This window comes from Capra hircus, chromosome 6 (genome assembly GCF_001704415.2).
Source record: "Capra hircus breed San Clemente chromosome 6, ASM170441v1, whole genome shotgun sequence".
Lineage (NCBI taxonomy): Eukaryota > Metazoa > Chordata > Mammalia > Artiodactyla > Bovidae > Capra > Capra hircus.
Window position 1 is genome coordinate 82,179,201 of NC_030813.1, and position 144,179 is coordinate 82,323,379.

General features: G+C 37.4%; 1 pseudogene; it reads left to right on the forward strand.

The window, feature by feature from the left end:
- LOC102186101 overlaps positions 144,144-144,179 on the forward strand; it is a 1,290-nt pseudogene continuing 1,254 nt past the window's right edge.

Genomic DNA, 144,179 nt, shown 5'->3' on the forward strand with positions numbered 1-144,179 from the left:
GGATAAAAAAAATTTGTTAACACAGGAATATTATATGGCCTGCTTCTGAGAAATAGTGACATAATAAAGCAAGATAAGTAAAAGACAAACTGTTCAGTTCAGTTCAGTTGCTCAGATGTGTCCGACTCTGCAAACCCATGAACTGAAGCATGCCAGGACACCCTCTCCATCATCAACCTCCGGATTTACCAAAACTCATGTCCATTAGGTCAGTGATGCAATCTAACCATCTCATCCTCGGCAGTCCCCTTCTCCTCCTGTCTTCAATGTTTCCCAACATTAGGGTCTTTTCAAATGAGTCAGCTATTTGCATTAGGTGGCCAAAATATTGGAGTTTCAGCTTCAACATCAGTCTTTCCAATGAAAACCCAGGACTGATTTCCTTTAGGATGGACTGACTGGATCTCCTTACAGTCCAAGGTACTCTCAAGAGTCTTCTCCATCACCACAGTTCAAAAGCATCAATTCTTCTGTGCTCAGCTTTCTTTATAGTCCAACTTTCACATCCATACATGACTGCAGGAAAAACCATAGCCTTGACTAGATGGACTTTTGTTAACAAAGTAAAGTCTTGGCTCTTTAATATGCTATCTAGGTTGGTCATAACTTTCCTTCCAAGGAGTAAATGTCTTTTAATTTCATGGCTGCAATCATCATCTGCAGTGATTTCGGAGCCCAGAAAAATAAAGTCAGCCACTATTTCCACTGTATCCCCATCTATTTGCCATGAGGTGATGGAGCTGGATGCCATGATCTTAGTTTTCTGAATGTTGAACTTTAAGCCAACATTTTCCACTCTCCTCTTTCACTTTCATCAAGAGGTTCTTTAGTTCTTCTATACTTTTTGCCTTAAGGGTGGTGTAATTTGCATGTCTGAGGTTATTCATATTTCTCCTGGCAATCTTGATTCCAGCTTGTGCTTCATCCAGCCCAGCGTTTCTCATGATGTACTCTGCATATTAGTTAAATAAGCAGGGTGACAATATACAGCCTTGACATACTCCTTTTCCTATTTGGAACCAGTCTGTTTTTCCATGTCCAGTTCTAACTGTTGCTTCCTGACCTGCATACAGGTTTCTCAACAGGTAGATCAGGTGGTCTAGATTCCCATCTCTTTCAGAATTGTCCACAGTTTATTGTGATCCACAAAATCAAAGGCTTTGGCATAGTCAATAAAGCAGAAAGAAATGTTTTTCTGGAACTCTCTTGCTTTTTCCATAATCCAGTGGATGTTGGCACTTTGAACTCTGGTTCCTCTGCCTTTTGTAAAACCAGCTTGAACATCTTTCCAGATGTTCACAGTTCATGTATTGCTGAATCCTGGCTTGGACAATTTTGAGCATTACTTTTCTAGCATGTGAGGTGAGTGCAATTGTGCAGTAGTTTGAGCATTCTTTGACATAGACTTTCTTTGAGATTGGGAAGAAAGCTGACTTTTTCCAGTCCTGTGGCCACTGCTGAGTTTTCCAAATTTGCTGACAGACTGAGTGCTGCACTTTCACAGCATCATCTTTCAGGATTTGAAATATCTCAACTGGAATTCCATCCCACTAGCTTTGTTCGTAGTGATGCTTCCTAAAACCCACATGACTTCACATGCCAGAATGTCTGGCTCTAGGTGAGAGGCCACCCCGTCGTGATTATCTGGGTCCTGAAGATCTTTTTTGTACAGTTTTTCTGTGTATTCTTGCTACCTCTTCTTAATATCTTCTGCTTCTATTAATTCCATACCATTTCTGTCCTTTATTGAGCCCATCTTTGCATGAAATGTTCCCTTGGTATCTCTAATTTTCTTGAAGAGATCTCTAGTCTTTCCCAATCTATGGTTTTCCTCTATTTCTTTGCATTGATTACTAAGGAAGGCTTTCTTATCTCTCCTTGATATTCTTTGGAACTCTGCATTCAAAAGAGTATATCTTTCCTTTTTTCCTTTGTTTTTCACTTCTCTTCTTTTCTCAGCTATTTGTAAGGCCTTCTCAGACAGCCATTTTTGCTTTTTTGCATTTCTTTTCCATGGAGATGGTCTTGATCCCTGTCTCTGTACAATGTCACAAACCTCCATTCATAGTTCATTAGGCACTCTGTCTTACAGATCTAGTCCCTTATATCTATTTCTCACTTCCACTGTATAATCATAGGAATTTTATTTAGGTCATACCTGAATGGTCTAGTGGTTTTCCCCACTTTCTTCAATGTAAGTCTGAGTTTGGCAATAAGGACTTCATGATCTGAGCCACAGTCAGCTCCCCGTCTTCTTTTGCTGACTGTATAGAGCTTCTCCATCTTTGGCTCCAAAGGATATAATCAATCTGATTTTGGTGTTGAGCATCTGGTGATGTCCATGTATAGAATCTTCTCTTGTGTTGTTGGAAGAGGGTGTTTGCTATGACCAGTGCGTTCTCTTGGAAAAACTCTGTTAGCCTTTGCCCTACTTCATTCTGTACTCTAAAGCCAAATTTGTCTGTTACTCCAGGTATTTCTTGACTTTCTACTTTTGCATGACAGTCCCCTATAATGAAAAGGACATCTTTTTTGGTGTTAGTTCTAAAAGGTCTTATAAGTCTTCATAGAACCATTCAACTTCAGCTTCTTTTTTTTATTTTTTTAATTTTTTTTAACATTTTTTAAAATTTATTAATTTATTTATTTTTTAATTTTAAAATCTTTAATTCTTACATGCGTTCCCAAACATGAACCCCCCTCCCACCTCCCTCCCCATAACATCTCTGTGGGTCATCCCCATGCACCAGCTCCAAGCATGCTGTATCCTGCATCAGACATAGACTGGCGATTCAATTCTTACATGTTAGTATAGTTAGAATGTCATTCTCCCAAATCATCCCACCCTCTCCCTCTCCCTCTGAGTCCAAAAGTCCATTATACACATCTATGTCTCTGGTTGGGGCATAGACTTGGATTACTGTGATATTGAATGGTTTACCTTGGAAACGAACAAAGATCATTCTGTCATTTTTGAGATTGCATCCAAGTACTGCATTTTGGACTCTTTTGTTGACTATGATCACTACTCCATTTCTTCTAAAGGATTCCTGCCTGCAATAGTAGATATAATGATCATCCGAGTTCAACTCACCCATTCCAGTCCATTTTAGTTTGCTGATTCCTAGAATATCAACATTTACTGTTACCATTTCCTGTTTGACCACTTCCAATTTACCTTGATTCATGGACCTAACATTCCAGGTTCCTATGCAATATTGCTCTTTACAGCATTGGACCTTGCTTCTATCACCAGTCACTTCCACAACTGGGTGTTGTTTTTGCTTTGGCTCCATCCCTTTATTCCTTCTAGAGTTATTTCTCCATTGATCTCCAGTAGCATATTGGGCACCTACCAACATGGGGAGTTCATCTCAGTGTCCTATCTTTTTGCCTTTCATACTGTTCATGGGGTTCTCGAGGCAAGAATACTGAATTGGTTTGCCATTCCCTTCTCCTGTGTACCACATACTGTCAGACCTCTCCACTATGACCCGTGTGAATTGGGTGGCCCCACATGGCATGGCTTGGTTTCATTGAGTTAGAAAAAACTTGGTCCCTGTGATCAGATTGGCTCTTTGTCTGTGATTGTGGCTTCAGTCTGTCTGCCCTCTGAAGCCCCCTCTCAGCACCTACCATCTTACTTGGATTTCTCTTACCTTAGACATGGGTTATCTATTCATGGCTTCTCCAGCAAAGTACAGTTGGACAGACAGTTTACCAACTAAGAAGAAAGAGATCAAGACCAAAAACCAGGTATACTTATCTAAGTGATAAGGCTGTCTTGGGGGAGAACACAGCCTTTTCTCTTATTCAGCACTAAGATTGCTATATTCATAGGCAAGAGTGATTCTAACTGCTGTCTGGGGCAGTGGATTCTGTGTTTATTTTCTTTTAAAATATTTGACTTTTGAAACATTATTGCAAACTTTTGTAAGTTCATATACCCAACTGAGTGACTGAACTGAAATTCATATATAGTTGGGAAATTATGAACAAGTTTTAAGATTGCTTAAAGCCTGGGATACACAAAGCCACAAAAAGCCTCAAATGACAATGATCTTAGCATAAATATGCAACATTTTGAAATTTTAAATCAAAAAGTTCCTAAAGAATGAAACTAGATCACTTTCTAACACCCTACACAAAAATAAACTCAAAATGGATTAAAGATCTAAATGTAAGACCAGAAACTATAAAACTCCTAGAGGAGAACATAGGCAAAACACTCTCAGACATAAATCACAGCAGGATCCTCTATGATCCACCTCCCAGAATTCTGGAAATAAAAGCAAAAATAAACAAATGGGATCTCATTAAAATTAAAAGCTTCTGCACAACAAAGGAAAATATAAGCAAGGTGAAAAGACAGCCTTCTGAATGGGAGAAAAAAAATAGCAAATGAAGCAACTGACAAACAACTAATCTCAAAAATATACAAGCAACTTATGCAGCTCAATTCCAGAAAAATAAACGACCCAATCAAAAAATGGGCCAAAGAACTAAATAGACATTTCTCCAAAGAAGACATACAGATGGCTAACAAACACATGAAAAGATGCTCAACATCACTCATTATTAGAGAAATGCAAATCAAAACCACAATGAGGTACCACTTCACACCAGTCAGAATGGCTGCGATCCAAAAATCTGCAAGCAATAAATGCTGGAGAGGGTGTGGAGAAAAGGGAACCCTCCTACACTGTTGGTGGGAATGCAAACTAGTACAGCCACTATGGAGAACAGTGTGGAGATTCCTTAAAAAATTGCAAATAGAACTACCTTATGACCCAGCAATCCCACTGCTGGGCATACACACCGAGGAAACCAGAATTGAAAAAGACACATGTACCCCAATGTTCATCGCAGCACTGTTTATAATAGCTAGGACATGGAAACAACCTAGATGTCCATCAGCAGATGAATGGATAAGAAAGCTGTGGTACATATACACAATGGAGTATTACTCAGCCGTTAAAAAGAATTCATTTGAATCAGTCGGCTGAGATGGATGAAACTGGAGCCGATTATACAGAGTGAAGTAAGCCAGAAAGAAACACACCAATACAGTATACTAACACATATATATGGAATTTGGAAAGATGGCAATGACGACCCTGTATGCAAGACAGGAAAAAAGACACAGCTGTGTATAACGGACTTTTGGACTCAGAGGGAGAGGGAGAGGGTGGGATGATTTGGGAGAATGGCATTCTAACATGTATACTATCATGTAAGAATTGAATCGCCAGTCTATGTCTGACGCAGGATACAGCATGCTTGGGGCTGGTGCATGGGGATGACCCACAGAGATGTTATGGGGAGGGAGGTGGGAGGGGGGTTCATGTTTGGGAATGCCTGTAAGAATTAAAGATTTTAAAATTAAAAAAATAAAAATACTAAAAAAAAAAGTTCCTTAATGGTATTATATATACTGATTATTTGTTTAGTGTTTTTTTCAAAGGTGTTAGACTAATTTTTGTCTGAGTGAACTCTGGGAGTTGGTGATGAACAGGGAGGCCTGGTGTGCTGCAGTTCATGGGGTTGCAAAGAGTCGGACACGACTGAGCGACTGAACTGAACTGAACTGAACTGAACCTAATTTAACATTTTAAAGAAGAGATGTATAGACAAATCAAAAGTAAAAAAAAAAAAAAAAAAAGTTATAAAAATTTAGACCAGATTTCTAACTTGAATGCATTCTCAAGGATAACTATATTCTTAAAAGTTTAGAGCATGAAGAGGAACTAAACAGCATCTTGATGAAGGTGGAAGAGGAGAGTGAACAAGCTGGGTTACAACTCAGCTTTCAAACTCAAAGATCATGGCCTCCAGCACTATCATCACTTAATGGCAAATAAATGGGGAAAATATGGAAACAGTGTCAGATTTCACTTTCTTAGGCTCCACAATCAAGGAGGATGGGGATTGCAGCCATAAAATTAAGACAGTGTATAAAAAGCCTACTCCTTGGTAGAATACCTATGAGAAACATAGACAGTACATTAAAAAGCAGAGACATTACTTTACCAACAAAGGTTCTTATAGTTAAAGCTTCGTTTTTCCCATTAGTCATGTAGGGATGTCAGAGTTGGAACATAAAGAAGCCTGTGTGCCGAAGAATTTATGCTTTCAAACTCTGTCTCTGGAGAAGGCTCTTGAGAGTCCCTTGGACAGCAAGGAGATCAAACCAGTCAATTCTAAAGGTATCAACTCTGGTCATTCATTGCAAGGACTGGTGCTGAAGCTGTAGCTGCAATATTTTGGCCACCTGATGGGAAGAGCTGACTCATTGGAAAAGTCCCTGATGCTGGGAAAGATTGAGGGCTATAGAAGAAGGCAGCGACAGAGGAAGAGATGGTCGGAAGGCATCACTGACTCAATGGACATGAATTTGAGCAAACTCCAGGAGACAGTGAAGGACAGAGATTCCTAGTGTCCTGCAGTTCATGGGATTGCAGAGTCAGACTCGACTTAGTGACTGAACAACAGCAACAAAGCTTCTTCTTAGTGCTTAAATTTTGAGATTTTTAATGATCATAGCCCCTATTATTCCACTTCCATTCAATATAATCATGCATTATGTTAGGTCTTACATCTTTTATACTATTAGAAGTGATGACAGTAACAGGGAATGAGTCAGAGATTCAGATTTAGGAAAACCACAGCTGTTCTGAATTATATAATAAGGTTTCCAGAATGATTTTATTTTTAAATTGATTTCTTTTTATTATTCAGCTGGTTACTGAGTTGAAAATTTTTGGAAAAGAAAATGAAATATATCTGACCTTAGGGAACACTGAATTGAATTCTATTTAAAAATAAAATTAATTTAACAGAATGATTAAGTTAATATTGAGTCAAAAGGAGCTGTTGGGTAATGGAGAACATAATGGAGAACATATATATATATATATAAAATTTATTTTGATGTTGTTAACAGTGATAGAGGTCTGTATTCTAGTGACCCTTTTATTCCTTTAATAGAAATAAAATCAAGAAGTTTAGATAATAATATAATGGAATATTTTTTTCTCATTTAAATTGAAAAATATTATTAAGGAATTGTTAAATATGGAAAGATGACCAATTTTTTTTTTCACAGAATTTCCATAATCAGGCAATGGTATAGGTGAAAATACCCTAGTAAGAATCTGATTAATCTCTGTCATCGGATACTCACTTTTGAGAAAATAGAATCTGTGTTGGGAAGAGGGAGGAGCTGATGTATAATGAAGTGGATGCTGAGCCTTCCTCCCACCAACTGCAGAATCTAGTGGATCCAGCTGGTATCCCCTCTGAAGACTGGCAAAGAAGGATATGTTTTGTGGAAGAAAAATCCCCATATTGTCTTTTGGGGCTTCCAGTTTAAATAATAAACAGGAATATGCAGCAGCCACCGCCCGGTCCTTAGTCAGAATTTAATATTTAATAACTATTCTTGTAGAAACCTGAACATCTTAAAATCAAAATGCAAGGCAAATAAAAAAGTTGGGTTTTAATATGCTGTGAGACAGCACATGAAAAACCAAACATTTCCAATATCCTCTCAATTCTTCATCCCCAATATTGTCAGACCTGCATAATGATATTTTTATTCCTTTGCTCTTGCATGTTTAAAGATTTCTGAAACTTTACTGTGGTCTCTAAAAACTGAGCTGCCACAAGCAGCAAAGGACACACTCATACTCTTTTTTCCTCTCCATCCGAACATTTCTGCATATCAGGCTGCCTTGCAACTTATACAAGGTTTACCAAGTCACACCCCTTGCCACTTTATTTCAGTGTTGTGCTTTGCTTCCTGGGTTTTAATAGGAAACTGGCTAGTGCTTTGTCATGCAGAGGATCAATGCCTTAATTAGAATTTGAGACTACAATACCTTTTGTTTTTACTTCCTATTGTAAACAAACACTCATTACAAAATGTTACCTGGTTGATTCTTATCTCAGCTAGTTAAGAAAATTCAAGGTAGCTGCTTTGTCCCAGAAAAAAGTTCTCACTCAGGATTTCAGAGTCCTGAATCACTAAAGAATTTGTTGCTTCAGTTCAGTTCAGTTCAGTCGCTCAGTCATGTCCGACTCTTTGCGACCCCATGAATTGTAGCATGCCAGGCCTCCTTGTTCACCACCATCTCCCGGAGTTCACTCAGACTCATTTCCTTCGAGTCGGTGATGCCATCCAGCCATCTCATCCTCGGTCATCCCCTTCTTCTCCTGCTCCCAATCCCTCCCAGCATCAGAGTCTTTTCCAAGGAGTCAACTCTTCTCATGAGGTGGCCAAAGTACTGGAGCTTCAGCTTTAGCGTCATTCCTTCCAAAGAAATCCCAGGGTTGATCTCCTTCAGAATGGACTGGTTGGATCTCCTTGCAGTCCAAGGGACTCTCAAGACTCTTCTCCAACACTACAATTCAAAAGCATCAATTCTTCCGTGCTCAGCCTTCTTCACAGTCCAACTCTCACATCCACACATGACCACAGGAAAAACCATAGCCTTGACTAGACAGTAGGAAACTAAAAATGTGGAAATAAAGATTCAATGCCTGATTTTATCATCTAGCAGTTATACATACATACACACACACACACACACACACACATATATCACACACACATCTATATATATTCTCTCTCCCATATGAGGGAGAGAGAAAGAGAATTCAGTCACAGTACAGAGAGTCTCATATTTCCCTGAGTAATAACAAAATTCTATCTTTTTTGAGTGTGTAATGCTGTTGAAACAATAATACAATGTGTATCTATGCCAAAGGTAACTGCTTTGCTTATGATTGTGCTTATTTTTCTCCTGAGATTTTTGCAAATCAAAACATTCTCTTTGCCAGCAAAGTAACAGTTTCAATCAATTTCTCTTTTAGGTTCTGTAAGAGATACTGATTAAAATAAGGATGATTCACAGATGGAACATGAAGCGCATTGTTCCCCCTGGATATTAAAGGACAAACAAACAAGGTCTCTTCAGACTTCAATTTTCTGTCAGAGTGATCAGAGAACAGTAACTGAATGGCATCCATTAGGGAGAATCAAGCCCAGCTATGGCAATAGGTTTTGGTAACTGCCTGAGCATATCTTATAGGAACTATGAAACTCTGACAAAACAGCTCTTTTCCTGTCATATAGCCATCTGAATGCTGGTCTTCATTTAAGACTGACATTTGGGTGATTAGCTATATGTCGAAGTTTGGACTTGTTCTTTACTATTATGTTCTCATTCTTCATCAAAGAGAAGTAACACCTTGCCTGTTTGGTATAGTTTGCAGCATTTTAACATCTGTTCCAGACTTTCTTCCTAATTACACCTAATTCTAGGTGCTTCAATATATTGTTCCTGGTGCTCATATCTATTTATATCTACCTGGATGTGTTAACAATACCAGACATTTAGTCCAAATTCTGACTTTTCAGTGCTGATCAGTTGCTAGATTTATTGCCACTACTTTGGTAAACTTTTCAAGTCTCTCTCTCCCTGTTGCTTGCGCACTCCTCCCAACTTTGTCTCTATCTCTCTCATTCTCTTCCTTTCATTTCCATTTCCACTGAATTATTTTCATCCATAATCCCATGTGACCCTAATTATTTCAAGAGCTGCCTGTCTTGTCTCTCTAACTCAGGTGTCCTACCCTTCAAGTTGTTTGCACACTATAGTCAGAGTGGCCACTTAGAATTTCAACTTTGGTTGTATGACCCCAATGCTCGAAAGACTCAAGTGACTTTACATTGTTTTTAGTTTTAGATTTGACTCATTAAAAACGATATATAAAAATTCTTTATTCTTTGACTTAGTCTTGCATCTCCAGGTTTACCTCTCATTAATCTCCCAGCTCTACCTCCTGCCCTACTTAATGACTTAATTCCACAATACAGTGCAGGCTCTCTCACCAGCACTCATTTACATATGACAGTCCTACCTGAAATTCCTTTCTGCTTGAATAACTCTTATCTACTTAAGATTTATTTTCACATAGTATTTCCTCAGGGATACTTTTCGCTTCTTCTCTAAGACTAGAGAGGTGGCTCTCCCATGGCTACCCAAGTTTATGTTCTGTGTTTTACCCCTGCAGTAGAATTTATCAAGTTGTATTGTAATTATTCACTTTCTTGCTGTCTCATATTCTATATAACAAATTCCTTCAAGGCAGAATCCTAGTATTGTTGGCTGTTGTATACTTAATTTCTTGAATGCAAAATAAATATTATTAGATAAGTAGAATAAAATATTAATGACTTTATTTATATATGTGATGATTATATTTTCTAATAAATGCGTACTTTTTTTCTCAGAGTTTAAAATTTGTAAGCCTACATAAATTTAGACGCAACTTTGGCAAATTTTACAGGAGAGATGGGAGAGATCTGAAATCTACTAAAACACTCACACTAAACTTTTCCAAATCTATAAAGTGCATGGCGATATGAAAACTATGTAAAACTGCAGAAGAAATGTAAGTAAGTTTCTTGTGCAAGAAAGAGGTAAGTAAAAATAGGTGACAAAAAATATTCACCTGCTATGTTTGATCTATTTCTAACAGCATTCAGAATTGAATGTTGATAGGACCTTGGACCACTTCATGATGCAACTTTCCAAGAAGGTATGAATCAATTCTCAGGTGGTTGATATGGGACATGTTAACAGTCATGTGTTTGAATAACATAGGGAAACTTCCTTATCAATCTCCATTCTTAGATACTGAGAATCATATAAACTATAAATTTGGGAGGTAATAGGGAACTTAGCACATATGTTTTTAAGGCTTCTTAAGGTAGGCAGTTATGGAATCCTTTTTGTAAAGCATATATCTGGAATCAACTGGTTAACTCTTTTAGGAAAAACTGTAACTCCAATTAGGAATCTTTGCTTCTGTGTCTTAGACCATTTAGCTGTTATTTTTTTTTTAAAAGTCAAGTCACAAAAAAGAATTACCCAAAGATTGCAGAAATTAAAATTTTTATCACTGAATTTTTTTTAAAGAGTGATTTAGCAGAATGAACAGCAGGTAGAAAAGGTTAACTCAATAGGAATAAGGTTAACTCAATAATGATTTAGTTTGGCTTCAAAAATCATTAATTAGAAATTCCAGCAGAGAACAGAGATCATGTAGAGTAGGGAATTACTCCATAAACACAGGGAATTTTCTCCAATGTAACTTAGATTTTATTGTTCTGAATTAAAAGCCAAGGAATATATATATGTTGAATTTCTACTCTTTGTCAAGTACTGAGGCCTATGACTTAATCATGGGTTTTAAAATAAAATAAACAAACAAAGAAAAATATTGCTGTTATTTTGAAACTTACAAAATAGTGAAGGAAGAAACAAATAAAAATTAATAAACATGTAATAAGTTATATAATTTTAAAAACTATAAGGAAATGGCACAGAAATGAGAGTTAATGAAAATGGGGATTGTGAAAATTACAGAAAACTAAGGATTAGAGATAATGTAAAATGTGTAATGACCTGAGATGAAGACTAACAAGAAGGTTGGTACACTGGAGCTGAGTGATCTGAAGGAAAATGAGATGATAGGAAATGGGATCTGAATGGCTCCATGGCAAAACTTGATTAACTTAATCCAAGTTAAAAACACAGTATGGGAATTCTAACATGTATACTATCATGTAAGAATTGAATCGCCAGTCCATGTCTGACGCAGGGTGCAGCAGGCTTGGGGCTGGTGCATGGGGATGACCCAGAGAGATGTTGTGGGGAGGGAGGTGGGAGGGGGTTTCATGTTTGGGAACGCATGTAAGAATTAAAGATTTTAAAATTTAACAAATAAAAAATAAAATTAGAAAAAATAGTGTATAAAAAAAAAACACAGTAATATTATGTAGCCCATTCAAACTGTTACTAAAATAGAAAAGGTAAAATATATAGATATCTGCTGAACCAAGGCAGATAAATTGGTAAATTTATCAATTTTGCATAGTTGACTATGTAATAGAATATATAATCATATCTTTCGATTGAAGTGCAAAAATATTTTGTGTCATAGTTTAAGTATATTTCCCAGAATTCTTTGTATTTGGATGTTTCACTGTTAACAGTTCAAGATAACGTTTCAGGAATTTTTTAATGCTCTAAAAGTCTCAACTTACTTTCACTTATAATACCCCATTTTTATTGTGCAACAATCTTTTTAGATGAATTAGCTTTCTAGTTCTACAACAGAGGGAACTTTCAATCAGATAATTTAAGGAATTTGCCGAAGATTTTTACACTCCTATTCAATTCAATACTCAGCTACATTAGGCTGCCTCTTTAATGGGTTAACTAGGTGATATCAAACACTTTAATAGGTTAGCTAGGGAGTGTGTTCGTCACTTAGTCATGTCTAACTCTTTACAACCCCATGGACTGTAGCCTCCCAGGCTCCTCTGTCCATAGGATTCTCCAGGCAAGAATACTGGAGTGGATAGCCACTCCCTTCTAAGGAGGTTTTTCCAACCTCAAACCCAGGCCTCCTGAATTGCAGGCAGATTCTTTACTATCTAAGGCTATATAACATGTTTTATAGAAAATATGGTTGACAGATTGAATAGATACTTTCTAATGACTCTTCAAATAAATCATGTGATTTCTAGTAAAGTATTTAAAATTTCAAGTATTCTATTTGATCTTCCAACTTTGAAATGCCTATTTCACAATTAATTTGAAACTAGTTTTCTAAGCACTCTTTTTTTCTACATTTTCCATGAGGAGATTGTCCTAGTTCACATAATTGTCTTAGGCAGTGTATTCAGAAGGGTGTTGGTCAGGAACCCCAGCTTGATAGCAGCAAACATGAGTCCTTCCTCTTCATCAAAGATCCTTGCAGCAGTCATCCAGCAGATAGCTCAGGTACAAAGGGATGGAATCCAAACACTTCCTTGATTTAAAACCTCTGTGAGTCTCAGGAACTAGTAAGCATAAAAACTTCATACCCAAATGTAGGATCCTTGAAATGGTCATGTCAATTACAAGAGTCACAGCCCTTGTGCTATGTTGCTGTGTTTAGTCTCACTGCTGCTACTGCTAAGTCACCTCAGTCGTGTCTGACTCTGTGCGACTCCATAGACGGCAGCCCGCCAGGCTCCCCTGTCCCTGGGATTCTCCAGGCAGGGACACTGGAATGAGTTGCCATTTCCTTCTCCAATGCATGAAAGTGAAAAGTGAAAGTGAAGTCTCTCAGTTGTGCCCGACTCTTAGCGACCCCATGGACTGCAGCACGCCAGGCTCCTCTGTCCATGGGAGTTTCTCTGGTTTAGTCTCACAGTTGTGTACAACTCTTTGCAATCTCATGGACCTTAGCCTGCCAGGATCCTCTGTCCAAGGGGATTCTCCAGGCAAGAATATTGGACTGGGCTATCATGCCCTTCTCCAGGGGATTGTACCAACCCAGGGGAAAACCCAGATCTCCTGCATTACAAGCGGATTATTTACTGTCTCAGCCACTCGGGAAACCCATCACTGCCCTTAGGAAAGCTCAAAGTTCCAGAGTTTTTCTCACAGCCCAGAAGTAGTTCATAAAGCAGGAAATATTTTCACATAAGTACTCCTGCTTAGTACTATAACTTACATTTCTCATGTGTCCCAGGGAGAATGTAAGAGAATTAATCAAATGTTGACTAGGTTAACTTGCTGCAGAGGTAGGGGTTTTTCAGTTTAGTTCAGTTCAGTTGCTCAGTCGTGTCTGACTCTTTGCAACCCCATGGGCTGCAACACATCAGACTTTCCTGTCCATTACCAGCCACCAGAGCCTACGCAAACTCATGTCCTTTGAGTCGGTGATGCCATACAACCATCTTATCCTCTGTTGTCCCCTTCTTCTCTTGCCTTCCATCTTGCCCATCATCAGGGTCTTTTCCAAGGAGTCAGTTTTTCGCATCAGGTGGCCAATTTATTGGAGTTTCAGCTTCAGCATCAGTCCTTCCAATGAATATTCAGGATTGATTTCCTTTAGGATTAACTGGTTTGGTCTCCTTGCAGTCCAAGGGACTCTCAAGAGTATTCTCCAACATTGCAGTTCAAAAGTATCAATTCTTCAGTGCTCACGTTTCTTTATGATCCAACTTTCACATCCATACATGACTACTGGAAAAACCATAGCCTTAATAGACAGACTTTTGTCAGCAAAGTAACGTCTCTGCTTTTCAATATGCTCTCTAGGTTTGTCATAGCTTTTCTTCCAAGGAGCAAGCATCTTTTAACTTCATGGCTGCAGTCCCCATCTGCAGTGATTTTGAAGCCCAAGAAAATAAATTCTGTCACTGTTTCCACATCTATTTACCATAACGTGATGGGACCAGATGCCATGATCTTAGGTTTTTGAATGTTGAGTTTTAAGCCAGCTTTTTCACTCTCCTTTTTCACTTTCATCAAGAGGCTCTTTAGTTTTTGTTTGCTTTCTGCCATAAGGGTGATGTCATCTGCATTTTTAATCCTTATCAATTCAGAGTGAGCTCTGCTTGTTTTGGACTAGCTCACATGTTGTTTGGATCTCAAAGGCCCACTGGTAGTAGAAAAAGAACACCTCATATAGAGTTTTAGGCTTCCTATTCATCCGTTCATCCAAAAAAATAGCAATACTGACTATTTGCTATTTGCTAAAACCTCTTGGCTAAGGGCATAGTCAGGGAGCAAATCATCACATTCTTATAAGGGACAAAATAAGAGTGTTGAGAGAAATATTAGATGGAATGTCTGGAATAGATTATTTATACCTGCTGATTAAACATAGGATATGTTTTATGTAAATTCTAGAGACAGATGTAAAACCATGAGTTCACAGAAATTGAAAGGTAAAAAGGTAATAGCAGATCTTGTGAGGAAATGGGAGAATGGTCTGGCTGAACAGGAGGTCCCAGGGACATTCTTATATTCTGGTTCCTACTGTGAGAATTATGACAGACCAGTTCTAACTGAAGGGCCACAAACAAGATGACACACACACAAGCTCCATTCACAGAAATCTGAGTGTAGCATGCTTCTTCAGCTACCCAAGTACATGTATGTGGGCTTGAAATAGTAAAGTTATTATATCCCAGCTTAGAAAGTAAATTTGCCTCCAAAAAGTATTTTGATTATAGCTTCTAAAGATTCAAAGTGCCTGATTAAGGAAAACAATAAACAAATATGCACGGTTTTTCTGATGGGAATCTTTCATAGAAAATTGATGTTAAAAATATATACTATCATTTTTCTATAAAAACCATTGTTATTAAATATATAGAAATAATCCATAGGTGTTTGAATTCTTTCTTAAAAACCCCTTAACTAAAATATTCACATATATCTAGACCACATATTCCAAATTTTTCAAATTTTCACAGATTTCTGTTAAAGGAACAGACACTGCTAAACTATTAAAATGTCAAAATGTAAAATTGAGACAGAAAATCTCTCTATGCAAAAGGTTCAGTATTAGTCAATTTTATGCACAGAGACTTAGTTCTGCTCTAGTTACAAGTTGAGTGACAGAGTTTGCAATGTGTATTCAGTACTAAAAGACTTGACCTTCATTTCATAGGCCATAGACAGCCACGTGATATTATTATAAGCAGATGGACAACATGATCAATTTCCATTTTTGAAAGCTTGCTTTGTTAGCAGTGTGAAAGAAGAATAGGAGATAAAACTACAGACTAGAATACAGTTCAATATGTGGACAAATTTGTTGCTGAGTAAGTACAACATACTAGAGTGATTAAGCCACATAAGTTAAGTAGTTCAAGTGTTGTGCCATTGGAGCTAAAAACCATTTAAAAAGAAAAAAAAGAAGAAACCCCAAAAGTGGGAACATATTTTAATGGAAGGAAAGTCTTATAGCTGGAGCTCTCTAAGAAGTTGAAGAAAAAGATGTTAGCTGAATGAAAAAAGGAAAAAAGGACTCTTTGGAATGATGGAATTAAGGATTACAAGTTTAAGTGTTAAAAATGGCTATCTTAATAATATAAAGCAAGCGTTTGCTTCTTTTAGTAGGAATAATATCCTTTACATCCACAAAGAAAGTATAGATATAGATAGGTAGATAGATAGATAGATAGATAGATAGATAGATAGATAGATAGATCAATAGATATATTCAACTCTGTGGTGGTGGTGAAGCTGCTAAATCATGTCCAACTCTTCGTGACCCCATGGACTATATAGGGGTCCATGAACAGAGGGCCACTCTGTTCATGGGATTTTCCTGGAAAGAATACTGGCATCGGTTGTTATTTTGTTCTCCAGGGAATCTTCCCAACCAGGGAATAAACCCAGGTTTCCTGCATTCAAGCGGTTTCTTTACCAACGGAGCCATCAGGGAAGCCCTGGATCAACTATATATAAAATAAAAATGCAGGCATAATTTTTTAAATCCTGTGAAAGGATGACAATGAGGAGACAATGAGGAGTAATAGGGATTGTGTTGAGCTGTACAGGATATGACATATCTAAAATAAGTAAGAAGAACTTAAAGCCAGCTTATTTGGTTTATGCATTTACTCACACAGAGAGGAATGATTCCAGAGTTTGCTCTATGTTAAAGCCACTGTAGTTCTGTTATTTTGACAAAGAAATTGCCCACAGTTGAGGTCAAAGCTGAAATTCTGTAAGCTGATTGTAAATACATAAGAAAGATAAAATATATAGCAAAAATAAACAGGAACATGCCTATTTTGAAATTTAATAAGTGAAAAAAGACAGTTTATGTCAGTGGAGAAAAGGCTCATTTAGTATTCATGAAATTCCTTCAGTATTAACATTACAGAACCATAAGCACATTGCATTAATTGTGTTACTTTTTATTCAGCAAATAAAAGCAATTGCCAAAATATAACTAATATGTAGACTAATATTATCACTTTAGAGAATTTCACATCTAAAATAATGACTCATTTTCTCACATCTTTTTTTCACTCTTGTGTTGATGAGTTTGTTTGTAAAAAGAAGCACATTTTTGAAGTACTAATAATTATATGCTGTGATGGAAAATATTACTTTAATATTTGGATATGTTTTGTAATGTATATAATCTATGATAGGGCTGATGATTTCCTGTAGAAAATGTGACCTCTAGAATTAATATAGTGTTTGTTTTCAAATTATATAAAATAGATTGCAAAGGAATATACATGTATACACACAAGTATGCATTAGTCCATCCATATACAGAAAAACAGATATTGCAATAATCTTAGCTGTGCAGCATTTTTTGGATATTGACTATAAATCTAATATGTATATGTAATATATGCTGATATATTTTATTCATTATTTTTATATTGCATATACGACCAACCCTTATGGCAGAAAGCAAAGAGGAACTGAAGAGCCTATTGATGCAAGTGAAAGAGGAGAGTGAAAAAACTGGCTTAAAACTCAACATTTAAAAAATGAGGATCATGCCATCTGATCCTATTATTTCATGGTAAATAGAAGGGGAAACAATGGAAACAGTGACAGACTTGATTTTCTTAGGCTCCAAAATCACTGTAGATGGTGACTGTAGCCATAAAATTAAAAGACAGTTGCTCCTTGGAAGAAAAGATATGACAAACCTAGACAGCATATTAAAAAGCAGAGACGTTACTTTGCTGACAAAGGTCCATCTAATCAAAGCTATGGTTTTTCCAGTAGTCATATATGGATGTGAGAGCTGGACTATAAAGAAAGCTGAGTGCCAAAGAGCTGATGCTTTTGAACTGTGGTGATGGAGAAGACTCTTGAGAGTCCCTTGGACTGCAAGGAGATCCAACCAATCAATCCTAAAAGAAATCAACCCTGAATATTCATGGGAAGAACTGATACTGAAGCTGAAGCTCCAACACTTTGGCCATTTGATGTGAATAACTGACTCGTTGGAAAAGACTCTGAGGATGGGCAAGATTGAAAGCAGGAGGAGAAGGGGATGACAGAGGATGAGATGGCTGGGCGGCATCATCAAATCAATGGACATGAGTTTGAGCACATTTGGGGAGTTGGTGATGGGCAGGGAAGCCTGACATGGTGCAGTCCATGGGGTCACAAAGAGTCAGACATGATTGAGTGACTGAACTGAACTGAATATAGTTAATACTGACTATAGAAAAAAAATAGAACTAGTGAATTTTAACCATTTATTGGACATTTAGAGGATCATGAAGTGAAGTAAGTTTAATTATTATTCCATTACCAAAAATTTAGAGTATTTAAGCTCGTTCAAACAGATTTAAACAGTGATAGAATGAAGTGAGAGATGGGGAAAAGCAGATACACAAATCAGATTGCACAGAGTGAAGAAAGCTAATGTGAACATCTTAATAGAACTTTATGAGACATTATAAATATGAATTAGATTTTATCTTAATTTACAGTGCTTACTAATAATTCACATTCATTACCTTTTGTATATGTGAAAAATGTTTTTAGCTTAGACTTAAAAAAAAAAAAAAAGATGAGACTGAATGCAGGCTGCCTAGTTACCTGATTTAGGAATTGATTAGAAAGATGACTACTTCTAAGTATTTCTCAATATGCCCAAATATAAATGAACTCTTATTCAAAAGTTATAGCTCATTACAGATTGTATATCATAAGATTTAATACTCAGTCACAATGCATTAAAAATAGTAAGGATTACAGGAAAGAAATACTGAAATTATGCAGATAAAAAAAGCCCTTCTTAGAACACTTAAGCCAATTAAGTGGTATATGGAAAATACATAAATAAATCCTGGCCACAAATTTCTAGGAATTAGAATAAGGCAAATAAATGGATATCAATAATGTCATTTAATATTTTAACTGTACTTATTTACAGAAAAAAGTAGCACAAAGCTATGATGCATTACTAATTACACAGAATATATAAATATTATTAGACTAAAAAAATTAGAACTCCAGTTTCTATTGCACACGCCTTTTCTTAGTGTTACACAGTTTAAAAGATACACATCATTTGCCCGTTATTAAATTATATTCTCTATTTTTAAACATAAATCACTGTAATAAAATGTATTCATGATGTAGCACTGGAGGTGCAGAAAACTACATGAATTAGCTTTATTGTTTTGTATCTCTTCATCAACAATTTAGTCTTTTATAAACTGGAAAAGAATAGGGAAAATGGGGAGAAATATCTTAAGCCTGTCAGGATTAATTGCACTGCCAGTGTTGTTAACCTCTCTCTATTCAAAAGAGTATAGAAAAGAAAACCCCTAAAACAAAATTAGATGAAACCTAGTCAAGATTCCCAAAAGTGCTGGTAGAATTATTGGTAAAGCCCTAATATCTACTCTTCAGTGATAATTCGTTAACATTTAAACTTTAGAATATCCTGAGAGGGGGCTTTTTTGAAAGCAAGCTGTGAACATCTGGAGTCAGGCTTTTGCATTAAGAGTGTTAGGAGAAGTGTGGGTGGATGTTAGTATCTTTTTTCTTCAGAAATGTTTTGGAACGCTACTGTACAATACTCTGCAGAACAGGCAGATTCCTGTAATTATGTCACACAAATCCTCCCATTGCAGGCAATGGAGATTTTACACACAGAGCAAGTGAAAGGCTGTATTTTCAGGGACTGTTTCTTTAGTGAGTAACAAGAATGGTGAAATAATAGGGTCTTTTATTTAGAGTTCCTTAGTTCAAAAAGCTCAAAGAAAGTGGTAGTCATGATCTCATTAACCAGCAAAGCAGCTCTGCAAGAAAACATGGAACCAATAACAATATTCTGCATATAGGGAAACTTAGAATTAGAAAGATGTGTGTGAGACCCAATTATCTTTATGTCTGTATGTGATGGGAATAGAAATGGGAACACAATGCTTTGAGACCTCCACTGCACAAAGCAATAGCTCTTCTGTCTCCCGGGCAGCCTTCTGCAGGTTGCTTGATTACACATGGTGGTTGTAGCTTGCCTTAGTTTCCTTCCTAGTCCACCTAGTAATTCCCACAAACCCAAAACGTTCTTTTATATAAGATATAATCATAATCATAATAAATTTTCTAAAGGTATTTTCCATACAAGTTTAAAACTGGTCTTTCCATCAAGGTGATGTTTTAATTTTATATATGTTGCCTAAGATGAACTGTATATATAGAGTCAAGGCTGTATATTGTCACCCTGCTAATTTAACTTATATGTAGAGTACATCATGAGAAATGCTAGGCTAGAAGAAGCACAAGCTGGAATCAAGATTGCCTGGAGAAATATCAATAACTTCAGATATGCAGATGACACCACCCTTATGAAAGTGAAGAGGAACTAAAAAGCCTCTTGATGAAAGTGAAAGTGGAGAGTGAAAAAGTTGGCTTAAAGCTCAATGTTCAGAAAATGAAGATCAGGAATCCGTTCCCATCACTTCATGGGAAATAGATGGGGAAACAGTGGAAACAGTGTCAGACTTTATTTTGGGGGGCTCCAAAATAACTGCAGAAGGTGACTTCAGCCATGAAATTAAAAGATGCTTACTCTTTGGAAATAAAGTTATGACCAACCTAGATAGCATATTCAAAAGCAGAGACATTACTGTGCCGACAAAGGTCCGTCTAGTCAAGGCTATGGTTTTTCCTGTGGTCATGTATATATGTGAGAGTTGGACTATGAAGAAAGCTGAGCGCCAAAGAATTGATGCGTTTGAACTGTGGTTTTGGAGAAGACTCTTGAAAGTTCCATGGACTGCAAAGAGATCAAACCAGTCCATTCTAAAGTTCAGTCCTGGCATTTCTTTGGAAGGAATGATGCTAAAGCTGAAACTCCAGTACTTTGGCCACCTCATGTGAAGAGTTGACTCATTGGAAAAGACTCTGATGCTGGGAGGGATTGAGGGCAGGAGGAGAAGGGGACGACAGAGGATGAGATGTCTGGATGGCATCACTGACTCGATGGACATGAGTCTGAGTGATCTCCGGGAGTTGGTGATGGACAGGGAGGCCTGGCATGCTACGATTCATGGGGTCGCAAAGAGTCGGACACGACTGAGCGACTGAACTGAAATGAACTGAACTGAACTGAGTGTTCTATGCTTCAATAATTTCTCGTTTTTTGAAGAAAGCAAAGTAATGATTGCTTGATAAAGGTGAGAAGAAAAATGTTTAGGTATCCTTTCTATTCACAGTGGTGTGAAGAGAATTCAGTTAATTAAATGATGTTCAGGTAAAAATGTCCTAAGTGGTGAATGTGTCTAACCCTTTCTGTTCTACTGAAAGTTATTAAATGGACACCAGAGAAGTACAGTACAGAGGTTAAATGGTTCATTCAAAGTCACATGCTCCTATACAACAGAAGAATTTGATTCTATCCTCTGCACTACCCACCCAGACTCTATAATTAATATGTCATTTATAGGTTCAGAAAATTATTCAAATCTTATTGCAAATAAAGTCTTAAGCATTGTCCACAGTCTGGAATTATTTTCTTTCCTTTGGGAGGTGTCATAATTATCTTTTTCTCTGCTTTTAAAATAAAAGTGAAAATAACTTATTAGTTCAGTTCAGTCACTAAGTCGTGTCCGATTCTTTGTGACCCTATGGACTGCAGCACGCCAGGCTTCCCTGTCCATCACCAACTCTCGGAGCTTGCTCAAACTGTCTTTATGTACACTATGTAATCTGTTTATAGATTTCTATCTATAGTTTCTGTACACAGTTACTTTTTTCTCATATCTTATTGAATATCTAGGCTTCCCTGGTGGCTCAGATGGTAAAGCGTCTGCCTGCCATGCAGGAGACCCCGGTTGGATCCCTGGGTTGGGAAGGACCCCTGGAGAAGGAAATGGCAACCCACTCCAGTACCCTTGCCTGGAAAATCCCATGGATGGAGGAGCCTGGTGGGCTACAGTCCATGGGGTCGCAAAGAGTCGGACACGACTGGGCAACTTCATTTTCTTTCTCTTTTATTGAATATTATAAGCTTATTGAAATTCTTACTGAGAATCTCCGTCAGAATTACGCCGATACATGTGTATGGCACCCCTGATTTTACTCTCATTCTATTAAGCCAAAGAATGCAGATTTGAGGGGAAAAATTGCATAATACAATATATCCTTTAAATTCAATTTCACTTTTTTCAAAGAATGTTGTTAATATTAAATAAATTATATATATATATGTATATATATGTGTGTGTGTGTATATATATATATATATAAAGTGTCTAACACACAGCTGCTACTGCTACTGCTGCTGCTAAGTTGCTTCAGTCGTGTCTGACTCTGTGCAACCCCAGAGATGGCAGCCCACCAGGCTCCCCCGCCCCTGGGATTCTCCAGGCAAGAACACTGGAGTGGGTTGGCATTTCCTTCTCCAATGCATGAAAGTGAAAAGTGAAAGTGAAGTGACTCAATCGTGTCCAACTCTTAGCGACCCCATGGACTGCAGCCTACCAGCCTCCTACATCCATGGGATTTTCCAGGCAAGAGTACCGGAATGGGGTGCCATTGCCTTCTCCCTAACACACAGCAGATACCAATAAATGTTTAGTTCCCGTCTCTCTTATTTGTAGGAAATCATAGTACAGTAAGTAATAGTCTAAATAACTTCATCTAATAAACCTAAAACAAAAAGACTGTTGCAGTTTATTACAAGTGATAATTTTCATAAAATAACAAGTTTTAATACTGAAATTTATTGACATATGTGACTTTAACTGAAATATGTTAGTTATGCATATTTTAAAAATAAGAATGAAGGCATTTTCTATAATTTCATGTAAAATGAATATTGGTGTTTATACCACATTGTTTCAAGTGAAATGTACTTTAAAAACTATACTATCCAAAATTATTATTTGAACCAAATTAAATTTAAAAGGCTCAATTATAAATGATGCACATATCTTTGTAATGAAATGTTACTATAGGCTAACACCATGAGTCTGAACAACCATAACAAATCCCTTCTGATAACCAATTTTATATGAATATATATGTTTTTGTGCATGCATCTTACATTGGTTATCTACCACTGTGTTACAAATTGTCACAAAACCTAACCAACGAGAGCAACACATATATGCATATTTATTACCTCATATTTTCTTCCTCTAAGTTAGAAAGCTAGACAGTGCTTTTCTGGATCCTTTCTTTATAACCTCTCACAAGGCTGCAATAAATGTGTGGACCCAAGGTCTGTGCACTCATCCAAAGTGTCAACTGGAGTACATTGTGCTTCCAAGTTTATGCAGTAGTTTTTGGCAGCATTCAGTTCCTCACCATTCCTTGCTTCAGGGATCTCTCCACAGTGAAGATTTTACTGCTTCATCAAGCCCGGTAGAAAAGAGAGCATCTTCCAGCAAAATGTAAGTCATAAATCTTTTGTAAGTTAATCACAGAAGAAGCATCCAGTATCTTTACTGGATTCTACTGGTAAGATGTCACTGTATCCAGCCCACACTCAAAGAGAAGGGATTTCGTAAGGGCATAAATACCAGGATGTGGGGGTTATTGAGAATTGTATTTGATACTTTCATAACTGCTAAAGACACTTATTTAAAATGGTACTTTAAACTTTTTCATGGTATCCAAAAACTTAAATGATAACTGAGGAATTTGTTAAGTCTAAGAGATAATGTACAAAATTGAAGCATAGTCTAGAAAAAGTATATCACTGAAATAAATGAATAGCAAAAATATTCATGACCTAATTAGGCTCATAATGCACAATCATTCTGTAAATAGCGTAAGATTTAATTGAGATACTTGAGGATCTGTTGGAGTTTACCCACTGAAGAATTATTATTTTTTCATCTCCAGGGGGTATATATGTTTTAAAAAGTGTGGTTCTGTTTTTTTTCTGAGTGCTATACATAAATCCATGGCTTTATTCATATCTGTACTGTAATACTTCCTTCAGTTCTTGTTTTAGCTCCCTTAGATACTTGTTAAGGATTTCCCAGGTTGTGCTAGTGGTAAAAAACCTGCCTGCCAATGCAGGAGATGCAAGAGATGAGTGTTTGATCCCTGGGTCAAGAAGATCCCCTTAAGAAGGAAATGACAACCCACCTAGTATTCTTTTCTGGAGAATCTGATGGACAGACAGAGAATCCTATGGAGCCTGGTGAGCTACAGTCCATAGTATGACCATTGGGTCCCAAAGAAATGGACATGACTGAGCATGCAGTATTGTATGTACCTACTTGTTATATGCCTTAGACAAGGAATTTTCTTTTCTTTTTCTCAGTTTCTTCATCCTTAGTTATAAGGATGCTTAAGATTTAGTTAGCACATAAAATGCATATTCAGTAATGAATGAATGAAAAATTAAAATTACTATGATGATAACTTTATTTCATGCCACATATAATTTCTATAGTTGATGAACTGATTAATTTATGTATTATACAGCTAATACCAAAGGTTTATTAATTGCCAATAGAGTGCATTTGTTGTTTGTTTATATGCTATCATGTACTGTGAATATTGACGATGACATTACATTTTTATTTTTTATTTTTTAAATATAAATTTATTTATTTTAATTAGAGGTTAATTACTTTACAATATTGTATTGGTTTTGCCATACATCAGCATGAATCCACCACAGGTATACACGTGTTCCTCATCCTGAATCCCCCTCCCTTCTCCCTCCCCGTACCATTCCTCTGGGTCGTCCCAGTGCACCAGCCCCAAGCATTCAGTACCATGCATTGAAGCTAGACTGATGATTGGTTTTATATATGATATGATACATGTTTCAATGCCATTCTCCCAAATCATCCCACCCTCTCCGTCTCCCACAGAGTCCAAAAGACTGTTCTATACATCTGTGTCTCTTTTGCTCACATACAGGGTTATCGTTACCCTCTTTCTAAATTCCATATATATGTGTTAGTATACTGTATTGGTGTTTTTCTTTCTGTTTCATCCACCTCATTAGAACTGATTCAAATGTACTCTTTTTAATGGCTGAGTAATACTCCATTGTGTATATGTACCACAGCTTTCTTATCCATTCATCTGCTGATGGACATCTAGGTTGCTTCCATGTCCTGGCTATTATAAACAGTGCTGCAATGAACATTGGGGTACACGTGTCTCTTTCAATTCTGGTTTCCTTGGTGTATATGCCCAGAAGTGGGATTGCTGGGTCATTAGGCAGTTCTATTTCCAATTTTTTAAGGAATCTCCACACTGTTCTCCATAGTGGCTGTACTTCAATTTTAGTATTATAGTGATTGCCATTCTAGAGGCAGAAACATGATGCTATAGGAACACAGAGAAAGATACCTGGCTTCATTTAGTGGCTTAGCAAATATATACAAAACTCAGAATCATATCTTAAATGATGAGGAGTCCAGTGAATGAGGGACTAAAGGTATCCCTGGTAGATTCTGGCACATGAAAACATATCAGTGTATGGGAGCCATTCAGGTATATATGACCTGTTCAGGAAAAATAAATTGCTTATTATAACTGATGAATAAGTAATTGTGGAGATTCCATAGTAGGTGAGTCTTGGGACTTATGAAAGGCCTATGTGCTCATCAAGGAATTTTATATTTTATAAAACAGGACAAAAATAGGAAAACTTATGGATTTTCTTCAAGAAATAAGAAAATTGATTAATTCAGAATATTCTTTTTAATATTTCACATTAAGTATCTAGGAACATTTTTTCCAAAACTAAATAATATATATTAAGTGCTCTGAATTGAACTTAGCCCTAGCTGGCCTGACCTCTGTATATCTGCAGTAGAAGTTTTTGCTTAAGTAAGAGGTCAGTTTATAGAATTGGATATAGATAATTATTCAGTTCAGTTCAGTTCAGTTGCTCAGTCATGTCCTACTCTTTATGACCCCATGAATCGCAGCACACCAGGACTCCCTGTCCATCACCAACTCCCTGAGTTCACTCAGACTCACGTCCATCGAGTCAATGATGCCATCCAGTCATCTCATCCTCTGTCGTCCCCTTCTCCTCCTGCCCCCAATCCCTCCCAGCATCAGAGTCTTTTCCAATGAGTCAACTCTTCACATGAGGTGGCCAAAGTACTGGAGTTTCAGCTTTGCTATCATTCCTTCCAAAGAAATCGCAGGGCTGATCTCCTTCAGAATGGACTGGTTGGATCTCCTTGCAGTCCAAGGGACTCTCAAGACTCTTCTCCAACACCACAGTTCAAAAGCATCAATTCTTCCAGGCTCAGCTTTCTTCACAGTCCAACTCTCACATCCATACATGACCACAGGAAAAAACATAGCCTTGACTAGATGGACCTTAGTTGGCAAAGTAATGTCTCTGCTTTTGAATATACTATCTAGGTTGGTCATAACTTTTCTTCCAAGGAGTAAGCGTCTTTTAATTTCATGGCTGCAGTCACCATCTGCAGTAATTTTGGAGCCCAAAAATAAAGTCTGACACTGTTTCCACTGTTTCCCCATCTATTTGCCATGAAGTGATGGGACCAGATACCATGATGTTCATTTTCTGAATGTTGATTAACATTGACTATTCAGCAGTATTTGAATAAATGTTGAAATAATATTTAGTCTTTGGAAAAATGAATAGAGATAAATTTAAAGAATAGAAATTTCATATTCAAAAAATATTTTGAAATATTAAGTAGATTTCTTAACAAACATGAAAGAAACTATGAATGCTAGACTTAGCAAGGAATGATAAGCTAATATGAAATGGAAGAATAATTATTCTAGTTTATAGGTAAGCAATAACTGAATATATGGAAATTATTACTGTTGTAATAAAAGATGAGATAAAAACTTCACAATAAATAAAATATATATATGGTTTAGAAAAGGTACTAATAAGTATGTGGGAGTTTGGGGAATTTAACAATCAAATTAGTGACTTCATGGTAGGCATTCTACTATACCTCAAAAAATGCATTTAAGTGTCTTAAAAATAAAGAAAATGTGTGTATAACATTTTCTCTCCTGCTCCAAAATAGGGAAAAGGTTTTTTATAAGGAAGCTGGAAACGACTAAAACAACAACAAAAAAAGAAAAGTTTTATTTTTAATATGAGCTTATGAGGACCTTGGATCTTGGTAAACCAGAGAGAGAGAGAGAGAGAGAGAGAATTTAGAAAACCTGTTTACCCTTTTCTGATTCCAGTTATCGTTCAAAAATTATACACCCTCTTTTTTTTTGTTTTGTTTTGTTTTTTTTTAAATCTTATCATTCTTCCTAACTTTTGTGTACATTCTTTTGGTATGCTACACTTCCAATTTTGTTTTTATAATGGAGCTAAAGTTCTAGATAGTAGTTCCACTTCAGTTCAGTCCAGTCACTCAGTCATATACAATTCTTTGTGACCCCATGGACTGCAGCACGGCAAGCAGCCCTGTACATTACCAACTCCCGGAGCTTACTCAAACTCATGTCCATCGAGTTGGTGATTTCATCCAATCATCTCATCCACTGTTGTCCCCTTCTCCTCCTGCCTTTAATCTTTCCCAGCATCAAGGTCTTTTCCAGTAAGTCAGTTCTTCGTATCAGATGGCCAAAGTGTTGGAGCTTCAGCTTCAGCATCATTCCTTCCAGTGACTATTCAGGACTGATCTCCTCTAAGATGGACTGGTTGGATCTCCTTGCAGTCCAAGGGACTCTCAAGAATCTTCTCCAGCATCACAGTTCTAAAGAACCAATTCTTTGGCTCTCAGCTTTCTTTATAATCAAACTCTCACATCCATACATGACTACTGAAAAAACTATAGCTTTGACTAGACAGACTTTTGTTTGTATAGTAATGTCTCTGCTTTTAAATATGCTATCTAGGTTTGTCATAGTTTTTCTTCAAGGAACAAGCATGCTTTAATTTCATGGCTGCAGTCACCATCTGCAGTGATTTTGGAGCCCCTGAAAAAATTAAGTCTCTCACTGTTTCCATTATTTCCCCATCTATTTGCATTGGACTGATGGGTCTGGATGCCATGATCTTACTTTTCTGAATGTTGAGTTTTAAGCCAACTTCACTCTTCCCTTTCACTTTCCTCAAGAAGCTCTTTAGTTCTATAGTTTCTGGCATAAGGGTGGTGTCATCTTCATATCTGAGGTTATTGACATTTCTCCTGGAAATCTGGATTCCAGTTTGTACTTCATCCAGCCTGGCATTTCTCATAATGTACTTTGCATATAAGTTAAGTAAGCAGGGTAACAATATACAGCCTTGACATACTCCTTTCCTGATTTGGAATTAATCTGTTTTTCCATGTGCAGTTCTAACTATTGCTTCTTGACCTGCATACAGATTTCTCAGGAGGCAGGTCAGGTGGTCTGGTATTCCCATCTCTGGAATAATTTTCCACAGCTTGTTGTGATGTACACAGTCAAAGGCTTTGGATAGTCAGTAAAGCAGAAACAGATTTCCCCCCCCCCCGGAACTCTCTCGCTTTTTTGATGATCCAACAGATGTTGGCAATTTGATGTCTGGTTCCTCTGCCTTTTCTAAAACCAGCTTGAACATCTGGAAGTTCACGGTTCACATAATGTTGAAGCCTGGCTTGGAGAATTTTTATCATTACTTTGCGAGTGTGTGAGATGAATGCAGTTGTGCAATAGTTGCAACATTTTCTGGCTTTGTCTTAGAGATTGGAATGAAAATGGACCTTTTCCAGTCATGTGGCCACTGCTGAGTTTTCCAAGTTTGCTGTCATACTGAATGCAGTACTTTCATAGCATCATCTGTTAGGATTTGAAATAGCTTAAATAGAATTCCATCACCTCCATTAGCTTTGTTCATGGTGATGCTTTCTAAGGCCCACTTCACTTTGCATTCCAAGATGCCTGGCTCTAGGTGAGTGATCATACCATCATGGTTACCTGGGTTATGAAGATCTCTTTTGTAAAGTTCTTCTGTGTATTCTCACCATGTCTTCATAATAACCTCTGCTTCTGTTCAGTTCAGTTCAGTTCAGTTCAGTCGTGTCCTACTCTTTGTGACCCCATGAATTGCAGGATACCAGGCCTCCCTGTCCATCACCAACTACTGGAGTTCACTCAAACTCATGTCCATAGAGTCAGTGATGCCATCCAGCCATCTCATCCTCTGTCGTCCCCTTCTCCTCTTGCCCCCAATCCCTCCCAGCATCCGAGTCTTTTCCAATGAGTTAACTCTTCACATGAGGTGGCCAAAGTATTGGAGTTTCAGCTCTAGCATCAGTCCTTCCAATGAACACCTAGGACTGATCTCCTTTAGAATGGATTGATTGGATCTCCTTGCTGCTTCTCTTAGGTCCATACAATTTCTGTTGTTAATTGTGCCCATCTTTGCATGAAATGTTCCCTTTGTATTTCTTATTTTCTTGAAAAGATCTCTAGTCTTTCCCATTTATTGTTTTCCTCTGTTTCTTTGCATTGACTATTAAGGATGGCTTTATTATCTCTCCTTGCCATTCTGTGGAACTCTGCATTCAAATGGGTATAACTTTCCTTTTTTCCTTTGCCTTTAGTTTATCCTCTTTTCTCAGCTATTTTTAAAGCTTCCTCAGACAATCATTTTGCCTTTTTGCATTTCTTTTTCTTGATCACTGCCTCCTGTACACTGTAATTAACCTCAGCCCATATGTCTTCAGGCACTCTGTCTATCAGATCTAATTCCTTGAGTCTATTTGTCACTGCTCTTGTGTAATCATAAGGGATTTGATTTAGGTCTTACCTGAATGATCTAGTGGTTTTCCATACTTTCTTCAATTTAAGTCTGAATTTGGCAATAAGGAGTTCATGATCTGATTCACAGTCAGCTCCTGGTCTTGTTTTTGCTGACTGTATAGAGCTTCTCCATTTTTGCCTGCAAAGAATGCAATCAGTCTGATTTCGGTATTGACCATCTGGTCATGTCCATGTGTAGAGTCTTCTCTTGTTTTGTTGGAAGAGGGTATTTTTTATTACCAGTGCATTCACTTGGCAAAACTCTGTTAGCCTTCATTTTGTACTGCAAGGCCAATTTTGCCTGTCATTCTAGGTTTCTCTTGACTTCCTACTTTTGCATTACCCCTATAATGAAAACGATATATTTTTTGAGTGTTAATTCTAAAAGGTCTTGCAGGTCTTCATAGAACTATACAACTCCAGGTTCTTCAGCATCACTGGTTAGGGCATAGGCTTGAATTACTGTAATATTGAATGGTGAACTAAATGGACTGGAATGGGTGAGTTTAACTCAGATGGCCATTATATCTGCTACTGTGGGCAATTCTTGCCCATAGTACTCGGATAATCTCAAACACAGCAGAATGTTGGTTTCCAAGGCAAACCATTCAATAATAATTCCACTTAAAATATACTTACATAAACAGTTTGCTATAGTAAACAGAGAACCTGGTGGTTCAGACGGTAAAGCATCTGTCTACAATGCGGGAGACCCAGGTTGGATCCCTGGGTCAGGAAGATCCCCTGGAGAAGGAAAAGGCAATCCACTCAAGTACTATTGCCTGGAAAATCCCGTGGACAGAGGAGCTTGGTAGGCTACAGTCCATGGGATTGCAAAGAGTCGGACATGACTGAGCAACTTCACTAGTCACTAATGTGTACTGGGACCCTAAAGATGATGATATTGCTGAATACCTATTATGTTAAATTCATGGGGAAATTGGTTTCTATTATATATTATACACCTCATCAGAAAATATTTATTTAGTACTAAAGCAATAAATTTATATATAAATTTGAAACACTGTCCATTCCTTCTAGAATTAATGTCTTAAAGGACAAACTAACCAAAAATGGCTTAGGAAATCTTGTGGCATTTTGCATTAGAATAAACTCTTTTTCAGTTCAGTTCAGTTCAGTTCAGTCGCTCGGTCGTGTCTGACCCTTTGTGACCCCATGAATCACAGCATGCCAGGCTTCCCTGTCCATCACCAACTTCCAGAGTTCACTCAGACTCACGCCTATTGAGTCAGTGTTGCCATCCAGCCATCTCATCCTTGGTTGCCCCCTTCTCCTCCTGTCCCCAATCCCTCCCAGCATCAGAGTCTTCTCCAATGAGTCAACTCTTTGCATGAGGTGGCCAAAGTATTGGAGTTTCAGCTTTAGCATCATTCCTTCCAAACAAATCCCAGGGCTGATCTCCTTCAGAATGGACTGGTTGGATCTACTTGTTACACGAAGATAAATCAAACTAATATAAGTAGAGTTTTATTTTGAGACAGTATGTTTGATAACATTTTAAAACATTGTAAATGTCTCTTTAAGATACAGAATCTATTGTCAATTCCTGATATAGATAGTCAACATTTTAAAACTTTTAAGTTTACGTATTAGTGATCCATTCCTTGCCTAACAGTCTGTAGTTATTTGGCTACCAACAATAGTTTAGTAGTCACAAATCAACAATGGACAGCAGGGTTAAGGCACCTAATTAAATAGGTTTCTGCCTTCATAAAATCTACAACCACTAAGATGATTTCAAAGATTTTCTGAAGGCAGTTAGAAGAGATAAAAGTCAAGTGTGAGTGATCAACATTAATTTTAATGTTCTTTGAGTTACATAAAAGGTGAGGGAACAGACTCAAAAGAAATACTCTGAGCTGTATGTCATACATCGTCTTTTTAGATCTCCTACTCATGAACAATGTGAGTATCTCAGACCACAAGCTTTTGTGTAACTTGAATTCATCCACTGAAAATCAAGATAATGCTCCCACTACCCAGCCTCAGCAGATTCATAAAAGAAACACAGAATAAAAGTGACTATACAACAAATTCAAACATTCATGTAAAATATCAACATAGATTTTGGTGTATGTCATAAGAAAATTTATTTTTTTCAGCATTCATTCAACTTCCTTGAAGTTATAATGAGCTTTGAATTCAATGTTAGGTTCTAATTTCCTTAAGTAGCCAATTTTTATGTAAAATCAATGTGAGTTTTACAATAGAATGCTCTTATTATGTAGTCCTAGGCCAGCAAGAAGACAGGCTATTTTCCTGGTATGCTTTACTGAATGCACTAAGGATAATAAGTGCCCACCCTGAGATTTAAAAATCCATTTACAGCCTGTTCATCAAAGGCCAGAGGAATAGAAATCAAGTATTTCCAGACATAGTCATCCCGTAAATAAACCTTGCAGTAGTTAAAAACCTGTGATAAGAACTTTTCTTTGAACAACAAGAGAGGTAGAGCCAGGAAGTATTGAAACTTATAAACTTGTCTTGAATTTGACATACTTTGTGCAAAAAGATTTTAATGCTCATTAGATTGTATTTCCCCATTTATGTTAAATTTTCCAATTCATATATTTAGAATGTAAAACTTATAATAGTTAGAGTAATAATCATCTAACAAATGATATGGTCAGTAAAAAATTTGTGCTAGGTAAATATATTTGGCAAACACAAAGCAAGTATCTTTGCTACTAATATTTGGAAAAAGAAAATATATAACACTTTTTAAAATTATTTGAGCCTTTTTTTGTTAAGTTTTATATTTCCCCAGACTTATAATATCTGTGTTAATCTTGATGACAAAATATCTTTGCCTTTAATTCAAATGAAGTTTTAAATAAGGTGATATTTTAGAAAAATATTTGACTTAGAGAGCATCGTGAATATTTATGTGGCAGACCCTGATTTGGGCCTCCCAAGGCCCATTTCAGAAAGTGTTCACTGCTCAGATGAAGATGAGTGCTTAGGTAACAGACTCCAATAGTCTACACCCTCAGGTTCTGCCTTGGTTTCCTAGCAGAGGTGCTTCTTTTCTAGGTTTGTGGGAAGGGGGTTCCTGGTCATGACTGAGGGGATGATGGTACAAGGGCCCAGCTATTCTTGTGCAACATGACATTCCTCTAATGCAGTCATTTCTTCAGAGCTCCCCTTTAGGTTGACATGTCTAAATTGATTCCTTAGAAATGGATAGAAAAAACCTGAGGGCAATTAACAGGAAATATAAAAAGGTGAGGGTTAGAGTCTCTTTGGTAACTTACAAGAAACTCATGCAATGGATAAGGAGAAAATGCTGGACATCAACTTCAGGGTTTAAGTTCAGAGTTCTGAGCTTAAAGATGATTGAATTCTCAGCTTAAGTGAATCAATTATACAAAGATCAGGTCTCTTACTTAGAAAACTTGTGCTGTTGATGGATATGACAAGAGTAATTCAAAGATTTTGGTTCCTTATACTTTTCCTCTTTCCACACTCCTCTTTTCAGAAAGATAAAGTTTTCTCCCAACAATACAACGGGTATTCCTAAGCTACTCTCATCTATTCTAGTGGATAGTGGACTTTTATGAACAGAGTTAATTCATATTCCAAAGGAATTGGATCACCCAGACATCATGTAAACAGCATACTGGTCTGCTCTCTTGAGGAATCATGCTGATTGTAGAAAAGCCAATGTTAACTACAATATGAGAAGCCTTGTGAGACTAGCCTGATTCAAAAGGTGGGATTAAGCCCTATAAAAATTCAAGGATGTGCTGTTTCAATGAAATATTTACAAATCTGTTGGTCTGAGGCATGCCGGATATTCTTTACAAATTAAAAAAACAAATTGCACCATCTTACATTCTATACTGCAAAAAATAGACCCATTAACTCACGAATCCTCACACACACACACACACACAAAGAGTTAACATGTCACACATGGGAATGCTGGTCTGTGTCATATACAGGGTAATGGGGAAGGCTCTGTGGTATATCTAGGTTGTGATTCAAACAGTCTTTCCTCATGGACCATCTGCTCTAGCAACATATAATATTGTGTTGCAGGAGTCTTGGTAAAAAAAAAATTATGTTATATGCTTTTCATGGCAAGTCTTAGAGCAAGACTGAAAACATAAGCCCCTAAAACAAGGTTATGAAATCTGTAGAAAACAGCTACTGTAGAAAAGTGACAGCTACTGTGACTGAGCATTGGGAGAGATGAAATGCTTGACTATGAGACACCAAGTGACTATGGATCTGAAACTGACCACTAGATTCCATCTTTTTGAACCCATTAAATCATATATCTGGGTTGGTCCTGCAGTAATCCTTTACAAAATGCAAATAGAATACTCAAGACAGAGCACATGCAGGATGAGAAGGTGTAAATAACTCACATGAGCAGGTGGTACCCCATGTGACCTCCACATCATGTAACAAAGATGTATAAATTCTCTTTCCTCAGCATATGTGTAGGGTTGTTCCATAGGTGGTTCAATATGATCAGATGCATAAGAGGGCAGGGGAGGGAGGGGAACTCACCTTTGATTATAGATGGGTTTCTCAGTAGGTGGATATAAGCCCAAAGTGGAGAATGACTGTAGTATAGGTTTGCACATAAGTGGCCTTGAAAGAAAATGGGGAAGTAAAAGTTTCCCCTCCCCCTCCCCCCAATGGGACTTTGGAAGGTGAATCTGATCTTCCACACTGTGAAGTAGGAAAAGTATCCTAAGAAGAAAATATATATGGTCACATAGGCAGCGGTGAGTAGCCTGGTCAGATTGAAGCCTGAAAAGGATAGTAATGAAAGAATGGAAAAAAGAAGGTCCATGGTAAACGCATGTAAAAAAAAAAAAAGCAAAACAGAAGTGGGCACAAAGCATGAAGGTCTTTGAACCATATGTTAACATCCACAAGAAAATACATATCACATACAAGTAGACAATATGACTTAGCCAGTTGATATTAACCAGCATTTTTCAGTGATCACTCTGGTGCTGACACAATGGGCACAAAAACAAAACAGCCACAGTCATTGATCAGAGGCTACTCAGGGGTCTTACATTGGACTTCCACATATCAATGTTAATTTATCAGGTGCTGTCAATGACTTTCCAGCATCAGGTGATTCCTTGTGAAAATTAAACCCCTTGGTAGCAGGATGAGTTTGTTGTGATTCTTCCAACATCAGGAGTTACTGAACTGTTCTCACAGAAATGAATAGTATATTCTTCATATGGGTTTGACTTTACTATTTTTAAGAGCTCAACCAGAATTTTTTGCATGGGATGTTCAGAATATCTGATCCACATGAAAAGGATCCCATACAGCACAGCATGTGATGAGAAACCACTTACAAAGAAGGAGATCTGGCAGTAGATCCATTCCTGTGGTGTCCTCTGGCCCTACTACATGCCATACCACCCAGTAGCTGCTAACCATATGGACCCCTGGAATGCCTCACTGAAGGTACAACTGAAGCACCAATTTGGAGGCAATACCCTTAGAAGAACAGATGGCATCCTCCAGGGTATGTGCATACATTGAGTCAGAGACTTATATATAGTGTTATGTTCCATAGAGAATGAATACATCAGTACAGGAAAAAAGGGGTTGAAGCAGTAGTCAGCACATGTACTGTTTCTCCTAATGTTTCACCTAAGGGCTTTGTGCTTCCCCTCTCTGCAACTCTAAAACTCCTGTCCCCCCAGGGATGTATAAACTCATTAGGGTCAGTGAACTACTAACAATAGCTTTGACCTGATCACTTTCAGCTGTTTATATCCAGTCAACAGCAGACAAGAGGAATCATTATCATGGGACACAAAATTGCAGGAGGAAGTAGGCCTTCTTTTACACAGCACAAGTACAGAGGATTATGTACATAATCCAGCTGAGTCATTTGGGTTCCTATTGGTGCTCCCTCAACAAAGGCAGCAGCTCTCTCTCTGAGAAGTTGAAGAATATTAGGAGTTTAGCCCTCTCAGGGATGAAGGTTTTTTTTTTTGTTTTGTTTTGTTTTAATAGCATCAGACAAACCAATTGCGATGGTAGCAGAGAGTGAGCAAAATTTGAAATGAATAATTGCACCAGATATTTCCTCAGAAAGAATAGTCCACTTTTGAGGGGCTGTTTTTAAAATATGCATACAAAAGTGGATCTGTGTTGTAAAATTAAAGACTTTCCACTCAGCCACAGGAAATATGCTTAGTTGACAGTTTCTAGCTCTTAGTTTCATCAGGGTCCAAAACCGCAGGGGTATCCCTCTGGCCAATGTCTGATCAAGTAAATAGCAGTCTAATTCAATTTCATTTGTAGGGGTCACCCTTGCAGTGGTTGAGCAAGGAATCTATGCAGTGGCATAGTTATTCTACCCAATACAGGATGCCTCTAACAGGACTTTACTTTAGAGCTCATGACTGGGTTGGTAGAGACTCTATTAGGTCCATTTCTTGGTCTACAGTCCCTCTGTTTGATCACGCTGCCTCCCTTTTCTCCTTTCACAAGTTACCTCCTCAATAAACCTTTTACCTTACTAACTTTAACCGAACATTGGCTTCTCAAAACACTAATCTCAATGGTCTTTTATAATCAATTGAAATGAGTTTTCATTATTTCTTACAGAGAAGTTTTATGGTATTTTCATTCAATTATTCATTTTTTTTTTTCAGCATATGTTTCAAAATCCAAAGCATATAACTAGGTTTGGAATAAGGCAGTTTGTTATATAGATTTATTATTCCCACAAGAATCTTACCTTTAAGAAGTTAAAAATATGCATGATAAGATATTTATAAACATAAATATGGTCATGATTGCCATTAAAAATTAAAAAAAAAAGAAACTTCTTTTGAGAACTCTATTTGGAAAGTCATTCTCTATTGGGAAATATTAATAAAAGCAAGGATCATAAAGGACATGACACCTGGTCTTGGCCAGAAAGCAAGAATGAGATTTGGTATGGAGGAAGGTACATCACCATCAATATAGACAGAAGAAACAAGTGGGGCTTCTATCTTTTCACATATCTAGACATATAAATGTAAATATAATTAGTCTGTGGTTTTACTGACTTAAGAATTACACATATAAATTATATTTTTAATGTGCCCAAAGCAATAATGTATTCAGTTCTGTTCAGTTCAGTCACTCAGTCGTGTCCAAATCTTTGTGACCTCATGGACTCCAGCATGCCAGGCTTCCCTGTCCATCACCAACTCCTGGAGCTTTCTCAAACTCATGTCCATAGAGTTGGTGATGCCATCCATCCATCTCATTCTCTGTTGTCCCTTCTCCTCCTCTCTTCAATCTTTCCCAGCATCAGGGTTTTTTCTAATGGGTCAGTTCTTCGCATCAGGTGGTCAAAATATTGGTGCTTCAGCTTCAACATTAGTCCTTCTAATGAGTATTCGGGACTGATTGCCTTTAGGATTGACTCATTTGATCTCCTTGCAGTTCAAGGGACTCTCAAAAGTCGTCTCTAAAACCACAGTTCAAAAGCATCTATTCTTGGCGCTAAGCTTTCTTTGTGGTACAGCTCTCACATTCATACATGACTAATAGAAAAGCCATAGCTTTGACTAGACAGACTTTTGTTGGCAAACTAATGTCTCTGCTTTTTTAATATGCTGTCTATGTTGGTCATAGCTTTTCTTCCAAGGAGCAAGAGTCATGGCTGTAGTCACCATCTGCAGTGAAGTCCAAGAAAATAAAGTCTGTCACTATTTCCATTGTTTCCCCATCTCTTTGCCATGAAGTGATGGGACTGGATGCCATGATCTTAGTTTTTTGAATGTTGAGTTTTAAGGCAGCTTTTAAAATCATTTGTTACTTAAAATAAAAATAAAAGTTGAAGGTATAGAGGAGAGAGCGAAAATCTTATTCAAACCAGACCTAATTGGATCTGAAACTTTACTCCCTTTCTTACATTGTAAGATATCCTCTCATCTGGCCTCCTTGACTCCAGCTTTTTCCCTCCAATCCTTCTGCTATAGGACTGCCAAAACCTCCTTCCTATAACTTTTTTCACATGTCACAGATGGCCCACTCTGCTAACATGTGTTTTTGACATAGTTATGTTGGAATTTATCAATTATACTATGCTCTTCCAAATGCTGGATTTTTTTTTTTTTACCAACTTCTCCTGCTAAGTTTTAATTCTAAAGGACTAAATTAATATTGGGAAAAGTATTACCCTCTTCCTTCCTTATTTGGGTAACTCCATATATTCTTATGGATTCACTTTAATGTTATTTTCCTTGAATTAGTTGTTCCTTCTCTGAAGATGGGCTAAAAGTCCCTTCTCTATATTTCCATAATCCTGTTGAACACATAACTGTCACCATTTACTTCTGTTAATTGTATTGCTTTTTGTCTTCCCATCATACTAAATGGCAGGGACTATTTGCCCTGTATTTCTATATCTATTTAAAGTATTGTAGACTGACAGTTTGCAGGTGTTCAGAAACAGTTGTTTGAATAAGAGCTCTAGAGTTTTTAACATGTAGAACTTAGAAGCCATAAGAGTGTATAAGGAAAGAAGATGAAGGAAAAAGAAGTTGTATAAAAGTTTTCTAATCAACATTTCAATTCAGACACTCAGCTGTGTCTGACTGTTTACGATCCCATGGACTGGAGCATGCCAGTCTTCCCTGTCCATCAGCTGGAGCTTGCTCAAACTCATGTCCATCGAGTTGGTGATGCCACCCAACCATCTCATCCTCTGTCATCCCCTTCTCCTTCCACCTTGAATCTTTCCCAGAATCAAGGTCTTTTCCAGTAACTCAACTCTTCATATCAGGTGGCCAAAGTATTGGAGCTTCAGCTTCAGCATCAGGCCTTCCAATGAATATTCAGGACTGATTTCCTTTAGGATTGACTGGTTTGATCTCTTTGCAGTCCAGGAGCCTCTCAAGAGTCTTCTCCAGCACCACAGTTCAAAAGCATCAATTCTTTGGCCCTCAGCTTTCTTTATAGTCCAACTCTCACATTCAAACTCTCACAGTTGTTTTTGTTCTGATCAACAACACTGATTAAATAGCAAGTAAAAAAAGCTTTATGACTATTATTCAGCTTTTGACCCTGGAGCATCTAACACCCTTTCTTTCACTGGGGAATTTTTCAACAAATGAGTCTTACAGGGAGGAATAGCCAATATATCACTGTGAAGTCAAAAAGGCTAGATACAGCTGTTATTCCAGTCTTCTTTAAAGCAAAGAGGCTGATACATGATCTGGATTTAAATGGTCAGATTCCCCCCATCCTACTTTCAAACTTTGAAGCAGGAGCTAGTTTCAAAAGAAAAGCCAGTAGAGAGGACATCCAGTGGTGATGGCCTCAGAAGTGGTAGCACCCAGGTACCAGGTTCAGAAGTAGCAGCAGCAGCAGCTCTAGAAGATTCACTCTCCTGAAGCAGCAGATAAAACAGTACTGACTGCAGCAGGCCAGTTATGTCCTCATGGCCCTGGTTCTTGAATCCAATTTCCATGGGTCCAGCAGTTCCCTCATGTTTCTTGTTTCTGACCATTTCCAAATTTGGTTCACCAACTTTCCAGTGACACTGTTAGTTACCAAATACTCACTAAACAACTTTATGTTCTATGTAAATGGGGTAGAATTATTCTATGTTGTTGCTTCAAAGAGGCTGATATGGAGAGATGACATAAGAATGGACCTAGATGAATGAGGAAATATAGAAAGTGTGGCCTTAAGAAAAGTCAAACACTTAGGAAGAACCCTCTGTTCCTCTTTTGATTTCAACTTTCACACCCAAATTTCTAGCTACACCTGCTATCTTATCCTCTAAAACATATCCTCCAAGTATACTTTATTTTCCATCTCCATTAATGTGACATCAGTCCAAGTCACGTCTGTTGTTTATGTTTAGCAAATGTGTGTATGTTCTCTCTAGCTCCCAAATTAATTAGACTTTTTCATAAGCTAGTGGCTGAAAAGTTTGGAAATCCAAGAGTGAGATTAGAAAATTTTTACAAAAGCTTTATTTTCTACTTAAGAAAGCATTAAGTATTTAATCAGATATTAACTGCATTGGATTTTCAGCCATCTGCCTTTCTTCTGGCCTTGAAGTTACAGGAGAGTTGCAAAAGCCTCTTTATCCCCCACTTTTTTCTATCTATGGAAAGCAGAGATACATAAATTCAATTGTTGTCAAATTCTCTGCAAAGAATTGGGATAAAATTTTTTTTCCTCTGTTGTGGTGAGCAGGATTCTTTAGTTGAATGATTGACAGTGATATCATATTACATTTTTTTTTCCTTTTTCATTTTGAGCATGTAAAGACTGACTTCCTGTATTTCTTAGAGAAGAGACTGTAGTGTGCCATGCCTGGAAAATTCTCATAACACAGTTGATATATAAAGACAAAAGAACACTTTCTTTCCCAGTTATTACTTCTATAACTGGTTTACAAGAACATAAAGTAAACAAGTTAAACTCTTCTCCCAATGCTCTGAGAAAACTTAGAAAGTTTACCTCTTTGGAAGAAGCTACAATTGAATCTCTCTGTGCCTGTGAATTTCAATTTCTTTTTTATTTATTTATTTTCAGTTTTTATTTTCTCTGGAAAGTTTTAAATAGCAGCTTTGATTTCTTTAATAGTAGGTATCAGACTATCCTAACTTTTCATTTCTTCTGCTGTCATCTTTAAGATGTAATTTTTTCCAGGAATTTGTCCATTTATACCCCATTGTCAAAATTTCACCATACGTTTATAATGTCCTCTCTAGACATGCTTTTGATCTGAATATTTGCAGTGATATTAGCCTAAGATCTTTCCCAATATTAAGTAATGCATCTTTTTTCTCTTGTTGTATCTATATTGGTAGACATTTATCAATTTTTATAATGTTATTTAAAACAAATTTTGGCATCTTTTCTTTAACATATCATTTATATGTTATTAATCTCTGCTTTTATATTTATTTTTTCAGGTTTACCACTATTTGAAAAACAAAATGCTTTTTTAGTTTGATGAGTATGACAATATTCAAGCATTAATTTTAAATTCAGGCTTACAGTAAAATGGAAGGGACAACAGACCAGTGTGTCTCATCTCATTAAGAACATTTCTCTGAATTATTACATAAATTTCTGCTTCTATCTCAGGGAACAAATTATAATTAAATGAACTGTTCCATGTAAGACAGATAATAAAATGTAGTCACTATTCCTTGGCAATAGATCTAACTAAGGATGAGTCAAAAGATGGTGAGAACATATATTGAGGTAAGCAGCAAATACTCCCTGGACATCAAAAGAATAGTAGGGAGAAATATTTTAAACAGGTTATCTCTGAGCTAGAGGGTGTATGGGTTGGAGATAGTAGAAAACATTTACTTTTAATTACCACTCATACAAAATCCTATAAGAAAACATTCAATAGCTATAAATTATGTAGAATAAGGATGTATAATAACATTGAACAATATTGATGATATATATATTAGTAGAATAATGTAACAAAGTAATTAGCATGACATTTTAAAAACTACAGATATGTACACATATATGCATACATATGAATAAACAACCATGTACATAAGATTTTTAGAAGGAAACATATCAAATATATCCTTTATTTAGTTTTTTAACCCATTTGTCTTAAAATAATGCACTGTTTGCTTATGAATTAAAAATTGTTTGTGTACATATATATATATATAAAACTGACGTTTATAAACCTAAGCAAGTTATTTGAAAATCAAATGTTAATCTTTTTTATCCAAATTCAGATTAAAGGACTCTAGGCTGTATCATTAAAGCAATCCTTTTCCGTATAAAATACTATTTATGTTATGTTTAATGCAGAATATTATATTTTCACATGAAGGATTTATTATGATATTAACTTTTTGAAATATTTCTGGACCAACAATGGTAGTGATTAATTTTATTGTTCAAAAATCTTATAAGTTGAAATAATTTTAGTATCTTTTGTTATTGTATCATGAACGCCACCTTATACAAATGTTAATAAATTCAAATATAAGAAAATGAATAATTGCTTGTGTAAGCTCTACGTGAAATACTGGTTGAACTAAATAAATTAGTGAGGAATACAAAATGACCTAGTGAGAAGCCATCTGTATTACTGTCCAACTCTTTAAAAGCATTTCTCCTACTGTCATTATCACAGTGTTCAATAACAATGCAACAGAAGCTTTATCTGGATGCTGGGAGCCAGCACGAGAGATCACACCCATGACAAGGTCATGTGGAAGAGACCTGATGAGTAAGGCGGATCAGAACTCGAGGGGCCCGCTGGACCTGCTCAAGTATCTACCCCAAAACCAGAATCTGTCTGTCTTACTATTTTATGCCTTTCATCAACTCTTCTGATATTAATAGGGGGCTATCCCTGACAACCTTTTTTTCTGGAGAAAATCAACTTAGGGCTCTAGATAATGTCTCCTGGATATGAAAAGAGTGTTTCAAATCAAACCCCACTGATGGCTTTCTAGCTTGTCTGACAGGTTTATCCAGAATCTTGCAGCTATGCATGTGATTATTCACAGCCTCCCAACTGTGAGAGACATGGGAAGCCTAAAACATTCTAAAAATATAGAGCCTTTCAAAGAGTTTAAAACTATTAGAGTAGTGCTGGTGTAGGATTTCATTGTTGAGCCAATGCTTGCTGCTAAATTCCCATATCTCTTATCCACCGTGCACGTGGGAGTGCATTAGTTAACATAGTTGGAATGTAAAAAAAAAACAAGTAGTGGCCTTGGAATTAACCACATCAGACCTTTGAGCTAACTGGTTCTTTCTTTATTGTAACTACTGCACCTTTGCTCCGTGAGAATGTAGCTCTGTTTAGCACTTCTGAGGCTGACATAGATTAGAAATATAAAGAAAAAACACTTCAAGGGAAAATAAATTTTCTGGTTGAGTAGCCTTTATCAAAAGAGGGTCATAAAATGTCCACAGGCCTCCAAGGCCAGAAGATAATGTACACAATATTGTTTTTGGGAAAGTTATGCAGAAAAAATCCTCAGTTCAATAAAGACAAAACAGATGTAATGTTTGGGCTGACTTTGCATGACTTTGCATCTTTCATTTCCCTCTATGTACAAGTCAAGGTATAAAAGTTCCTTTTGAAAATAAAGTTATGGGCCTCACTCACTGAAGCTTGGTCTCCCGGTGTCAATCATTGTTTCTCTCTCTCTCTCCTTTTCTCCCTCTCCCTCTCTCTCTTTTTCAGGCTGATCCCTTGGAGCACAGAGGTTCTCTGTGTTCAGTTTCCTGCCTCGGCTTCTAAGACCCAATCGAGAAGGCTCTCTGCATCTTCATTCTGGCTAGAAGGCGCTCTGCATCTTCACACTGGCGACAGGGCCCCTGCGGCCTCCATAAACAGAGCAAGTCCCTTGTCTGGGGCTTTATTGCCTTTCTGTGTAAACCAAGGAATATTAGCCTCTATTCTTTCTTCTCTCCCATCCCACCTCACTGACCCCGTCCAACATGAGGGTACCCCTGGATCCTGCTGGGGCTGGACCCCAGCATCTGGATGTACTTAATGTTCTCTTAAACACTTCTATTGTTTCTTGAAATATTTCAGGGATAATTGTCTTTACTAGGCATAATTCCATTTCTTCTCTGAATGCCATAATGTAGATTTTCACAACTTTCTTTAGAGACAGAGTACATCAGTCTAATTTCAAGTCGTATATGCCAAAGAGCAAGAAATGAAAAATAATGAAAGTTACTTTCAATTCAATCAAAATATTCATCTGATTGTGCTTGTATAGTTTATTATTTGATTGATTGATGAACCATTTTTCTATGTATGGTCTAACATTATTTCAGAAGATTCTTTGTATATTAAAACTTTAATTTAATGAACAATCTCAGGTATTGATATCTAGGCTTAATTATAATGTTTTGCAAATTTGTTTCCCTTACCTAATTAATTATGGAGTTTGGATCGTTCAATTTAGTTCACTTCAGTCGCTCAGTCATGTCTGACTCTTTCAGTTCAGTTCAGTTCAGTCTTTCAGTCGTATCCAACTCTTTGCAACTCCATAAATCACAGCACGCCAGGCCTCCCTGTCCATCACCATCTCTTGGAGTTCACTCAGACTCACGTCCATCGAGTCCGTGATGCCATCCAGCCATCTCATCCTCTCGTCCCCTTCTCGTCCTGACCCCAATCCTCCCAGCATCCAAGTCTTTTCCAATGAGTCAACGCTTCGCATGAGGTGGTCAAAGTGCTGGAGTTTCAGCTTTAGCATCATTCCTTCCAAACAAATCCCAGGGTTGATCTCCTTCAGAAGAGGACTGGTTGGATCTTCTTGCAGTGCGAGGGACTCTTAAGACTCTTCTCCAAACCACAGTTCAAAAGCATCAATTCTTTGGTGCTCAGCCTTATTCACAGTCCAACTCTCACATCCATACATGACCACAGGAAAAACCATAGCCTTGACTAGAAGGACATTAGTTGGCAAAGTAATGTCTCTGCTTCTGAATATACTATCTAGGTTGGTCATAACTTTTCTAGCGTCTTTTAATTTCATGGCTGCAGTCACCATCTGCAGTGATTTTGGAGCCCCAAAAATAAAGTCTGACACTGTTTCCACTGTTTCCCCGTCTATTTCGCATGAAGTGATTGGACCAGATGCCATGATCTTCGTTTTCTGAATGTTGAGCTTTAAGCCAACTTTTCACTCTCCTCTTTCACTTTCATCAAGAGACTTTTTAGCTCCTCTTCACTTTCTGCCATAAGGGTGGTGTCATCTGCATATCTGAGGTTATGATACTTCTGCCAGCAATCTTGATTCCAGCTTGTGTTTCTTCCAACCCAGCGTTCCTCATGATGTACTCTGCATATTAGTTAAATAAGCAGGGTGACAATATACAGCCTTGACGTACTCCTTTTCCTATTTGGAACCAGTCTGTTGTTCCATGTCCAGTTCTAACTGTTGCTTCCTGACCTGCATAAAGATTTCTCAACAGCCAGGTTAGGTGGTCTGGACATCTCTTTCAGAATTGTCCACAGTTTATTGTGATCCACACAGTCAAAGGATTTGGCATAGTCAATGAAGCAGAAATAGATGTTTTTCTGGAACTCTCTTGCTTTTTCCATGATCCACCGGATGTTGGCAATTTGATCTCTGGTTCCTCTGCCTTTTCTAAAACCAGCTTGAACATCAGGGAGTTCACGATTCACGTATTGCTGAAGCCTGGCTTGAAGAATTTTGAACATTACTTTACCAGCGTGTGACATGAGTGCAATTGTGCGGTAGTTTGGGCATTCTTTTGCATTGCCTTTCTTTGGAATTGGAATGAAAACTGACATTTTCCAGTCCTGTGGCCACTGCTGAGTTTTCCCAATTTGCTGGCATATTGAGTGCAGCACTTTCACAGCATCATCCTTCAGGATTTGAAACAGCTCAACTGGAATTCCATCACCTCCACTAGCTTTGTTCATAGTGATGCTTTCTAAGGCCCACTTGACTTTACTTTCCAAAATGTCTGACACTAGATTGGGGGTCACATCATCATGATTATCTGGGCCATGAAGATGTTTTTTGTACAGTTCTTAGATGTATACTTGCCACCTCTTCTTAATATCTTCTGCTTCAGTTAGGTCCATACTATTTCTTTCCTTTGAGAACCCCATGAACAGTATGAAAAGGCAAAATGATAAGATACCAAAAGAGAAACTCCCCAGGTAATTAGGTGCCCAATGTGCTTCTGGAGATCAGAGGAGAAATAAATACAGAAAGAACAAAGGGATGGAGCTAAAGAAAATACAATATCCTGTTGTGGATGTGACTGGTGATAGAAGCAAGATCCGATGCTGTAAGCAATATTGCATAGGAATCTGGAATGTCAGGTCCATGAATCAAGGCAAATTGGAAGTGGTCAAACAAGAGATGGCAAGGGTGACCGTCGACATTCTTGGAATCAGCAAACTAAAATGGACTGGAATGGGTGAATTGAACTCAGATGACCATTACATCTACTATTGCTGGCAGGAATCCCTCGGAAGAAATGGAGTAGCCCTCATGGTCAACAAAAGTGTCCGAAATGCAGTACTTGGATGCAATCTCAAAAATGACAGGATGATCTCTGTTCATCTCCAAGGCAAACCATTCAATATCACAGTTATCCAAGTCTATGCCCCAACCAGTAATGCTGAAGAAGCTGAAGTTGAGTGGTTTTATGAAGACCTACAAGATCTTTTAGAAATAACACCTAAAAAAGATATCCTTCTCATTATAGGGGACTGGAATGAAAGGGTAGAAAGTCAAGAATTACATGGAGTAACAGGCAAATTTGGCCTTGGAATATGGAATGAAGCAGGGCAAAGACTAATAGAGTTTTGCCAAGAAAATGTACTGGTCATAGCAAACACCCTCTTCCAACAACACAAGAGAAGACTCTACACATGGACATCACCAGATGGTCAATGCCGAATTCAGATTGATTATATTCTATGAAGCCAAAGATGGAGAAGCTCTATACAGTCAACAAAAACAAGACCAGGAGCTGATTGTGGCTCAGATCATGTACTCATTGCCAAATTCAGACTCAAATTGAAGAAAGTAGGGAAAACCGCTAGACCATTCAGGTATGACCTAAATCAAATCCCTTATGATTATACAGTGGGAGTGTGAAATAGATTTAAGGGCCTAGATCTGATAGACAGAGTACCTGATGAACTATGGACAGAGGTTCATGACATTGTGCAAGAGACAGGGATCAAGAGCATCCCCATGGAAAAGAAGTGCAAAAAAGCAAAATGGCTGTCTGGGGAGGCCTTACAAATAGCTGTGAAAAGAAGAGAGGTAAAAAGCAAAGGAGAAAAGGAAAGATATAAGCATCTGAATGCAGGGTTCCAAAGAATGGCAAGAAGAGATAAGAAAGCCTTCTTCAGTGATCAATGCAAAGAAATAAAGGAAAAGAACAGAATGGGAAAGACTGGAGATCTCTTCAAGAAAATTAGAGATACCAAGGGAATATTTCATGCACAGATGGGCTCGATAAAGGACAGAAATGGTATGGACCTAACAGTAGCAGAAAATATTAAGAAGAAGTGGCAAGCATACATGGAAGAATTGTACAAAAAAAGATCTTCACAACCAAGATATTCATGATGAAGTGATCACTCATCTAGAGCCAGCCATCTTGAAAAGTGAAGCCAAGTGGGCCTTAGAAAGCATCACTACGAATAAAGCTAGTGGAGGTGATGGAATTCCTGTTGAGCTGTTTCAAATCCTGAAAGATGATGCTGTGAAAGTGCTGCACTCAATATGCCAGCAAATTTGGAAAAGTCAGCAGTGGCCACAGAACTGGAAAATGTCAGTTTTCATTCCAATTCCAAAGAAAGGCAATGCAAAAGAATGCTCAAACTACCACACAATTGCACTCATCTCACACGCTAGTAAAGTAATGCTCAAAATTGTCCAAGCCAGCTTCAGCAATACATGAACCATGAATTCCTTGATGTTCAAGCTGGTTTTAGAAAAGGCAGAGGAACCAGAGATCAAATTGCCAACATCCGGTGGATCATGGAAAAAGCAAGAGAGTTCCAGAAAAACATCTATTTCTGCTTTATTGACTATGCCAAAGCCTTTGACTGTGTGGATCACAATACACTGTGGAAAATTCTGAAAGAGATGGGAATACCAGACCACCTGACCTGCCTCTTGAGAAATCTGTATGCAGGTCAGGAAGCAGCAGTTAGAACTGGACATGAAATCACAGACTGGTTCCAAAAAGGAAAAGGAGGACGTCAAGGCTGCATATTGTCACCCTGCTTATTTAACTTCTATGCAGAGTACATCACGAGAAACACTGGACTGGAAGAAACACAAGCTGGAATCAAGATTGGCGGGAGAAATATTAATAACCTCAGATATGCAGATGATACCATGCTTATGGCAGAATGTGAAGAGGAGCTAAAAAGGCTCTTGATGAAAGTGAAAGAGGAGAGTGAAAAAGTTGGCTTAAAGCTCAACATTCAGAAAATGAAGATCATGGCATCTGGTCCCATCACTTCATGGGAAATACATGGGGAAACAGTGGAAACTGTGTCAGAGTTTATTTTTTTGGGCTCCAGAATCACTGTAGATGGTGATGCTGCCATGAAATTAAAAGACGCTTACTCCTTGGTAGAAAAGTTATGACCAACCTAGATAGTATATTCAGAAGCAGAGACATTACTTTGCCAACTAATGTCCGTCTAGTCAAGGCTATGGTTTTTCCTGTGGTCATGTATGGATGTGAGAGTTGGACTGTGAATAAGGCTGAGCACCGAAGAATTGATGCTTTTGAACTGTGATGTTGGAGAAGACTCTTGAGAGTGTCTTGGCCTGCAAAGAGATTCAACCAGTCCATTCTGAAGGAGATCACCCCTGGGATTTGTTTGGAAGGAATGATGCTAAAGCTGAAACTCCAGCACTTTGACCACCTCATGTGAAGTGTTGACTCATTGGAAAAGACTCTGATGCTGGGAGGGATTGGGGGAAGGAGGAGAAGGGGATGACCGAGGATGAGATGGCTGGATGACATCACTGACTCGATGGACGTGAGTCCTGGTGAACTCCGAGAGATGGTGATGGACAGAGAGGCCTGGCGTCTTACGATTCATTGTGTCCCAAAGAGTCTGACATGACTTAGCTCCTGAACTAACTAACTGAACTGATGTATCTGGATGTCATAATCTTAGTTTTCTGAATATTGAGTTTCAAGTCAACTTTTTCAATCTCTTGTTTAACTTTCATCATGAGGATCTTTAGTTCCTCTTCACTTTCTGCTGTAAGGGTAGTGTCATCTGCTTATCTGAGTTTATTCATTTTTCTCCTGACATTCTTGATTCCATCTGTGCTTCCTCCAGTCCAGCATGTCTCATGATGTACTCTGCATATAAATTAAATAAGCAGGATGACAGTATACAGCCTTGCTGTACTCCTTTTCCTATTTGGAACCAGTCTGTTGTTCCATGTCCAGTTCTAATTGTTGCTTCCTGACCTGCATACAGGTTTCTCAAGAGGCAGGTCAGGCGGTCTGGTATTCCCATCTCCTTCAGAATTTTCAACAGTTTATTATGATCCACACAGTCAAAGGCTTAGGCATAGTCAATAAAGCAGAAATTGATATTTTTCTGGAACTCTCTTGCATTTTTAATTATCTGTCAGATGCCGGCAATTTCATCTCTGATTCCTCTGCCTTTTCTAAAACCAGCTTGAACATCAAGAAGTTCACGGTTCACGTATTGCTGAAGCCTGGCTTGTAGAATTTTGAGCATTACTTTACTAGCGTGTGAGATGAGTATAATTTTGCGGAAGTTTGAGCATTTTTTGGCATTCCTTTTATGGAACTGATCTTTTCCAGTCCTGTGGCCACTGCTGAGTTTTCCAAATTTGCTGGCATATTGAGTGCAGCACTTTCACAATATCATCTTTCAGAATTTGTAATAGCTGAACTGGAATTCCTTCATCTCCACTAGCTTTGTTTATACTGATGCTTCCTAAGGCTTGCTTAACTTCACATTCCAGGATGTCTTGCTCTAAATGAGTGTGAATTATCACACCATCATGATTATCTGGGTTGTGAAGGTCTTTTTTATACAATATTTTTGTGTATTCTTTCCACCTCTTCTTAATATGTTCTGCTTCTGTTATGTCCACACCTCTTCTATCCTTTATGGAACCCATCTTTGCATGAAATGTTCCCTTGATATCTTTAATATTCTTGAAGAGATCCCCAGTCTTTCCCAATGTATTGTTTTCGTCTATTTCTTTGCACTGATCACTGAGGAAGGCTTTCTTATCTCTCCTTGCTATTCTTTGGAATGCTTCATTCAAATGGGTTATATCTTTCCTTTTCTCCTTTGCTTTTTACTTCTCTTCTTTTCACAGCTATTTGTAAGTCCTCCTAAGACAGCCATTTTGCTTTTTTCATTTCTTTTTCTTGGTGATGGTCTTGATCCCTTTCTCCTGTACAATGTCAACGAATCTCTGTCCATAGTTTATCAGGCACTCTGTCTATCAGATCTAGTCCCTTCACTCTATATCTCACTCATGTTTTGATGCTGTTACTACTAAATGTGTGTTAAAATATCCCATAAAACAGTAGAGATCTAATTCTGTCAAGTTTACCCTTATGTATTGTAGGTTACTTTATGAAGAGCAGACAAGTGTAGACTTGCTCAAACTTCCTGCTTAAATTTTTTTTCTTTTATTTTGTAAAGATGATTTAAAAAAAAAAAAACCCCACAAATAATGCAATATATTATGAATAGAAAAAGAAATAAGTATATTAAGATTTTGATATTCATCCCCAATCCAGCATCCTCCCAGGAGACTTTTGTTATTTTAATTAAATGACTTTTACCATCTTTTACATTTTAAAAACGTTTCTGAGAATTTATATTTTATTTTCACCATTGTAGCAGGTTGTATTTATTATTTCTAATTTTTCTTATTGCAGATCTATGTGTTTAAGTTAGTAAATCAAGTGAAAGTGTAAAGTTATAGTCTTTCTGTCCTGTCTGACTCTTTGTGACGCCATGGACCATAGCTCTTGAGGCTCCTCTATCCACGAATAATCAAGGCAAGAATAATAGAGTGGGTTGCCATTCCCTTCTCCAGGGGATCTTCCCGACCTAGGTATTGAACCTGGGTCTCTTGTGTTGCAGGCAAATTCTTTATGTCTGAGCTATCAGGGAAGAAAGATTATTTCAAATTACTATTTGCAGCCAAATAGTCTATCCCTGATTTACATTGTTATTATGATTGTCAGTGCATTAAGATTCACTTGTAGTACATTTTGCACTTTTCCTTTATTCAATTCTAAATTCTTTTTCCAATTTTCTCTTCTTTCTTGCCTATTTTGGGGGAGGTGTTGAGGAGGCAGGAGTAATCAAAGGTTTTAATTTTATTCTTTCTTATCTATTGGTTTGTTAGTTACTTATTTAATTTATATTTTTAAATGATATGTGTGCTTAACAAATTTTCAAGATAAAACAAATATTCAAAGAATTAAATATTAATTAATTTAATTTATTTAAATAAATAAGTCATTTAATTAATTAATTGTATTTACTGAATATTAAATTAAATTCAAATTAAGGAAATAAATTAATTAACTAATGGATGAAATAATAGATGTGGGATAGAATCACTGCATGAGCACTCAGTTTAGAAATGTTGTTTTTTGAAGAAGGTGTGCATTCAGTCATGTGTTCTCTTTAATCTGTGTAATATTTTGCCAGGGTCCTGCCCCAGTGGATACAGGGAATTTGAAGGGGAGATGGTGTAGGCGAGGAAACTTATTTATTTAGAAATATAAGAGAAATTAGGAAAGAATAGTTAGTAGGAAAATTTAGTGGAGAAAAGAGGCTGAATAACTTGGTTTACAGGGAAAGCTAATAAAACCTCAGGACAAGAATAATGGTGGTTACATTTAAAAGTAAGAGGACTTCACATAAATCTAAGTTATGGCTCAGTTTTAAATTTTAGAACATGATATCAAGCATTTTATATCATGTATAAAAACTGGAAATTTTTATCTATTCATGGTTTGTTTTTCTATAGTATATTTGCATTACCTTATACAGCTTAATGTTCTGGAGTGTGAAGTCAAGTGGGCCTTAGGGAGCATTATTACAAAGATAGTGAAGGTGATGGAATTCCAGCTGAGCTATTTAAAATCCTAAAAGATGATGCTGTTAAAGTGCTGCAATCAATATGCCAGCAAATTTGGAAAACTAAGAAATGGTTACAAGACTGAAAAATGTCAATTTTCATTCAATTTCATAACAATTGCACTCATTTCACCTGTTAGCAAGGTTATGCTCAAATTCTTTCAAGCTAAGCTTATAGATGTACGTGCTAAATTTAGAAAAGGCAGAGGAACTAGAGATCAAATTGCCAACCCCCTTGGTTCATAGAAAAAGCAAGGGAATTCCCAGTAAACATCTTCTTCATTGACTATGTTAAAGCCTTTGATTATGTGGATCACAACAAACTGTTGAAAATTCTTAAAGAGATGGAAATACCAAACCACCTTACCTGTCTCCTGAGAAACCTATATGCAGGTCAAGAAGCAAGTTAGTACCAGCCATGGAATAATGGATGGTTCAAAATTGGGAAAGAAGAGTGACAAGGCTGTATACTGCCACCTTTGTTATTTAACTTCTATGCATCATATATCATGTGAAAGCTGGGCTGGATAAATCACAAGCTGGAATCAAGATTGCAGGGAGAAATAGCAACAATCTCAGAAATGTAGATGATACAACTTTAATGGCAAGAAGTAAACAGGAACAAAAGAGCCTCTCACTGAGGATGAAAGAAGAGAATGACAAAGCTGGCTTAAAACTTAGCATTCAAAAAATGAAGATCATGACATCCAGCCCCATCACTTCATGCCAAATAGAAGGGAAAAAAGTGAAGGCAGTGAAGAATTTTATTTCTTGGGCTCTAAAATCACTGTGGACACTGACTGCAGCCATGAAATTAAAAGATGCTCGCTCCTTGGAAGGAAAGCTATAACAAACCTAGAGTGCATATTTAAAAGAAGAGACATCACTTTGCTGACAAAGGTCTGTATGGTCAAAATTATTGTTTTTCCAGTAGTCATGAATGGATTTGAGAGTTGGCCCATAAGAAGGCTGAATGCTGAAGAATGGATACTTTCAAATCTGGGTGCTGGAGAAGACTCTTGAGAGTCCCTCGGACTGCAAGGAGATCAAACCAGTCAATTGTAAAGGAAATCAACCCTGAATATTCGTTGGAAAGGCCTATGTGGAAACTGAAGCTCCAATACTTTGGCCACCTGATGGGAAGAGCAAACTCATTGGAAAAGTCCCTGATGCTGGGAAAGATTGAAGGCAGGAGGAGAAGGGGGTGGTAGAATATGAGATGTTTAGATACCATCACCAACTCAATGGACATGATTTGAGCAAGCACCAGGAAATATAAGAACAGGGAAGCCTGGTATGTTGCCTTTCATTGGGTAACAAGGAGTCAGAGATGACTTGGTAACTGAATAACAGCAACAAATAAAGCTTAAAAGAAAAAAAATTATTCATAAAAAATTCTTTAAGAATGGGGTAGTTTTGAGTTAAGTTACAAAAAGCTGACAACTTCCATGTTCTTTATATGTTAGTCACTAAAGCTGGATTTCTTAAGGTCCAAGAAGAAAGTGCTATATGATTTTGTCATGTAACCAATTGACATAAACTTACAAGCATTAAGGGACCCATCATTTTAGGTACACAGCAGGATGAAGGATCATGTCTTCCACAATGTAACAAGTTTTCCTGATTAGCTGATAGATGATCTTATTACATCATTATGTATCCTTAATAGGAAAAATATTGCAGATAACTTTACTTTCAAGCAATTAAAGTTTTGACACATAAATCGTTTTATGACTACTTCTGTGGGACAGAAGTGATGCCACAGAAGGTGAAAGAGCACCTAAATATTGAAAGTCTTCCTATTAAGACATTTAGGGGGAAATCATATTTATAACTCCAATTTATTAATGATTTAATTTTTGTCCAGTACTATGCTAAGCAGTTTACATGCACAATACAAGGTTAATGTACACTGGAGTTAGAAGAAATTGAATTCTAAACCAAATTTCTCTTGATAGCAAAGGGAACGCATGCCATAATATAAAAGCTGTAGTATAGTCAAGTAAAAATTACATTTTGTACTTTAAATATGGTTTTTCTATTTGTAAATTTATATCATTTTTTAAAAAAAATGTGGCTTTCCATTTGTTTTTTAAACTCATTTATTATCTAGTACTGTGTTCTCGGCTGAGGTTTGTCTCTCCTCTGTTCATCGCATCTTTCTGCGTGCCGGCATTGTCACTGCTCTCTGTGTTCGTCTTGTCTCCTGTGTTCTATTCTGTAATCATGGGGCAAGAGACTTCTACTCCATTGTCCCTTATGACTGACCACTTTTCTAATTTTAAGTCTAGAGCACAGACTCTATCGGTGCTGATGAAGAAGAACAAATTAGTAACATTTTGCTAGTCTGAATAAGCTACTTTTACTGCTAAATAGGCGCCGACAGGGACCATCAACCTGTCCACCGTTTAAGCGGTGAAATCTGTATAGTTTCGTCCTCAGTGACCTTCTAGAGTCTATCCTTTTTTGCCCATGATCCCACTTGGGATGACTGTCTTCAACACAGAGGAACATGAGCGGATTTTGTCTGAGGCATGGAAAAACGTTCCAGGGGTGGATGGAAGACCTACGATGCAGCCTATTCCAATTGACGAGAGATTCCCTCTGACACGACCCCACTGGGATTTCAAGCACACTGAAGGCTCACTAAGCGCAGGCGGCTGCAGGCCAGCTCGCTAAGCACGGCCGAGAGGAGCTTCCCCACATCCGAGGTCAGGGGCAGCAGCCTAGAGTGCCAGGCTGCGACAGCGCAGGAACACGGAGAGGAGCTACCCTGCGTCTGAGGTCAGTTGCAGCTGGGAGGAGCTACACCGCATCCAAGGCCAGTGGCGGTGGGGAAGAGACACTCCACATCCGAGGCCAGGGGCGGTGACCTTGAGGAGCCACTCCGAGCCCAAGACCAGGGGCAGCACCTGGGAGGAGCCACCCACGCCTGAGGCCAGGGTCGGTGGCTGGGAGGAGCAACCCAAGGAGTGGTGGCTGCACAGGCACAGGAGGGCCTAGAGGAGCTATCCCATGTTGAAGGTCAGGAACGGGGGCAGTGAGGAGATACCCCTCGTCCAAGGGAAGGAGCAGTGGCTGTGCTTTGCTGGAGCAGCCGTGAAGAGATACCCCATGCACAAGGTAAGAGAAACCCAAGGAAGATGGTAGGTGTTGCAAGAGGGTACCAGAGGGCAGACACACTGAAACCATACTCACAGAAAACTAGTCAATCTACTCACACTAGGACCACAGCCTTGTCTAACTCAGTGAAATGAAGCCAGCCAGTGGGGCGACCCAAGATGGGTGGGTCATGGTGGAGAGGTCTGACAGAATGTGGTCCACTGGAGAAGGGAATGGCAAGCCACTTCAGTATTCTTGCCTTGAGAACATCATGAACAGTAGGAAAAGGCAAAATGATAGGATACCAAAAGAGGAACTCCCCAGGTCATTAGGTGCCCAATATGCTACTGGAGATCAGAAGAGAAATAAATACAGAAAGAATGAAGGGATGGAGCCAAAGCAAAAACAATACCCAGTGGTGGACATGACTAGTGATGGAAGCAAGATCCAATGCTGTAAAGAGCAATATTGCATAGGAACCTGGAATGTCAGGTCCATGAATCAAGGCAAATTGGAAGTGGTCAAACAAGAGATGGCAAGAGTGGCCGTCGACATTCTAGGAATCAGTGAACTAAAATGGACTGGAATGGGTGAATTTAACTCAAATGACCATTATATCTACTACTGTGGGCAGGAATCCCTCAGAAGAAATGGAGTAGCCCTCATGGTCAACAAAAGAGTCCAAAATGCAGTACTTGGATGCAATCTCAAAAAAGACAGAATGATCTCTGTTTGTCTTCAAGGCAAACCATTAAATATCATAGTTATTCAAGTCTATGCCCCAACCAGTAATGCTGAAGAAGCTGAAGTTGAGCAGTTTTATGAAGACCTACAAGATCTTTTAGAAGTAAAACCCAAAAAAGTTGTCCTTTTCATTATAGGAAACTGGAATGCAAAAGTAGGAAGTCAAGAAACACCTGGAGTAACAGGCAAATTTGGCCTTGGAATGTGGAATGAAGCAGGGCAAAGACTAATAGAGTTTTACCAAGAAAATGTACTGGTCATAGCAAACACCCTCTTCCAAAAACACAAGAGAAGACTCTACACATGGACATCACCAGATGGTCAACACTGAAGTCAGATTGTATATTCTATGAAGCCAAAGATGGAGAAACTCTATACAGTCAACAAAAATAAGACCAGGAGCTGACTGTGGCTCAAATCATGAACTCCTTATTACCAAATTCAGACTTAAATTGAAGAAAGTAGGGAAAACCGCTAGACCATTCAGGTATGATCTAAGTCAAATCCCTTATGATTTTACGGTGGAAGTGAGAAATAGATTTAAGGGCCTAGATCTGATAGATAGAGTGACTGATGAACAATGACATGAGGTTTGTGACATTGTGCAGAAGACAGGGATCAAGAGCATCCCCATGGAAAAGAAGTGCAAAAAAGCAAAATGGCTCTCTGAGGAGGCCTCACAAATAGCTGTGAAAGAAGAGAGGTGAAAAGTAAAGGAGAAAAGGAAAGATATAAGCATCTGAATGCAGAGTTCCAAAGAATGGCAAGAAGAGATAAGAAAGCCTTCTTCAGCGATCAATGCAAAGAAATAAAAGAAAAGAACAGAATGGGAAAGACTAGAGATCTCTTCAAGAAAATTAGAGATACCAAGGGAACATTTCATGCAAAGATGGGCTCAATAAAGGACAGAAATGGTATGGACCTAACAGAAGCAGAAGATATTAAGAAGAGGTGACAAGAATACACAGAAGAACTGTACAAAGAAGATCTTCATGACCCAGATAATCATGATGATGTGATCACTAATCTAGAGCCAGATATCTTGGAATGTGAAGTCAAGAGGGCCTTAGAAAGCATCACTACGAACAAAGCTAGTGGAGGCGATGGAATTCCAGTTGAGCTGTTTCAAATCCTGGAAGATGATGCTGTGAAAGTGCTGCACTCAATATGCCAGCAAATTTGGAAAACTCAGCAGTGGCCACAGGACTGGAAAATGTCAGTTTTCATTCCAATCCCAAAGAAAGGCAATGCAAAAGAATGCTCAAACTACCACACAATAGCACTCATCTCACATGCTAGTAAAGTAATACTCAAAATTGTCCAAGCCAGCTTCAGCAATACGTGAACTGTGAACTCCCTGATGTTCAAGCTGGTTTTAGAAAAGGCAGAGGAACCAGAGGTCAAATTGCCAACATCCGCTGGGTCATGGAAAAAGCAAGAGTTTCAGAAAAACACCTATTTCTGCTTTATTGACTATGCCAAAGCCTTTGACTGTGTGGATCACAATAAACTGTGGACAATTCTGAAAGAGATGGGAATACCAAACCACCTGACCTGCCTCTTGAGAAATCTGTATGCAGTTCAGGAAGCAACAGTTAGAACTGGACATGAAACAACCGACTGGTTCCAAATAGGGAAAGAGTGTGTCAAGGCTGTATATTGTCACCCTGCTTATTTAACTTATATGCAGAGTACATCATGAGAAACGCTGGGTTGGAAGAAACACAAGCTGAAATCAAGATTGCTGGGGGAAATATCAATAACCTCAGATATGCAGATGACACCACCCTTATGACAGAAAGTGAAGAGGAGCTAAAAACTCTCACGATGAAAATGAAAGAGGAGAGTGAAAAGTTGGCTTAGAGCTCAACATTCAGGAAACTAAGATCATGGCATCCGGTCCCACCACTTCATGGGAAATAGATAGGGAAACAGTAGAAACATTGCCAGACTTTATTTTTTTGGGCTCCAAAATCACTGCAGATGGTGACTGCAGCCATGAAATTAAAAGACGCTTACTCCTTGAAAGAAAAGTTATGACCAATCTAGATAGTATATTCAAAAGCAGAGACATTACTTTGCCGACTAAGGTCTGTCTAGTCAAGGCTATGGTTTTTCCACTGGTCATGTATGTAAGTGAGAGTTGGAGTGTGAAGAAGGCCGAGCACCGAAGAATTGATGCTTTCGAACTGCGGTGTTGGAGAAGAGTCTTGAGAGTCCCTCGGACTGCAAGAAGATCCAACCAGTCCATTCTGAAGGAGATCAACCCTGGGATTTCTTTGGAAGGAATGATGCTAAAGCTGAAACTCCAGTACTTTGGCCACCTCATGAGAAAAGTTGACTCATTGGAAAAGCCTCTGATGCTGCGAGGGTTTGGGGGCAGGAGGCGAAGGGGATGACCGAGGATGAGATGGCTGGATGACATCACGGGCTCGATGGATTTGATTCTGAGTGAACTTCGGGTGATGGTGATGGACAGGGAGGCCTGGCATGCTTCGATTCATGGGATCACAAAGAGTCGGACACGACTGAGCCACTGAACTGAACTGAACTGAACTGAATTCTCAGACAGAGTTCCATGTCTGTGTTCATCCATATCAGCTTAATTCACTCCTGCATTGTTACTTTAAAACCTTTACTGGTCATGTTCTTGTTCCATGCTACTTTTTTTCTCTTTGGCTACTTGACTAAAACTTTAGATTTATTTTGCTCTTGCTTCCTCAGTCTTAATCTACTACAACTGGAATTTCTAAGTATTATACATTAGCCTTTGGAGGCTGATTTTCTCTTTCTCTACATTCAACATTCAGATTCATGGCTTGAAATATAGTGTAAATGGATCTTGTGCTTACATTACTACCTTATGTAAATCATTTCTAATTTACACTTTCATATTTATCATCTAGCTTTTCATATGATCACTTTGATCCTTGGTTAATACATCATCTAGGTTTTTTTTTTATATTCTGCTTAAGCTTTTTATTTTATCAAGTTGGTATTAAAGTATTCATATTGAGGGGTGGTTATGATATTTGCAAAGGTTTTGAAAGTTTATTATAAGCAAGGGTAGAATTTCATGCATGCAGAAGACAAAGTTTACTCCTAAGGCATTGGGACCACTACTGAGGCTTTTTAATTAAGGAAAGTAATACAAAATCATTTTGTGAAAAAGGTCCTAAAAATTGTATTCACAGTGCATTGACCAAGAAGAAAGAACAGAGCAAGTACAAATTTAGAACCTACTTCAGTAAGGTTAATGTATAAACTGGGAATCCAGAGCTAAATTTGTAGCACTAGGAATTAAAAAGCAGAAATCATGTGGGTGGTAATAAATAGAGAATATTTGGTTTATAATGTCATATTTACTACGAGAGATGAAGAAGAGGTCATGATTAAGGCTTGTTGAAAGTTTTCTGGTGACTGATTAAAATGTGTTTAATTTGGAATATCAGAAGGATAAGCATGAATTGGGGAGTGGGTGATGAATTCCTTTTTAGATATATTGTACTTGAAGGTACTTAAAATGTTCCTGTGGAAATACCTTGAAGTCAGTTGAAAATGAAGTGAAAATTTAAGTGAGAAATCAAGTTTAAAGATAGCAGTGTTGATACTCATCCTCCTGAATGTAATAATAAATACTGTAAGATTGGTTGGATCCTTTTTTCCCATACATATACACATATTCATTCTACCAAACTCTCCTCACATCCACGTTGCCACATAACATTTAGCAGTTTCCTGTGTTATACAGTAGTCTTTGTTGATTATCCGTTTTAAATATAGCAGTGGGTACATGACCAGCCCAAACGCCTAACTATCCTGCCCCCTCATCATTCCCCCTGGCAACCATGTTTGTCCTCTAAGACTGTGATATACATGTACATGTATATGCATGACTGAGTCCCTTTGCTGTCTACCTGAAACTATCACAGCATTGTTAATTGGCTGTGCTGTGCTGTGTTTAGTTGGTCAGTCATGCTCAACTCTTTGCAACCCTATGAACTGTAGCCCTCCAGGCTCCTCTGTCCATGGGGATTCTCCAGGCAAGAATACTGGATTGAGTTGCCATGCCCTCCTTCAGGGGATATTCCCAACCCAGCAATCCATCCCAGGTCTCCCGCATTGCAGGCGGGTTCTTTACTGTCTGAACCACCAGGGAAGCCCAATAATACTGGAGTGGGTAGCCTATCTCTTCTTCAGGGGAACTTTGCAACCCAGGAATCAAACTGGAGTCCCCTGCATTGCAGTGGATTCTTTACCAGCTGAGCTACCAGGGAAACCTATGCAGCAACACAAAATAAAAGTTTAATTAAGAAGAAAAGGAAGATTGGTAGGATCTCTAGGAGAGAAAAATTCAGTCAGAAACATAAACCTGGAAAATATTCACAAGCAAAAAGTGGGAGGCAAGAAAGGACAGAATCAAGGTGATGCCTACCGCAAAGAGCTGTTCTGAGCAGTTTCTTACTTACATGTAGAGACTGTGGACACATTAGTTAGAATTTTAATGTATACAGACATGGCTGGCAAATTGTCCTAGGTGTTTAGGACACCTTAGTTGAAATAAAATGAAGTTTCCAGTAGGGAGCTAGAAATAGAAACAAGACAATGTGAATCCAGGGGAAGGGAATTTCCCTGAGTGGAAGCCTACATTGCAAATTCTGGCAGGGAGAATATTGAGAAAATTAATGGAGAAAATATTGAATATGGCAATTAGATTGCCATTAGTGACTTTTGATATCAGAGGGTAAGCATATTCAAATTTAGCAAAGTATTAAGATAATATTTCTAGAATTCACACCTTCAAAAAGTTCTTTTTTCTTTTTGTGGTCACTTTTAATATTTCAATATGGCATATAAGTATCATTAAACTTTTATTCTCATTTGACTAACAGAGAAACTGTATCAGGGAGTCAAGATACAAGTTTTACAAATGTTAAATTAAAGACCAGAATTTTTAAATCGGCATACTGCTCTTTGGATAGCAAACTAAATGTTTTCTAATTGCCACCACGGCAAGTAGTTTTTCTTTATGATGTGATCAGCTCATGCATGTAGTTAAATGGCATATAAACAACAATCAATTCAAATTAAATCATTCCATTTTTAGATATAAAACCTACCAAGGCATCTCATATCACATAATTGTATAATTCACTATAATTACATAATGCTCATAGGGTGCTAAAAAATTGATAGGCTGACATTAAAGCAAAATGACTTAAACCTATCTTAATCTGAAATGCAATGATCATATTACTACTAATAAGATTAGTGCTACATTTTGGAATTGTATCCCTTAGGAAATTTATGACTTCTCCCTTAAACAACTTTAACAACACTCAGAGGAAACCCCGGGAGAAAATGCATTATCAGAATGTCTATTTATTCATCACATGTTTTTAATATTTTATTAAAATTTCTTTCTTTCCAGTCTGTTGGATTATAAATGTATTTGGCCACAAAGAATGGCAATCTTTTCTTATAATTAGCCTCATCTTTAGTGATTTATTTAGTAATCAAATAAACCAGATTCTGGAACTTTGATCACCACTTTAAGGTGAAAAGGCATTGCCAAAGGCTTGAAACTAATTGAAAAATGACAAAATTACTACTCCTGTTGTTGTGCATATTATAGCTAAAGTCAGAGGGGACATCTTAATTTGATATAACCCTAAGATTTCAAGGCAACACTTAGAACAATTTTTGCTGGCCCATGATATATTTAAAATAAGCTTTTAATGAAAAGGCTTTGCTTTAGAATCCTGAGCATAAAAAATTTGCTCAAATAAAATTTGCCCACAAGACACATGCCTGGAAACATGGTGGCCAGCTTCTCTGAGAAAGTAAAACCTATGCCAAGGCAGGTTTGCTCAGTGAGGAAGGTGCATGTGTAGGATTAGGCAGAGTGAAGTTCCCAAGCCCTTGGGTAGCAGTGTGCCTGCTAGGAGTATATAAAACATAAAGGCACGATTATAATTTTAGGAACTTCTAGAAGCTTCCCAATTCTGGAATTGAATTCCAGAATTCCAGAAGCTCCCTAAACCCTTAACTGGCACCTCTACCAAAAGAGTTTCAAATGCTTTTGCAAGAGGAAACAAAAAATATTTAATTCTAACATTAAGTTTAAATACATATTTTTAAAAAGTTACCTTACTTAATTTGATTTTCTTCAAAGTATGTCTCAAAACATTAATCACTATTTGGACTCACATTTTTATCACCAATAAGTTTACCTGTGAATCTTGAAAATACTCACTTTCTGCAGTTATCTAAGTTTAGTTGATGTGTCTTAATATTACTTTTTAAATGCTTTTCATTTATTATAGAAAATTTCACACAGATAACAAAGAATACTATTACTAATATAATGAATCCCAATGGATTTATTTTATTTTTATTTTTATTTTTTTTCCAATGGATTTATTTTAAACTTTTGTAGTCTAATAGCAAAGCCTCCTGTATCTCATACATCCTCATATTTTTTAATGTAGATTTTAGATAGCATATGATTTCATCAAAAATATGTAAATATGCATTGCTAAAATGACTATTTTCAAAACAGAACCATAAAATTAATAATTAACTAAATGGCCAGTTTTCATATTACCAAGAATATTTTTTTTTTTTCCCAACCATTCATTGAAATCAGGGACAAATTAAGGCCTATGGGTTACAATATATTCATATTTATTTAAATTATCTAATTACTTTTTAATCTGTAGCTTCTATTTCCATCTTTCCCCTTTCCCCAGGAATTATTTTTCTTAATTAACTGTTTGTCCTTGGAATTTCCTCAAACTTAGCTACTGATTTCATTGCATTGGCTTCATAACTCAACATCTTCCCTGGTTTTCTCTATTTTTCTCTAAGTTGACAGTTAAAAACTAAATCAGATATGAGTTTAATTTTGTGGAAAGTTTTTTGTAGGAGTTATTGTGTATTTCCATCAGTTTGTTATGGACAGTGAGGTGTGCTGCGGTTCATGGGGTCGCAAAGAGTCGGACACGACAGAGCAACTGAACTGAACTGAACTTGTGCATTATGTTTCAGTTCAGTTCAGTTCAGTCGCTCAGTCATGTCCGACTCTTTGCAACCCCATGAACTGCAGCACATCAGGCCTCCCTGTCCATCACCAACTCCCGGAGTTCACTCAGACTCACGTCCATCGAGTCAGTGATGCCATCCAGACATCTCATCCTCTTTCGTCCCCTTCTCCTCCTGCCCCCAATCCCTCCCAGCATCAGAGTCTTTTCCAGTGAGTCAACTCTTCTCATGAGGTGGCCAAAGTATTGGAGTTTCAGCTTTAGCATCATTTCTTTCAAAGAAATCCCAGGGCTGATCTTCAGACTAGGCTGGTTGGATCTCCTTGCAGTCCAGTTTAGTTTTACTTTATTTGGGATTTCATTCTTTTGTTTACTTGTGAGATGCATTTTAAAATACATGAACTAAAATCTTCACCATAAAAGTGAAGCTATAAACACTTTCGTTAGGAAATTTCTGATACTTTTGCTTTGTAATGCCCAAATTAAAACAATGATTCCCAAACACATTAAAAAAAAAAAAAGTAATTTCCACCTAGCTTCTCTCTAGGAACTGCTTTTATGATCATTTATCATTTTCCACTCCTGAACTCCTTTTTGAAAACCTGTAAACCATAAATAAATCTAAGAGCTGTTGAAAGAAAGTGTAATGAGTTGAAAGCATGAAAAGGTATGGGTAATCTTAGATTTAAGAATATACCTAAATAAATTAAGCTAATGTAAACTAAGAAAAATGTTTTTTCACAGTATTTTATACAATTTTAAGAATCAAACAACACAAAGTATGTGTTGTCTTTTCTTCTAGCAAGTCACTTTCCAAGAAATTTTGAGTAATATAAACTTATAAACTTTAGTTTGACTGGAATTTTATACTGAATTGTATGAAAAAATATTTCTTGTCTACTAAAACCTCCCTATTATATCATAACAAATATATTTATAGCACAACTTAATTCATTTACTGATCAAAAGTAAGGTAAATCAGTAGTTAAATAGCTTTCATTGACTTACCAGCTATTCTGGACTTATGTTTAGAAGAATTTATGATTCTGTTGGCAATCCTCCTAATTTAGCTCAATAACTACACATACCAACACAACTTCTATTTTCATTGCAGTTATTGATTGCAACATATTTTAGAAATTGCCACTTTATTCCATAAGTGCGTATTTATTACATACAAATCTTAGAAAAATATCATTCATGATTACTATGGTTTTTATAATTCTTAAATGTTTGTTAATGTATAGCAGTGACCACTCTGTCATGAGAAATCTTTGCACTTTACAAAAGTAAACTTCAGTATAATCTCAGGTTGTGCTTCTTAAACTGGGGGATACAATGATTTTTCAGAAAGTGTCCAAAGCTAAGGGATAAAAATAATACACATGTGGTGGAGTACTGATTTTACCTAGAGACTAGGTTAAAATATTAGAACATATTAAAACATCACATATTAGAACATCACATATTAGAACATCACAATAATGGGCAAGTGAACTAGCATATAATAAATATGTCAGACAATCCTGTACTTTATGGGGGTGTAAAATAATTTTTAAAAAATTTACAAAACTTAAGTGATTGAAATTGTGTGTGTGTGTGTGTGTGTGTGTGTGTGTGTGTGTGTGGTGCTGCTATTTGAAAATTCAAAATCCAGTAATCTTAGTATATAAATACATTTGAAGTAACAGGAATAAATTGGCAAATCTCAAGGAAAAATTATTCTGTTGTCACTAGTATCTCTAACTGTTCATCCTTTGTCGAATCAATCACAACCTCAAACTACGCACTTTAATATGTTCAGTATCAGGCTTACATAACTCATTAAGCAAATATGTTTAAACTGTTTCTGACCTTATATTTGGATGAGTGAAAGTAAAATAGTCGTTTTATTGGTCTCACTAATATTTAGAGTAATCACATTTATGAAGACGAGTTTAGTTAAGTCATTCAGTCGTGTCCAACTCTTTGCGACCCCATGAACTGCAGCATATGCCAGGCTTCCCTGTCTATCACCAACTTTTTCACTCTCCTCGTTCACTTTTATCAAGAGGCTCTTTAGTTCTTCACTTTCTGCCATAAAGGTGGTGTCATATGCATATCTGAGGTTATTGATATTTCTCCCGGCAATCTTGATTCCAGCTTGTGCTTCCTCCAGCCCAGGGTTTCTCATTATGTACTTTGCATATAAGTTAAATAAGAAGCAGGTTGGGTGGTCTGGTATTCCCATCTCTTTCAGAATTTTCCACAGATGAAGACTAGTAAATATCCCAATTTTTAATGTCAAATTAACTGATGAGGATACCTCCAACCAAGTGTTGCAATTATTTTTTTAAATACAAGCTGCTTTTTGGATAATAGGTTTTTTATAACCAGATCACAAAAATATTAATAGAAGAAAGATTGTTTCCTTGAGATTAAAAATGATAGAATCTGTAGTTAAATTTTTTCCATTAGCAGTTAAGTTTCTTCTTAGAAACATTTGTTTGGAACTATTTCCTTGAAAGTCTAAGCTGTGAATGACAGACCCTTTGACTTCACATCAAGAAAATATACTTTTTGTGATTTCTATCAAGAGGAACATAAAAGTGTGCCCTATGCCAACACTTTGGCATCACTCTGTACATCTCTGTAGAAATTATTTTGTTATAGATCAAAAGTAGTAGGATAAATATTTGTCATTGTTTCCACTTACTTGGAGAGTCTGTAACATTTCTGAAATATTATGATATCAGTATTTTGAAATTTTCCAATTGTTGAACGTGACAAGACTATTAGTCTTTTTATTTGAACCAAACATCTAAAATTTGTAAATATTGCGCAGTAGTATTATATATATATACCTAAAACACTTGAGAAGGAGTAATTTGAAAGATGTTTGGTTAAGGTTATATTATTTAAATTATATTACAGAGTTAATAGAATAAAAAGTTTGCATTATCTTTTAGAGAAAAAGAAAAGCACTTTTCAGAATATTTCTTCAGAGTCTTAAATGGTGAGGCTCCATCTACTCTACCTTTAATGGTTTCTCATAGAAATGTCTCTTGAAACTATCTTTACCATGGTCTATGTTTTTATCTAGGAAAATTTTTTTTTTTTTAACTTTTGGGAAAACTAAGTCCTTTGGCATTACATAGCTTCTCTGAGATATTTTTTTTGTGTGTGTGTGAGTGCCAGCTTGACTGAGTTAAGGGATAGCCAGTAAAACACATTTTCATTTGTGAGAGTGCTTCTGAAGGAGATTAGCTTTTGAAGTGGTGGACTGAGTAAAGAGATCCACTCTCACCAATGTAACTCACCCAATCCTTTAAGAGTTTAAATGGAACAAAAAAGGGAAGGAAGGATGAATTACCTTTCTTCTCCAGCTGTAAAAGTCCATCTTTTACTGCCTTTGGACATTGTAGCTTCTGGCTGTCATGCCTTTGGAACTGGACTGAATTATGCTGCTGGCTTTTCTAGTTCTCCAGCCCATGTGAGCCAATTTCTACAATAAATTTTTATATTAGTTCTGCTTCTCTGGAAAACCCTGACTAATGCAGTCTCCTTTCTCCAGGTTTTTCAACTTTCCTTAGACTCTGGGAGGCTCATTCTGGAAAGTAAGGGAGAGTGGATATATAAAATTAATATATAATTCTAGAGCCCATGCAATTTTTATTATTTAATAATTAAGAGACTCAGGATTACTATTAGAGACAATATTTGTATTTTGACTTGAAATAGTTTTTTCTTAAAATAACAATTATCTGTGTGGTCTCTTAAGGTATTAAATATTTAAAAGCTAATTATATATTGGTAGCAACTGTTAGGTTGGTAATCATTAAAGGAATTTGTACAATTATAGGTAAATCCCTTTGAAAATTAGCAAAGACTTGATAGTGTATTACCTAAGCACAGAGAGTAAAAACGAAACTAAGGGGTAACATTGACTCCAAAAGCATATTTTAGGGTTCTCTCTCATTTTCACTGTCTGTATCTCTCACTCTCACAGCAGTAGCAGCCCAGGTTTAAGGATCTAAAACTATTTTATGATCTGGATGGCTTTGAGATTTTTCACTAGGCTTTGATAGATATGAGGAGTAGGGGGTAACAAAGGATGAGATGGTTGAATGGCATCATTGACTCAATAGACATGAGTCTGAGCAAACTCCAAAAATAGTGAAGGATGGGAAAACCTGGCATGCTACATACAGTCTATGGGGTTGCAAAGAATCAAACATAACTGAGCAACAACAACAAATGGTAACTGTATTGTGCTTTATTCTGTGGTGATTATAGTTAGAATACTATTATCTCATTGCTTTTGCCACATATTTTAAACCTGTTTGATCAAATTATTTGATGTTATTGCTGAAAATCAATTAGAAACTGTGTTTCTTACTTTTCTTAAACAATACTTTGTAAAAAGCTGAAAGTATTGTTTAAAGGACTGAGCAAAGGATGGCATATAAGAGGAATTTATGGTAGATGAAGTTTATAGTTGAATGTAAATGATTAGAAGTTGGTTTATTAGTTAATCACTTACTTTCTATAGTAATAATAAAAAATTAAGGCTTTGTTCTATATAATATACATTTTTAAAAGTTTATAATCATAGTAAGTTTAGAGGGGCATACTTCTATAACATTCAAAGACACTTACCTAATCACATATTGAAATTAAACTGAAAAATATGAATATAAAGAAAAGTGCAGACATGCAGGGTTTTGCATTTTGATTTTTCTTAGGTCCATTATAAGTGAAAGCATAACTGAACCTTGGTCTGAAAAGTAGGCAAAGTAGGAGTTACAAGAGGAATCAAAGGAAAATTTCTCCACCTTCCAAATGGAGCCACTCACTGAGAGACACTCACTCTCTCCTTGTTTTATGTGGTGCTAGAGTGTTGCAAAATATTCCCTTCTTAGATATAGCTTTCTCTAGTGCATTTCACAAGAAACTGCTTTTTAGAGAAATGGGTTTCCCATTTTTCTTCTGCAGTTTGGAAGATTACAAAGTAATGGTTACTTTTGGGGAAAAAGTATTTTTGTCTTGGTTTACCGACTTTTTCCTCATTGTTTCTGTTTTAAATTAATGGAACCACACACATAGGATTTATAGAGTCAAAAGATAGTGGGTGTAGTATCGAATTAATCTGTGTGATTTATTACAAATCTGAGGTTGACTCCTGATCATGCAGAGCCTGAGAGCATGGCCATAATGGTTTATGTGCCACTACTTCATTCATTGACCTTTCACCCTGGGGGCTTTAAAGTCATTTTGTGGAAATCTTGAGGACACTATTAATCCCAACCAGCATTGCATTCCTTGCTTTTGGCATTTATCTTAAGCTGCCTTTTTTCAAAATATCCATACAGGTAATGAAGTCGAATGGAAACATGATTAATAAATAGTTTATCTGGGCTTTAGTCAAATAAAATATTTTATAAAGAATATATTAGATTTTAATAATTCAATGAGTATACATTTACAATTATGTAAGATAAGTTTCAAAGATCTACTGTACGACATAGTTGTTTAGTTGCTAAGTCATGTCTGACTCTTTGCAATCCCATAAAATTCAGCATGCCAGGCGTATTGCCTACTTAAAAATTTGTCAAGAAGGCAAATTCCCTGTTATGATGCCAGTATCATGGGTGGATGCTTTTTCCAAACTCCCTAAATTGTATGCACTGACTATCTGCAGTATTTTTGTACACTGATTATACCTCAATAACACTGGGGGAAAACAGAAACAGTACTTAGAGCTAACATGCAAACTTTATTGCCTTTTAGGAAAAAAAAAAAAAAAGGAGGAGGAAGAAGTGGAGGAAGTAGAGCAGGAGAAGAAAATACTTACTATTTAGAGTCAAAGAAACTGGATTTTCATAAGGCCAAATAAATTACTGTGGGTGAAAACCTAACCACCTGTAACTATCAAACTAATTATTTCGTATCAGATGGTTCATAAAAATGTACTGTGTTGAATTTTACATGTGTCAATGGCCAAAGATTACCAACAACATACCTGCATTTGAATGCACTCATTGCAGTGGGAGAGAAGACACATCAGTTGCAACTGTGAGGTATCTTAGTTAGAGGATATTCAAAATAGTTTGGTGTGGGATTTGGACTTATGTTACCAAGATTTAGGGGAGAATTTAAGGAAGCAAGGTTTTACTTTGTGTTGGATGTTACAAGAAAGTGGAGCAATTATATCGTTTGTATATCTTAATAAATCATATCCATAAGGAGGAAAAACTAAACCCAAGTTAAAATATTTGAGAGTTTAATGAAATAAAAGATACAAAGGGATTGGTAATTCTTGTAGAGTTTGCTTATAATAGATTATTACAGTTATTTCCACAAAGGGATTAGTAATTCTTGCAGAGTTTGCTTATAATAGATTATTACAGTTATTTCCTTTATTTATTTTTCTTACAATGTTGAAAAATACTTGGATATTAAGTATTTCCTAAAAGATGGATGTACGTACTCATTTTCCTATTTGGAACCAGTCTGTTTTCCATGTCCAGTTCTAACTGTTGCTTCCTGACCTGCATATAGGTTTCTCAAGAGGCAGGTCAGGTGGTCTGGTATTCCCATCTTTTTTAGAATTTTTCACAGTTTATTGTGATCCACACCGTCAAAGGCTTTGTCATAGTCAATAAAGCAGAAATAACTCTAAGTATATAGTATTAATGACAGATTTTCCACTTATAATAGAAGAATGGGAGAAGAACAAATAAGAAACAAAATTACAAAGTTATTTGTTTTTTGGGTTTAGATTAAAATCTGGAAAAAACAATTGAAACCAGACATAAACAAAGCAGGTCTCCCATCCTCTATTCTTTATCCCTTAGTATTTATTAATTTATTCATGCATGCATCCTGCAAATATATGTGAATACATGTAATGAAAGAGGAACAAATTTTATTTATTTTGTTTTGCTTGAACGAAATAGATTAAAGTCTCATGGAGCTTACACTTAGCCTCAAACCTTTTTCAGCAACATTAAAGAAATCATTTTATGCCATGGTTGCTGACCTAGTCACAAAAGAAAAAAGAAACGAATATAGGGAAAAATTGCAAAGGTACAGCTTTCATTTCATTATGCTCTGTTAAAATTAAAAGTACTTTAAAATACTAAAACTATTTTATAAATATTTTTATAAACTATCAGCCTAATTTGGGCTTTCTCTTTCCTTGTGGTCATGGGTATGTACTGCTCAGAATTGTGCAAATCAACCATTAACATCAGTTGCATCTACTTCAACTTATAATCAAAAGTTAAGAACATTTTTTTAATATATAAATGTATTTATTTTAATTGGAGGTTGATTACTTTACAATATTGTATTGGTTTTGCCATCCATCAACATGAATCTGCCACAGGTATACACATGTTCCCCATCCTGAACCCCGCTCCCTCCTATGTCCCCGTACCATCCCTCTGGGTCGTCTCAGTGCACCAGCCCCAAGCATCCAGTATCATGCATCGAACCTAGACTGGTGATTCGTTTCATATATGATATTACACATGTTTCAATGCCCTTCTCCCAAATCATCCCACCCTCTCCCTGTCCCATAGAGTCCAAAGGACTGTTCTATACATCTGTGTCTCTTTTGCTGTCTCGCATATAGGGTTATCATTACCATCTTTCTAAATTTCATATATATGCATTGGTATACTGTATTGCCGGGAGAAATATCAATAACCTCAGATATGCAGATGACACCACCCTTATGGCAGAAAGTGAAGAGGAGCTAGCCTCTTGATGAAAGTGAAAGAGGAGAGTGAAAAAGTTGGCTTAAAGATCAACATTCAGAAAACAAAGATCATGGCACCTGGTCCCATCGTTTCATGGGAAATAGATGGGGAAACAGTAAAAACAGTGTCAGACTTTGTCTTTTTGGGCTCCAAAATCACTGCAGATGGTGATTGCAGCCATGAAATTAAAAGACGCTTACTCCTTGGAAGAAAAGTTATGACCATCCTAGATAGTATATTCAAAAGCAGAGACATTACTTTGCCAACAAAGGTCCGTCTAGTTAAGGCTATGTTTTTTCCTGTGGTCATGTATGGATGTGAGAGTTGGACTGTGAAGAAGGCTGAACGCCGAAGAATTGATGCGTTTGAACTGGGGTGTTGGAGAAGACTCTTGAGAGTCCCTTGGACTGCAAGGAAATCCAACCAGTCCATTCTGAAGGAGATCAGCCCTGGGATTTCTTTGGAAGGAATGATGCTAAAGCTGAAACTCCAGTACTTCGGACACCTCATGCAAAGAGTTGACTCATTGGAAAAGACTCTGATGCTGGGAGGGATTGGGGGCAGGAGGAGAGGGGGACGACCCAGGATGAGATGTCTGGATCGCATCACGGACTCGATGGACGTGAGTCTGAGTGAACTCCGGGAGGTGGTGATGGACAGGGAGGCCTAGCGAGCTGCAGTTCATGGGGTCGCAAAGAGTAGGACACGACTGAGAGACTGAACTGAACTGATACTGTATTGGTGTTTTTCTTTCTGGCTTACTTCTCTCTGTATAAACATGGCAAAGAGTACATAAATTTGAAAATTCTTTAAAGGAGGACAATTTCACTGACCACCATCCTATATAAAGTCTTTATCTATTATTATTTTTATTAGTACAACAATGTACAACCAACATCTCTGATATTTCCTGGGTTTATCCCCTTCCAATCAATTATTTAGTGAAAAAAAATCAATATCATTGAAGCAGTTGTATCAGCTCTTGCATAAAATTCTACATGAGCTTTCTTGAATCTTCTGAATAAATTATACATCCCTACTCTTTGCTTATGTCTTTTCATTTTTCTCTTTCACTCCTTATGTTCTTATCTGACTCATCTAGTTGGGAACTGGATTATCCTTATCTGAGCCCAACACCCATATTTGGTCTGATTAGATCCAATTAGCACATCTGACTCAGTCTAGATTTTGGTTCTCCTCAGGTGTTTTCCCTACTTGAAAGGGCCTCCCCATCATCCCCTGTCCCAAAGGTAATGTTAAGGACTTCCCAAAACTTTCATTGTTTCCCTCCCCTAGTACTTGCCATGGTTAAATGCATTTCTGTTCATATATCTGTTTTCTTTTAACCTGTAAGTTATTTGAGGTCTATTTGTTTTTCCAGTGCCTAGATTGTTCCTTGTGAAGACAATAGGTATTTGTTGAATAAATGAATGAATTAAAAAAAAATACCATCATACAATGCCATTAACACTCTACAGGTCCACAGAAGCTGTTTCAGAATTCAGATCTTCTTCAGACACATAATCTGCTCATAAATGTAATATAGTGAAAATATTACATATTTGTAGTATTTGTTACAACCCAGTGGATTCAGGAACAGCAATAAGTAATGCAATAGATTAATAAGTATGGAGCAATACATATGAATAGTCCTATTAAGTGGATAAGTAAGTACTAGTACTATCAAATTGGAATAAGTGAATACCAATAAACATATACATTCAGTCAAAGTTAGATTTTACTCTCAAGAGTTTATAGTAGATCAATTTGGCTGTCAGTTAGCTACCAAATAGATAGGTAGATAAAAGCAAAATTCTTAGGTTTCTAAGCTTTTTTGGATTTCAGAATTACAGAATAGGGATTTTTTAGTGTATCGATTTTGCCATAGCTTAGTAATTACAATGTTTTATATGTTTTATAAATATTATATGTTTACTTTCTAGGTGTAAAAATATATATCTAATAGTCAGACATTGTATATTTTGCTCTCTAAGAGATACATTTTTCTTATGATTTATAAGGCCACCTAAATTTAATTTTCCCTAGTTATCTAATAGTAAATCTACACTTTCATTAAAAATTAAAGTGACTATTCTGTATATGATAGATGTATTAACTACTTTGCATACTAGAAGAAAATATTTCAGAATATTTCCTTCATTTATTGATATAGTAATCTATCACATAAACATTCAATAATTATTTTATTTTAAAAATATCATCTTTTTAAAGTTATATGTCTATTATATAGATAGATAGATACGTGTGCATATACATATATAAAGAGAAATGCATATGTACATACGCAAAAATAGATTGTTTTTCTTCTATTCTGTTTGGAATGGATTCCAATTTTCTCTGGGATATGTTACTCATAATTTCTTTCTTTCATTCATTTATTCATTCATTACATGCAATGAAAAGTAATTTATCAGACACACTAATGCTCCTCACACTCGTCACTCACTTGGAGCAGTTCCTCTCATGTGGTATATTCACAGTGCAATTCTTAACCAGCTTTCTCTGTACTAATTAAAGTTGGATTTGGTAACTAGAACCCTTGTAGTTAATTTATAGACTGGGATGATTTTGCGACTGTGATTTTTACAACTTATTCACTGCTACGGGGATATGGTATTGAAAATGCATCGCTATAGTTAAAGATATAAAATTTTTATTAAAAAGATTATCATCCTTACTAAAACCTTTCTACATGAGACTGAAGGAAAAGACTTAAGTTGATTCTGCTTGCCCCATATATGTGGTTGCAGATCACTAGGCTCAAATTTGTACATACTGAAATTTGATATAGTAGTTGAAAACTGGCCAGCTAACAGGGAATTGCAGTAATCAACTTGTCGGTGAAAAAAAAAAAATCAATGCACTAAATCTTTAGTACATTTAGTACAGACTTTCAATCTTATTATAAGACCAACACAAGTAAAGACAGGCAGTTGCCCTCCTTTACCAGTAGCAATGTGGAGAGGAGGAGGGAAAAGAAAAGAAAACTGACTTCATAGCTCTACAGGAAAAGATATCATTCAAAAGGCCACTAAATACCTACATAAAGCCTAAAATTATGAAATTTAAATTTTATATTTCTGCCAAAATGTAAAATGAAATGACTTTATTATAAAGTCATTTAAATGAGTTAATAGGATTTTGTTCTTATTTGCATGAGCTGACATAATAAATTTGATTATGTTACAAAGTTACATAAAACCCAGGAAAAGTGGCAAGTATACAGATATTTAAATATACATAAATACTAGTGAATTACATAAACCTTTTCAAATATGAATATCTAGAATAGCTTGTGTGTTGGAAATTAAACCAGGCCAAATTTGGGACCTTTCTTTCATTCACCAGCATACTTTGTTTTTAGGAGTAAAACGGAGAAAGAATTAGGTGAGGGAAGATCAGAAGAGGAAAAAAAAAAAAGGAGGAAAGAAGAATTATACACAAAACATTGTTGACTATTCTCTTGGGGGTGGCTAAGGCCTAAATCAATCTAGGCTGCTCTTGAAATGCAGGCATACGTTTCCAAGCATTATATTAAAATTTCATGATCAATAACACTGAAAGCTGCAGAACATACAAGCAAAATAAGTGCTGACAATTCACAAGCATCTGAATTTAATAAAATGTCATCCTCCAGCCTCAGCAGTCGTACCATGAGGAGATGACCGTCCTGATTAAAATCTGTCAAATGAATCTCCATTTGTCAAGTAATAATAAACTCAGGATAGTATCTTTTGTTTCAGGTTGTGTTTATTCTATAAAATATAGCAGTCAATTCATATTCTAATTCTACTATTTAAAACACCAAGTCAACAAATCAAACAAAGACCTTTTTTTCTCCCTGAGGGAAAAGAGTCAATATTTACATTCTTTAATTCTGTATGTAGATAACATTCAAACTTGAGGATTTCCTCTCTCCATTAAGCAGCTTTGTTTCCAGGGGCTCTGTTTATGTATTCACACACCAGTCAACAGGTTTTTGTGGAGCTTCCTCATCTTTGGAGTCTTACTTGTTATTTATTATGGGCATGCTCAGTCATGTCAGACTTACATGTCCGACTTGCCACAAGGCTCCTCTATCCATGGAATTTTCCAGGCAAGAATACTGGAATGGATTGCCATTTTCTTCTCCGGAGAATTTTCTTGACCCAGGGATCAAACCCACATCTCCTGTGTCTCCTGCATTGACAGGTGGATTCTTTACCACTGAGCTACCTAGGAAAGACATGGAAAATGTTACCTTTTGTACTTACTAAAAAAGTCAATACGTGTTTATTTAAGATATTCTTCATAGAATCAAGCACTAAGAAATATATTTTAGAAAACTAATGTTTTGGCCTAAAGGAAACTTCCACTTATTTGGAGGATAACTTATAATGCCAGATTAAACCTGAGAAAAACATGATGATCTAGAAGATATCATATGCGATTATCCAAAATATGATTTCTGCTGTCCTTTTTATTATTAAATAAATGTCTTGACAAAGAATGAAAAATAGCTTGGTGAAGTTTTTTTTTTTTTTCTTTAATATGTGCCTCACAAACCTGCTGTGCCACTCTTTGTTTTGATCTATTGTTAAATATTGCTATAATCTTGTATTCTGAAAGAGATGGGAATACCAGACCGCCTAACCTGCCTCTTGAGAAATCTGTACGCAGGTCAGGAAGCAACAGTTAGAACTGGTCATGGAACAACAGACTGGTTCCAAATAGGAAAAGGAGTACGTCAACGCTGTATATTGTCACCCTGCTTATTTAACTTCTATGCAGTGTACATCATGAGAAATGCTGGACTGGAAGAAGCACAAGCTGGAAGCAAGATTGCCGGGAGAAATATCAATAATCTCAGATATGGAGATGACACCACCCTTATGGCAGAAAGTGAAGAGGAGCTAAAAAGGCTCTTGATGAAAGTGAAAGAGGAGAGTGAAAAAGTTGGCTTAAAGATCAACATTCAGAAAATGAAGATCATGGCATCCGGTCCCATCACTTCATGGGAAATAGATGGGGAGACAGTGGAAACAGTGTCAGACTTTATTTTTTTGGGCTCCAAAATCACTGCAGATGGTGACTGCAGCCATGAAATTAAAAGACGCTTACTTCTTGGAAGAAAAGTTATGACCAACCTAGATAGCATATTCAAAAGCAGAGACATTACTTCGCCAACTAAGGTCCATCTAGTCAAGGCTATGGTTTTTCCAGTGGTCATGTATGGATGTGAAAGTTGGACTGTAAATAAGGCTGAGCACCAAAGAATTGATGCGTTTGAACTGTGGTGTTGGAGAAGACTCTTGAAGGTCCCTTGGACTGCAAGGAAATCCAACCAGTCCATTTTGAAAGAGACCAACCCTGGGATTTCGTTGGAAGGAATGATGCTAAAGCTGAAACTCCAGTACTTTGGCCACCTCATGCAAAGAGTTGATTCATTGGAAAAGACTCTGATGCTGGGAGGGATTGGGGGCAGGAGAAGAAGGGGACGACCGAGGATGAGATGGCTGGATGGCATCACGGACACGATGGACGTGATTCTTAGTGAACTCCAGGAGATGGTGACGGACAGGGAGGCCTGGCATGCTGCAATTCATGGGGTTGCAAACAGTCGGACACGACTGAGCGACTGAACTGAACTGAACTGAACTGAACTGAATCTTGTACTTATTATTGTCACAGGGTACCACAATAGTCCTTAGAAGTATATTAAGTACTTGGAGTTGCCCTTATGTTGATATAACAGCCTCTCACCATCCTGTCCATAATTATCTTTCTTTTTTTTTTTTCAAACATATATCTTTAATTGCTTTTTTTTAATTTTTTTTTTTAAAATTTTAAAATCTTTAATTCTTACATGCGTTCCCAAACATGAACCCCCCTCCCACCTCCCTCCCCACAACATCTCTCTGGGTCATCCCCATGCAACAGCCCCAAGCATGCTGCACCCTACGTCAGACATGGACTGGCGATTCAATTCTTACATGATAGTATACATGTTAGAATTCCCATTCTTCCAAATCATCCCACCCTCTCCCTCTCCCTCTGAGTCCAAAAGTCCGTTATACACATCTGTGTCTTTTTTCCTGTCTTGCATACAGGGTCATCATTGCCATCTTCCTAAATTCCATATATATGTGTTAGTATACTGTATTGGTGTTTTTCTTTCAATCCAAGAAGAAGATATAACAATTATAAATATATATGCACCCAATATAGGAGCACCGCAATATGTAAGACAAATGCTAACAAGTATGAAAGGGGAAATCAACAATAACACAATAATAGTGGGAGACTTTAATACCCCACTCACACCTGTGGACAGATCAACTAAACAGAAAATTAACAAAGAAACGCAAACTTTAAATGATACATTAGATCAGTTAGACCTAATTCATATCTATAGGACATTTCACCCCAAAACAATGAATTTCACCTTTTTTTCAAGTGCTCATGGAACCTTCTCCAGGATAGATCACATCCTGGGCCATAAATCTAAACTTGATAAATTCAAAAAAATCGAAATCATTCCAAGCATCTTTTCTGACCATAATGCATTAAGATTAGATCTCAATTACAGGAGAAAAACTATTAAAAATTCCAACATATGGAGGTTGAACAACACACTTCTGAATAACCAACAAATCACAGAAGAAATCAAAAAAGAAATCAAAATATGCATAGAAACAAAGGAAAATGAAAACACAAGAATCCAAAACCTGTGGGACACTATAAAAGCAGTGCTAAGAGGAAAGTTCATAGCACTACAGGCATACCTCAAGAAACAAGAAAAAAGTCAAATAAATAACCTAACTCTGCAACTAAAGCAACTAGAAAAGGAAGAGTTGGAGAACCCCAGAGTTAGTAGAAGGAAAGAAATCTTAAAAATTAGGGCAGAAATAAATGCAAAAGAAACAAAAGAGACCATAGCAAAAATCAACAAAGCCAAAAGCTGGTTTTTTGAAAGGATAAATAAAATTGACAAACCACTAGCCAGACTCATCAAGAAGCAAAGAGAGAAAAATCAAATCAATAAAATTAGAAATGAAAATGGAGAGATCACAACAGACAACACAGAAATACAAAGGATCATAAGAGACTACTATCAGCAGTTGTATGCCAATAAAATGGACAACGTGGAAGAAATGGACAAATTCTTAGAAAAGTACAATTTTCCAAAACTGAACCAGGAAGAAATAGAAAATCTTAACAGACCCATCACAAGCACGGAAATTGAAACAGTAATCAGAAATCTTCCAGCAAACAAAAGCCCAGGTCCAGACGGCTTCACAGCTGAATTCTACCAAAAATTTCGAGAAGAGCTAACACCTATCCTCCTCAAACTCTTCCAGAAAATTGCAGAGGAAGGTAAACTTCCAAACTCATTCTATGAGGCCACCATCACCCTAATACCAAAACCTGACAAAGATGTCACAAAAAAAGAAAACTACAGGCCAATATCACTGATGAACATAGATGCAAAAATCCTCAACAAAATTCTAGCAATCAGAATCCAACAACACATTAAAAAGATCATACACCATGACCAAGTGGGCTTTATCCCAGGGATGCAAGGATTCTTCAATATCCGCAAATCAATCAATGTAATTCACCACATTAACAAATTGAAAAATAAAAACCATATGATTATCTCAATAGATGCAGAGAAGGCCTTTGACAAAATTCAACATCCATTTATGATAAAAACTCTCCAGAAAGCAGGAATAGAAGGAACATACCTCAACATAATTATCTTTCTACTCAGTTTATTCTCTTATCTTTAGTCATGGGTTGGTTAAATTATGCCTTCATTTATTTTATTCAATTAATCAATATTCACTGATAAGTTATTTATCAGAACCAATGCTCAGAACCTAAAAGATCCCTTGAAACTGACTGTTGCTGAAAGTTTTTGACGTTCGCTGTATCATTCTGCTTATTTTTAAAACCCTTTAATTGTTACCTTATCAGTTCCATTATGGTTAAGGCTCTATTTAGCAAATAAATTTAGTAATTTGTAAGGGTATAAAAGTCTAGTCAAAGCTATGTTTTTTTCAGTTGTCATGTATGGATGTGAAAGTTGGACTATAAAGAAAGCTGAGCACCTAAAAATTGATGCTTTAGAACTGTGTTGTTGAAGACACTTGAGAGTCCCTTGGACTGCAAGGAGATCAAACTAGTCCATCCTAAAGGAAATTAGTCCTGAATATTCATTGGAAGGACTGGTGCTGAAGCTGAAACTCCAACACTTTGGCCACCTGACGTGAAGAACTGGCTCATTGGAAAACACACTGATTCTGGGAAAGACTGATGACAGGAGGAGAAGGGGACAACAGAGGATGAGGGGTTGGATGTCATCACCAATTCCATGGTCATGAGTTTGAGTAAGCTCCGGGAGTTGGTGATGGACAGTGAAGCCTGGTGTGCTATAGTCCATGGGGTCACACAGTGAAACACAACTGAAAGACTGAACTGAAGAGGACTGAAAATTTAGATTACCCAGAATAGATTCAAATAGTTGATTGAAGATTATGGAGAAAATTTTTAACTATGAAAGCTGTGAATTTTTGAAAAGAAAGCTATAAGGTTTTTTTTTTTTTTCTCTTAATTTAAAATATGGAGTTCACTTAATGTGATTTATAGTCAACCAACAGAATATATGTTTTGAATGTTTGAGTCCACTTCTAGAATGAACGATAAATGTTATCAGTTCACTAATTCTGTCGTGTCCGACTCTTTGCGACCCCATGAACTGCAGTATGCCAGGCCTCCCTGTCTATCACCAACTCCCAGAGTCCACCCAAACTCATGTCCATTGTGTGGTGATGCCATCCAACCATCTCATCCTCTGTCATCCCCTTCTCCTCCTGCCCTCAATCTTTCCCATCATGAGGGTCTTTTAAAATGAGTCAGCTTACTGCATCAGGTGGCCAAAGTATTGGAGTTCATATGTCCCTCCAATGAACACCCAGGGCTGATATCCTTTAGGATGGACCAGTTGGATCTCCTTGAAGTCCAAGGGACTCTCAAGAGTCTTCTCCAACACCAGAGTTCAAAACCATCAATACTTTGGTGCTCAGCTTTCCTTATAGTCCAACTCTCACATCCATACATGACCACTGGAAAAACCACAGCCTTTATTAGATGGACTTTTGTTGGCAAAGTAATGTCACTACTTTATAATATGCCGTCTAGTTTTGTCATAACTTTTATTCCAAGAAGCCAGCATCTTTTAATTTCATGGCTGCAATTACCATCTGTAGTGATTTTGTAGCCCAGAAAAATAAAGTCTGACACTGTTTCCACTGTTACCCCGTCTATTTCCCATGAAGTGATGGGACTAGATGCCATGATCTTCATTTTCTGAATGTCGAGCTTTAAGCAAACTTTTTCACTCTCTTTTTCACTTTCATCAAGGGACTCTTCAATTCTTCTTCACTTTCTGCCGTAAGGGTGATGTCATCTGCATATCTGAGGTTGCTGATATTTCTCCCAGCAATCTTGATTCCAGCTTGTGCTTCATCCAGCCCAGTGCTTTTCATGATGTAGTCTGCATATAAGTTAAATAAGCATGGTGACAATATACAGCCTTAATGTACTCCTTTTCCTATTTGGAAACAGTCTGTTGTTCCATGTCCAGTTCTAACTGTTGCTACCTGACCTGTATACAGGTTTCTTAAGAGGCAGGTCAGGTGATCTGGTATTCCCATCTCTTTCAGAATTGTCCACAGTTTATTGTGATCCACACAGTCAAAGGCTTTGGCATAGTCAATAAAGCAGAAATAGATGTTTTGATGGAACTCTCTTGCTTTTTTGATGATCCAGCAGATGTTGGCAATTTGAGCTCTGGTTCCTCTGCCTTTTCTAAAACCAGCTTGAACATCTGGAAGTTCACGGTTCACGTATTGCTGAAGCCTGGCTTGTACAATTTTGAACATTATTAGTGTGTGAGATGAGTGCAATTGTGCGGTAGTTTGAGCATTCTTTGGCGTTACCTTTCTTTGGGATTGGAATGAAACCTGACCTTTTCCAGTCCTGTGGCCACTGCTGGAAAATTTAGTTTTCCAAATTTGCTGGCATATTAAGTGCAGCACTTTCACAGCATCATGTTTTAGAATCTGAAACAGCTCAACTGGCATTCCATCACCTCCACTAACTTTGTTCATAGTGATGCTTCCTGAGGCTCATCTGGCTTCACATTCTGGGATGTCCGGCTCTAGGTGAGTGGGAGTGATCACACCTTTGTGATTATCTGGGTCATGAAGGTTTGTTTTTTTTTTTTTTCTTTTTTTGTACAGTTCTTCTGTGTATTCCTGCCACCTCTTCTTAATATCTTCTGCTTCTGTTAGGTCCATATAATTTTTGTCCTTTATTGAGCCCAGTTGCATGAAATATTCCCTTGGTATCTCTAATTTTCTTAAAGAGAATCCTAGTCTTTCCCATTCTATTATTTTCCTCTATTTCTTTGCATTGATCACTGAGGAATGATTTCTTATCTCTCCTTGCTATTTCAGATGGGTATATCTTTCCTTTTCTCCTTTGCTTTTCACTTCTCTTCTTTTCACAGCTATCTGTAAGGCCTCCTCAGACAGCCATTTTGCTTTATTTTCATTTCTTTTTCTTGGTCATTGTCTTGTTCCCTGTCTCCTGTACAATGTCACGAACCTCTATCCATAGTTCATCAGGTACTCTGTCTATCAGATCTAGTCCCTTAAACCTATTTCTCACTTCCACTGTATAGTCAAAAGGGATTTGATTTAGATCACGCTTGAATGGTAGTGGTTTTCCCCACTTTCTGCAACTTAAGTCTGAATTTGTCAATAAGGAGTTCATGATATGAGCCACAGTCCACTCCCAGTCTTGTTTTTGCTGACTGTATAGAGCTTCTCCAAATTTGGCTGCAAAGAATATAATCAATCTGATTTTGATGTTGACCATCTGGTAATGCACATATGCACTGTCTTCTCCTTTCTTGTTGGAAGAATTTTTTGCTCTGACCAGTGAGTTCTCTTGGCAGAACACTGTTAACATTTTCCCTATTTCATTCTGTACTCCAAGGCCAAATTTGCCTGTTACTCCAGGTGTTTCTTGACTTCCTATTTTTACATTCCAGTCCCCTGTAATGAAAAGCACATCTTTTTGGGGTATTAGTTCTAGCAGATCTTGTAGGTCTCATAGAACCGTTCAACTTCAGCTTCTTCAGCATTACTGATTGGGGCATAGACTTGGATTATCATGATATTGAATGGAATGCCTTGGAAACAGAGATCATTCTTTAGTTTTTGAGATTACATTCAAGTACTGCATTTCGTACTATTTTGTTGACTATGATGGCTACTCCATTTCTTCTAAGGGATTCCTGCCCGCAGTAGTAGATATAATGATCATCTGATTTAAGTTCACCCATTCTAGTCCATCTTAGTTCGCCTATTCCTAGAATGTGGTCATTCACTCTTGCCATGTCCTGTTTGACTACTTCCAATTTGCTTTGATTCATGGATCAAACATTCCAAGTTCTCATGCAATATTGCTCTTTACAGTTTTGAACCTTGCTTCTATCACCAGTCCCATCCACAACTGGGTTTTGTTTTTACTTTGGCTCCACCCCTTCATTCTGTCTGGAGTTATTTCTCCACTGATCTCTGGTAGCATATTGGGCACTAACTGACCTGGGAATTTCATCTTTCAGCATCATACTTTTTGCCTTTTCATACTGTTCATGGGGTTCTCAAGGCAAGAATACTCAAGTGGTTTGCCGTTCCCTTCTCCAGTGGAACACATTCTGTCAGACCTCTCCACCATGACCTGTCCATCTTGGGTGGCTTAGTTCATTGAGTTAGACAAGGCTGTGGTCCATGTGATCAGACTGGCTAGTTGTCTGTGATTGAGCTTTCAATCTCTCTGCCCTCTGATGCCCTCTCTCAGTGCCTACTGTCTTACTTGGTTTCCCTTATGTTGGACGTGAGGTATCTCTTCACAGCTGCTCCAGCAAAATGCAGCCACCACTCCTTACCTTGGACCTGGGGTAGCTCCTCTCAGCTGTGCTCATGCACTGTCACATCCACCATGATAATTTCTCAAAAACAGGAAAAAGTGACACTCAGATGGTGTCTGGGAATATGAACTTTTGGAATGTGTTATGTGAAAAATTTACCAATAAAAGAAAAGAGGAGTTGCAAGTATGCAATGATTAATGAAGAGAAGGAAAACAGAAAACTACATCACTGAAAATAAACTTAAGTTGTACTTTATTCGTTTCCTTGTCGAAAATGTGCTCTATTATATTCAAGAAGGTTGCAGATATGGCATTTTGACTTTTCCCTGCTGGAGTGTAACCAAGTCTAATTAATCAAGCATATCATGTTAGGTTTATTGCTGAAGCTGAATTTCAAGTACTTTGGCCATCTGATGCAAAGAGCTGACTCATTGAAAAAGATCCTAATGCTGGGAAAGACTGAAGGCAAAAGGAGAAGGTGACAGAGGATGAGATGGTTAGATAGCATCATTGACTCAATGTACGTGAATCAACTCTTGGGAGATAGTTGAGGATAAAGGAGCCTGGTGGGCTGCAGTACAAAGGGTCACAGAGTTGGACACGACTTAGCAAATGAACAACAACATATTAGAAAGTGCATACTTCTATTTTTATGAGCTGTATTTGATATTATGCTAATTTCAGAAGGTCTTAATATAGATGTGTTTCGACTAATTCATATTTTGCTAAGTCAATCAACAAGTTGAAATTTTTTGGTTGTGTCTTTTTGTAACACATGGGACACTTAGTAAATCTGTGTTATCCACATTTTCCTTCATTTTTGCCTGTATTACAAATAGTAAGCAGCAGAGTGTAGGACTGAGACCTTAACTCTAAAAACAGTTCTTGCTGTTATTGTTCCAGTTATGTATTGCTGGTGAAAAGAAAAACCAAAGTTGATAACTATAAATTCTTCATTTATCAACCCCTCTTCTTCACAAATGTTTTTATTTGCTACCCTTTTTCAGTAGAGGTGACTGTCATTAGTAACTAACAGGACAGAATAATAATAAGAATTCTTCACTAGTACCTGTAATAGATGACTCTGTGAGAGTTTGTGAGTCTCAAATGGAAGACTTGATGCTTGAATGCAAGTTTAACAATTTTGTTGTTTTAAGAATATAGCAAGAATTTGAGTGTCAAGTTAGGAAAAGTAGTTTAAAACACTGAAATTTATAAACGTTAAGATTTTAGCAACATAGTTTATTTAGGTAAAGACAAACAGCATATATACTTAAATTATAATTCTACATTTTCAGTTCAGTTCAGTTCAGTCACTCAGTCGTGTCCGACTCTCTGTGACCCCATGAACTGCAGCATGCCGGGCCTCCCTGTCCACCACCAACTCCCAGAGTTCACTCAAACTCACGTCCATCGAGTTGGTGATGCCCTCCAGCCATCTCATCCTCTGTCATTCCCTTGTCCTCCTGCCCCCAATCCCTCCAGCATCAGAGTCTTTTCCAATGAGTCAACTCTTTGTATGAGGTGGCCAAAATACTGGAGTTTCAGCTTTAGCATCATTCCTTCCAAAGAACACCCAGGACTGATCTCCTTCAGAATGGACTGATTGGATCTCTTTGCAGTCCAAGGGACTCTCAAGAGTCTTCTCCAACACCACGGTTCAAAAGCATCAATTCTTCAGCATTCAGATTTCTTGACAGTCCAACTCTCACATCCATCCATGACAACTGGAAAAACCAGAGCCTTGACTAGACGGACTTTTTGGGTCTTTGAATATGATATCTAGGTTGGTCAAAACTTTCCTTCCAAGGAGTAAACGTCTTTTAATTTCGTGACTGCAGTCACGATCTGCAGTGATTTTGGAGCCCCCAAAGATAAAGTCTGACACTGTTTCCACTGTTTTCCCATGTATTTCCCATGAAGTGATGGCATCAGAACCATGATCTTCGATTTCTGAATGTTGAGCTTTAAGCCAACTTTTTCACTCTCCTCTTTCACTTTCATCAGAGGCTTTTTAGTTCATCTTGACTTTCTGCCATAAGGGTGGTGTCATCTGCATATCTGAGGTTATTGATATTTCTTCTGGCCATCTTGATTCCAGCTGTGCTTCTTCCAGCCCAGCGTTTCTCATGATGTACTCTGCATATGTTAAATAAGCAGGGTGACAATATACAGCCTTGATGTACTCCTTTTCCTATTTGGAACCAGTCTGTTGTTCCATGTCTAGTTCTAACTGCTGCTTCTTGACCTGCATATAGGTTTCTCACGAGGCAGGTCAGATGGTCTGGTATTCCTATCTCTTTCAGAATTTTCCACAGATTATTGTGATCTACACAGTCAAAGGCTTTGGCATAGTCAATAAAGCAGATATAGATATTTTTTTCTGGAACTCTCTTGCTTTTTCCATGATCCAGCGAATGTTGGCAATTTGACCTCTGGTTCTTCTGCCTTTTCTAAAACCAGCTTGAACATCATGAATTTCACGGTTCATGTATTGCTGAAGCCTGGCTTGAAGAATTTTGAGCATTACTTTACTAGCGTGTAAGATGAAATGCAGTATTTGGATGCAATCACAAAAATGACAGAATGATCTCTGCTCGTTTCCAAGGCAAACCATTCAATATTACAGTAATCCAAATCTATGCCCCCACCAGTAGCATTGAAGAACTGAAGTTGAATGGGTCTATGGAGACCTACAAGACCTTTTAGAACTAACACCCCAAAAAGATGTCCTTTTCATTATAGGAGACTGGAATGCAAAAGTAGGAAGTCAAGAAACACCTGGATTAACAGGCAAATTTGGCCTTGGAATGTGGAATGAAACAGGGCAAAGGCTAATAGAGTCTTGTTAAGAGAACACACTCATCATAGCAAACACCCCTTCCAACAACACAAGAAAAGACTTTACACATGCACAGCACCAGATGGTCAACACCGAAATAAGATTGATTACATTCTTTGCAGCCAAAGATGGAGAAGCTCCATACAGTCAACAAAAACAAGACCAGGAGCTGACTGTGGCTCAGATCACGGACTTCTTATTGCCAAATTCAGACTTAAATTGAAGAAAGTGGGGAAAACCACTAGACCATTCAGGTATGACCTAAATCAAATCCCTTGTGATTATACAGTGGAAGTGAGAAACAGATTTGAGGGACTAGATAGATAGAGTGCCTGATGAACTATGGACTGAGGTTCGTGACATTGTACAGGAGACAGGGGTCAAAACCATCACCATGGAAAAGAAATGCCAAAAAGCAAAATGGCTGTCTGGGGAGGCCTTACCAATAGCTGTGAAAAGAAGAGAAGTGGAAAGCAAAGGACAAAATGAGAGATATAATCATCTGAATGCAGAGTTCCAAAGAATAGCAAGAGGAGATAAGAAAGCCTTCTTCAGCAATCAATGCAAAGAAATAGAGGAAAACAACAGAATGGGGAAGACTAGAGATCTCTTCAAGAAAAGTAGAGATACCAAGGGAACATTTATGCAAAGGTGGGGTCAATAAAGGGTAGAAATGGTAGGGACCTAACAGAAGCAGAAGATAGTAAGAAGAGGTGGCAAGAATGCACAGAAGAACTGTACAAAATAGATCTTCACGACCCAGATAATCACGATGGTGTGATCACTCACCTAGAGCCAGACATTCTGGAATGTGAAGTCAAGTGGGCCTACAAACAAACAAAGCTAGTGGAGGTGATGGAATTCCAGTTGAGCTATTGATGCTGTGAAAGTGCTGTAGTCAATATGCCAGCAAATTTGGAAAACCCAGCAGTGGCCACAGGACTGGAAAATGTCAGTTTTCATTCCAATACCAAAGAAAGGCAATGCCAAAGAATTGTACCTCTTAAGTACATAATAAAGTACACTTAAATTAGACTTAATTTTCAGCTTTTGTTCATAGGAGGAAAAACACAAGATGGACTATTAATTTTTGTTCCTAAACATCTCTTGCTTTGTTTCTCTTTCTCATTCTTCTTTTCCCAATTATCTTTAATTTATGTGATATGGTTTATTATACACATTCCCTTTGTATTTCAATCTATAGCAATACTTATTGAAGAAGGCAATGGCAACCCACTCCAGTACTCATGCCTGTCAAATCCACAGACACAGGAGTCTGGTAGGATGCAGTCCATGGCTTCTTTAGGAGTCAGACACGACTGAGCAACTTCACTTTTACTTTTCACTTTCATGCATAGGAGAAGGAAATGGCAACCCACTCCAGTGTTCTTGCCTGGAGAATCCCAGGGGCGGGGGAGCCTGGTGGGCTGCCGTCTCTGGGGTCGCACAGAGTCGGACATGACTTAAGTGATTTAGCAGCAGCAGCAGCAGCAGCAATACTTATACATTTCCAAGCCATCTCTAACTTTCATACTGAGAGAAGCAGAGTTATATTAATAACTGCAAAGAGGTCACAAAATTCACACAACTTTGCTGAATTCAGAGTAACTTTTCAGTTATAATGACTATCTGCTTAGATATATATAACTTACTCTTCCGGATTTATATGAAAATATCCTTTTCTGATTGTCATGGATATAATTTAATTAATAACCATTACTCATCATATGAATTAATCTATGTGAGAAATCTATCACTTTTACACAGAAGGCTACATTTTTAATGTTAAAAGTTTAGCATACTGAAAGTCAATAAATACAAGTTAGGTTATGCAGAAAGTGAAAGTGAATTTGATCAGTCGTGTCTGACTCTGTTACCCTGTGGACTATAGCCCACCAGGTTCCTCTGTCCATGGGATTCTCCAGGCAAGAATACTGGAGTGGGTTGCCATTTCCTTCTCCAGGGGAATCTTCCCAACCCAGGGATCGAACCCAGGTCTCCTGCAATGCAGGCGGATGCTTTAACCTCTGAGCCACCAGGGAAGCCAGAAGTGTATATACAGCACTGTGGGAGAAGACAAACAATGTGGGACATATTTAGTGCTTTATAGTACAAACCGTGCACACTTTTCTTATTCTTTCTTCATTGAAGCTAAAAGGATGTTAACTTCAGTGAGTAGAAAAACTATATTCAAACATTTGTTTTCCACAGCATCTTCTAAAGCCAAATGGAATTGAGGTAAAACTACTTTGAAAAGGTAGAAATATGCATACAAAACAACAATATAATATTATTGAAATAGATAACTTGATTTTTAGTTTTTTATCTGTTTTATTTCAGATTATATTTATACAGATTATTTTTCAGGTAAGAAACGGCAATTCAATATGTTTGTGAAAACAAAAGCTATTTATCTGGAGCAAAAATTTAGGAAATAAATAAGGAAGTAACCATTTTTAGTAAAATCATAGGCAAGATATACTAAAGATCAGTCTTGGTTTATAAATAGAAGCTCAAATATACTAAAAATTGAGTGCCAGAGAATAAACAGGAGGGCTTGGTAAAAAGCAGAGACAGTACTTTGCTGACAAAGTCCATATAGTCAAAGCTATGGTTTTTCCAGTTGTCATGTATGGATGTGAGAACTGAATCATAAAAAAGGCTGAGTATCAAAGATCTGATGCTTGAGAGTCTCTTGGATTGCAAGGAGATCAAGACAGTTAGTCCCAAAGGAAATCAGTCCTGAATATTTATTGAAAAATCTGATGCTGAGGCTGAAGCTCCAATAATCTGGCCACCTGATGGGAAGAGCTGATTCATTGGAAAAGACCCTGATGCTGGGAAAAGTTGAAGGCAGGAAGAGAAGGATATGACAAGATGAGATGGTTGGATGACATAGACATCAATAGACATTGATAGACTTAATAGACATTAATTTGAGTGAGGTCTGGGAGATGGGAAAGGACAGGGAAGCCTGGCATGCTGCAGTTCATGAGGTTGCAAACAGTGGGACATGACTGAGAGACTGCACAACAAGAGAATAAACATTTATATTTGCATGATTATAATTAAAAAGAAAAATATGCAAGAGGCAATGGAGAAAGGGAAAGATATACTCAACTAATCCAGAGTTCCAGAGAATAGCAAGGAGAGATAAGAAGGCCTATTTAAATGAACAATGCAAAGAAATAGAGGCAAACAACAGAATGGGAAAGACTAGTGAGCTCTTCAAGAAAATTGGCAGTATCAGAGGAAATTTCATAAAATGATGGACACAATAAAGGACAGAAATGTTATGGACCTAACAGAAGCAGAAGAGATCAAGAAGAGATGACAAAAATACACAGAACTATACAAAAATATCTTAATGACCCAGATAATCACAATGATGTGATCACTTACCTAGAGCCAGACATCCTGGAGTGTGAAATCAAGTGGGCCTTAGGAAGCATTATTACTGAGCAAAGCTAGTTGAGGTTATGAAATTCCAGCTGACCTATTTAAAATACTAAAAGACAGTATCCTTAAAGTGCCACACTAAATATTCCACCAAATTTGGGAAACTCAGCAGTAGCCACAGGACTGGAAAAGTCAGTTTTCATGTTAATCCCAGAGAAAGGCAATGTCAAAGAATACTCAAACTACCATACATTTGCACTCATTTCACATGCTAGCAAGGTAAAGCTAGGGCTTCCTCGGTGGCTCAGATGGTAAAGAATCTGCTTGCAAAGTGGGAGACCTGGGTTTGATCCCTGGATTGGGAAGATCCCCTGGAGGAGGCACAGAAACCCACTCCAGTATTCTTGCCTGGAGAATCCCCATGGACTGAGGAGCCTGATGGGGTACAATCTATGAGGTCACAAAGAGTTGGATATAACTGGGCAACTAAGCAAAACAGAGCACAAGTCTCAGCCACACATGAACCGAGAACATCCAGATGTACAAGCTGGATTTAGAAAAGGCAGGGAAACTAGAGATCAAACTGCCAACATCCATTGGATCAAAGAAAACGTGTGGCAATTCCAGAAAAATATCTACTTCTGCTTCATTGACTAAGCTAAAGCCTTGGATTATGTGAAAGTGAAAGTAGCTCAGTTGTGTCTGACTCTTGGCGACCCCAAGGACTATACAGTCCATGGAATTCTCCAGGCCAGAATCCTGGAGTGGGTAGCCTTTCCCTTCTCCAGGGGATCTCCCCACCCCAGGGATCAAACCCAGGGCTCCCACATTGCAGACAGATTCCTTACCAGTTGAGCCACACTGTGTGTATCACAACAAACTGTGGGAAATTCTTAAAGAGATGGGGATACCAGACCACATTACATGTCTCCTGAGAAACCTATGTGTTGGTCAACAAGCAACAGAACTGGACATGGAACAACGGACTGGTTCAAAATTGGGAAAGGAGCATATAAAGGCTGTACATTGTTGGCCTTACCCTGCTTATTTAACTTCTGTGCTAAGTACATCACGGGAAATGCCACCCTGGATGAATTTCAAGTTGGAATCAAGATTGCCAGGAGAAATGTCAACAACCACAGATATGCAGATTTTACCACCCTAATGTCAGAAAGTAAACAGGAACTAAATAGCTTCTTGATGAAGGTAAAAGAAGGGAGTGGAAAAGCTGGCTTAAAAGTCAGCATTCAAAAATCTGAGATCATGGCATTTGGTCTGATCACTTTATGGCAAATAGATGGGAAACAATGGAAACATTGACAGATTTTATTTATTTATTTATTTAGCTCTGAAATCACTGCGGATTGTGACTACAGTAATAAAATTAAAAGACACTTTCTCCTAAGGAAAAAAAGCTATGACCAACATAGACAGTGTACAAAAAGCAAAGACATCACTTTGTCAACAAGGGTCTATAGAGTCAAAACTGTGGTTTTTCCAGTAGTCATGTATGGATGTGAGAGCTGGACCACAAATAGGGCTGAGCATGGAAGAACTGTTGCTTTTGGGCTGTGGTGGTTGAGAAGACTTAAGCGTCTCTTAGACAGCAAGGAGATCAAACTAGTCAATCCTAAAGGAAGTCAAACCTGAATATTCATTCAAAGGGCTAATATTGAAGCTGAAGTTTCAATACTTTCGCTACCTGATGCAAGGAGAAGACTCATTGGAAAAGTCCCTTATTCTGGGAAAGATTGAGGGCAGAAGGATAAGGTGATGACAGAGCATGACATGGTTGTATGGCATCATCGACTCAATGTGCATGAGTTTGAGGAATCTCCAGGAAATAGTGAAGGACAGGGAAGCCTGGTGTGCTGCAGTCCATGGGCTCACAAGAAGTTGGACATGATTTAGTAAGTGAAAAACAAAAATAAAAATGAGAAAATAGTGCTCATTGAACAAAATGATTGAGGAGATACATCACAAAATAACTCTGTGTGGTGTCTGGAAAAGAAGGAGATATTTCTGAGAAAAGAAAGGAAATCTAGGACTAACAAAATGAAAGACATTATCGAGATATCTTTCCCAACAATCTTTCTGAGGATCATATTGAAACAGGGTACATATACACATTTAGTGAAGTGAAAATATTAATCACTTAGTTGTGCTGGACTGTTTGTGACCCACCAGGCTCCTGTGTCCATGGGATTTCCCCAGGGAATACTTGCATTTCTTTTGTTCTTAAAATTGGAGGCTCAGTAAGAGTTCTTTGAAATGTCATAGTCTTTAGTGGGCAATAAGAGTTGTACTCATTTCACATCTCTTTCTCCATTGCCTTTTGCCTCTCATTCTGAGGCTATAGATGGATTAAAGGAATAATGGTAGCATGAGGCCAATTATTTTGCTTTAAAGTTGCCATTCATAAAGTCCATAATGGTAATTTAAATTTGTTGTTATTTTAGTTTTAGTTATTTATTTTCAAAGTTAAAACATAGGAAGATAAACCTTACACAATTTTGTATAATTTTACATTATTATCATTAGATATCATTTTTCTGTGCCTCTAGTTTGTTTCTGATCATATGCAATATGATTTACCTGAAAAATTTATTTAATCCCTCTTAACTCTATGTGATAAACAATTTTACCATTACTCTTTGGAATTACCAGCTCTTATTGCAAGAGAAAAAGGAAGGTGAGAGTTTTTTTAACACGTTACGTGTCCAAAGCATTAAGTGACAGAATGAGAAATGAACCTTTTGATATGTAAGCAAAAACTTTTGATAGCAAAAATTTGTGCTTTTAAAAACAGATATGAAGGATGGGGCAATAAAGGGAAAAAAAATAGGACCAAGATTATTTTTACTTTGATTTGTAAAAGATAATCTAGCCATTAAAAAAAAAAAAAATCCTAGAACTCCCATGGATTCCATTATTTGTACTTGATTTTGAGCAGATCTTTGAGATAAGTGGAAAATATGTTTAAATTAAGCTTCTTCAGTTGAAATTAACCATCTGTGATATCCTGTATAGATTTTCTAGTAAAGTATGTGTATAGTGAAATAAAACTGATTTAATATTTTACTTTGAACCTTTTAATAGGTTTGAATACAATATGGAAAAAAAAATCTAAAATGTATCTCAAAGTTTACCTATATGTTTATAAGTAGAGTAAGGGCAAGATGCATATTGTATTCTAGAGTTAGAAACCCTGACCTCAAATCTCTGTCACTTCTAGCTGTATGGTATTAAGCAAGCTATTTCACCTCTCTAAAAGCCCATTTCCTCATTTTCAGAGTGTGTAAGCTCTTATAGAGTCAGAGGGTATTATATAAATTGGCACATGTATTGCTTATACTGCAGTGCATGACATACAATAACATATATAATAACAATAACAGTTAACCACTTGAGCATTAACTGTTGTTGTTATCATATATGACACAGAAAGCAAGACACAGGCTAGAAACTTTAAAATAAAAATGCACTGAAATAGTTTACCCAACTTTCAAATTAACATTTTATTCTCAATTTCCATATAAACAATTTCTGGAAGAAAAATGATCTATGGAAGTGATCAATGAAATGTTTACAGCTACTTGAAAACCTAAGAGTAACACTGAGCAATTTAATGTGCAATATTGTATAAAGGCACTGATTTAATCTAAAACTTGTTATATCTTTCACAGGCACAGATACCTGTGCACATATATGACAGGATGGGAGCAAAGCTTTAAAAATATATGTTCATCACTCCAATATGAATGTTATAGACCACCAATAGAGTCTTTTGACCCTTTCAGAAATACATCTTTATCCAGCATCGCTCAACAGGTATATGACTCCGGTTTACTTACTTTTTATGAATGCTTCATGAAAAAGTCTTTCACAATGTGTTATTCCCTCTACACTATTTGATAAATGAAAATTGAAAACTAATAATTAATAATTAACTTCTAGGTGACAAAATATCTCATGCTATTGAATACAAACAGTACTAAGGTCTATATGCTTACTTAGTCAGATCTCAGGGGGATTACTAGAAATCCAATGAAATAAGAACTAACTACATTGTTTTAATCTTAATATATAATGGTTTTTCCTTCATCCAGTTGAGCTTGAAAAGCAACACATTGCACTAGGTTTGACTGGTGTTCTGTGCACCTCCTCTTGGCACTCATCTTTCCAGTACTTTCCAGAAGTCTCCTGCTGCAATATTTAGGCCTCTCTACCTACGGGACTTTTATACCTTCACCTTCAGAGTACTGGCAGCTAAGGCCCTGGTGGTGCCCTTCCACCACTGACCAATGGGAACTGAAGGAAAAGAAGACTGCCTGCTCAGCCCCTAGGCAGAATGACACAGCAGCATGCTCCATACTGTACCCTAGAGTCCCATGGCAAAGCTGAACCCAGGCTGTCTACAGTGGGGAGGTGTGTCTCAAGTCCCATGGAAAGAAAACACACCTAATCTTTTAGGATGGACTGGTGTGAGCTCCTCGCCATCCAAGGAACTCTCAAGAATCTTCTCCAACACCACAGTTCAAAAGCATCAATCAGCGTTCAGTTTTCTTTATAGTCCAACTCTCATATCCATATATGACCACTGGAAAAACCAGAGCCTTGACTAGATGGACCTTTGTTGACAAAGCAATGTCTCTTCTTTTGAATATGCTATCTAGGTTGGTCATAACTTTCCTTCCAAGGAGTAAGCGTCCTTTAATTTCATGGCTGCAATCACCATCTGCAGTGATTTTGGAGCCCAGAAAAATAAAGTCAGTCACTGTTTCCACTGTTTCCCCATGTATTTCCCTTGAAGTGATGGGACCAGATGCCATGATCTTTGTTTCCTGAATGTTGAGCTTTAAGCCAACTTTTTCACTCTCCTCTTTCACTTTCACCAAGAGGCTCTTTAGTTCTTCACTTTCTGCCATAAGGGTGGTGTCATCTGCATATCTGAGGTTATTGATATTTCTCCCAGCAATCTTGATTGCAGTTTGTGCTTCCTCCAGCCCAGTTTTTCTCATGATGTACTCTGCATATAAGTTAAATAAGTAGGGTGACAATGTACAGCCTTGACATACTCCTTTTCCTATTTGGAGCCAGTCTGTTGTTCCATGTCCAGTTCTAACTGTTGCTTCCTGACCTGCATATAGGTTTCTCAAGAGGCAGGTCAGGTGGTCTGGTATTCCCATCTCTTGAAGAATTTTCCACAGTTTATTGTGATCCACACAGTCAAAGGCTTTGGCATGGTCAATAAAGCAGAAATAGATGTTTTTCTGGCTTCTCCTTAGTGTAACCATTTCAAGTGTGGTGGTTTGTGATCATTAATTAAATAATTCAATGCAAATTAGACCCTTTTCTCCAAAAGGAAAAGGCTTAATTTTCAGTTATTTGATAACTATTGTCCACTTCTTGCATTTGTGGTTTAAGTTGAACTCCCTACCAATTAGCTGTGTTATTCTGTGGTAAAAGGATCATTCAGACAGGAAAAACAAACCAGCTAATCACTGTTTCTCGAAAAGCAAAACCATGAAGACAGAACATATAAAGAATATAAAATCTTTAAGTACTCATGATTTATGAACCATCTATTTTCCAAGATCCTCAGAAATGTTGCATTAGTTGTGTAGTCTAGGCTGTGGTAACAAATATTGTGACCAAAATATTTCAGTGGCTCTTAATAGAATATCTGTGCAGGTATGCAGGTCACTGAGGGCTATTGTACTGAAAGTCTTCCAGGCAATCAGTTTGCTAAACCTTTTGCTACCTTCTGCATTGATTTTCAATGTCAACCTCTTCATATCTGCATAATCAAACCTAAGTTGTCAAGTTAGTTTCCAGCTGAAGGAAGAGGGAAGAGAAAGGATGAGAGTACATGGGAGAGTTTCGTGTTCCACTATGGCACCTAACATGTCTTTTCAAATGTGTTGCCCTATGTTCAATCACAAGGCCATACTTGAAATGCAACTTGAACAAATATAATATGGCTGTGCACCCTAAAATAAAGACACATAGGTTTTGATGCAGTACTAGAAATCATTTGTGGAGAATGTATTTATCTGAATATGCCCATTAAAGGAAGGGACTTGAATACTCTATTGATAAAAAGAAAAAAAAAATGTCAAGTAAAAAATTGAAGAGAAATGAGAATAATTAGAAGAAGACTATGGATCAGGATGCTCTCATTAGACAATGAATATTCTGTATTTGTACTTTCCAGCCTCCAGAACTGATCCATCCCAGGATCATGCATTGCATTAAATGATAACAGTATACAACTGCCAATGGATGACAGGTGAAAAGGTGGGGAGATCACATTGGAGACGATCACAGACATTCAGAATGCTATTTATTTCTTCATTCTTTAATGGAGGAGGAGGCACGGTGGCAAGCAGAAGAAGGTGAGCTTACCCCTTTTTATAGAAATACCAAGATCACAACTACTTGCTGAACCAGCACTGACAAAAAGTGCTGGTACCTACCAAAAAAATATCCAACAGCCAAAGACAATTAAGAAGCCAAAGAAGGACAAAGGAGGGGTGCAATCTTGGTAAAAATAAAATCCTATTCATGCCAGGTGGGCAACCCACATACTGGAAAACAATTATACCACAGATGTTCTCCTACAGGAATGGAAGTTCTGAGCCCAATGAGACCCCATCCTGAGGGTCTGACAATAGGGGAGGAACCCCAGAGGATCTGGCTTTGAAGGCCAGGAGGGTTTGAGTGCAGGGATTCCACCTGATTGATGGCATCACTGACTCGATTGACATGAGTTTGAGAAAGCTCTGGGAGTTGGTGATGGACAGCAAAGCCTGTTCATGAGGTCACAAAGAATCAGACATGACTAAGCGACTGAACTGGGCAAATAGAAACTCCACTCTTGGAGGGCACACACAGGGTCTTTTGTGCACCAAGACTCAGGGGAACAAAAGCAGTAACTTCATAAGAGACTGAGCCAGACCTGCCTGCTAGTATTGGAGGATCTCTTTCAGAGGCAGGAGGCAGCTATGGCTCACTGCAGGAACAAGGAAATTGGTTGCAGCATTTCTATCAAGTACTCACTGGCATGAGTGCTCTTGGAGCCTGGTATTTCCTCACTATGTCCTGGCCCCAACCAACAGGTTGTAGACCCCAGTGAAGAGACTCCTTAGACCAAACTACCAATAGGGCAAGAACACAGCCTCACCCTTCAGCAGACAAGCTGCTTAAAGTCTTCCTGAATAAACAGTTAACTGATAAACACATCCCCTATCACAGCTATGCCCACCAGAAAGACAAGACCCAGTTCCACCCACCAGAGGGCAGGTACCAGTCCCTCCCACCAAGAAAGCCAGAAAAGCCTTTTAGATCATCTCATCCACCAGGGCAGAGATAGCAAAAGCAAGAATTGCATCTCTGCAGTCAGCACTACAGAAACCACAATTACAGAAAGTTAGACAAAAATGAGAAGACAGAGGAATATGTCCCAAAATGAAGGAACAAGATAAGGCCCCAAAGAACAACTAAGTGAAGTGGAAATAGGCAATATATCTGAATAAGAATTCAGAGTAGTAGTAGTAAAGATAATCTAAGATCTTGGAAAAAGAATGGAAGCGCATATTGAGAAGATAAAATAAATGTTTAGCAAAGACTTGGAAGAGCTAAAGAGCTAGACAGTGATGAACAATATAATAATGGGAATGAAAAATGCACTAGAAGAAATCTGTAGCAGAATAACAGGCAGAAGAGTGGAAAACTGGGAATGGTGAGAAAGCAAGAAAGACAGAATGGTGGAAATCACTGCTATAGAACAGAATAAAGGAAAAAAAAAAGAGATAAAATGAAAGCGAAAGTTGCTCAGGTTTGTCTCACTTTTGCAACCCCAATGGACTATGAAGTCCATAGAATTCTCCACGTCAGAATACTGGAGTGAGTAGTCTTTCCCTTCTCCATGGATCTTCCCAACCCAGGGATCAAACCTAGGTTCCCCATATTGCAGGTGGATGCTTTACCAGCTGAGTCACAAGGGGAACCCTGCATTTCCTCGGATTATTTACCAACTGAGCTATCAGAGAAGACATAAAATAAAGTGAGAATAATGTAAGCTTTCTGGGACAATATTAAGTGTACCAAAATTTACATTTTACAGGTCCCAGAAGAAGAAGATAAAGAACTTAAGATAGTATTGGAAATATATTAGCTGAAAACTTCCCTAAATGAAAAAGGAAACAAACATCCAAGTCTAGGAAGCACAGAGAGTCCCAGACAGGATAACCCCAAGGAGGAACACATAAAGGCATATTGTAGTCAAACAGAAAAATTGAAGATAATGAAAAAATATTAAAAGCAACTCCAATACTTTGGCCACCTTATGTGAAGAGTTGACTCATTGGAAAAGACTCTGATGCTGAGAGGGACTAGGGGCAGGAGAAGTAGGGGATGACAGAGGATGGGATGGCTGGATGGCATCACTGACTCGATGGATGCAAATCTGAGTGAGCTCCGGGAGTTGGTGATGGATAGGGAGGCCTGGCGTGCTGCGATTATGGGGTCACAAAGAGTCGGACATGACTGAGCAACTGAACTGAACTGAACTAAACTGAAGGAAGAATAACTGAGAAAGAAGATAGGATAAGTGAGGTGAAAGATAGAACAGTGGAAATAAATGGAGCAGACAGGGAAAATGAAAAAATAAATAAATAAAAGAAATGAGGAAAACCTTAGAGACCTCTGGGACAATGTTAGATGCCTCAACATTTGATCAGAGGAGTGCCAGAAGAAGAAGACAAAAAGAAAGGGCATGAAAAATACTTGAGGAGATAATAGTTGAAAACTTCCCTAAAATGGGGAAGGAAATAATCACCCAAGTCCAAGAAACTCAGAAAGTCCCAAAGAGGATAAAACCCAGGGCAAAAAACCTCAAGACATATTTTAACCAAATTAGCAAAGATAAAACTCAAAGAACAAATATTAAAAGCAGCAAGGGAAAAACAACAAATAGCACACAAGGGGATTCTCATAAGGATAACAGCTGATCTTTCAATATAAACTCTTCAGGCCAGAAGGGAATGGCAGGACATATTTAAAGTGATGAAACAGAAAAACCTACAACCCAGAGTACTGTACCCAGCAAAGATCTCGTTCAAATATGAAGGAGAAAACAAAAGTGGAGAGAATTCAGCACCACCAAACCAGCTCTTCAACGAATGCTAAAGGATCTTCTCTAGACAGCAAATACAGAAAGCATGTATAAACTGGAACCCAAAACAACAAAGTAAATGGCAATGGGATCATACTTATCAAAAATTACTTTAAATGTAAATGGGTTGAAGGCTCAACAATGGCTGAATGGATACAAATACAAGACCCCTATATATGCTGTCTACAAGAGATCCATCTCAAAACAAGGGACACATACAGACTGATAGTGAAGGGCTGGAAAAAGATATTTCATGCAAATAGAGACCAAAAGAAGGCAGGAGTAGCAATACTTATATCACATAAAATAGACTTGAAATAAAGGCTGTGAAAGACAAAGAAGGACACTATGTAATGATCAAAGGATCAATCAAAGAAGATATAACAATTATAAATATATATGCACCCAACATAGGAGCACCACAATATGTAAGGCATATGCTAACAAGTATGAAAGGAGAAATTAACAATAACACAATAATAGTGGGAGACTATAATACCCCACTCACACCTATGGATAGATGAACTAAACAGAAACAGGAAACACAAACTTTAAATGATTCACTGGACCAGTTAAACCTAATTGATATCTATAGGACATCTCATCCCAAAACAATGAATTTTACCTTATTCTCAAGTATACACAGAACCTTCTCCAGGATGGATCACATCCTGGGCCATATTTCTAGCTTTGGTAAATTCAAAAAAATTGAAATCATCTCAAGCATCTTTTCCAATCACAATGCCATAAGATTAGATGTCAACTACAGGAAAAGAACTATTAAAAATACAATCATATGGAGGCCAAACAACACGCTTATGAATAACCAACAAATCACAGAAGAAATCAGAAAAGAAATAAAAATATGTATAGAAACAAATGAAAATGAAAACACAACAATCCAAAACCTATTGGATTCAGTAAAAGCAGTGCTATGGAGAAGGTTCATAGCAATACAAGCTTACCTCAAGAAAAAAAAAGGAAAAATCAAATAAATAACCCAACTCTATACTAAAGCAACTAGAAAAAGAAGATATGAAGAATCCCGGGGTTAGTATAAGGAAAGAAATTCTAAAAATTAGGGCAGAAACAAATGAAAAAGAAACAAAGGAGACCATAGCAAAAATCAACAAAGCTGAAAGTTGGTTCTTTGAGAAGATAAATAAAATAGACAAACCATTAGCCAGACTCATCAATAAAAAAAAAAAAAAGGGTGAAGAATCAAATCAACAAAATTAGAAATGAAAATGGAGAAATCACAACATACAACACAGAAATACAAAGGATCTTAAGAGACTACTATCAGCAACTATATGCCAATAAAATGAAAAACTTGGAAGAAATGGACAAGTTCTTAGAAAAGTATAACTTTCCAAAACTAAACCAGGAGGAAATAGAAAATCTTAACAGACTCATCACAAACACGGAAATCGAAACTGTAATCAGAAATCTTCCAACAAACAAAAGCCCAGGACCAGATGGCTTCACAGCTGAATTTTACCAAAAATTTAGAGAAGAGCTAAGCCCTATCCTACTCAAATTCTTCCAGAAAATTGCAGAGGAAGGTAAACTTCAAAACTCATTCTATGAGGCCATCATCACCCTAATACCAAAACCAGACAAAGATTCCACACACACACACACACACACACACACACACACACACACACACAGAAAAAAAAAAAAAAAAGAAAAGAAAACTATAGGCCAATATCACTGATGAACATAGACACAAAAATCCTTAACAAAATTCTAGCAAACAGAATCCAACAACATATTAAAAAGATTATACATCATGAGCAAGTGGGCTTTATCCCAGGGATGCAAGGATTCTGCAGTATTCACAAATCAATCAATGTTATACACCACATATTAACAAACTGAAAGATAAAAACCATATGATTATCTAAATACATGAAAAGAAAGCCTTTGACAAAATTCAACATCCATTTATGATAAAAGCCCTCCAGAAAGCAGGCATAGAAGGAACATACCTCGGGAGAGAGGGAAAGATGGCGGAGGAATAGGACGGGAAGATCACTTTCTCCCTCACAAATTCCTCAAAAGAACATTTCAACGCTGAGCAAACTCCACAAAACAACTTCTGTAGGCTGGCAGAGGACATCAGGCAACCAGAAAAGCAGACCATTGTCTTCAAAAACAGGTAGGGAAAAATATAAAAGATGAAAAAGGAGACAAAGGAGGTGGGGAGGGAGCTCCGTCCCGGGAAGGGAAGCCTGTCCCGGGAAGGGAATTTTAAGAAGAGAGGTTTCCAAACACCAGGAAACACTCTCCCTGCTGAGTCTGTGGCGAGCCTTGGAAACACAGAGGGCAACATAACAGGAAGGAAAAATAGATAAATAATTAAAACCAACAGATTACAAGCCCAACAGTAACTCCCCCAGCGGAAAAGCAGCACAGACGCCTGCATCTGCCATTGGGAAGTGGGGGCAGGGCAGGGACGTGCGGGAGGCGCGGGCTGCAGAGCTTTGTAAGAATCGGGCAGGAACGCCCCACGCGCAACCAGAACGATCTAACTTGGGCTAGCAAACCAGACTGTGGGATAGCTACCACGCGAAAAGCTCGAACATAAGACACCACCAGGACCAAGCACAGAACAAAGGACGGAATGGAAAAAGCTGGCTACAGACCATCCCCCGCCAGGGACAGGCAGCCAGAGCCGTAAGGACTGGAAAGGGGCAATTGCAGACCCGGAGAGACTTTACTTACCTAACTGCAAGCAGGCTCCTTTGCTAAGACTTCTGGGGGTGCTGGACAGTCACAGTCTGCCTCACGGGGTGCGCCAGCGGTCCACCCAGAGAGCTGAGCGGCAGCGGCGGAAAAGGTGACAAGCCGCGGCGATCGCGCTCGCCAAACTCCTGAGCTACTCGGACCTGGGAAGGGCACAAAGCGCAGTCCCAGCTGAATCTGTGCCTCTGAGGGCTGCCTGAGCGCCGAACCTGAGCGGCTTGGACCGGGGAAGTGCACGGCAGCCTAGGGCCGGCCCCAGACAGTTCCCGGCTGAGCATCGTAGAGCCGGAGTGGTTTGTGCGTCGTGAGAAAGGACAGGTCAAGTGGGGCTGAGATGCGGTGTGCACACGACAGTGCTGTTTGTTTGCAGCATCCCCCCTCCCCACAGCGTGACTGAACTAGTGAGCCTAAAAAACCAGCAAACAGAAGAAGTTAAACAGAGGGAACCACCTTGGAAGTGAGCCCACACGGCCCATAACATCAGAGAAGGCCTAGATATATTTTTAATATTTTTAAAATCATTCCTTTTTTTTTTTTTGCTTTTTGCTTTTTTGTTTTTTTTTCTTTTTTTTCTAGCTTTTTTTTAATTGTTAAGTCTTCTATTTCTCCTCTAATTTTTATTTCTATAACCTATTATTACTATTTTTTTTTTTTTTTAAGGCAAACACCATATACAGTCTTTGGATGGTTGTTGGTGTGTTTTTTTTTTTTTCTTTTGTTTGTTTGTTTGTTTTTTAATAATTTTTTTTCTTTCTTCCTTTTTCCTTCTGCTTTTCTTTAATATTGTATCTTTGAAAATCCAACCTCTACTCTAGATTTTTAATCTTTGCTCTTAGGTTTTTGTTGTCAATTATGTACATTTAAAAACCCAAACTACACTACCCAAGTTTACCTGAGAGCGAGATTACTGGCTTGACCACTCTCTCCTCCTCTGGACTCTCCTTTTTCTCCACCAGGTGGCCTCTGTCTCTTTTCTCCCCAATCTCTTCTCTATCCAACTCTGTGAATCTCTGTGTGTTCCAGATGGTAGAGAACACCTAAGGAACTGGTTACTGGCAGGATTTGTCTCTCTCCTACTCATTCCTCTCTCTTATCCTCCTGGTCACCTCTGTCTACTTCCTCCCTCTCCTCTTCCCCGTATAACTCTGTAAATACCTCTGAGTGGTCCAGACTATAGAGCGCACATAAGGAAGTGACTACTGACTAGCTTGCTCTCTCCTCTCTTGATCTCACTGCATCTCATTCCAGTTACCTCTAACTACCCCCTCCATCTTCTCTTCTCCTTGTAACTCAGTGAACCTCTCTGAGTGTCCCTCAATGTGGAGAAACTTTTCATCTTTAACCTAGATATTTTATCATCGGTGCTGTATAGATGGAGAAGTCTAGAGGCTACTGTAAAAATAAAACTGAAAACCAGAAGCAGGAAGCTTAAATCCAAAGCCTGAAAACACTAGAGAACTCTTGAATTCAGGGAACATTAAACAATAGGAGCTCATCAAATGCCTTCATACCTACACCGAAACCAAGCTCCACCCAAGGGCCAACAAGTTCCAAAACAAGACATACCATGCAAATTCTCCAGCAACACAGGAACACTCCCCTGAGCTTCAATATACAGGCAGCTCAAAATTATCCCAAAACTTTTGATGTCTCATAACACATTACAGGTCACTCCACTGCACTCCAGAGAGAAGAAACCCAGCTCCACCCACCAAAACTCCAACACAAGCCTCCCTAACCAGGAAACCTTGACAAGCCACTGATAGAACCCCACCCAAAGTGAGGAAGCTCCATAATAAAGAGAACTCCACAAATTACCAGAATATAAAAAGGCCACCCCAAACGCAGCAATATAACCAAGATGAAGAGACAGAGGAATACTCAGCAGGTAAAGGAACAGGAGAGTTGCCCACCAAACCAAACAAAAGAGGAAGAAGTAGGGAATCTACCGGAGAAGGAATTCCGAATATTGATAGTGAAAATGATCCAAAATCTTGAAATCAAAATGGAATCACAGATAAATAGGCTAGAGACAAGGATTGAGAAGATGCAAGAAAGGTTTAACAAGGACCTAGAAGAAATAAAAAAGAGTCAAAATATAATGAATAACGCAATAAATGAGATCAGAAACACTCTGGAGGCAACAAATAGTAGAATAACGGAGGCAGAAGATAGGATTAGTGAAATAGAAGATAGAATGGTAGAAATAAATGAATCAGAGAGGAAACAAGAAAAATGAATTAAAAGAAACGAGGACAATCTCAGAGACCTCCAGGACAATATGAAACCCTCCAACATTCGAATTATAGGAGTCCCAGAAGAAGAAGACAGAAAGAAAGATCATGAGAAAATCCTTGAGGAGATAATAGTTGAAAACTTCCCTAAAATGGGGAAGGAAATAATCACCCAAGTCCAAGAAACACAGAGAGTTCCAAATAGGATAAACCCAAGGCGAAACACCCCAAGACACATATTAATCAAATTAACAAAGATCAAACACAAAGAACAAATATTAAAAGCAGCAAGGGAAAAACAACAAATAACACACAAGGGGATTCCCATAAGGATAACAGCTGATCTTTCAATAGAAACTCTTCAGGCCAGGAGGGAATGGCAAGACATACTTAAAGTGATGAAAGACAATAACCTACAGCCCAGATTACTGTATCCAGCAAGGATCTCATTCAAATACGAAGGAGAAATCAAAAGCTTTACAGACAAGCAAAAGCTGAGAGAATTCAGCACCACCAAACCAGCTCTTCAACAAATTCTAAAGGATATCCTCTAGACAGGAAACATGAAAAGGGTGTATAAACCCGAACCCAAAACAATAAAGTAAATGGTAATGGGATCATACTTATCAATAATCACCTTAAACGTAAATGGGTTGAACGCCCCAACCAAAAGACAAAGACTGGCCGAATGGATACAAAAACAAGACCCCTCTATATGCTGCTTACAAGAGACCCACCTCAAAACAAGGGACACATACAGACTGAAAGTGAAGGGCTGGAAAAAGATATACCACGCAAACAGAGACCAAAAGAAAGCAGGAGTGGCAATACTCATATCTGATAAAATAGACTTTAAAACAAAGGCTGTGAAAAGAGACAAAGAAGGCCACTACATAATGATCAAAGGAACAATCCAAGAAGAAGATATAACAATTATAACTATATATGCACCCAATATAGGAGCACCGCAATATGTAAGAGAAATGATAACAAGTATGAAAGGGGAAATCAACAATAACACAATAATAGTGGGAGACTTTAATACCGCATTCACACCTATGGACAGATCAACTAAACAGAAAATTAACAAAGAAACGCAAACTTTAAATGATACATTAGATCAGTTAGACCTAATTCATATCTATAGGACATTTCACCCCAAAACAATGAATTTCACCTTTTTTTCAAGTGCTCATGGAACCTTCTCCAGGATAGATCACATCCTGGGCCATAAATCTAAACTTGATAAATTCAAAAAAATCGAAATCATTCCAAGCATCTTTTCTGACCATAATGCATTAAGATTAGATCTCAATTACAGGAGAAAAACTATTAAAAATTCCAACATATGGAGGTTGAACAACACACTTCTGAATAACCAACAAATCACAGAAGAAATCAAAAAAGAAATCAAAATATGCATAGAAACTAAGGAAAATGAAAACACAACAACCCAAAACCTGTGGGACACTATAAAAGCAGTGCTAAGAGGAAAGTTCATAGCACTACAGGCATACCTCAAGAAACAAGAAAAAAGTCAAATAAATAACCTAACTCTACAACTAAAGCAACTAGAAAAGGAAGAATTGGAGAACCCCAGAGTTAGTAGAAGGAAAGAAATCTTAGAAATTAGGGCAGAAATAAATGCAAAAGAAACAGAAGAGACCATAGCAAAAATCAACAAAGCCAAAAGCTGGTTTTTGAAAGGATAAATAAAATTGACAAACCATTAGCCAGACTCATCAAGAAGCAAAGAGAGAAAAATCAAATCAATAAAATTAGAAATGAAAATGGAGAGATCACAACAGACAACACAGAAATACAAAGGATCATAAGAGACTACTATCAGCAATTGTATGCCAATAAAATGGACAACGTGGAAGAAATGGACAAATTCTTAGAAAAGTACAATTTTCCAAAACTGAACCAGGAAGAAATAGAAAATCTTAACAGACCCATCAAGCATGGAAATTGAAACTGTAATCAGAAATCTTCCAGCAAACAAAAGCCCAGGTCCAGATGGCTTCACAGCTGAATTCTACCAAAAATTTCGAGAAGAGCTAACACCTATCCTCCTCAAACTCTTCCAGAAAATTGCAGAGGAAGGTAAACTTCCAAACTCATTCTATGAGGCCACCATTACCCTAATACCGAAACCTGACAAAGATGTCACAAAAAAAGAAAACTACAGGCCAATATCACTGATGAACATAGATGCAAACATCCTCAACAAAATTCTAGCAATCAGAATCCAACAACACATTAAAAAGATCATACACCATGACCAAGTGGGCTTTATCCCAGGGATGCAAGGATTCTTCAATATCCGCAAATCAATCAATGTAATTCACCACATTACCAAACTGAAAAATAAAAACCATATGATTATCTCAATAGATGCAGAGAAGGCCTTTGACAAAATTCAACATCCATTTATGATAAAAACTCTCCAGAAAGCAGGAATAGAAGGAACATACCTCAACATAATCAAAGCTATCTATGACAAAACCACAGTAAACATTTTCCTCAATGGTGAAAAATTGAAAGCATTTCCCCTAAAGTCAGGAACAAGACAAGGGTGTCCACTTTCACCGCTACTATTCAACATAGTTCTGGAAGTTTTGGCCACAGCAATCAGAGCAGAAAAAGAAATAAAAGGAATCCAAATTGGAAAAGAAGTAAAACTCTCACTGTTTGCAGATGACATGATCCTCTACATGGAAAACCCTAAAGACTCCACCAGAAAATTACTAGAGCTAATCAATGAATATAGTAAAGTTGCAGGATATAAAATCAACACACAGAAATCCCTTGCATTCCTATACACGAATAATGAGAAAGTAGAAAAAGAAATTAAGGAAACAATTCCATTCACCATTGCAACGAAAAGAATAAAATACTTAGGAATATATCTACCTAAAGAAACTAAAGACCTATATATAGAAAACTATAAAACACTGATGAAAGAAATCAAAGTGGACACTAATAGATGGAGAAATATACCATGTTCATGGATCGGAAGAATCAATATAGTGAAAATGAGGATACTACCCAAAGCAATTTACAAATTCAATGCAATCCCTGTCAAGCTACCAGCCACATTTTTCACAGAACTAGAACAAATAATTTCAAGATTTGTATGGAAGTACAAAAAACCTCAAATAGCCAAAGCAATCTTGAGAAAGAAGAATAGAACTGGAGGAATCAACTTGCCTGACTTCAGGCTCTACTACAAAGCCACAGTCATCAAGACAGTATGGTACTGGCACAAAGACAGACATATAGATCAATGGAACAAAATAGAAAGCCCAGAGATAAATCCACACACATATGGACACCTTATCTTTGACAAAGGAGGCAAGAATATACAATGGAGTAAAGACAATCTCTTTAACAAGGGGTGCTGGGAAAACTGGTCAACCACTTGTAAAAGAATGAAACTAGATCACTTTCTAACACCCCACACAAAAATAAACTCAAAATGGATTAAAGATCTAAATGTAAGATCAGAAACTATAAAACTCCTAGAGGAGAACATAGGCAAAACACTCTCAGACATAAATCACAGCAGGATCCTCTATGATCCACCTCCCAGAATTCTGGAAATAAAAGCAAAAATAAACAAATGGGATCTCATTAAAATTAAAAGCTTCTGCACAACAAAGGAAAATATAAGCAAGGTGAAAAGACAGCCTTCTGAATGGGAGAAAATAATAGCAAATGAAACAACTGACAAACAACTAATCTCAAAAATATACAAGCAACTTATGCAGCTCAATTCCAGAAAAATAAACGACCCAATCAAAAAATGGGCCAAAGAACTAAATAGACATTTCTCCAAAGAAGACATACGGATGGCTAACAAACACATGAAAAGATGCTCAACATCACTCATTATTAGAGAAATGCAAATCAAAACCACAATGAGGTACCACTTCACACCAGTCAGAATGGCTGCGATCCAAAAATCTGCAAGCAATAAATGCTGGAGAGGGTGTGGAGAAAAGGGAAATTGTTGGTGGGAATGCAAACTAGTACAGCCACTATGGAGAACAGTGTGGAGATTCCTTAAAAAATTGCAAATAGAACTACCTTATGACCCAGCAATCCCACTGCTGGGCATACACACCGAGGAAACCAGAATGGAAAGAGACACATGTACCCCAATGTTCATCGCAGCACTGTTTATAATAGCCAGGACATGGAAACAACCTAGATGTCCATCAGCAGATGAATGGATAAGAAAGCTGTGGTACATATACACAATGGAGTATTACTCAGCCGTTAAAAAGAATTCATTTGAATCAGTTCTGATGAGATGGATGAAACTGGAGCCGATTATACAGAGTGAAGTAAGCCAGAAAGAAAAACACCAATACAGTATACTAACACATATATATGGAATTTAGGAAGATGGCAATGACGACCCTGTATGCAAGACAGGGAAAGAGACACAGATGTGTATAATGGACTTTTGGACTCAGAGGGAGAGGGAGAGGGAGAGGGTAGGATGATTTGGGAGAATGACATTCTAACATGTATACTATCATGTAAGAATTGAATCGCCAGTCTATGTCTGATGCAGGATACAGCATGCTTGGAGCTGGTGCATGGGGATGACCCAGAGAGATGTTATGGGGAGGGAGGTGGGAGGGGGGTTCATGTTTGGGAACGCATGTAAGAATTAAAGATTTTAAAATTAAAAAAATAAAATAAAATTTAAAAAAAAAAAGAAAAAAAAAAGTAACATACCTCAAAATAATAAAAGCCAAAATATGATAAATCACAGCAAACATTATCATCAATGGTGAAAAATTCAAATCATTTCCCCTAAAGTCAGGAACAAGACAAGGGTGCACCTTCTCACCACTACTATTGAGCATAGTTTAGGAAGTTTTTGCCACAGTGATCAGAGAAGAAAAAGAAATAAAAGGAATCCAGATTGGAGAAGAAGAAGTAAAACTCTCACTGTTTGCTGATGACATGATCAAAGGATAAATACAAGAATATATAACAATTATATATGTGCCCAACATAAGAGTATTCAACACATAAGGCAAATGTTAACAACTGTAAAAGTCAACAGTAACACAATAATTTTGGGGGACTTTAACACCCATCTTTAGTCAATGGAAAGATCATAGAGACAGAAAATCAATAAGGAACCATGAGCCCCAAGTAAGATATTAGACCAGATAGACTTAATTTATATTTATAAAGAATTTAATTCAAAAGCAGCAAAATACACATTCTTCTCAAGTACACAAGGGATATTCTCTAGAATTTATCACATTGTAGGAGACAAATAGAGCCTCAGTAAATTCAAGAAAATTGAAATCACATCAAGCTTATTTTCTGACCACAATTTTGTGATTAAAAATCAACAACACACACACACACACACACACACACAGAAACCTGTAAAACACAGAAACACATGGAGGCTAAACAATGCCGGGTGTCAGCACAGGAGATCCCAGCCATGACAAGGTCATGCAGAGAGACCTGGCGGGCAAGGCAGATCAGGTCTCAAGGGGTCCTCTGCCCAAGCATCTACCCCAAAACCAGAATCTGTCTGTTTTATTATATCATGTCTCTCACCAACACCTCTGACATTAACGTGGGGCTGTCCCTGAGCACTTTTCTCTGAAGAAAATCAACTTGGAGCATTGGTTAATAAGTCTCCTGGGGCATAATAAGAGTGTTTCAATTCAAACCCCTCTGATAGCTTTCTAACTTGCCTGACAGGTTTATCTGTACTTTTACAACTATGCATATGATTGTTTACAGCCTCCCAACCACGAGAGGCACAGGAAGCTTAAAATATTCTAGGAATGTAGAGCCTTTTGAGGAGTTAAAAATCATTAGAATAGAACTGGTTAAGGGTTTCATTGTTGAGCCAATACTTGCTGCCAAGTTTTCATATCCTTTATTTGTTGTGTACCTGGGACTGCATTAATTAATATAGTTGGTATATAGAAAAAAACAAGTAGCAACATAGACCTTTGAGTTAAGTACTTTCTTTGTTGTAACCCACTGCATCTTTGTTCTATAAGGATGTAACTTTATTTAGTACTTTGAGGGTGATGCAGATTAAAGAAAAACACTTCAAGGGAAAATGAGTTTTTTGGTTGATTAACATTCATCAAGGAAAAGAGCCATAAAATGTTAACAGGCCTCTTGGCCAGAAGATAATGTGAATCACCTGAAACATTTTGCATACGGAAAAGTATGCAGAAAGAAAGCCTGGTGTAGATAAGGGTCCGGACTGCTGCCCCTGCATGATTCTGCATCTTCCATTATGTAAAACTTAGAGTATATAAGCACCTTTTGAAAATAAAGTTATGGGGGTTTTGCACAAGTTTGGCCTCCCTCATGTCAATTCTTTCTCTCTCTTTCTCCCTCTCCCTCCCTCTCTTTTTCAGGCTGATCCCTTGGAACACAGAGGCTCTCTGTGTTCACTTTTTTGCCCAGGCTTCTAAAACTCATGCGAGAGGGACCCCAAGGTGGGGTACCCTCTGCTATTCAAGCAGGTGCCTGTGGCCTACTTGAACAGAGCAACTCTCTTGTCTTGAGACTTTATTGGCTTTTTGTGTAAACCAAGGAATATCAGCCTCTTTCTCGCCTCTATTTTCTTAACTGTTTTCTTATCTCTATATATATATCTAAGTCTATAAATCTATATCTATATACCTCTCTAGCCTCGCCATTCACACTTCGGATACCCTGGATCCAGCCGGGGTTGGACCCCGGTAAAACAATGTACTAAACAACCAATGGATTACTGAAGAAATCAAAGAGGAAATAAAGAAAATACCAGAGACAAATGACAACATACAGAAGATCCAAAACTATCAGTTCAGTTCAGTTCAGTTCATTCGCTCAGTCATGTCCGAATCTTTGTGACCCCATGAACTGCAGCACACTAGGCCTCACTGTCCATCAGCAACTCCTGGAGTCCACCCAAACCCATGTCCATTGTGTCGGTGATGCCATCCAACCATCCCATCCTCTGATGTTCCCTTCTCCTCCTGCCCTCAATCTTTCCCAGCATCAGGGTCTTTTCAAATGAGTCAGCTCTTAGCATCAGGTGGCCAAAGTATTGGGGTTTCAGCTTCAACATCAGCCTCTCCAATGAACACCCAAGAGTGATATCCTTTAGGATGGACTGGTTGGATCTCCTTGCAGTCCAAGGGACTCTCAAGAGTCTTTTCCAACACCACAGTTCAAAAGCATCTATTCTTTGGCGCTCAGTCCAACTCTTACATCCATATGTGAATATTGGAAAAACCATAGTCTTGACTAGATGGACCTTTGTTGGCAAAGTATGTCTCTGCTTTTTAATATGCTGTCTATGTTGGTCAGAACTTTCCTTCTAAGGAGTAAGCATCTTGAATTTCATGACTGCAATCACCATCCACAGTGATTTTGAAGCCCAGAAAAATAAAGTCAGTCACTGTTTCCACTGTTTCCACTGTTTCCCCATGTATTTTTCATGAAGATATAGGACCAGATGCCGTGATCATAGTTTTCTGAATGTTGAGCTTTAAGCCAACTTTTTCACTCTGCTCTTTCACTTTCAATGAGGCTCTTTAGTTCTTCTTCACTTTCTGCCATAAGGGTGGTGTCATCTGCATATCTGAGGTTACTGATATTTCTCCCTGGAATCTTGATTCCAGCTTGTGCTTCTTCCAGCCCAGCATTTCTCATGATGTACTCTGTATATAAGTTAAATAAGCAGGGTGACAATATACAGCCTTGACATACTCCTTTTCCTATTTAGAACCAGTCTGTTGTTCCATGTCCAGTTCTAACTGTTGCTTCCTGACCTGCATACAGGTTTCTCAAGAGGCAGGTCAGGTGGTCTTGTATTCCCATCTCTTTCAGAAGTTTTCCAGACATTGTTGTGATCCACACAGTTGAAGGTTTTGGCATAATAAATAAAGCAGAAATAGATGTTCTTTTGAAACTCTCTTGCTTTTTCGATGATCCAGCAGATGTTGGCAATTTGATCTCTGGTTTCTCTGCCTTTTCTAAAACCAGCTTGAACATCTGGAAGTTCACAGTTCTCACATTGCTGAAGCCTGGTTTGGAGGATTTTGAGCATTACTTTATTAGCATGTGAGATGAGTGCAGTTGTGCGATAGTTTGAGCATTCTTTGTCATTGCCTTTCTGTCCAAAACTATAGGATGCAGCTGAAGCAGTTTTAAGAAAGAAATATATAACAATAAAATCCTGATTATTTGAAAAGATAAAATTAATAATCTTTTAGCTAGACTCATCAGGAAAAAGGGAGAGGGCTCAAACTAATTAAGTTATAAATGATAAAGCAGTTCTAGTGGACACCACTGAAAAACAAAGGATCATAAAAAGCTACTGCAACCAACTATATACCAATAAAATGGAGAGCCTTAAAAAATGGACAATTTCTTAGAAAGGTATAATCTCTCAAGACTGAATGAGGAAGAAACGGAAAATATTAACAGACCAATCACAAGTACTAAAATTGAAACTGGAAGTATAAACTCCCACAAAACAAAAGTCTAAGACCAGATTACTTCACAGTGAATTCTCTCAAGAATTTAGAGAAGAGTTAACACCTATGCTTCTGAAACTATCCCAGGAATTGCAAAGGAAAAAAATACTCCCAAACTCATTATATGAAGCCACCACCAAAACCAAAGATACAACAAAAGAAAATTACAGGCAAATATCAATGATGAACATAGATGCAAAAATTTTCAACAAAAAACTAGCAAATCAAATCTAGCAAAACATTAAAAGGATCAAACACCATGATCAAATGAGATTTCTCAGAAATGAGAGGATTTGTCAATATCTGAAATCAATCAGTATGATACAAATCGAAGAATAAAAACCATATGATCCTCTCAATAGATACAGTTACAAAATCTGATGTCCATTTATGATAAAAAGTCTCCAGAAAGTCAGAATAGAGGGAACCTACATCAACATAACAAAGACCATTTAACACAACCCTACAGCTAACATCATACTCAGCAGTGAAGAGCTGAAAGCACTTCCCCTAAGATTATGAACAAACAACGATGTTCACTCTCATGAATCTTATTCAACATGATTTTGGAAGTCCTAGCCACAGCAGTCAGAGAAGAAAAGAAATAGGCATCCACGTTGGAAAAGAAGGCTAAAACAGTCACTGTTTGCAGATGACATGATGCAATACAAAAAAAAATCCTAAAGATGCTATCAGAAATATACTTGAATTAATCAATCTGGTCAAGTTTCAGGATACAAAATAAATACATAGAATTCTCACATTTTTATATAGTAAAAATGAAAGATCAGAAAGAGAAATTAAAGAAACAATCCTGGGGCCTTCCCAGGTGGCTCAGTGGTAAAGAATCAGGCTGCCAATACAGAAGACATGGGTTTGATCCCTGATCTGTGTAAACCCCACATGCTGTGGAGCAACTAGGCCCATGCACCACGACTATTAACCCTCTGCTCTGGATCCCAGGAGCCACCCGCATGCTGCAACTACTGAAGCCCATGTGTCCTAAATCTGCTCTCTGCAACAAGAGAAACTACTGCAATTTGAAGTCCACACACTGCAATTAGAGAGAAGCCCTCACTCGCTGCAATCAGAGAAAAGCTGATGTAGCAACAAAGATTCAGCAGAGCTTAAATAAATAAATACAATTATTTTTAAGAAATCCCATTTACCATTACATCAAAAATAGTAAAATACTTAGGAATAAGTATTTTAAGGTGATAATGGATCTGTACTCCAAAAACTATAAGATATTGAAAGAAATCAAAGATAACATAAATAGATGGAAGGATATACACTGTTCTTGGATTGGAAGAACAATATTGTCCAAATTACTATACTCCTCAAGGCAATTTACAAATTCACTGCAGAACTATCAAATTATCATTGGCATTTTTCACAGAACTAGAAAAAGTTTTAAGATTTGTATGGATACACAAAAGACCTAGAATAGCCAAAGTGAACTAGAGAAAGAAAATGGAGCTGTGGAATGAGGCTTCTGGACTTCAGAGATTAAAGACTACAAAGCTGCAGTCAACAAAACAGTATGGTACTGGCACAAAAACAGACACATAGATCAATGAAACAGGATAAACATCCTAGAGATAAACCTATAAACCTATGGTTAATTCATCTAAAACTAAGGTAGCAGGATTATAAAATGGAGGAAATACAGTCTCTTCAATAAATGGTCTGGGAAAACCAGACTGCTACATGTAAAAAAAAAAAAAAGAAAGAAAGAAAGAAAGAAACTAAAACATTCTTTAACAACATGCACAAAAATAAACTCAAAATGGATTAAAATCCTAAATCCAATATCAGATACTAAGATACTATAAAACACTTAGAGGAAAATATAGGCAGAACACTTTTTAATGTAAATTGCAGCACTATCTTTTACAATCTCCTAAAGAAATGGAAATAAAAATGAACAAATGGGACCTAATTAAACTCAAAACTTTTTTCACAGGAAAGGACACCATAATCAAAACAAAAAGACAATCCACAGAATGGGAGAAAATATTTGCAAACAGTGTGGCCAACAAGGCATTAATCTCCAAAATTTACAAACTGCTCATGTGACTTCATAGGAAAAAAACAAACAACCCAACCAAAAAGTGGAAAGGAGACTTAAGTTTCTCCAAAGAAGACTTAAACAGTTGACCAAGAGGCACTTGAAACGATGCTTAGCATAGCTAATTATTTGAGAAATGCAAATTAAAACTACAATGAGATATCGCTCCACAACTGTCAGAATGTCCATCATTAAAACGTTTGTAAACAATAAGTGTTGAGGAGGGTATGGAGAAAAGGGGACCCTCGTACTTTGTTGGTGAGAATGTAAACTGGTACAGCCACTGTGGAGAACAGTATGCAGCTTCCTTAAGTAGCTAAATATAGAGATTCCATATGAACCAGCAATCCCACTCTGGGGCATATATCCAGAGAAATTTTCAGTTTGAAAAAATACATACATTCCACTGTACCATTATTTGCAATAATCAAAACAAGTTTTTTTTTTGCTGGTCATTTGCTAAGTCATGTCTGACTCTGCAACCCCAATGACTGGAGTATACCAGGCTCCTCTGTCCTCCACTGTCTCCCAGAGTTTGTTCAAATTCATATCCATTGCGTCACTGCTGCTATCTAACCATCTCATCCTCCATCTCATCCTCCATTGCACCCTTTTCCTTTTGCCTTCAATCTTTCCCAGCATCAGGGCCTTTTCCAATGAGCCGGCTCTTTCCATCAGGTGACCAAAATATTGGAGCTTCGGCTTCAGTATCAGTTCTTCCAATGAATATTCAGGGTAGATTTCCTTTAGAATTGACTGGTTTGATCTCTTTGCAGTCCAAGAGATTCTCAAGAGTCTTCTCCAGCACCACAATTCAAAATGATCAGCTCATTGGTGCTCAGCCTTCTTTATGGTCCAACCCTCATATCTGTACATGACTACTGGAAAAACCATAACTTTGACTGGACAGGCCTTTGTTGGCGGAGTAATGCCTCTGCTTTTTAATATGCTCTCTGGGTTTGCCGTAGCTTTCCTTCGAAAAGCTAGTGTCCTTTAATTTTATAGCTGCAGTCATCAACTGCAGTGATTTTACAGCCCAAGAAAATAAAACCTGTTACTGCTTCTGCTTTTCCCTCTTCTATTTGTCATGAAGTGATGGGACCTGATGCCACGATCTTAGTTTTTTGAATGTTGAGTTTCAAACCAGCTTTTCACTCTCCTCTTACACTCTCATCAAGAGGCTCTTTAGTTCCTCTTAACTTTCTGCCATTGGAGTGGTATCAAGACATAGAAACAACTAAATGTTCATGGACAGATGAGTGGATAAAGAAGACTTGGTACTTGTATACAACGGAGTTTTACTCAGCTATAAACATGAATGAAATGATGCCATTTGCAGCAACATGCACGGGCCTAGGGATTATCATACTAAGTGAAGACTTTCAGACATAAGGCAAATATCATATGATATCACTTATATTTGGAATCTAAAAAATGATACAGATGAACATTTTTACAAAATAGAAATAAAGTCACAGATGTAGAAAGCAAACTGACAGTTATTAATGCCTGGGGTAAAAAGGAGGATGGGGGCTAAATTAGATTTAGATTGACGTATATACACACTACTGTATATAAAATAAATGACATATAAGGGCCTACTGTGTATGGAACTTTACTCAATACTCTATAATAGTCTATATGAGAAAAGAAAAGAATCTAAAAAAGAGTGTATATATATATATATATATCTGCTTCATTCTGCTCTACAGCAGAAACTAACACAACATTGATAATTAACTATACTCCAGTAAAAATTTTTTTTAAAAAGGATTTTATCCAGTGTTCATTACAGTGCTATTTACAATAGCTAAGAAATGGAAGCAACTTAAATATCCATCAACAGATGAATGGCTAAAGATTTGTCCAATGGAATATTATTCAGCCATTCAAATGAATGAAATAATGCCATTTTAAGCAACATGGATGAACTGAAATTTATCATGCTAAGTGAAGTAAGTCAGACAAAGAAAGACAAATATCATATGATAACTTTCATATGAGGAATCTAAAAAAAATGATAGAAATGAACTTATTTACAAAACAGAAACAGACTCACAGACTTAGAAATGAGTCTGGTTATGATGAGGGGAGGGGAGGATGTGAAGATAGTGAATTTAGAATTAGTACTTACGTACTGTTATATTTAAAATAGATAACCAACAAGGCCATATTACATAGCACAGGGAACTCTACTCAATTATCTGTAATAACCTAAATGGGAAAAGAATTTGAAAAAGAATAGATACATGTATAGGATAAATAAATCTCTCTGCTGTACACCTAAAACTAACACAACATTGTTAATCAAATATATGTCAATATAAAATTTAAAAAATTGTTTTAAAGAATTAAATGTATATAGAGGAGTATGTACTCAAACTTTCATCAACTGGATTTGCTTCAGCCTGGTAGGTTAGGTTTTTATAAGTATTTCCATACATCTTAACTTCTACTGTTTTTCTTATCACTGAGTTTTATTAACATGTGAAAACTAGTTAAGGAAGAATAGGTGTGGACTAACCATGGATGTACCTGCCTTCTCTTTGAAATTTTCCATAGAATTCTGATAAAAGAAAAATAAGTTTTTACAATGAACAAGAATATTCGAGAGGACCTGTAATATACTGAAAGAGTTAACACTACACTTTAGATATATTTTTAAATGTTAATGCTAAGCTATTCTAATTATGAATATCTAGTAATAAGATAAAATGACATCAAATAATAAGATAAGATGGCATCTAGGACTTGTTCAGTCACCCATTTGTGCCCGACTTTTGGTGACCACAAGGACTGTAGCACACTGGGCCTCCCTGTCCTTCACCATCTCCTGGAGTGTGCCCAAATTCATGTTTGTTGCATCAGTGATACCATCCAGCTATCTCATCCTCTGACACCCTAGTTTCCTTCTGCCCTCCATCTTTCCCAGCATCAGAGACTTCTTCAGTGGTGAGTCATCTGTTCACATCAGATGACCATAATACTGGAGCTTCAGCTTCAGTATCAGTCAGAATATTCAGAGTTAATATCCTTTAAGATTGCCTGGTTTGATCACCTTGCTGTCCAAGAGACTTTCAGGAGTCTTCCCCAGCACCACAACTTGAAGGCATCAGTTCTTTAATGTTCTGTCTTCTCTACAGTTTTCCTCTTACAATCTTACATGACCATTGGGAAGACCATAGCTTTGACTACACAGACCTTTTTCAGCAGAGTAATATCTCTGCTTTTCAATACACTGTCTAAGTTTATCATCATTTTCCTGCCAAGAAGCAATTGTCTTCTGATCTCATGGAAGCAGTCACCGTCCGCAGTGATTTTGAAGCCCAAGAAGAGGAAATCTGTCACTACTTCCAACTTTCTCCCTTCTATTTGCCATGCAGTAATGGGGCCTGATGCTATGATCTTAGTTTTTTTTTTTTTTTTTTTTTTTTTAATGTTTAGTCTTCAGCTGGTTCTTTCACTATCCTCATTCAACATAATATTGTACAGGAGGCAGAAGACAAAATAATCCCAAAGAAAAAGAAAAACAAGAAGGCAAAGTGGTTATCTGAGGAGGCTTTACGACTAGCAGAAGAATGAAGAGAAGTGAAAAAAAAAAGGAGTGAGGGAAAGGTACATCCAATTAAGCAGAGTTTCAAAGAATAGCTAGAAGAGTCAAGAAGGCCTTCTTCAGTGAATGTGCCTACTCACCTCAGTCATGTCCAATTCTCTGCAACCCTATGGACCATGGTCTGCCAGACTCCTCTGTCTATGGGATTCTCCAGGCAAAATATTGGAGTGGGTTGCCATTTCCTTCTCAAAATCTTCCATGAACAGTGTTCAATAATAGAAGAAAACAACAAAAGGGGGAAGACTAGAGATCTTTTCAGGAAAACTGGAAACATCAAGGGAACATTCTGCCCAAAGATTGGCCCAATAAAGGATAAAAATGGTGGAGACCTAGTAGAAGCTGAAGAGATCAAGAAGAGATGGAAAGACTACACAGAAGCCTTGTATAATAAAAATCTTAATGAACCGGATTACTATGATGGTGTAGTTAGTCACTCAGAGCCAGACATTCTGGATTCGAAAGTCAAGTGTGCCTTAAGAAGCACTGCTGTTAATAAAGCTAGTGGATGTGATGGAATTCCAGCAGAACTATTCCAATCCTTGAAGTAGGATACCATCAAGGTTTTGCATTCATTATGTCAGCAAATCTGGAAGACCCAGAAATGGCCACAGAACTGGAAGAGGTCAATCCTCATCCCAATGCCCAAGAAGGATAGTACCAAAGAATGTGCTAACCGTTAGACAATTCCATTCATCTCCCATGCTAATAAAGTCATGCTTAAAATCTTGCATGCTAGGCTTCAACATTATGTGGACCAAAAACTTCCAGATGTCCAAGCTGGGTTTAGAAAGGAAGAGGAACTAGAGATCAAATTGCCAATGTACACTGGGTGATAGAGAAAACAAGGGAATTTCAGAAAAAAATATCTATCTCTGTTTCATCAACTACACTAAAGCCTTTGACTGTGTGGATCATGACAAACTGTGGAAGGCTCTTAGAGAGATGGAAATGCCAGACTATCTTGTCTGTCTCCTGAGAACCTGTATGTGGGTCAAGAAGCAACAGTGAGAACCCTGTATGGAACAACTGATTGTTTCAAGATCGAGAAATGAGTACAACAGGGCTGTCTGCTGTCACCCTGTTTGTTTAATCTATACACTGAGCACATCATGAGAAATCCTGGGTGGATGAGTTACAAGCCAGAATCAAGATAGGTGAGAGAAACAACAACAACCTCAGATATGTGGATGATGCCACTCTAATGCCAACTGGGCCTAGTCTCATTGAATGTGGGAGAGAATCATCTAATAATAACTCCTTAGTTTTTCACTGAACTCTGCAGTTTAATTTTGTACAGGGCTCTACAAATTCTTTGACAAGTGTAAATTGATTTTTATTAAACCTGGTATGATGATAAAGCTGGTATTGCTCCAAAAAGCAGCTTCTACATCCAAATAAAACAGGCTGCATGGTAAATAACCTAGAGACACACATGTACATCTACCACCAAAAATAAATATGAGTGGAAAAAAAGGAAAATGACAACAAGTAATCAAGCCTCCTGATATGCAGCTCATTGGATACAATCGCATACATATTGTATGATGTGTTTAAGTTAGAGTCACCTGAATACAGGATTCCAAAACTTAATAGTTCAAAACTGTACACCTTATCTAAGTTGCAACTGCTTCGTTTTGAATTTCTATATTGACAATGGTCCCTTTCATTTACTTTCTCAAACAGCACATTTTACCCTAGTTTTCAGCAGCATTCTATCAGACTTAAAGCTGTGTCATGTCTGCCACTGAAGGGCTTCCCAACAGGAAATTTTTACAATATTATTACCATAGGTGAAAGGTAGTGAGCTAAAGCAATGAGGAGAGTGAGGCAGTGGTGGAGCCCTCACTCTCTGCATCTCTGCAGTAGGTAAGCTAACACAGAAAAAAAGAAAAAAAAAGTGGGGGGATGTTCAAAATATCCCCTCAAAATGTAATGCCAGAAATAATAATGCTGGGCTTCCCTGATAGCTCTGTTGATACAGAATCTGCCTGCAATGCAGGAGACCCGGGTTCAATTCCTGGGTCGGGAAGGTCTGCTGTAAAAGGGATAGTCTACCCACTCCAGTATTCTTGGGCTTCCCTTGTGACTCAGCTGGTGAAGAATCCACCTGCAATGTGGGAGACATGGGTTCAATCCCTGAGTTGGGAAGATCCCCTGATGGAAGGAAAGGCTACCCACTTCAGTATTCTGATATGGAGTCCATGGGATCACGAAGAGTCAGACACGACTGATCGACTTTCACTCACTCACACCTGAGTTAAGTTTGTATCTAAAATCAAGCACAGGGGTATAGCTTTGGCTTAATGGAACTTTCTCAGCAAAGTAATATCTCTACATTTTAGTATGCTGTCTAGGTTTGTCATTGCTTTCCTTCCAGGGAGCAAGTATCTTAATTTCATGGCTACAGTCACCATCCACAGTGATTTGGAGCCCAAGAAAATAAAGTCTGTCACTCTTTCCACTTTCTCCCCTTCTATTTGCCATGGAGTGATGGGACCTGATGTCATGATCTCGTTTTTTTTTTTTTTTTTTATGTTGAGTTATAAGCCAGCATTTTCATTGTCCTCTTTTTTAATATCGTCAAGAGAATCTTTAGTTCCTTTTCACTTTCTGTCATTAGAGTGGTATCATCTGCGTATCTGAGGTTGTTACTATCTCTGGGCAATCTTGATTAGAGCTTCATCCAGCCCTGCAGTTTGCATGTTGTACTCTGCATAGAAGTTAAATAAGCGGAGTAACGATATACATCCTTGTCTTACTCCTTTCCCAATTTTGAAGCAGTCAATTGTTCCATGTTCATTTCTAACTGTTGCTTCTTGACTGGCATACAGGTTTCTCAGCAGACAGATTAAAATGGTCTGATACTCCATTAACTCCATTGGGCCTGTGCAGCCAGTGCTACAACTCTGTGGAATGAATAACCTTGAAGACATTAAGCCTGCTAAGACAGATCTTTAATTGTCTGAAATCACTGACTTTGAAGAAGGGTAGTTGATTATAAATCACTGAGGTTAGGTCAGTCAGTCAGCCCATCCGGAAATTCTAAAAAGTTTTTCTAGGTTGATATGTTCAGAAAATCTAGTGAAGAATATATGATAATTCTAGGAAATTAAAATATTTTGGAGACTTTTTTTAAAACAAGCTAATTCTAGGACTGCTCCTACAACACAGTTTTCCTTGAATGAATCCCATGCATTATCCAAGTAAATCAAGCCAAAGCTTTAGCATATATGAAATGCTGCTTTCATTTAATACTCAAGTTTATAGGTTATAACCTTTTGTCTATTAATTCATGTCTATTAAAAAAGAGGAACTGTTTGCTTAGTAGCTTTTATGTCTTTGTTCTGTTAAATTTGCCTCTTACAACCTGCTGGAACCTAGCACTTAAAAGAGTGTTCATGGTTCCTTTGCAAAATTAATTGTTTTAGATTACATTAGACCTAAATTGGAGTGAAAGGTGGCAAACGGAAATGTGAGTCTAAAATTAATGAATCCACATTAGTCTGGACTTTAAAGCTTAACTATTTCTCCTATGTTCTGTGTAAAAGCCAGCAATAACAAAAATAGAAGCAAAAAGAAAAGAAAAGTGTCTTATATATGACTGGAGGTGTGCAGCAAGTAGTACTCTCCAGAACAATGTAACAGATATTGCCCCAAATTCTGGTCATATAACGTATTGCCTTACCCCATATTTATTTATTTATGTGAAACACAGAATTAAATTTATATTAAATGTCTCAACATTTCTGATATTTCTGTGTTACATATGTAGAAAAGACAGATTTAAGTATATTTTAATGGTGACAAAACAAAGTTTAATTTTCCCCCTGCCAGTTCTAAAGAGAGAAAAAAAAAAAAAAAAAGGCAAAGCCTTGAACTAACACCTATAGATTTCCTAAACTGTATTGCTATTCTTATCATATTCCATTTCTATCACAATAAATCCATTCTTAGTTAACTCCTTATTCTTTTAGTAATTAGCACAATTTATCAGTCATGAGCATGCAACAAAAATAACCCTTGACAGATTTTTCTCCACCCTGGTTATGAAACCGGGCTTCATTTTTCCATATGGCATTCCAACTGCTGGCACACTTGTTTTATTTCAATTGGCATTGACTGCCCTATTACTGTCTTTCACTGCCTTTTCTTATCAGTATGTGTCCAAATTAACTATTTTTGCCACTTAAAGCAGAATCATTCAATCATTACATTTTAAAAATGATGAGAACTTTTGAGCAATTGAATGCGTTTTAAGCAAAAAACTAAAATTAGACGTAGGCTGCATGGCAATCCATATCATTCTACATTTAATGCCTAAAACATATAAAACCTTTTAAATTGCTACAGACAATATCTTGCAACATGGAAAATAAAGTCAAATGTAAAGAACAGGAGAATTGCAAAAGGAGGTGTGAATTTATTCCAGTATTGTTGAAAGCAAGCTCTTAATCACTGATAAGCCACATAGCCCTTCTGTGTATCAGTTTACTTAGTGTGTGTGTGTGTGTGTGTGTGTGTGTGTGTGTGTGTGATGTCTGCTTTGTGTACTTACCTCAGAGATAATTGAAGAAAACAGGTGAAACATTTCTGAATGCTTAAATAATTGGAACAGCAAAAACCAGAAATGCTGTAATTATTAGCTTGGAAATTTTTGAATAATAACAGACCTCCATGATGCTGTTTCGTTTCAGTTAGTTTATAGTTAGGAAAAAAATAGTACAACTTTAGGGAAAATATAATTTTTAATTAAATTTTAATGTATTTAGAAGTTCTACTGTTCTAATTCCCTATTCAAGTGTATTAAAGTCAATAAGTTTGGGGAAAATATTTGGTGTCCTGAAGTGGCAAGACTTTTTTTATTTTTTTATTTTTATAATTTTTTTATTTATTTTTATTTTTTAAATTTTAAAATCTTTAATTCTTACATGCGTTCCCAAACATGAACCCCCCTCCCACCTCCCTCCCCACAACATCTCTCTGGGTCATCCCGATGCACCAGCCCCAAGCATGCTGCACCCTACGTCAGACATGGACTGGCGATTCAATTCTTGCATGACAGTATACATGTTAGAATTCCCATTCTCCCAAATCATCCCACCCTCTCCCTCTCCCTCTGAGTCCAAAAGTCCGTTATACACATCTGTGTCTTTTTTTCTGTCTTGCATACAGGGTCGTCATTGCCATCTTCCTAAATTCCATATATATGTGTTAGTATACTGTATTGGTGTTTTTCTTTCTGGCTTACTTCACTCTGTATAATTGGCTCCAGTTTCATCCATCTCATCAGAACTGATTCAAATGAATTCTTTTTAACGGCTGAGTAATACTCCATTGTGTATATGTACCACAGCTTTCTTATCCATTCATCTGCTGATGGACATCTAGGTTGTTTCCATGTCCTGGCTATTATAAACAGTGCTGCGATGAACATTGGGGTACATGTGTCTCTTTCAATTCTGGTTTCCTCAGTGTGTATGCCCAGCAGTGGGATGGCTGGGTCATAAGGTAGTTCTATTTGCAATTTTTTAAGGAATCTCCACACTGTTCTCCATAGTGGCTGTACTAGTTTGCATTCCCACCAACAGTGTAGGAGGGTTCCCTTTTCTCCACACCCTCTCCAGCATTTATTGCTTGCAGATTTTTGGATCGCAGCCATTCTGACTGGTGTGAAGTGGTACCTCATTGTGGTTTTGATTTGCATTTCTCTAATAATGAGTGATGTTGAGCATCTTTTCATGTGTTTGTTAGCCATCCGTATGTCTTCTTTGGAGAAATGTCTATTTAGTTCTTTGGCCCATTTTTTGATTGGGTCGTTTATTTTTCTGGAATTGAGCTGCAGAAGTTGCTTGTATATTTTTGAGATTAGTTGTTTGTCAGTTGTTTCATTTGCTATTATTTTCTCCCATTCAGAAGGCTGTCTTTTCACCTTGCTTATATTTTCCTTTGTTGTGCAGAAGCTTTTAATTTTAATGAGATCCCATTTGTTTATTTTTGCTTTTATTTCCAGAATTCTGGGAGGTGGATCATAGAGGATCCTGCTGTGATTTATGTCTGAGAGTGTTTTGCCTATGTTCTCCTCTAGGAGTTTTATAGTTTCTGATCTTACATTTAGATCTTTAATCCATTTTGAGTTTATTTTTGTGTGGGGTGTTAGAAAGTGATCTAGTTTCATTCTTTTACAAGTGGTTGACCAGTTTTCCCAGGACCACTTGTTAAAGAGATTGTCTTTACTCCATTGTATATTCTTGCCTCCTTTGTCAAAGATAAGGTGTCCATATGTGTGTGGATTTATCTCTGGGCTTTCTATTTTGTTCCATTGATCTATATGTCTGTCTTTGTGCCAGTACCATACTGTCTTGATGACTGTGGCTTTGTAGTAGAGCCTGAAGTCAGGCAAGTTGATCCCCCCAGTTCCATTCTTCTTTCTCAAGATTGCTTTGGCTATTCGAGGTTTTATGTATTTCCATACAAATCTTGAAATTATTTGTTCTAGTTCTGTGAAAAATGTGGCTTTTAAAATTTACTTTTGATAAAGTCTTTAAGATTGTTTAATAGTCTTGGTAACAAGTGGCAAGATAATATGATATAAACAATATTTGTAAAAATTCAATCACAAATTAATGGTTGCCTAAATGCTCACCACGGCCTTCCCTGGTGGCTCAGATGGTAAAGAATCCACTGCAATGCTGGAGACCTGGGTTCAATCCCTGGGTTGGGAAGATCCACTGGAGAAGGACATGCAACCCACTCCGGGATTCTTGCCTGGACAATCCCTATGGATAGAGCTGCCTACAAGTTGCAGTCCATGGGGCTGCAAATAGTGAGACATGAATGAGCAACTAAGCATAGCACAAAAGCTCATTATCTGTGACAAAATATTGGAACAAAAGAAAAATAAGATAGATTTAAGACAAAATATTATAATAGAAGACAGTATAGCCAAGAATATCCCTAGTAAAATCCTTGCCTTTTATAATAGCTCTTTGAAATGACTGGTAAAGACATACTTGTGCACAAAAGGCTTGGCACACATGAATGGAATCTGCTCACCAAACTCTGTAGCTAGTGAAGATGGGCAAAGATTATTCAAGAAGCTGTGCACATCAATAACAGTACTTAATTATTATTAAATCCTAATAAAAATCCACCCATGGAAGTCATCCCTTTGCAGCATAGTATATTCTATAGTCACTTAATATCTGATTTGCAAGCAGCTAAGCATCTACACAAGCAGTTAAGCACTGAAGTATGACCTAAATCAAATCCCTTACAATTATACAGTAGAAGTGAGAAATAGATTTAAAGGACTAGGTCGTATAGACAGAGTTCCTGATGAACTATGGATGGAGGTTTGTGACACTGTACAGGAGAGAGGGATCAAGACCATCCCTAAGAAAAAATAAATACAAAAAAGCAAAATGGCTGTCTGAGGAGGCCTTACAAATAGCTGTGAAAAGAAGAGAAGCAAAAAGAAAAGGAGAAAAGGAAAGATATACCCATTTGGATGCAGAGTTCCAAAGAATAACAAGGAGAGATAAGAAAGCCTTCCTCAGTGATCAATGCAAAAAAAAAAAAAAAAAAAATAGAGGAAAATAATAGAATGGAAAGACTAGGGATCTCTTCAAGAAAATTAGAGATAACAAGGGAACCTTTCATGCAAATATGGGCTCAATAAAGGGCAGAAATGGTATGGACCTAACAAAAGCAGAATATATTAAGAAGAGGTGGCAAGAATACACAGAAAAACTGTACAAGATAATCACAATGATATGATCTCTCACCTAGAGCCAGACATCCTAGAATGCAAAGTCAAGTTGGCCTTACAAAGTCAAGTTGGTCTGAACAAAGCTAGTGGAGGTGATAGAATTTCAGTTGAGCTATTTCAAATCCTGAAATATGATGCAGTGAAAGTGCTGCACTCAATACACCAGCTAATTTTGAAAACTCAGCAGTGGCTACAGGACTGGAAAATGTCACTTTTCATTCCAATCCCAAAGAAAGGCAATGCCCAAGAATGCTCAAACTAATGCACAATTGCTCTCATCTAACATGCTAGTAATGTTCAAAATTCTCCAACCCAGGCTTCAGCAATACATGAACCGTGAACTTCCTGATGTTCAAGCTGGTTTTAGAAAAGGCAGAGGAACCAGAGATCAAATTGCCAACATCCGCTGGATCATGGAAGAAGGAAGAGAGTTCCAGAAAAACATCTATTTCTGCTCTATTGACTATGCCAAAGCCTTTGACTGTGTGGGTCACAATAAACTGTGGAAAATTCTGAATGAGGTGGGAATACCAGACCACCTGACCTGCCTTTTGAGAAATTTGTATGCATGTCAGGAAGCAACAGTTAGAACTGATCTTGGAACAACAGTCTGGTTCCAAATAGGAAGATGAGTACGTGAAGGCTGTATATTGTCACTGTGCTTATTTAACTAATAAGCAGAGTACATCATGAGAATCGCTGAGCTTGAGGAAGCACAAGCTGGAATCAAGATTGCTGGGATAAATATTAATAGCCTCAGATATGCATATGACACCACTATTATGGCAGAAAGCAAAGAAGAACTAAAGAGCTTCTTTATGAAAATGAGAGGAGAATGAAAAAGTTGGCTTAAAACTCAACATTCAAAAAACTAAGATCATGGCATCTGGTGCCACCACTTCATGGCCAATAGATGGGGAAACAGTGGAAACACTGACTGACTTTATTTTTTGCGCTCCAAAATCACTGCAGATGTTGACTGCAGCCATGAAATTAAAAGATGCTTACTCCTTGGAAGGAAAGTTATGACCAACTTAGACAGCACATTAAAAAGGAGAGACATGACTTTGCCAATAAAGGTCTGTCTAGTCAAGGCTATGGTTTTTCCAGTAGTTATCTATGGATGTGAGAGTTGGATTATAAAGAAAGCTGAGTGCTGAAGAATTGATGCTTTTGAACTGTGGTGTTGGAGAAGACTCTTGAGTCCCTTGGACTCCAAGGAGATCCAATCAGTCCATCCTAAAGGAGATCAGTTCTGGTGTTCATTGGAAGGACTGATATTGAAGCTGAAACTCCAATACTTTGGCCACCTAATATGAAGTGCTGACTCATTTGAAAAGATCCTGATGCTGGGAAAGATTGAGGGCAGGAGGAGAAGGAGATGACAGAGGATGAGATGGTTGGATGGCATCATCGACTCAATGGACATGGGTTTAGGTAAACTCTGGAAGTTGGTGAAGGACAGGGAGTCCTGGCGTGCTGCAGTCTATGGGATCTCAAAGAGTTGGACACGACTGAGAGACTGAACTGAACTGAACTGAACTGTGAACATCCATGTTGTCACACCATATTACAAAACATGCACTATTCAACACAGCATCTGATGGCTTCCGGGTACATACAGTCTTCCTAAGTGCTTTAAGTGCCATATTTTGTTTAGACTTAATATGAGTTTTAGGGTGATTCTTGAAGCCACACCAGTAAGTGTTCTCCTCAGTAAAGACTAAATTTGTAAGGGAGAAGAATAGAAAGTTTATCCTTGAAATGAACAATTTTACCACCTTGTCTCCTAAGGAAATGGGAACTTCATGAATGGTCTATTTTCTCCTTATTACTGTCTCCTAACCTGCTTGGGTAGCAAGTACCTGGGAAGCAGTGAAGACTAATAGAATTTTTATTTTATTTTACTGATTATTCTCTGGTGTCACCTGCTGATGGTCTCTTGTTTCTAAAAATCAAACTGGAAGCAGTGTATCCTCATCTAATTTAAATATTTCCTTCACAATCTTAAATGTACAATTAACACTAGCTGAGTCCTAAATTGTATCATTTCTTGCCATGGCTTAGTCTGCTAATAATAAACAAAATGAGAAAAAGTAGAAATAAGAGAAATAGTTTAGCTAGTCAATCAGTAGATTCAAGAAAGGAAGCTTGAGCAAACTGACAAGACCATTGTTTCCTAATCTGATGCTTTGAAAGTTTCTACCAAATTTAAGAATCAGGGTCTTATTTTATTTACTTTTAAAAAGTAATCTATCTTGATAGGACTTAGCTACTATCTAATATTCAAATACAATAAAGCAAATAAACCAACAAATTCTGCAATGATGTAATAAATCATAAACCCAATGCAGTAGACACCCATGTGTCTCGTTGAAGATTGTGAGAATGAGGTCTCCAGATGCATTTATGACAGAAGATTAGGTAAGAGTTAACTGGAGAAAACTACAAGTATGTCCATGCTTCGTTAATTCATGAATCTAATCTGAAACTTCAGCACCATTCCAATAAAGAGAGAAATGACCCTATTATCCCTTGAAAACATGGATTACATTACAACACGTTTCCTATCAAAACGGGAATTTTTTTCATTACTTAACGCTAAAGTGCTGAAACCATTAGTATACCCTTTTAGACTTAAAATAAACATGTGTTTTATGTGCATGTCCTCCCAATGGAAATCACAAGTGGTGTCACATTGCACTGTGGATCCATTAGTAACATAATGGTATCCAACCACAGGTCTTGCTAATGGTTTGTATTGAAAATCAGTTTTTTCTTTCTTTTTGAATTAAAAAGGAAGGATGGAAGGAAGGGAGGAAAGGGGAGGGGAGTAGGAAACGAAAGTTTATCTCTCTTGCCCTTTAAAAAAATTAAATTGAATTATTTTAATTGGAGAATAATTACAATATCCTGCCATATATCGAAATGAATACATACACTGTCAGCTTAAAAATGTGTTTCTGCTGAGTAGTTCAGATGTGACACCTCAAGAAAGAAATGAGTGAATCATAAGATCCAATACTTTGAAAAAGTGCAAGAATTAATAAAGGGCATAGCCTATGTAACCTCGTTGAATAAGTTGTTTTTTTTTTTTATAAGACAAAAGAGAACTGTAACACTTTAAAATTGGGGCATGTGGACTTAATTTGTGATTAATATCTCAGGACATACTTAAATCTGTTTGCATAAATCTTACACAAAAAATAAAAAAGCTAATTGGTTCTTTAGTGTGACTTACGATATTATTCTTCTGCAATATCACTTTAACTGCTAGAAAGCAAAGAGAAGTTGAAAATTTATAGTTGTGAAAGAGACGAACAATTCTATTATTGGAAAAATAGGAAAAACAATTCTATGATCAGGTTTCAAGTTTTGAAATAACTTGTGTTAGAATTATGTCTCATTTTACTTACTATATTTTGGTAAGACATGAGCATAAGAGACAAGACATGTTATTAAAATATATCACACTGTAAGTAAAGCCCTGATCTTTCTGATTGCTAATATGGCAGACTTAAAACGGAATTTGTTGAAGAGATATCTGGCTTACAGATACTGTTTTTATAATGTGGAAGCCAGCTTTTTTCCAAGAAACCTAACTGCATTCTTGGTTACTGTTAGTGTCCTGAGGTCACCAGACTCCATTAAATCTCTCTCCCTTTTTTTATAGAGCCCTGCTGAGAATAGTGATTCTGATCATTATTTTCTTAGGAAAATATAGGCATATGTTCACTCATTCTGCCATGTTGCACTTAAGTGATTAAAAATTCATGTTCCAAGAAAGAAGCTGTTAAGGAGCTAATTATTTATTCTGTTTACAAGATATGCCCCAACTGGTTAGGGAAAGTGGATGCTGGGGGCTGAAGAAAGCATTAAATATATTTAGGGTTAGAAGGCCAACCTGCCTCCTGGTGGGTATATTACCAAGTGGTACAAATTGAAAGGGTGTCTTAAGCAAGCAAACCACCTATTAAATAAATGAAGTATTCATTTTAGGAAGATCTGAAATATATTTTATCTCTTAATAGCCCCCCTGCACAAAATCTTAGAAATTCATATGTACTCCAATATTGCTTGTTGAATGGAAGTAAAATTTTAAATCGAATGCATATAGACATAGGTTTCTAAAATAGAATGATCAGGAAGTAAAAAGAAGTGGACTTAAGCGGGGGGGGGATACTATATATTTAAAAAGTCATAAACCAAAAATATGTACACTAAACTGGTAAAGAATATATATAGAATAAAATTGCAAATGATCACTAAAAACTAATACTGAAAGCCATTTTTATAAATCCATTGAAATTATTAATATGTTAATAAATTGGTACCTGATGCAAATCTTATGAAGAAACTAATTTATATTCTATAAAATTAACTCAGTAACAGTCAATTTTCATATTACTTCTATTTGCATAAAGGGTATACAAGCTGTGGAAATAATAATAAAGTGTGCTGTGGAGTAAATATGGTAGAGAGTCTGTCACTGGACATTCAGAAACACTGTTCTTAAGAGAAAAGTACATGAATGAAAATATGAGCTTGAAAAGGTGATTGTAAAATCTGAAACACGTAGATGATCACTTTACGAGTTTTCATTCTTTCCTGAAACTTCAGGTAGAATGTAATCTCTCATAGGACTGAGATTTATGTACCAATAGTGTTCAGTTCAGTTCAGTGTCTGACTCTTTGCAACTCCATGAATGGCAGCATGCCAGGCCTCCCTGTCCAACACCATCTTCCGGAGTTCACTCAAACTCACGTCCAATGAGCTGGTGATGCCATCCAGCCTTTTCATCCTCTATTGTCCTCTTCTCCTCTGGCCCCCAATCCCTTCCAGAATCACAGTCTTTTCCAATGAGTCAACGTTTCACATGAGGTGGCCAAAGTGATGGAGTTTCAGCTTTAGCATCAGTCCTTCCAAAGAAAACCCAGGGCTGATCTCCTTCAGAATGGACTGGTTGGATCTCCTTGCAGTCCAAGGGACTCTCAAGAGTCTACTCCAATACCACAGTTCAAAAGCATCAATTCTTTGGTGCTCAGCCTTCTTCACAGTCCAACTCTCACATCCATACATGACTACTGGGAAAACCATAGCCTTAACTAGACGGACTTTTGTTGGGAAAGTAATGTCTCTCCTTTTCAATATGCTATATAGGTTGGTCATAAATTTTCTTCCAAAGAGTAACCATCTTTTAATTTCATGGCTGCAGTCACCATCTGCAGTGATTTTGGAGCCCCCCAAAATAAAGTTTGACACTGTTTCCACTGTTTTCAAATCTATTTCCCATGAAGAGATGGGACCAGATGTCATGATCTTCATTTTCTGAATGTGGAGCTTTAAGCCAATTTTTTCACTTTCTTCTTTCTGTTTCATTAAGAGGCTTTTTAGTTCCTCTTCACTTTGTGCCATGAGGGTGGTGTCATCTGCATATCTGAGGTTATTGATATTTCTCCCGGCAGTCTTCATTCCAGCTTGTGCTTCTTCCAACCCAGCATTTCTCATGATATACTCTGCATATAAGTTAAATAATCAGGGTGACAATATACAGCCTTGATGTACTCCTTTTCCTATTTGGAACCAGTCAGTTTTTCCACGTCCAGTTCTAACTGTTGCTTGCTGACATGCATACAGATTTCTTAAGAGGCAGGTCAGGTGGTCTGGTATTCCCATCTCTTTCAGAGTTTTCCACAGTTTATTGTGATCCACACAGTCAAAGACTTTGGCATAGTCAATAAAGCAGAAATAGATGTTTTTTTTTCTGGAATTCTCTTGCTTTTTCCATGATCCAGTGGATGTTGGCAATTTTATTTCTGGTTCCTCTGCTTTTTCTAAAACCAACTTGAACATCTAGAAGTTCATGGTTCACATATTGCTGAAGCCTGGCTTGGATAATTTTGAGCATTGCTTTACTAGCATGTGAGATGAGTGAAATTGTGCGGTAGTTTAAGCATTCTTTGGCATTGCCTTTCTCTGGGATTGGAATGAAAACTGACGTTTTCCATTCCTGTGGCCACTGCTGAGTTTTCCAAATTAGCTGGCATATTGAGTGCAGTGCTTTCACAGCATCATCTTTTAGGATTTGAAATAGCTCAATTGGAATTCCATCACCTTCACTACTAAAAGAACACATGAATAAATGTTTATTGACAGTGTTTAAAAATAGATAATTGTCATTAATAAAATAGACTGGGTTCATAAACCACACAAATAATTAGCAACATTTACAGTTATATAGTAAAATAATAATTAAAAAAAATTCTTAACGAGATGGGAATACCAAATCTCCTTACCTGCCTCCCGTGAAATGTGTATGCAGGTCACGAAGCAACAGTTAGAACCAAACATTGGATGAGGGACTGGTTCAAAATCGGGAAAGGCGTATGTCAAGACTGTATGTTCTTACCCTGCTTATTAAACTTATATTCAGAGTACATCATGTGAAATGATGGGCTGGATGAAGCACAAGCTGGAATCAAGATTGCTGGGAGAAATATCAATAACCTCAGATATGCAGATGACACCACACTTATGGCAGAAAGTGAAGAGGAACTAAAGAGCCTCTTGATGAAAGTGAAAGAGGAGAGTGAAAAAGCTGGCTTTAAACTCAACATTCAAAAAGCAAAGATCTTGGCACCAGATCCCGTCACTTAATGGCAAATAGATGGAGAAACATTGGAAAGAGTGACAGACTTTATATTTGGACTCCAAAATCACTCCAGATGGGGACTGCAGCCAAGAAATTAAGACATTTGCTCCTTGGAAAAAAGAGCTATGACAAATCTAGACAGCATATTAAATAACAGAGACAATACTTTACCAGCTAAGGTCCATCTAGTCAAAGCTATGGTTTTTCCAGTAGCCATGTACAGATGTGAGAGTTGGACCATAAAGAAGGCTGAACGCAGAAGAATTGAGCTTTTTAAACCGTGATTTTGGAGAAGACTCTTGAGAGTCCCTTGGACGGCAAGGAGATCAAACCAGTCAGTCTGCTGGGAGCCAGCACAGGAGATCCCACCCATGACAAGGTCATGCGGAGAGGCCTGATGGGCAAGGTGAGTCAGGTCTCAAGGGGTCCTCTGTCTGAGCATCTACCCTGAAACCAAAATCTGTCTGTTTACTGTCTGCTATACTATACTCTTCTGACATTACAACCTTTTCTCTGGAAAGAGTTAATTCAGAGCTCCAGTTAACAGTCTCCTGCATATAAAAAGAATATCTCTGCTTAAAACCCCTTTGATGGCTTTCTAACTTATCTGACCGGTTTTTACAACTTATGGATTGTTTACAGCCCCCAACCGTGAGAGGCACAAAGCTTAAAACATCTTAAAGATATAGAGCCTTTTAGAGCTAAAAATTAGTTTGGTGAAGAGTTTGTTGAGTTAATGTTTGCCACAAGGGCTCCATATCCTTTATCTTTTAGGCACCTGGGAGGATATTAATCAATGTAATCGGGATGCAGAAATAGGAATATAGTAGTTTTGATGTTAGCAATAGTAAACTTTTGAGTTAATTAATTTTCTCTTTGTTATAAATCACTGTACCCCACTTTCTTGTTATAAAATGTTGTATCCTTGCTATGTAAGAATGTAACTTTATTTAGTGCTTTCTGAGAGTGGCACCAGACTTTGGGAAGAACAACACTATTACCCTTATCAGAAAAGGGCTGTAAAATTTTAATTGGCCTTCTGGCCAGAAGTTGATGTAAATCACCTAAGACTTATGTATACAACTAGGTATGCAGAGAGAAAGCCTGGTCTCAATAAGAGTCAGGGCTGTTGACACTGCAAAATTTTATATTATCCATTGATCTCTATGTACAAAAAAGGTATAAAAAGCCTTTATAACAATAGAGGGTGGGCCAGTCACTAGACTGGTTTCCCCCATGTCTTCTTTACTCTATCTTCAGGCTGAATTCCCATCTGGAGCGGGGAGGCTCACCATGTATACTTACCTGTCCTGGCTTCTAAGATCCATGAGAGAGGGAGCCCAAGGTGGGGCACTCTCCGATATTCAAACGGGCGCCAGTGGCCCAACGTAGATCGTGCAAATCTCTTGTTCTGAGGTTTTATTAGTTCTCCACGTAAACCAAGTTATTCCGCCTCTTTTCTCCACTAAATTTTCCTACTATACTATTTCTTCTTAATTTCTTTTATATTTCTAAATAGATAAATTTTCCTCTCCTATGCCATCTCCCCTTCAAATTCCCTGGATCCACCGGGGCAGGACCCCAGCATCAGTCCTAAAGGAAATCAACCCTGACTATTGGAAGCACTGGGCTAAGAATGGATGCTAAGGATGGATGGCTAAGCACTGGATGCTGAGGCTAAAGCTCCAATATTTTGACCACTGATGCTAAGAACTGACTCACTGAAATTAAAAAAAACTATGATGTGGGAAACATTGAAGGCAGGAGGAGAAGGGGATGACAGAGGATGAGATGGTTGGATGGCATCACCACCTCAATGCACATGAGGTTGAGCACATTCTTGGGCATGCGAAGGATAGGCAAGCATGGCGTGCTACAGTCCATGGGGTCACAAAGAGTTGGACATGACTGAGTGACTGAACAACAACAAATATAATAAAATACACTTATATAAATCATAATAATAATATTTAATCTTTATTATATTTTTGATAATTTAAGATGTCTTAGATTATAATTTTGGGCATTTATTAGCATTACATCTACATATTTTCTAGTCAAAGGAATAATATGGAATAGACATCATCATACCTGATTTTCTCTTGGATCCTACAATTTAAGGCTGCCACTCTTTGTTATTTCTGACAATATAGCAAATGATATAATTAGCCATAAAGTTATGGCTTAAAAAATTTGATCCACTTTTTTTGACAAGTATCTCAATATTCTAGTCATTGTGAAATTTTTAGGTGTGTTTTGACTTATTTCCCAGCAATGGCCAGGCTAATGCAACATAATTTGAAAACATATTAGCTAAAATTATAACGTCTAATATTCTATTTTTTTTGTATCTTATTTAACATCTCTCCATTTGTTATTAGCTTTTTATCCTTTGTCCTTATGTCTTTAGAACTTGCAAAACATTTATCAGGGCACTGATTAAATGATTATCTCCCATTAATGTACATTTTATATTGCCATTTTTCAGTCTGTAAAACTGATGCCATGGCTTATGTAATTAGATGAAATGTGTAACAAATAAAAATATCAAAATAATATTTCTGTTTTTATAAATCTACATGCTTTATACTGATTTCATAATCATATAAAATAGCAGTTAAATCTCTTCAAATTCATGCCATCATCTGTTTTTGTAAGTAAAATTTTGTTGGAACATTGTTTTACAAAGGCCTTATGAAACACTTCGTGTGAAAGAATCTATAGATATAAAGCCTGGGAATACATAGCTTTCTGCTCAGGGTGATTTCAGGCATGCCACATCTGGCAATTCCTAATACAACTTGATCTTTCAACTATATTTTTTTGAATATTTCTTAGTGCTTGGTAAGGAAAGATTAGAACATATTTTACATCAGGTTTATCCTAATTTGATTCCAGTGAGGAATGGAAAATCCCCACTTTTAACTATTATTCATGTATATGAAATTATATTTACATATACTTATGCACACATATCGGAGAAGGCAATGGCATCCCACTCCAGTACTCTTGCCTGGAAAATCCCCATGGACAGAGGAGCCTGGAAGGCTGTGGTCCATGGGATTGTGAAGAGTTGGACATGGCTGAGCGACTTCCCTTTCACTTCTCATTTTCATGCATTGGAGAAGGAAATGGCGACCCACTCCAGTGTTCTTGCCTGGAGAATCCCAGGGACGGGGGAGCCTGGTGGGCTGCCGTCTATGGGGTCACACAGAGTCGGACACGACTGAAGTGACTTAGCAATTTAGCAACAACATACACACACACACACACATATATTCATGTTTATACACACATATATGTATGCATATCTGTATACAGTCTATACTTGCATTGGGACTTTTCATATAGAAATTATCTACATATGCATATATATACATATATAATGGGCTTCCCCGGTGGCTCAGAGGGTAAAGCACCTGCCCACAATGCGGGAGACCCAGGTTCAAGCCTTAGGTCGGGAGGTTCCCCTGGAGAAGGAAATGGCAACTCACTCCAGTATTCTTGCCTGGAGAATCCTATGGATGGAAGAGCCTGGTGGGCTACAGTCCGTGGGGTCGCAAAGAGTCGGACAGGACTGAGTGAGCTCACTTCAATGTATATATATACACAGTTTCTAAATGAACATCTACTCGTATCTACATACTTCTAGTGCAATATGCTTCAGGACATAGTCATACAGAAACTATATATTTATATATGTATATAAATATATCAGCATGCCCCTAAGCACCTGGTACTGGAAGTGTGTGGGTCATGGAAGAGAAATAAGAGTTTAAAATTTATAAAGCTTGGTGGTGGTTTAGTTGCTGAGTCATGTCTGACTATGTGAGCCCATGAGCTTTAGCTGTCAGGCTCCTCTGTCCATGAGATTATCCAGGCAAGAATACTGGAGTGGGTTGCCATTTCCTTCTCCAGGGGATCTTCCCAATTCAGGGATCAAATCCGGGTCTCCTATGCTGCAGGCAGATCATTTACCAAGTGAGCTACAAGGGAAGAGTTTGAAGCTAGTCTATGGAAACTTCTGCAATATTCAGATATTCAAAGTTATAAGTAAAAAAATTTTGTTCTTGTAGTTAGTTAAATAGTCTAGTTAAAATGGATTTTTTTCTGGTTAGGAATATAATTGATTATGCAGCATATATCAATATAATTATAAATGTTTTATACACCATTTCGTGCTGTGTATGTGCATGTTAAGTGCCTTCAATTGTGTCCGACTCTTTGAGACTCTATGGACTGTAGCTCGCTGGCCTTTTCTGTCCGTGGGATTTTCCAGGCAAGAATACTGGAGTGGGTTGCCCTGCCCTCCTGCAGGGGATCTTCCTGACCCAGTGATTGAACCTGCATCTCTTATGTCTCCTGCATTTGCAAGCAGGTTCTTTACTACTAGCATCACCTGGGAAGCCCCCTTCTTGGGAAGCGCCACATCAGTTTACCAGTAGTAAATAATTCATTTTGTTAATAGTGAATAATAATACTACAGGAAAGATTGGTTTATCTTTCCCTTTTCACTTTACAAAACTTTCAATTTACAATTTAAATTATACTTTTTATAATTACAATTTATAAAGTTACTGTCAAATAAAGAGGCTATCAAGTAACACAGATTCAAAGTATAGGGGGTGCTGACTTAGAGAAACAAAATAATGGTTATGGAGTGTTAGGGGAAGGGATAGATTGGGAATTAGGGGTTGACATGTACACACTGCTACATTTGAAATAGATAAGCCTCAAGTACCTACTGTTTAACACAGGGAACTCTGATCAATAATTTGTGATAACGTAAATGGGAAAAACTTTTGAAAAAGAGTGGAAACATATATATATATATATATATATATATCTGAATCACATTGCTGTGTACATCTGAAACTAATTCAACATTGTTAATCAACTATTCTCTAATATAAAATAAAAATTAAAAAATAAAATAAAAACAAAAAGTTAAAAAACAAATAACAAACAAACAGTGCCCTAAAAAAATAAATAGGGGCAAAGTGTTACAAAAGATGTGTCAGGAACTTAATATAAGTACTATGTTGTTATTCTGGATTTTGAGTTGTTAATCAACAACTCAAACCTCAGACTATTGTCAGACCTTTGGAGAACAAAGATGCCACCTCTATGAGATTGGCAGAATAGACAAATACTTGCATGGGGAGAAAAGTCATTAATCCATGCATCTTGTAAAATAGTATTTCTCTTACTTGGATACTCTTGTTTCCAAAATTGAACAATTTTGCATTCACTCTTTAGTTTTGCATTCACTTTAGTTTTCTTCAAACAGAAAATTTGACTGGACTAAATGAAAAATTATCATTTAAAGCTAGATGTGAATCATCAGATGATTCATTTTATTCATTCATTTATTTAAATTTATTTCTTATGGCAGATAAAAGAATAGGGCAACTTGAGATCAATAAGGGAGAAAGCGATTTTTAGGAAATAGCAAAGGAAGAAAGAACAGGTAGAGGAGAAGAATTGTCAACAAAGATAAATTTACAGCAATCATTGCGCCTAACTTCATCCTTCAGCTTAGAGTTCTGGAACCTCCATGGTAATAACTTTAAATGTAAGTGGATTAAATGCTCTATCCACAATACTTTAAGTTAGTAGCCTGGTGAATAGAAAAGATTTACCTATTTTGTGCAAAATATTAATATGCCTTGTATATTCCTAGAGTCATTTCTAGGGAAGTCAAATCATGGGCAATAGTTAAAATTCTGCGAATCTGATCAGTTATCACATTTACAGATGAAGAATTTGATACAAATTATATATCTTACTTAGGTTCTCATAACAAGCTGGGGACGTAACAAGGAGAAGAGCTGAAATCTTTCTGTTCTGGTGCCTGGGTTGCAATTCTTGACCTGGGCAGGGGTCCTCCACTAGTACATTTTCCTCAGGCTTAACCCCAGTTGCATCACCTTTTCCTATTTTTCTCCCTTTTACTAAACTGGCACAAATCTTCCCTTAAAAATTTTTTGCACCAATTATTCCTTAGTTGATAATAGCACCACAAATCTTAGGTTATTTGCTTTAGACTTGCTTTTAACTTCACAAATGTACAAACTGGAATGCAGATGAAAAGTTGATGAGGGTTATTGCTTTGGATGTAAGCTTTCTTGGGTGAAAACGGCAAAGTATCTAAGCTCTTGGGAGACATAATAAAAAGAGACTAAATTATACTCTAGTATTTTTCCAGACCTTCCAAATCTCCTCCGGAGAACATTTTTTCCTTTTTAAAAACTAACATTTTTACTTTACACTTCTCAATTATTAAAGAACGAATTTTTCTTATTAGGTGAAACCAAAACATAGGTAATATTAAAATGAACTTTGCAATTTGTGGTAAAGAATAACTGAATATACATATTTATATTTCTTTATTGCATATTATCAGGATGTCAAATATATCAATGTAGTGTAGAAACAGAATACTAATCAAGTTATTTTAAGTTGAATCAGAATATAATGTAGAAAAAATTAACCCATGAAACTAATTATTTGGAATACATTCCAAAGTAAAAGTATGTAAAATATTCTTATTTTTCAAAATATGGGAAGACTATATGCTTACTCCTTGGAAGGAAAGTTATGGCCCACTTAGACAGCATATTAAAAAATAGAGAGGTTACTTTGTCAACAAAGGTCCATCTAGCCAAGACTATGGTTTTTCCAGTAGTCATGTATGGATGTGAGAATTGGACTATAAAGAAAGCTGAGTTCAGAAGAATTGATGCTTTAGAACTGTGGTGTTGGAGAAGACTCTTAAGTTTCTTGGACTGCAAGGAGATCCAACCAGCCCATCCTAAAGGAGACCAGTCCTGGGTGTTCATTGGAAGGACTGATGTTGAAGCTGAAACTCCAGTACTTTGGCCACCTGATGTGAAGAGCTGACTCATGAAAAGACCCTGATGGTGGGAAAGATTGAGGGAAGGAGGAGAAGGGGACAACAGAGGATAAGATGTTTGGATGGCATCACCAACTCAATGGACATGAGTTTGGGTAAACTCCGGGAGTTTGTGATGGACAGGGGGGCCTGGCGTGCTGCAATTCATGGGGTTGCAAAGAGTCAGACACGACTGAACGACTGAACTGACTTGAACTGAATTGATATGCTTATCCAAAACAACTGTGTCTCACTGAAAAGTATTTCTCAAGTACCCATGATGCGTACTTTTTTCCTGTTTTAGAAATAATGACACATTCTTTTTGACTATCTTTGTGATGAAAATTCTGCACTCATTGGTAATGAATTAGTTTTGGAGACCATGAAAAGTATAGAGTCATGTCCAATGAATATTTTCTTGCTAAATAGCCTATTACCATTAGTTCTGAAACACTGGATATTTATTTACAGGATTATGCAAGTAATTTATTAAAGAACCCACCCCCATACCAAACTATAGTACATTAAGCAAAAACATTATTATTAAATGGGGCTGTAGGTTTGAAAAGTTGCTACCTTAAAGCAAGAATTTAATGTCAGTTTTGCTGAGAAACAGAACAAACAAAAACTGGTTTTGTTATAGGCAATTTGACATAATAATGCACATGAGTATCATAGGTTTTATTGTGCCCATGATAAATTTTGTTCATAACTGTTCACCTCTCAGTTTTACATTCATGCTATATTTCTTTCTGGAAACAGAAACACATTTAATTTTCATTTCAGTATTTATTAGTGTAAAATAGAAACAAAAATTCCCATATATCCTTACACCTTTGTAATATACTCACTAAAGTTTAAGTGCCTCAAAATAGGGGAAAATCTAAACAAGACCAAAATCAAATATATCAATCAAAGATTCTACACGTGCTGTTTTTCAAACAGACTTTTGCCTTAGTTACTATTACCAGTAAAAAATTTATAAACTCTATATACATCTGTATGAAAATTATATATAAATATATATGTATATCTATACAAGAATTTTTTATATATGACTTCATTTAATGGGGGAAATAAAAAGATTATTAATAGCAGTGGAAGCCAGTGAAATATACAAAATATACCAGGAATTTAGGTAATTTTACTCTGAAGTAACAAATGACTTATTGTAGTCTCTTCTGTTGTTCCTTCAGATATTAATACATTTGTAGGTCTCTCAGTGAGTCTGCAGTTACTTTTGGCTACAGATGTCTATCATTTCTGATATATTGCAATTTCTTTCCAACTGGAAGTTGTTCTTCATTGCAGTGAATAGTTAAATATTTTAAACAAAATAAAATAATTCCCAAATTAAATCGATAAAGTGAAAATGAATAATGATAATGTCATTATGCATATTTCAAATAATTGTGAAAATTCCAAAAATCTAATATTGGGCTGAGATTTTTCTGTTTTCTGTCCTCTAAGAAAACTCTGATACCTTGCCATGGGAATCTGTGTGCATGTACACATATGTGTTTGTTTATACGTATATGAGTATGTATTTTAGTTCCTCTTAAAAAAATAAGCATTACTTAGTGGTGGTGGTGTTTAGTCATTAAGTTGTGTCCAACTTTTTTGTGACCCTATGGACTGTACCCCAGGACCCAGAGACCCCACAGATTGAGACAGAACTGTGTTTGAGTGTCTCCTGTGGAGGTATGGGTCAGCAGTGAACTACTGCAGGGGCAGGGGCTGTGGGTGCAGCAGACTTGGGTATGGCATAAACCTTCTTGGAGGAGGTCACCATTAACACCACCATAGAGCTGCCTGAACTTACACAGTACTGGGAAAACAGATGTGATGGGCACAAACAGGACCCAGGAGAAAGGAGCAGTGTCCCCACAAGAGACTGACCCAGACTTGCCTATAAGTGTCCAGGAGTTTCCAGTGGAGGTGTGGGTCGGCAGTGGCCTGCTGCAGGGTTGAGGGCACTGAGTGTAGTAGTACATGCATGGGAACTTTGAGGGAGGTCACCATTATCTTCATTACCTCCACCATAATTTGGCCCCAGGAAATGGTCAAATAGGAGATGGCAAGAGTGAATATCAACACTTTAGGAATCAGTGAACTAAAATGGACTGGAATGGGGGAATTTAACTCAGATGGCCACTATATCTACTCCTGTGGGAAAGAATCACTTAGAAGAAATGGAGTAGCCATCATAGTGAACAAAAGAGTCCAAAAGGAGTGCTTGGATGCAATCTCAAAAAGGACAGAATGATCTCTGCTCATTTCCAAGGCAAATCATTCAATATCACAGTGATCCAAGACTATGCCCCAACCAGTAATGCTGAAGAAGCAGAAGTTGAATGATTCTATGAAGACTTACAAGATTTTCTAGAACTAACACCCAAAAAAGATGTCATTTTCATTATAGTGGACTGGAATAAAAAAGTAGGAAGTTAATAAACACCTGGAGTAACAGGCAGATTTGGCCTTGGAGTACAGAGTGAAGCACGGCAAAGGCTAATAGAGTTTTTCCAAGAAAACACACTGGTCATAGCAAACATCTTCTTCCAAAAATACAAGAGAAGACTCTGCACATGGACATCACCACATGGTCAATACTGAAATCAGATGGATCATATTCTTTGCAGCCAAAGATGCAGAAGTTCTATACAATCTCAAAAACAAGACTGGGAGCTGACTGTGGCTCAGATAGTGAATTCCTTATTGCCAAATTCAGACTTAAATTGAAGAAACTAGGGAACACCACTAGACCATTCATGTATGACCTAAATCAAATCCCTTACAATTATAGGGTGAAAATGACAAGTAGATTGAAGGGATTAGATCTGATAGAGAGGCAAATGAACTATGGATGAAGGTTCCTAACATTGTACAGGAGACAGGAATCAAGAATATCTCCATGAAAAAGATATTAAAAAAAAAAAAGGCAAAATGGTAGTCTGAGGAGGCCTTACAAATAGCTTAGAAAATAAGAGAAGTAAAGGGCAAAGGAAAAAAGGAGATATACCCATTTGAATGCATAGTTCCAAAGAATGGTGAGGAGAGATAACAAAAGGTTCCTCAGAGATTAGTGCAAAGAAACAGAGGAAAACAGTAGAATGGAAAAGTCTAGAGATCTCTTCAAGAAAATTAGAGATACCAAGGGAACATTTCATGCAAAGATGGACTCAATAAAGGACAGAAATGATATGGACCTAATAGAAACAGGAGATATTAAGAAGAGGTGGCAAGAATACACGGAAGAACTGCCCAAGAAAGATCTCGATGATACAGATAATCACGATGGTGTGATCATTCACCTAGAGCCAGGCATCCTAGAACTCAAAGTCAAGTGGGTCTTAGGAAGCATCACTATGAACAAAGCTAGTAGAGGTGATGGAATTCCAATGGAGCTATTTCAAATCCTGAAAGATGATGCTGTGAAAGTGTACACTCAATATGCCAGCAAATTTGGAAAACTCAGCAGTGGCCACAGGACTGGAAAAGGTCAGTTTTCTTTCCAATCCCAAAGAAAGGCAATGCCAAAGAATGCTTTAACTACCAAACAATTGCACTCATCTCACACTCTAGGAAACTGATGCTCAAAATTCTCCAAGCCAGGCTTCAACAGTATATTCCAGATATTCAAGCTGAATTTAGAAAAGTCAAAGGAACCAGAGATCAAATTGCCAACATTCACTGGTTCATCGAAAAAGTAAGAGAGTTCCTGAAAAACATCTACTGCTGCTTTATTGACTATGCCAAAGACTTTGACTGCGTGGATCACAACAATGTCTGGAAACCTCTGAAGGAAATGGGAATACCAGACCACCTGACATGCCTCCTGAGAAATCTGTATTCAGGTCAGGAAGCAACAGTTAGAACTGGACATGGAACAACAGACTGGTTCCAAATAGGAAAAGGAGTATATCAAGGCTGTATACTGTCACCCTGCTCATTTAACTTATATGCAGTGTACATCATGAGAAATGCTGGGCTGGAAGAAGCACAAGCTGGAATCAAGACTGCCAGAAAACATATGAATAACCTCAGATATGCAGATGACACCACCCTTATGGCAGAAAGTGAAGAAGAACTAAAGAGCCTCTTGATGAAAGTGAAAGAGGAGAGTGAAAAAGTTGGCTTAAAACTTAACATTCAGAAAACTAAGATCATGGCGTCTGGTCCCATCACTTCATGGCAAATAGATGGGCAAACAGTGGAAACAGTGTCAGACTTTCTTTTTTGGGGGGCTCCAAAATCACTGCAGATGGTGATTGCAGTCATGAAATTAAAAGATGCTTACTCTTTGGAAGAAAAGAGCAACCTAGCATATTAAAAAGCAGACAGTACTCTACCATCTAGTCATCTTAAGGGTCATCTAAGACAATGGCACCCCACTCCAGTACTCTTGCCTGGAAAATCCAAGGGAATTAATTCTTTTGAACTGTGCTGTTGGAGAAGACTCTTAGGAGTCCCTTGGACAGCAAGGAGATCCAACCAGTCCATCCTAAAGGAAATCATTCCTGAATATTCATTGGAAAGACTTATGCTGAAGCTAAAACTCCAGTACTTTGGCCACCTAATGTGAAGAACTGACTAATTTGAAAAGACCTTGATGCTGGGAAAGACTGAAGGCAGAAGGAGAAGGGGACTACAAACGATGAGATGGTTTAATGCCATCACTGACTCAATGGACATGAGTTTAAGTGAACTCCAGGGGTTGTTGACCAACTGGGATGCCTGGAGTACTGTAGTCATGGGGGCACAAAGAGTCAGACATGATTAAGTGACTGAAATGAACTGAACTGAACTGGACTATAGCCTTCCAGGTTTCTCTGTCCATGAGTTTTCCCAGGAAAGAATGCTGGAATGGGTTGCCATTTCCTTCTTCAAGGGATCTTCCTCCCCCAGGGATGAAACCTTTATCTCCTGCATCAGCAGGCAGATTCTTTACCACTGAGCCACTTGGGAAGCCTCAATCATTATTTAGGCATTAGCTATTTGTCCTTGACACTCATGATCCATAAATTTCATGGTAAATGAGAGGTCCATGACTTTAATTCAGTTAAATCTCATAGGTCATGATATAGCCAAGAAATTTTGCAGTTAAAAGTAGCTACTCCCCCAGCATCGATGCAAAAAAGAAAGGACTTCTATGCTTTAATGCAACTAGAGGATTGGAAGGTGGAGTAATGAATCTTTTTCAGAAAGATGTATTTTTTAAAATGTTCTTCCTGCAGCTTTGAACCTTATTCATGCACTAGAAACATAATGATCATTATTCAATATGACTAGATGACTAGATTTAAGCATGCAAAAAGCCTATTTAGATCTCTCATAATTCTCCATAAGCCACATGACTAAATAGCATTTTAAAAAGTGAGAAAACAATATCTCAGTCTTGTGAGCCTCACTAAAGAAATGTATAATAAATTTTCTCACAGTGTTTTCTTGGGTTGCTAATGCATACTGGTTTTATTAATTTACCAACAGACTTTGCCTAGTTGTTCCCACCTTAAAGAAGATTATAATAGTAGAAACAGAATAAGTGCAGGAAGAGTCACGATAAGAAAGTGCCAAGTACATGTACTTTTTGGTTTTGTTTGCTTTTTAACATGGTCAACAATTTCAGAATGTCAGTCACACTTGAGAAGTGTTACAAGTTCTCTGTACCTGAGAAATATCACCTTCATAAACAATCCAACTGCACTTTATTAGCATCTCCTTCTACTGCTCCTTTCTTTCTTTGTTTAAAGTTTTTGCTTTAAATATTGTTGTGTGTGTGTGTGTGTGTTTATGTTTAAGAGAGTGATAATGTCGTACTTTACCTTTTTTCCTTAACTAAGCATCCATTCTAATGATGTAACTTCAGGATGATATATAGTATTTTGTCTCTGGCAACCTGCTTTCTATGTCTAGTCTTCCATCATTTTCTTGAGGAGGTCATATCCAATTCATTTAGGGCCCAGATAGAACAAAAAGTCAAAGAAAGTTGACTCACTCCATTGTTGTCATATTGAGCTAGAAGAAGGATTTTCTACTGTCCTCAGAGATCCTGAATTTGTGGCTTTTAGATCAAGACTGGAATCCACACTATGAGCTTTCTAGCTTTCAGGCCTTCAAATTTTACCTTTGGCTCTTCTGAGATCCCCAGCTTGCAGATGGAACATGGTGGGACTTTTCAGCCTCCACAATAGGTGAGCCAGTACCTTACAATATCTCATATGTATATTAATATATTCCATTGGTTCTATTTTTCTGGAAAACCTTGACTAATACATGACATAAAAATGAGTGGTTTGGCCATGCCATGGTGGGAGCAGGTATGCGTGTCTCTCTGAGCTATCCAGCTTCATTCTTGTCTCTGTCACAACATCC